The sequence below is a fragment of the Salvelinus sp. IW2-2015 genome, linkage group LG11 (assembly GCF_002910315.2).
Source record: "Salvelinus sp. IW2-2015 linkage group LG11, ASM291031v2, whole genome shotgun sequence".
Classification (NCBI taxonomy): domain Eukaryota; kingdom Metazoa; phylum Chordata; class Actinopteri; order Salmoniformes; family Salmonidae; genus Salvelinus; species Salvelinus sp. IW2-2015.
In genome coordinates this window covers 12684069-12828247 of record NC_036851.1, presented here as the reverse complement: position 1 = coordinate 12828247, position 144179 = coordinate 12684069, and the positions used below count along the sequence as shown (strand labels likewise).

General features: G+C 41.3%; 1 protein-coding gene across 1 annotated transcript; it reads left to right on the top strand.

The window, feature by feature from the left end:
- The first annotated feature begins 34830 nt into the window (after positions 1–34830).
- On the top strand, positions 34831–122241 carry LOC111969840 (contactin-4). The gene is made up of 23 exons (XM_023996150.1): positions 34831–34980; positions 87071–87214; positions 89059–89185; positions 89337–89506; positions 90692–90787; positions 95922–96125; positions 96830–96932; positions 98188–98372; positions 99029–99171; positions 99602–99731; positions 100094–100244; positions 109557–109684; positions 110294–110466; positions 112670–112787; positions 113226–113384; positions 113777–113926; positions 114757–114827; positions 115401–115635; positions 115750–115865; positions 116415–116595; positions 119708–119820; positions 120769–120937; positions 121093–122241. The coding sequence occupies exons 2-23, from the start codon at positions 87154–87156 to the stop codon at positions 121176–121178; spliced, it is 3069 nt and encodes a 1022-aa protein (XP_023851918.1). The 5' UTR covers positions 34831–34980; positions 87071–87153; the 3' UTR covers positions 121179–122241.
- The last annotated feature ends 21938 nt before the right edge of the window (positions 122242–144179 follow it).

Here is a 144179-nt window from a genome sequence, read left to right as displayed (position 1 = left end):
GTTTGTCCCCCCGCCTCTTGAGGATTGACCACAAGTTCTCAATGGGATTAAGGTCTGGGGAGTTTCCTGGCCATGGACCCAAAATATCAATGTTTTGTTCCCCGAGCCACTTAGTTATCACTTTTGCCTTATGKCAAGGTGCTCCATCATGCTGGAACAGGCATTGTTCATCATCAAACTGTTCCTGGATGGTTGGGAGAAGTTGCTCTCGGAGGATATGTTGGTACCATTCTTTATTCAGGGTTGTGTTCTTAGGCAAAATTGTGAGTGAGCCCACTCCCTTGGCTGAGAATCAACCCCATACATGAATGGTCTCAGGATGCTTTACTGTTGGCATGACATAGGACTGATGGTAGCGCTCACCTTGTCTTCTCCGGACAAGCTTTTTTCCGGATGCCCCAAACAATTGGAAAGGGGATTCATCCGAGAAAATGACTTTACCCCAGTCCTCAGCCGTCCAATCCCTGTACCGTTTGCAGAATATCAGTCTGTCCCTGATGTTTTTCCTGGAGAGAAGTGGCTTCTATGCTTCCCTTATTGACACCAGGCCATCCTCCAAAAGTCTTCGCCACACAGATGCACTCACACCTGCCTGCTGCCATTCCTGAGCAAGCTCTGTACTGGTGGTGCCCCGATCCCGCAGCTGAATCAACTTTAGGAGACGGTCTTTCTTGGGCAACCTGAAGCCTTCTTCACAACAATTGAACCGCTCTCCTTGAAGATCTTGATGATCTGATACATGGTTGATTTAGGTGCAATCTTACTGGCAGCAATATCCTTGCCTGTTAAGCCCTTTTTGTGCAAAGCAATGATGATGGCACGTGTTTCCTTGCAGGTAACCATGGTTGACAGAGGAAGAACAATGATTCCAAGCACCACCCTCCTTTTGAAGCTTCCAGTCTGTTATTCGTACTCAATCAGCATGACAGAGTGATCTCCAGACTTGTCCTCGTCAACACTCACACCTGTGTTAACGAGAGAATCACTGACATGATGTCAGCTGGTCCTTTTGTGGCAGGGCTGAAATGCAGCGGAAATGTTTTTTGGGGATTCAGTTCAATTGCATGGCAGAGAGGGACTTTGCAATTCATCTGATCACTCTTCATAACATTCTGGAGTATATGCAAACTGCCATCATACAAACTGAGGCAGCAGACTTTGTAAAATGTAATATTTGTCATTCTCAAAACTTTTGGCCACGACTTTACTGCTGAAAGGTGAATTCATCTCCCAGTGTCTGGTGGAATACAGACTGAAGTTTTCCTCTAGGATTTTGCCTCTGCTTTGCTCCATTTTGTATCCTGAAAAACTCCACAGTCCTTAACGATTACAAGCATACCCCATAATGTGATGCAGCCAGTACTATGCTTGAAAATATGGAGAGTGGTACTATATAATATGTTGTATTTGATTTGTCCCAAACATAACACTTTGCATTCTGGACAAAAATGTAATTTCTTTGCCAATTATTTTGCAGTATTACTTTAGTGGCTTGTTGCAAACAGGATGCATGTTTTGGAATTTTTGTATTTGGTACAGGTTTCCTTCTTTTCACTCTGTCAATTAAGTTTGTATTGTGGAGTAACTACAATGTTGTTGATCCATCCTCACTGTTCTCCTATCACAGCCTGTAACTGTTTTAAAGTCACCATTGTTCTCATGGTGAGATCCCTGAATGGTTTCCTTCCTCTCCGGCAACTGAGTTAGGAAGGACGCCTGTATCGTTGTAGTGACTGGGTGTATTGATAAAATACAGCATCCAAAGTGTAATTTCATCATGCTCTTGGGGCGGCAGGGTAGCCTAGTGTTTAGAGCGTTGAACTAGTAACCGAAAGGTTGCAAGTTCAAATCCCCGAGCTGACATGGTACAAAACTGTTGTTCTGCCCCTGAACAAGGCAGTTAACCCACTGTTCCTAGGCCGTCATTGAAAATAAGAATTTGTTCGTAACTGACTTGCCTAGTTAAATAAAGGTTAAAAAAATATATAAAAAAAGGGTATCAAATCAAATTGATTTATATAGCCCTTTTCACTCAGCTGATATCTCAAAGTGCTGTACAGAAACCCAGCCTAAAACCCCAAACAGCAAGCAATGCAGGTGTAGAAGCACGGTGGCTAGGAAAAACTCCATAGAAAAACAAAACCTAGGAAGAAACCTAGAGAGGAACCAGGCTATGGGGGTGGCCAGTCCTCTTCTGGCTGTGCCGGGTGGAGATTATAACAGAACATGGCCAAGATGTTCAAATGTTCATAAATGACCAGCATGGGCAAATAATAATAATCACAGTAGTTGTCGGTTGTCAGTTGGCTTTTCATAGCCGATTAAGAGTATCTCTACCGCTCCTTCTGTCTCTAGAGAGTTGAAAACAGCAGGTCTGGGACAGGTAGAACAGTTGAAACTGGAGCAGCAGCACGGCCAGGTGGGCTGGGGACAGCAAGAAGTCATCATGCCAGGTAGTCCTGAGGCATGGTCCTAGGGCTCAGGTCCTCCGAGAGAGAGAAAGAAAGAAAGAGAGAAAGAGAGAGAGAATTAGAGAGTATGCATACTTAAATTCACACAGGACACCGGATAAGACAGGAGAAGTACTCCAGATATAACAGACTGACCCTCGCCCCCCGACACATAAACTACTGCAGCATAAATACTGGAGGCTGAGACAGGAGGGGTCAGGAGACACTGTGGCTCCATCCGATGATACCCCGGACAGGGCCAAACAGGCAGGATATACCCCCACCACTTTGCCAACGCACAGCCCCCACACCACTAGAGGGATAACTTCAACCACCAACTTACTATCCTGAGACAAGGCCGAGTATAGCCCACAAAGATCTCCGCCACGGCACAACCCAAGGGGGGGCGCCAACCCAGACAGGAAGATCACGTCAGTGACTCAACCCACTCAAGTGACGCACCCCTCCTAGGGACGGCATGGAAGAGCACCAGTAAGCCAGTGACTCAGCCCCTGTAATAATGTCGGCTTTATTTTTTATTTTTACCGATCTACCAATAGGTGCCCTTCTTTACAAGGCATTGGAAAACCTCCCTGGTATTTGTGGTTGAATCTGTGTTTGAAATTCACTGCTCGACAGAGGAACCTTACATAGCACACATTTGTGCACCGTTTTTGGGGGCCCATTTTTGCTCGTGAGCACTACTTTCAAAACTACTGTCTGAAATTATCCAAAAGCTCTGGAGCATCACCTCTACGGGATCGGTGTCCCACCCGAGGAATGGTTGAGCTAACGTAGGCTAATGTGATTAGCATGAGGTTGTAAGTAATAAAAAAAATCCCAGGACATAGATATATCTGATATGGGCAGAAAGCGTAAATTCTTGTTAATCTAACTGCACTGTCCAATTTACAGTAGCTATTACAGTGAAACAATACCATGCTGTTGTTTGAGTAGAGTCCACAATTATGAACTTGAAAATGTATTAATAAACCAATTAGGCACATTTGGGCAGTCTTGATATTACATTTTGAACAGCTGTGCAATGGTTCATTGGATCAGTGTAAAACTTTGCACATAAAGGTTAAAACCACAAAGGTTTTAACCTTTCCCAAACACTAACCCAAACCCTAAGCACTTGCTAGCATGCCTAAAAGCATGTCAATGTTTGCGATTTTGAGAATTTAAGCAATCTTTGCAATTCGGACAATGTAAATGAGCAAGTGGCAAAGGGAAAACATCAAACAACAACCTTTTGAAGAACAAACAAGACCACCAACTGACAAAGGGGAATTTGAACATTGCATTTCAAATATTGTGAAAAGGCCTCAGGCAAGGACAATCTGTGTATGTTTCATTTAATGCCAACCTTGAGCAGGCATCAGGAACTTGTCTTATAACAGAACAGAGAAGTACAATAAGGGAGGCCAGATTGTGTTTACAATCAGCACAACAACAAAAAAAGTATGATCAAATAGCCACTTTTACATTAATAGTATTTTCTACCAGGATTATAATTTATACTTGGTATGGAAGTTAACAATTAAATATGCTAGAATGGTTGAATTGTGTGTGAGATTCACATTCTGTTTTTTGTAGTTATCACTGAACATTCAAATTCAATAACCACTCTGCAAGTTTTCTGAGAAAAAGTATGTTTAGATTGAAATAAAGCCTCCCTTATATACAGAATAAATGTACTTCACAAACACAGCCTCATAACTGATACCTATGACCAGCAGGATAACAAATATGACCACTTAAAGTGATATTGGATTCGGTCATCATTCCATGCAAGAAAACAACTGAACAGAAACACTAAGCAGTTAAAATCTCAACAAACACATTTAAAGCATCATTAGGATCCTCATTATTGTGGGCCTACAAAAATTACATCAAAATATTGCAAGCCATAGCCCCTTGGGTTTTACAATGGACAAACTTTTTTATGCCCACATCAGCTTTACATCAAATGAAATCAAATGTTATTTGTCAGATGCGCCAAATACAACAGTTATAGTGCTTTGAGTGTAATAGTTATAGTGCTTTCAGTTATAGTGCTTTCATTACCAGTGTAATGAAACAGGCAGGGAGCAGGTCTCGAACCCTCGACCTCCTAGCCCGAGGTCCGGCGCGCTATCGACTGTGCCGCAAAAGCATGCTCCTGCGGCAGAGTCGATTTCCGCGCTTATAAACTCAGGGTCGTTACACTACTCCCTCCTTTCAAAGAGCGCGTCCTCGCGCTAGCTTGCGACTTTACGTCTTACGGAACCGCTCACGGCCAAGCACACGCACTGTCGTGGATGCGAGGTCCGATCACTTCTGACACCAGTGTAATGAAACACATGAACAAACATCCTCACATGGTCTCTCCTAATCTGCTATGCAGACGACACACAATTAATCTTCTCCTTTCCCCCCTCTGATAACCAGGTGGTGAATCGCATCTCTGCATGTCTGGCAGACATATCAGTGTGGATGACGGATCACCACCTCAAGCTGAACCTCGGCAAGACGGAGCTGCTCTTCCTCCCGGGGAAGGACTGCCCGTTCCATGATCTCGCCATCACGGTTGACAACTCCATTGTGTCCTCCTCCCAGAGTGCTAAGAACCTTGGCGTGATCCTGGACAACACCCTGTCGTTCTCAACTAACATCAAGCGGTGACCCGTTCCTTAGGTTCATGCTCTACAACATTCGCAGAGTACGACCCTGCCTCACGCAGGAAGCGGCGCAGGTCCTAATCCAGGCACTTGTCATCTCCCGTCTGGATTACTGCAACTCGCTGTTGGCTGGGCTCCCGCCTGTGCCATTAAACCCCTACAACTCATCCAGAACGCCGCAGCCCGTCTTGGTGTTCAACTTTCCCAAGTTCTCTCACGTCACCCCGCTCCTCCGCTCTCTCCACTGGCTTCCAGTTGAAGCTCGCATCCGTTACAAGACCATGGTGCTTGCTACGGAGCTGTGAGGGGAACGGCACCTCCGTACCTTCAGGCTCTGATCAGGCCCTACACCAAAACAAGGGCACTGCGTCATCCACCTCTGGCCTGCTCGCCTCCCTACCTCTGAGGAAGTACAGTTCCCGCTCAGCCCAGCAAAACTGTTCGCTGCTCTGGCACCCCAATGGTGGAACAAACTCCCTCACGACGCCAGGTCAGCGGAGTCAATCACCACCTTCCGGAGACACCTGAAACCCCACCTCTTTAAGGAATACCTAGGATAGGATAAAGTAATCCTTCTAACCCCCCCCCCCCCCTTAAAAGAGTTAGATGCACTATTGTAAAGTGGTTGTTCCACTGGATATCATAAGGTGAATGCACCAATTTGTAAGTCGCTCTGGATAAGAGCGTCTGCTAAATGACTTAAATGTAAATGTAAATGTTATAGACCTTACAGTGAAATGCTTACTTACAAGCCCTTAACCAACAATGCAGTTTTAAGAAAAATGCCCACAAAAAAACAAGTAACAGAAGCAAATAATTAAAGAGCAGCAGTAAAATAACAATAGCGAAGCTATATACAGGACGTACAGGTACAGAGTCAATGTGCGGGGGCACCAGTTAGTCGAGATAATTGAGGTAATACTGTATGTACATGTATGATAAACAGAGAGTGGCAGCAGCGTGAAAGAGGGGGGGGGGGGGGGGGGCTATGCAAATAGTATGGTAGCCATTTGATTAGACGATCAGAAGTCTTATGGCTTGGGGGTAGAAGCTGTTTAGAAGCCTCTTGGACCTAGACTTGGCGTTCCGGTCCTGCTTACGGTGCGGTAGCAGACAGAACAGTCTATGACCAGGGTGGCTGGAGTCTTTGACAATTTTTAGGGCCTTTTTAGGGCCTCTGACACTGCCTGGTATAGAGGTCCTGGATGGCAGGAAGCTTGGCCCCAGTGATGTACTGGGCTGTACGCATTACCCTCTGTAGTGCCTTGCGGTCGGAGGCTGAGCAGTTGCCATTCCAGGCAGTGAGGCAACCAGTGAGGATGCTCTTGATGGTGCAGCTGTAGAATGTTTTTAGGATCTGAGGACCCATGCCAAATCTGAGGGGGAATAGGTTTTGTTGTGCCCTCTTCACAACTGTCTTGGTGTGCTTGTACCATGTTAGTTTGTTGGTGATGTAGATGCCAAGGAACTTGAAGCTCTCAACCTGCTCCATTACAGCCCCTTCGATGAGAAGCACATTTGCACATTTGCCATGAAGTGCTGCATGAAATTAGATGAATGTGTCTTTCACATATTTTATTTTGTATTATTATTTATGTATTTTTACAGAACAAATATGAATAGCACAGCATCAATGCAACATCCATCTGCCAAATGAATGTATTCATACTGTGCTGCCTCTCTCCCTTGACTTGGTTGTTTGTTTAAATCATACAAATTGTACTTTTTCTCTCAAAAGCTACCCCCAAGCAAAAATGTTTTTGACAAATTTGGCAGCTGGATTTGTCATCTTCATGAACCCTTGCTAACATTTAAAATTCCACTTGGACAGATCATCATTGATGATTCAGCATAGATGACCATTTTAACAGGCCATCGTTTTCCCCTTCATCTGCTTTGGATCCAGGTCCTTGGATTCCTAGCAGTGGTGGCAGGAGACTGGTCCCAGGCAGTGACAGCAAGAATGGTGGGCCATTCGGCCATGACGGAAATTAATGAGACATGCATCGGTAATGAGATTACAAAGCTGTAGCAGAGGAGCCAGAAAGGAAGACCACCAGGTACATGCTGTCACAGCCTCACCTCCACTGCGGAGAGCAGAGACACACCTGTGTGCCTCAGCTAACACTCAATACAGTGCCAGCGTGGATGGTGGAGACATGGCAGGTGTGTGAACTCATTTGTGGTGCTCAAGTCTGTGGTGCTCCCTGACGCATCATGTTTGTGGCAGGGAACGACATTTGTCGCAGCTGTTTTAATATCTCCACGGGCTTGTCATGGGAAGCACAAGGAAAGTCTAGGAATGGATGACAATCAATCTTACTTCAGGAATTAAATGACAAAAAATGAACTATATTTTTGTTAATGTCATAAGTCATCAAATGTTCGCTTTTTTCATTTATTTTGGTGACATTGTTTCAAAATGTCACCAAAAATCAGAGATATTAAACTCATGTACTATCATTTAAGTAAGATGAGTGAGTAATTTGATAAAAGAAATACAGAGGTGGCCAGATGTAGGCCTACGTATTTAAGCAATAAGGCCCGAGTGGGCGTGGTATATGGCCAATATACCACGGCTTAGTGCTGTTCTCTGCACGATGCAACACGGAGTGCTTGGAAATGTCGTTCAGACAAGATAATTCTGCAAGTTTTTGTATTTTTGAGGGGATTCAGGGATTCCGTACATTTACTTACCATAATGCCTCTGGCGTCATGTGTCATTACATGTGTCACGCACACAATGATGACGTCATACTCACTGAACCCATTGTTTATCATCACATACGTCCTATCTAACACACAGGCATTGACTGGTGGTTATGTTATTGTACACATTTTAAAAAATCCATTGCAAAGCTTAAGTATCCCACTTTGCTAGGTGTCCTACTTTACCAATACTCAGAGCCATTACTATGTTTTATATTCTGAAGGGTAAAACAAGAACTGCATTCTCCTGCTTTGCTTGTCAGCTTTGTCTGTGACCGGGACCTTAAGGGCTTGTTAAAAATTAGTGAGCAGTGCTTACACTGTAAATAACTGCTGGTAATGCACTGTGGGTTATTTGAAATGTAAAATCTGCTGTCATGCTTTGATTATCTACAGTATGTAGGCCACAGGAGGCTGCTGAGGGCTGGAACAGAGGAAAATGGAATGGTGTCAAACCAGTGGCGATTTTAGCATGTAAATCTTGGTGGGGCAAAAAATAAATAAAGTGGGATGCATGCCAGCAAAGTCACTACACAACACAACACTAAACAATACATTAATTGCACTATAACGATGACAAACGGTGCCCACAAACTGTTAGGGCCTACATAAAGCTGTCCCAACAGCAGAGTCCCAACACCTTACCACTGCAACACCTGGCTATCAGTGGAGCTTTGTCTGGCAGCGAAACAGTTCATTCAGCCTCATTTACTGCCTTTAAAAAAAATAGCTGATATGGCTGTCTTGCTTAAACAAATGGGATTTCTACTGACAATTGAGATGTACAAACTATGGCATAAGGGGACGACAAGCGGATAAGAGGCAATCCGTCATTTTGATTAAGACATTAATGAGCGAGCTAAGACGGACGTAGTTAATATAACTATTTGTTCAGCACTTTTGAAATGTACAGCGACAGAATTCAGAATATCGGCCTGTCTTACAGTGTTCTCCCTGTACACCAACTCAGAACCATAGGATAAATAAAGGGGGCATATAAGTAGACAATGAAAGCTCTTATAATATTCAATGATTACATTTCTCAAAACAGGTTATAGGCCACATGTGCACCACCAAGTAAGAACAGTAGGTGAAATTAATAGGTGAAAATGGACCAAATTATTAGGGTGAGGCACATGGGCTACTAACAGCTTACTACACAACATAGACTTAGTATTACACTCAGTAATCTTCAGGTTGTAGCTCTAGAAAGAGGCCCGAGTTCCCAATTTACAATTCCGAGTTGGATGAAAGTTCAAAACTTATTTTCCCAGTCGTAGCTCGTTTTTCATATTTTGCAGTTCCGAGTTAACAGTTGTTTTGTGTGCGGCACAAATCATGACTCACTGACAGCATGGCCAATGTTGAATGTTTATAATTTTAAACTAGGAAAAGAGACCCTTAATCTTAAACTTGGGACCACACAGCCACTCCATTGAATAGCAGGCTAGTGATTGCTTTGCATTGCTTGACGTTAGCCACTGATTCCTTCCAAACCACTCATTGTTGAATTTGCAATTTCCAACTTGTTGTGTAATGTTTATGTCCAATGACCGATGAGCACCGATACATTTTATCTATAATTTCTCTTAATTATTTCTCTTCATATGACAAGGATTAAAAAGGATTTGCCAGTAGATTGTCGACTTCATTCATGATGATGACTGCTAACTAAGATTTTGAAAGTATGATCTTGACAGTCCAATCAAAGCTACTGTAGATATAACGTGATTTGACATAATTTTATCTGTGGCCAATGATCTTTCTTGGATGGGCACTTCTAATGTAACTCTATGGCAACACCCAAGGAGCTTGAATCTTCGAGGTCTACCCTTAGACTTGGCGGCGATGACCCCATGAGTGACAGAAGTCCCTCATGGGGACAGTAGTGACCCCATGAGTGACAGAACACTGAGCCAACCACGGCGCAAAGCTCCATATTTTCTGCTGGCTTGCCCCACCACCACAGAAAGCACTGAGCTAGGCTGAAACACCTGCATTTTGGAGCTGCCTTACTCAAGAAAACAAAAAAGAGACCATGTTTGCATGCAGCTGTATGCTGCTTTATTAACTCATTGTTTGCAAACTGATATTCCACACGTATTAACACCAAAATAACATCCAAAACAGGCAAGCCCCAAAAAGTAAATAAAAATTGTTACTGAAAACGTGGGGCTCAAAACAGGTGAGTCTCTGCCCCACCTGCCCTGAATGACGGGTCGCCACTGCATGTATTGATACCATTCCACTCATTCCGCTCAAGCCATTACCACGATCCTGTCCTCCCTAATTGAGATGCCACCAACCTCCTGTGATGTAGGCCTAGTTGCCTTGAGCACAGATCACTATTATCTGCAATCTGGTCGCTGAGTTATTAAATTGACTGTCACTTATGAAACATTTAGTCCAGTTCCCTAGAGTCAGGGAGCATGATTATTATTATGTGCAGGATAAAGTACACACAAAATATTATGTAATTCTGATGCAGTGATTATTTGTCTGACTCTAGAATTGATTCCATCTAGGCAGCACTGTCTGGTAGATGTCTCAGGAGAAAATGGGTTTTGTTCTGGCTGTCTTTCTCTCTGCAAATGTCACACAAGATGGACATACATCATGGATTATTTATCATTAGCAGTGACTGTTTCTTATAGGGCTCCATACATGTAGCTACCACTGCAAAGAAAAGGCTATATGTAAGGGTCACTAACCACATTTCCATCCACAGTTTTTAATGTGAGTAAAGTCATATCAAAGATTTTTATAACTAACCTAAGATAGACCAGAGCCTGTCGTTTCCAATTGGAGTAAATTAATCGTAGTGGGAAGAACAATCAAGGAGGTGGGCAGAGCCAAGCACGAGCTAGTGGGATCCTATTGGCCCGTTCTAGCATTTACTCGCATATTTCCGTTAGGGAATGCCTACTCTGAATTTCATTCTTGCACTCATAAACAATGCCATTTTTTAAAACTTTGGCAAAGGGTAAAGTCTACAAAATGCAGTCCACTCTATTTGTTACAGATTCTAGTTTGGGAAGCAGAAAACTGTTTGGAGATCAAAAATATAATCTATAAGAAAATAAGCAGAATGTCGGCCAAAATCCATCTCACTCCATTTTCTCCCACTGCCGGCCACTGGGCTTCCTCTCATCACTATATTTGGTAGTGAGTGGAAACGCCAACCGGATGCTTCACACTTATACATCCGGTGAAATACCGTATCTGGCTCATCTGTGGTCATACTGTATAATAAAAAATCACAACAGCTGTAATGGAAACAGTAAGTTTCGGTATAATTTTATAAATGCCTACAGATAATGGTGGGATCTTTTTGTGTTGGTAAAATGTATTATGCGAGAAATGGCGGTGGAGATGCCTTCATGCACAAATATTGATATAATAGCTGTCATGACTGTCCTGATCAGATCAGGTCAGGTTACAGGAGACCACAACCCTACAGATTATCTCTCACCCCCAAAAGAGGAGGAGATATCTAGGGGTATGAAGATGTGGGGTTTTTATGACCCCTCACACCCATTGTAAATCTTAGGCAACAGACAAAATTCCTTTGTCCTCTCACTATGGAGAACCAGCCTCAGAACATTAAACATGCAATAAATGGACTTCGGAACAATGGTTTACGTCAGCCACAATGGTGGTAATAACGATAGATGGAATATGAAAATTAATGTCATTTTTGTTTTGTTATTAAAGGTTAAAGGATGACGTTATTACGAAAACATTGTAACTTTAAGAGTTTTCCTAGTATATGCTTGATGTTTATACATTGTAAGTTGTGTGTAAAATGTCAAAATCAAAGAGAATGTTTTGGTAAAGATGAAATGTGAAGTTAGTTATCTAAAATTGGATTTGAGTCAAATCTAGACCTTGCCTCTTAACTTGGTACGCCCAGAGAATTGCCCTAAATGCGGTTACACCCACTTCTGACCCGAGGGTATAAAACATGTGAGTTAAGAATGAACCTATCAGACTAAGTGACCTGAGCTGCAGCCAAGGTCTGAGTAGTCAACGAACCCAAAACGCAACACGAGGTTGAAGACACAGGAACATTATTCTATCCATGCTACGGAGGAGTAGCTGCGTCTAAGCGTGTGAATTCAAGCCGGACCACCTGGCCTCCGATCCCCATCGAATCGTATCTACACTGTTTCATTGCTACGCTGGCTGTCCTCAGAAGACCCCTTTCAGAACGAGGGCGAGGATTCAGACTATTAAGTCAAAGGGACACTGACATCGTGAGGACCCACAGCGGAGACCTTCAACACGTAATTACATCATTATATTCTGACCCATACGAGCGGCAGTTCGGGTCAAGGCTAGGGTTAAAATAAGCATAGCTGATAAATGCACCCAAATGTATATTTCTCTCGTGTACTTTCTCTTTTTCTCTCTCTTTTAAATCCCCATTTTGGGTAACACATAGTGTGTTGGCCTGTTATACTAAGTTATAATCAATAGCCTAGACTGTGTTTTTGTGTATGTGTATCTTTTATTATCATTTTAGCCTTCTAGTAAATAAACAATCAACTAAAATTGGTGTGGTACGAACTCATTGGTGGGACTCGGGTTTGTGCAGATTCCCGGATTATGCGACGTTCATGAGACTGTAGAGGAAATTGATTAATTAGCGACTGTTGTAAAATCAATATTCTGATATTCTTTGAGTTAATTTGGGAAATAGAAACTCAATAAAACTAATCTTGCCATGGTGCCCCAGGTTAATGATTTAATAATTGCCTGATTCATTTAATCACGCAATTATAAACCTTTAATCATTCGATGAGCTGCAGTCGTCATATGAACTAATACAACGTCACGACATAGCCATCATATCGAAGTAAACTTGGAGTCACATGATGATATGGTGTGTGGTCCTCCCACTATGACTCGGGAAACCGTGGAGTTTATTAGGCAACAGTCAGATGAAATAAGTTATGATGAACTTCACAGGGTGGTGAAAGTGCACGGTCATGAGCTTGATGCTCCTTTCCAATAAATATCAAGAGTCTTACTCTGGTGACATGACGAGCGATGCTTGACTGCTCTTTGAAAAATAAAAAAATTCTCGCTCTTTTCCCTAATAATCTCATCTTGTAGACTAGCCTATCCATACAGCCTACCTTCACTATATCTGTGAGCTGTTGTTGGCTAGAGCACACCTGCCAGGACCAGAGGAGGCACATTTGCTATTTAACTCAACAGCTTTTGTGACAAAACTATTGGTAGAGTTGAAAATGCGATGGAAACACATTGAACTTTCGATTTTTATTCAGTACATGAAAGCGATAAGCGATAAAGTACTTTTGTGTGCACTATAGTGCATCATCACACACTGATATTTATCCACAAAAAGTCAATTTGGTGGAAAGACACCACTGGTGGGAAAATGCGCATATTTTATTTATGCATATTTTAGAATATTCATATGAAAATCTATCGCCAATGGAAACCTAGCTACTACTTATGAAGCATTGTCTGAAAACTAGGGCTGTCAAATGATTGAAAAATGTAATCAAGTTAAGCGCAGTACTTGCTATTTTGGACGTTTTCATTATATTTTCAACACCATTGAACACGATAATAAAAATGTGTGAACTCGAGTTAATTGATTAACTCTGACAACCCTACTGAATACAAATACTTTTAGCACATCTAAAGAGGCTATGTCCATTTTTTTATGTGACGTGCTAGTGACGGGCTTAAAAGGTAGGCTGCAGGTTACAACAAGACACCCATTCCTTTGCCAAAGGAAAGTAGTAGTCCAGCCAATGTGGAGCCCTCCGGAAGGCAAACAAATGTCTTTAAGATGCTGCCATCAATCAATATGTCAGTCTTCATTAGTTTTCTTCTGGATATATCCTTAAACAACCTATGGTCTTTGTAGTTGTGCTTTTAGGTGCTGATATCAGGCTGCTGCTCAGTGAATAATTGATTCAGGTAAATTGGGCCGCTGTAACTTGGAATCCTGCTGATCTCTCAGTCAGACTCCCTCTATATCTGACTGGAAGTCTATTTTCTGCCCCGTATCAATTTTTCATATGAAGCCATTTGTCCTTGGGGAACAAATGTCATCTCAAGACTGGATACAAATCTCCTTGACCATCAGAGTTCTCACCTAGCTTTCTCCATATCTTTCACCTGAGGGTTCCTGGAAACTGTACTGTTAGACCAACACTTCAGAGTCTTCTCTAACTTACTGCACAGTGACACATGCATGCTTCTGATTAGTGATCAATAATTGTGTGCCTTTGTAATGATGTTATGCACTTTTACTACACAAAAATGTATTGTTTTACCAACAGAAAGTACATTTTTCAAAAAATGTATTATTTAGTTCTGTTCAGTGAGCGGTGATATTTCTTTGTGATCTAGGTCACAGCACCAATGTGACCAACTGGGTATCGAAACTGGGTCGTCCCCCGCCTCAAGACTATGGTTACTCTATTGATTAGCTTTGGAAGAGTCTTCTGGCAAGGCAACTCTTTGTGCGGGTGTAGTTCACCAAACCACACTTGACCCCACTTTGACCTTCTCTCACTTTGACCTTCTCTCTGCTCTCTGCACCAGTAACTGAGAAACATGAACTGTGTGATCCAGGTCATGGCACCAATGTGATCCATCAGATATCGAACATGGGCCAAACCAGATGTGCTACATGAGCATGCACTAGTAAAACAGAGAGTTCTTCTCAGCCACTCAAACTAAGGATCATCCCAGATGTTCATGCCCTTTTGAAGTCTGCCTCTATTCAGTAATGGAGCAAGTTGGCTCTTATTTTACTAGGCAATTCAGTTAAGAACAAATTCTTATTTACAACGACGGCCTAGGAACAGTGGGTTAACTGCCATGTTCAGAATGACAGATTTTTACCTTGTCAGCTCAGGGATTCAATCTTGCAACCTTTCGGTTACTAGTCCAATGCTCTAACCACTAGGCTACCTGCCACCCCTTATTCCCTTGACTCAGTGTGGGATCATTCCAGGCTGCAGCTATTAATGAGCTTCGGTCTTCCCCTTCTGTCATGCTGGGATTTCTGGTTGTGTGTCTACCTCTCTTCTCTTTATTCACCCACGTTTCATCACAGGATCAGACAAGGGAAGTGGGAAGCTAGCCTCCCCCTGAAGCGAGCAGCCTCGGCCTCTCAAAGGCATGCCACAGAGCTGTTGACACGGTAACCCAATTTTGCCTCCAGCAAAGTGCTAAGCAACATGGGGAAAGATTACGGTTAATTTAAAGCAAGTATTTTAGTGCAGCCTGTTTTCAAATTAAAATAAGGAACTATGGACCATTTTGTGTGTAGAGCAGAAACCATGTTTAATTCATTTAATATCCATTATTTCCAAATGCCTTTATTTTGTAGATGACTATGGTATATGTTAAATCAACACCCAACATGAGTAATTCTTATGCAAATGCTCGTAGCTACTCGCTACTTGATCCAATCCACATTGCAGTACAACTCATCAGCATTTTGAAGGAACCCAGTGGGATAGTAGGTTGACTATGTTACAGTTACGATACATTTTTCTGTTTGAATGTGTTCATTTGTGTTGTTGTTTTCTATGTCTAAGAGGATGACTGTCTATATTCCTACTACACACGAAACACTCAATGTACTGTACCACTATGGTCAAACCAAAAATGCTTTTATCCACTAACAACTCACTTTGAAGGGAACTACCACCATTAATTACTTAGAGCCAGAACCTGTTATCCAACCATCATTACCAGCACGGGAATGAACACTTTAATGGAGTTCAAAGTGGACTTTGTTATCTTCTCAGTGCAACCTTCAAGTGGCTCCCTAAAATAGAGTGGAGGCAGGCAGGAAGCAAACTCTGAGGAAATCAACCTACTCCAGTGATCTGTCTTTGGCCAGGGACCGACGCCTCCTGGAGACTCAGGGGGTGCCGAAAGCACAACACTAGACACTCTTACAAGGATAGCGTTTCATGACAAATTATGCATCATTCACCACTTTTAAAACTAGAGCACACGCTGCACATTCTCAGAAAGGTGAGGACCTGAGATTGTGTTCCTGTTGACATTGGCTCCCTCAGCTCAGTCTTCAGAATGATGCTGAAATAGGCATGTTCATTTAAAGCCATATATGTAAAACATTTCATATAAAAAACTAAACAACTCTTTAGAGATAACTTGGTTGTGATTTAGTTGAGAATGACCTACAGTGCTGTTGATTTGTTCTTGTCATTCTGAAAGGACTTCAATTAGACAAATGAAGCACAATTTCATAAATTCACAATGCAGTTAATCCATCATTACTAACAATTTCCGACATAGCTGTGTGAAGGAATATACTACATAATATTTGTTAAGGCAGGTTTGATCGCATTTGGCCTTTTGGTTTTCAGCATGAATAGTCTCCAGCATGTACGCAGCAGAGGGTTGAGTTTCTCACTGTTACTCTCCAGTTTCTCATTGTGTTGATGAGAAGCTGTGGCTAAGTAAGCCTCAGAGATATGTTCTTTGAGAGCAACAGCTTGGATGCACTTCTCAGGGTATAAACAGCAATTCATCTTCCCAACTACGTGCTTGGAAACATTGCTCTCTGAATTCTGAAATACTTTTAGTAATTTCATTGCCATATATTTAGAGAGCTCTGAGTCGTGGTTACACCCCATTATTCCAGGTGCACTGAGTGTTTGGAAATTAGGTCTTGGTGCTGGAGTTCCAAAATGCTTTTCCATTTGGATTTGAGTGTAATGTAATGAACAGACACCTTTTCTTATTGACATGCCATCCTTTAACTGGGACATCATGCAGAGAGAACCAAATAGAAAAATCATAGCAACATGAACTACAGACCTATTTTGTTTTAAGACGCCAGTTTTCCGACAAACAAAAACAACCCATTTGTCATCTTCAACCCAATGGTTTTTATTTGTGGGTAAATGATGCCAGGGCTGGCTAGTCTAGCTGAAAGGGTGATGCTAGGTCAGAAGGTCTTGAGGTCAGGAAGAAAACTGGGTCAAGGACCAGACTTTAATACCTCTCGGATGATGCTCCGCTCCCTAAAGAGACAATTAGATGGAAAAATGAGAGTAATTTCCGAGAGCAAATAACGTTGCAGAAACGTAATAACACACCACTATGGCTTCAGGCAACAATAGAAGCCCTAGCAAACCACATTTACAGGCTTTCTTTCTCAATCATGTGAAATCAACAACAGCCATTACAAGAAGAGAAACTGAAGCAAATCCATATGAATACGAATAATTAGACCTTGTTAAGCAGCTTTTGAGGTTACCATAGCTGTTTAGGGATTGGGTATAAATATGATTATCTCATTACACAGTTTGTCAAATTGGCATGAGGTGGTGGCAGAGATAGGGGCAGCTCTGTGTGAAAGCGAGGCAGAGCATTGTGTCCCTGTGTGTGAGGCTCAGTCTCCATGGGTTTCATCTGCCTGAGAGGTGCTCCTCTGGTCCCTTGTGAAGCAATTTGCTGAGGCAGCTCATAAATTACACAGCCAGTCTGGGATGTCACTTATTAGAGGTGGGTCAGGTTCTGATTGAAAGGTCTACATATAAAAAGCACCTCTCTGATTTGTCTCTTTCTGCTGAACAGTGTCTGCACTCGCACAGTGTAGAATTCCCATTATTCATTATTCACAGCCACCTTAAACAGAGAAACTTTGAGTAGCGTTTGAAAAGTGTGTACCTCTTGAGAATGGAGAAGACAGTCCAGTAAAAGCATATCATCTATAAAATAACTTTGAAAATAATGAACTTTAAAATAGCAGATGAATCTTAACATCAGTTAGGAATTGTTAACTCTATCTGATGATGAATACAGCTAATATTGGTACATTTAATATTATGCTTGAAATGAAAAAGAAAGCGTTGTATAATATCTAGACAATGTTCTGTGGGTTGATAATTGGAAAGTAATCTTTTAAATTGCTTATCAGAGGTAAGGTGACTAAAGAAGAAATAAACATCAGCTTACTAGTGCCATGGAGTTTGTAGCTTAGTAGCATAAAACGACTCTGAAGTTAGGCTTAAATAATGAAACAATACCTAATTCCCTCTTTAACAGTATTCGTATTTTCATTCCACTCTTCTCTATGTCATCTGCTAGGTTGATAAGGTCATGTTGCCAGTGAGCTGAACCAGCCATGATAGGGACATGCAAAGTGACGACAGCAAGGTTTGTGAGTTGTGAATGTGTTTAGAGCACAACATGATCACAGTAGATATGAAGGATATTCTCTTTGACAAGTTAGTAAGAGATTGCCCTTTCAGGTACACAAGATTAATATCATTACTGAGTGCACTTTATAAATCTCTCAGTGGGAGATGTGGGTCCAATAGTCTACCCACCGGGCAAAGTAGTCAGGTCAACATCCAGTTTTGGTTGACATTCGGGTTGTCAACCAAAGTGAAATTCAAATTGAAATACACCAAACCTACTAGCCATTGTGAAGCAATGGAATTACTTTGATAAAGTAAATAGAAAAAAGAATGTTGACTCAATATCCAATATCAGCCCAGATGGTAGCCAGTTGCCACAGGTGAACACAACACAATAATGATAACTCTAATTGATTATAAAATAACTAATGAATAATAATGCCTTGTCCTCCATTACTGAGAATCCTTCTTTGCATTCTTGGAAATGTCTAAATGTGAGGAGAGTAATAGCATTTGTAATACCCTTCTAGCTATCTTGATATGATATACAGTATGTATTAGTCACACAAGTATATCTGAGTTCTTCACCAGAGTGTGTGTCTGTGTCTCTGTGTGTGTTGAAATGTGCAGAGCAAATGGATCAACAAGGAAACCAGGCCAGAGAGTGAGGATTCTGTACTGGGAGTTTTAAGACTGGATAAAGACTGGATCACAATATAAAAACATGTATTACTCTAACACATGAGGTTGTATGTAGTTTGGGACAGTTTCGTAAAGGCAAAAGCACAGATACTGCTCTTCAGACATTTTAAAATAGAAATACGGCAGAGTCCTTTGAGTTGTAAATAAGAGCATGAATGTGAGACTAAGGACGGTCCACGGCCAGTATGATGCGATCAGTCTTGGGTTTAATTTTCATCTGCAGTCAAGTGTAATGACTCAGTACAATTGTGTGTTTATTTTTCATCTTTTCAATTTAGCCCTTGTTGAAGCAAACATGATTATGCAGATGTCAAATTGCACATCAGGTTCTATTTTCTTTGCCAAAATCATACATGGGCAGGGGAGTAAAACAGTAGACATGGCCGAAGAACCACAATGAGGAGACACTGGCCTGACTGAGTGTTTAAAAGTCACTTTCTCATTCAAACTACTGGAAAAATCTAATATTACATACAGTGGAGATTTTAGCATGTAAATCTTGGTGGGGCAATCTCCCCCCAACATTTTTTTAATGCATGCCAGCAAAGCCACTACACAACACAACACTAAATAATACATTAATTGCACTATAACGGTGACAAACGGTGCCCCCAAACTGTTAGGGACTACATAAAGCTGTCCCAACAGCAGAGTCCCAACACCTTACCACTGCAACACCTGGCTATCAACGGAGCTTTGTCTGGCAGCAAAACAGTTAATTTAGCCTTAAAAAACACATAGCTGATATGGTTGACTTTCTTAAACAAATGTGATTTCTACTGACAATTGAGATGAGCCAACTATGGCATAAGGGGACGACAAGCGGATAAGAGGCAATCCATAATTTTGATTAAGACATTAATGAGCGAGCTAAGACAGATGTAGTTAATATAACTATTTGTTCAGCAATTTTTAAATGTACAGCGTAAGAATTCAGAACATGGGCCGTTCTTACAGTATTCTCCGTGTAAACCAAGTCAGAACTGTAGGATAAATAAAGGGGCCATATGAGCAGACAATGAAAGCTCTTACAATATTTGATGATGACGTTTCTCTAAAACAGTCCATAAGATACACCAAGTAAGAACAGTAGGCTAAATTATGAGGGGGGAAAAGGGACCAAATTATTAGGGTGAGGCACATGGGCTACTAACAGCTTACTACACAACATACACTTAGTATTACTTTCTTAGCTACAGTTTACATACCTCGCTGGCATACTAGATCATTTATGCAGCAGCATACAAGACATTTTATGACTTACCGTTGTGCTGTGCTCACTTGAAAAGGAAGGTGGAGCGGCGGACCTTCTTGTGGGAAAACTTTGTCATGAAACTTTGTCATCAAAGTTGAGCATTCTCGGGATTTATGGTTCTTTCAAGACAACTGGGAACTCTGCAAAAAACAAGGTCGAATCATGGCGTCAGTGATCTTCAGGTTGGAGCTCTAGAAAGAGGCTTGAGTTCCCGACTTGGAATTCCGAGTTGGATGACGATTAAAACATTCATTTTCCAAGTTCGCAGTTGTTTTGAACTCACTGAATTCTGAGATTTGCCAGTACCGAGTTTCCAGTTGTTTTGAACATGGCAGAAGCCATGCTGGATTGACAGCACAGCCAATGTATTCAACCTTTTCTGGTCCATGATGCTGCGTGTGAATGTTTATTGTTTAAGGCTTGGAAAAGGGACCCTTAAACCCAGACTTGGACCACACACCCTCTCCACCAAATAGCAGTCAGGGGAAGCTAAATTGTGATTGCTTTGCAATGCTTGCAGTTAGCCACTGATTCCTTCCAAACCACTGAATTTGCAAATTCCAACTTGTTGTGTAATGTTTATGTCCAATGTCCAATGAGCACCAATACGTTTCATCTATAATTTCTCTTCATTATTTCTCTTCATATGACAAGGATTGAAAAGTATTTGCCAGTGGATTGTCAACATGATTAATGATGATGACTGCTTGTCTAGCTTGCTAGCTAAGATTTTGAAAGTATGATGTTAACATGATCAGTCCAATCTAAGCTATGGCAGATATAACGTGATTTGACATAATTTCATTTGTGGCCAATGACCTTGAGCCTTCTTGAACAGGCATTTCTAATGTAAATCTATGGCAGCACCAAAGGGGGCTTAACTTTAGATTTTTCCCAAGAGATTTTGCTGTGACATAATGTCCCCATGAGTGACAGAACACTGAGCCAATCACGGTGCACATTTCTTTTAGCTAAACAAGTGGGACTCAAAACAGTTGGGGCTCTGTCGAGGCACAGATCTTTCCCAGATCTGTGCCTCGACACAATCCTGTCTCGGAGCTCTACGGACAATTCCTTCGACCTCATGGCTTGGTTTTTGCTCTGACATGCACTGTCAACTGTAGGATCTCATAAGGACAGGTGTGTGCCTTTCCAAATCATGTCCAATCAATTTAATTTACAACAGGTGGACTCCAATCAAGTTGTAGAAACATCTGAAAGATGATCAATAGAAACAGGATGCACCTGAGCTAAATTTCAAGTCTCATAGCAAAGGGTATGTGTGTAGATTGATGAGGAAAATGTTTTATTTAATCAATTTTTACAAGCTTCTCCGATGGACTGAGAAGTTGGCTGGCTTCTCCATGCATCGGCAGGACTGAGCAGCTACGTCTGGTAAGACGAGGGGCGGGGTGGGTGTCTATTTGTTAATAACTGTTGATGCACGATGTCTAATATTAAAGAAGTATCGAGGTATTGCTGCGGATCACACTACCGAGAGAGTTCCCATCTATATTATTCGTAGCCGTTTTCATGTTCAAAACTGTGCACTCTCCTCAAACAATAGCATGGTATTCTTTCACTGTAATAGCTACTGTAAATTGGACAGTGCAGTTAGATTAACAAGAATTCAAGCTTCCTGTCAATATCAGATATGTCTATGTCCTGGGAAATGTACTTTTTTCTTACAACCTCATGCTCATCGCATTAGCCTACGTTAGCTCAACCGTCCCATAGAAGGGAAACCGATCTCGAAGATTAACATCGACGGGGCTGAAGTGGAGCTTGTCGAGAGTTTTAAGTTCCTTGGTGTCCACATCACCAACAAAATATCATGGTCCAAATACACCAAGACAGTTGTGAAGAGGGCATGACAACACCCTTTCCCCTCAGGAGACTGAAAAGATTTGGCATGGGTCCCCAGATCCTCAAAAAGTTCTACAGCTGCACCATCGAGAGCATTCTGACTGGTTGCGTCACTGCCTGGTATGGCAACTGCTCTGCATCTGACTGTAAGGCGCTACAGAGGGTAGTGCGTACGGCCCAGTACATCACTGGGGCCAAGCTTCATGACATCCAGGACCTATATACTAGGTGGTGTCAGAGGAAGGCCCAACAAAAAATGGTCAAAGACTCGTCACCCCCACTTGTTTTTACACTGCTGCTACTCGCTGTCTATTATCTATGCATAGTCATTTTCAAATTACCTCAACTAACCTGTACCCCTGCACATTGACTCGGTACCGGTACCCCCTGTATATAGACCCGTTATTATTTTGTAATTTTCTTGTGTTACTTTTTGATTTTAGTTTATTTAGTAAATATTTTCTTAACTCTATTTCTTGAACTGCATTGTTGGTTAAGGGCTTGTAAGTAAATATTTCATGGTAAGGTCTAAACCTGTTGTATTCGGCGCATGTGACAAATACATTTAGATTTTATTTGAAATGTGTAAAAAGGGAAGGGGTCTGAGTACTTTCCAAATGCACTGTTCATAATGTAACACTTCGTGTCACTCTGGATTTTTGCAGTAATTACATGAAATGTATACCTTAATTATGTAAACGCTTCTGATAGCTGTGGTGTAGTTTATTATTTCCTGATGATGAAACTGTGATCTACCCTTGCCACATCCTTTCTATTCTGGTGAGTGGATTTTCACTAGGGAGCTGGGAGTATTGATATGCTAACAGGACGGCACAAGAGATAGCTTCAAGGGGACTTCTCTTTACATGAATGCCCCCAGAGTTATTATCCATTATGCTAATGACTACACTGTCTTTTCCCACTACCTTGTTGGCAAAAGACCTTGGGCTGAAATCAGATGGTAACCCATTGCTTGTTATAGTAAGATTGCATGAAAGAGAAAGAGAAAGATAATGGTTTAGTATAAGTCAAATGTCTAGGGATTTTATTTTCCATCTCAATACCTCATATCTCTACCTCTACCTCAATAGGAAGAAAATAATTGCATGAAGAAGTAAAACACCTTTGGATATAAGCTGAGGAAGTCTCACCTATAGGCTAGATGACAGTAAGGAACAGCTAGCTCTCATTCTATGTCTGTTAGAATACCTGGTGTCAAGTGATTCAAGATGAAATGTAAATGCCTTGTTGATCCTATCTTGTAGCAGAGAGGCATTTCAGATTTGATCATGTGCAAAAACGCTTCAAAAAATACTTGTGATATTTAGACATTTACATGAGAAGCCTGTGTTAGGCTTGATAGTCACAAAACACTATCCAGCAGTTTTCCTCTTGACATACAGGTATATTACACACAAATAAAGGAACATGATTGCAATTGATCAAAGACAATTGTTCTTAGCCTTCCTGATGGTAGCCAAGTTTTGTGTTTACCCTTTAAGATAATATACTGTATTCCAGAGGCTACTTGACTTTCTATCAGGCTTAGCGTAATTTAGTCCATTGTCCTCCACTGGCAGATATTAGCATTAGAGATATTCAGGTAGTCATACCATCTAAAATAGCACAGAAAAATGATGGGTCTTTACAGTTTTTCCTCTGTTTGCTTTAGTTGAACAACTTACTTGATTACTGAAGAATACTTGCCTGTTGTGGCACACTTGCATGAGAAAGGTGTCAAATGATAGTTCACTTAGTCTCTTCACACTTTCCACTTTTTTTGTAAAAATAATGTGGGCTACACATATCACTAAAATGTAAACTTACGTACTTGCTACGTCTCGACTATTAGGTAGTGCACAAAACTTGCCTGACAGTTGCCCCCCTTGAAGGGGAGTGTAAACAGAATTGTCTCATTGAGCCAACACTCCTACTGGTAATAGCAGAGCAATGTTTTTGAAACAGCTGAAATGTATAGCCATTTTCCTATTTGAGACTAGTTTTTACTTTAATTTGCAGTATCAGCTTGTTACTGTACATTCTGAAAATGACGCAGTAGCTGCTGGCTGCACTGACCCACTTAGCCTATCATTTTTGATAGGCTAACATTACTTGATGAGCACATGGTGTTAGCAACTCTGTGCTTTTGTCTTGATGCTAAAATGTAATGAGTAGCTTACAGATGAGAAGATAAACCCTTTAATTGTCTACACATACATGCTTGTGAATTGTTGCGTTATTCAAGAGTGTAATATGGTTTGGTTGCATTATTCAATAGTGTAATATGTTTTAGAACAAAAGCTTCTGTCATTGAATAGTTTGTGCTTACTGGTTAGCGGCTACTGTGATATTTACAGTCAATTTGAGCTGCGGGCCAAAAATGTTGCATTGCCAGTCACAAGGAAAAGTAATGCATGGATGTAATGTGAACATAAAGGTAGAGTTATCTTTTGCCACACCACTCCTCAGACTCTCCTTCATATATCATAGTGGGAATAAGGTGTAAGGCTAAGGATCAGACACTTTTTTTTTCAAATTTTGTCTAAAATGACATGCACAAGTCAAACTGCCTGTAGCTCAGGACCTGAAGCAGGGATATGCATATTCTTGATACCATTTGAAAGGAAACAAGTTTGTGGAAATGTGAAATGAATGTAGGAGAATATAACACATTAGATCTGGTAAAAGATAATACCATCATCTTTGAAATGCAAGAGAAAAGCCGTAATGTATTATTCCAGCCCAGGTTCAATTTAGATTTCAGCCACTGGGTGGTAGCAGTGTATGTGCAAAGTTTTAGACTGATCCAATGCACCATTGCATTTCTGTTCAAACGTTTGTGTCAAGACTGCCCAAATGTGCCTAATTGGTATATTAATAACTTTTCAAATTTATAACTGTGCACTCTCCTCAAACAATAGCATGGTGTTCTTTCACTGTAATAGCTACTGTAAATTTGACAGTCCAGTTAGAGAATTTAAGCTTTCTGCCAATATCAGATATGTCTTTGTCCTGGGAAATGTTCTTGTTACTTACAACCTCATGCTAATCGCATTACCCTACGTTAGCTCAACTGTACCGAGGGGGACCCAACAATCCTGTAAAGGTTTAAAGTCTTTAAACAGTGAAGTTAATATTGACATTAGTCCTTTTGTGTACAGCCTTACATTGATTTTGAAGTAAAGTTATGTGATTCTAACTGTGTCATGTATTAAATTGCCCATACAAGTTAAACTATATATTTCTTCTGCGAACTAATGCCCTTCCATGGTCTCTCCAAAAAGTCTACTACACTTGCTTCTTGACAGCCAATGTAATGTGAGGTGCTTGTAATGTGAGCCTACCTACATACAATATGTTGAAACTAAAGTTGCATATTATGTTACTGTAATAGAATGAGTTACAATTCATGCAGACTGATTTTCTGCACTTGAGTAGTCCTGAAGTAAAATAGCTTTATGTTTTGACTCTTGTGGCCAATATTCTCCAGTGTTGCGAAATTGACATTTGACTTGGAGATAAGAAACAACTACTTACAGCGCCTTCATAAAGTATCTATACCCCTTGACTTCAAATCAAAGTGTATTTGTCACGTGCGCCAAATACAACAGGTGTAGACCTTACAGTGAAATGTTTACTTACAGGCTCTAACTAATAGTGCAAAAAAGGTATTAGGTGAACAATAGGGAAGTAAAGAAATAAAAACAACAGTAAAAAGACAGTGAAAAACAGTAGCGAGTCTATATACAGTAGCGAGGCTATAAAAGTAGCGAGGCTACATACAGACACCGGTTAGTCAGGCTGATTGAGGTAGTATGTACATGTAGATATGGTTAAAGTGACTATGCATATATGATGAACAAAGAGTAGCAGTAGCGTAAAGAGGGGTTGGTGGGTGGTGGGTGGCGGGACACAATGCAGATAGCCCGGTTAGCCAATGTGCGGGAGCACTGGTTGGCCTGGCCAATTGAGGTAGTATGTACATATGTACATGAATGTATAGTTAAAGTGACTATGCATATATGATAAACAGAGAGCAGCAGCAGCGTAAAAGAGGGGTTTGGGGGGGGCACACACTTATTCCACTTTTTGCTGTGTTAGAGCCTGAATTCAAAATAGATTAAATATTATTTTATATCACCCATCTACACACAATAACCCAAATGACGAAGTGCAAACATGTTTTTAGAAACTTTTGCAAATGTATTGAAAATGAAATACAGAAACACTTCATTTACATAACTATTCACAATACATGCTAGAAACACAGTTGGCAGGCCTCCCAAGAGGCGCAGCGGTCTGAGGCACTGAATTGCAGTGCTAGAGGCGTCACTACAGATCAAATCAAATTGTATTTGTCACATGAGCCGAATACAACAGTAGACCTTACAGTGAAATGCTTACTTACAAGCCCTTAAGCAACAATCCAGTTTTAAGAAAAATAAGTGTCAAGTAAAAATAGATAAGTAAAAAATGTAATAAAAATAACTAATAATTAAAGAGCAGCAGTAAAATAAATGTAGTGAGGCTATATACAGTAGGAACCGGTACAGTCAATGTGGTCAGGTTAGTCGAGGTAATTGAGGTAATATGCACATGTAGATATGGTTAAAGTGACTATGCATAGATAATAAACAGAGTAGCAGCAGCGTAAAGAGGGGGAGGGACAATGCAAATTGTCTGGGTAGCCATTTGATTAGCTGTTCAGGAGTCTTACGGCTTGGTGGGTAGAAGCTGTTAAGAAGCCTCTTGAACCTAGACTTGGCGCTCCGGTACCGCTTGCCGTGCGGTTGCAGAGAACAGTCTTATGACTAGGGTGGCTGGTCTTTGACAACTTTTAGGGCCTTCCTCTGACACCGCCTGGTATAGAGGTCCTGGATGGCAAGAAGCTTGGCCCCAGTGCTGTACTGGGCAGTACGCACGACACTCTGTAGTGCCTTGCAGTCGTAGGCAGAGCAGTTGCCATACCAGGCAGTGAGGCAACCAGTGAGGATGCTTTTGATGGTGCAGCTGTAGAACTTTTTAGGATCTGAGGACCATTGCCAAATCTTTTCAGCCTCCTGAGGGGGAATAGGCTTTGTCGTGCCCACTTCACGTCTGTCTTGGTATGTTTGTACCATGATAATTTGTTGGTGATGTGGACACCAAGGAACTTGAAGCTCTCAACCTGGTCCACTACAGCCTCGTCGACGAGAATGGGCAGGTGCAATCATATCCATTGTCTTGATCACGTTGAGGGAAAGGTTGTTATCCTGGCACCACACTGTCAGGTCTCTGACCTCCTCCCTATAGGCTATCTCATCGTTGTCGGTGATCAGGCCAACCACTGTTGTGTCATCGACAAACGTAATGATGGTGTTGGAGTCGTGCCTGGCAATGCAGTCATGGGTGAACCGGAGTACAGGAGGGGACTGAGCATGCACCCCTGAGGGGCCCGTGTTGTGGATCAGCGTGGCAGATGTGTTGTTACCTACCCTTACAACCTGGGGGCGGCCCGTCAGGAAGTCCATGATCCAGTTGCAGAGGGAGGTGTTTAGTCCCAGGGTCCTTAGCTTAGTGATGAGCTTTGAGGGCACTATGGTGTTGAACGCTGAGCTGTAGTCAATGAATAGCATTCATACATATGTGTTCCTTTTGTCCAGGTGGGAAAGGGCAGTGTGGAGTGCAATAGAGATTGAATCATCTGTGGATCTGTTGGGGTGGTATGCAAATTGGAGTGGGTTTAGGGCTTCTGGGATAATGGTGTTGATGTGAGCCATGACCAGCCTTTCAAAGCATTTCATGGCTACAGACGTGAGTGCTACGGGTCGGTAGGCAGGTTACCTTAGTGTTCTTGGGCACAGGGGACTATGGTGGTATGCTTGAAACATGTTGGTATTACAGACTCAGTCAGGGACAGGTTGAAAATGTCAGCAAAGAGACTTGCCCATTGGTCAGCGCATGCTCGGCGTAAACGTCCTGGTAATCCGTCTGGCCCTGCGGCGTTGTGAATGTTGACCTATTTAAAGGTCTTGCTCACATCGGCTACGGAGAGCGTGATCACACAGTCGTCCAGAAAAGCTGGTGCTGAAATGCATGCTTCAGTGTTGCTTGCCTCGAAGCGAGAAAAGTAATTAGTAATAGTAATTTAGCTTGTCTGGTAGGCTCGTGTCACTGGGCAGCTCGCGGCTGTGCTTCCCTTTGTAGTCTGTAATAGTTGGCAAGCCCTGCCACATCTGACAGGTGTTGGAGCCAGTGTAGTACGATTCAATTTTACTCCTGTATTAACGCTTTGCCTGTTTGATGGTTCGTCAGAGGGCATAGCGGGATTTCTTACAAGCGACCGGGTGATAGTCCCACTACTTGAAAGCCGCAGCTCTACCCTTTAGCTCAGTGCGAATGTTGCCTGTAATCCATGGCTTCTGGTCGGGGTATATACTTACGGTCACTGTGGGGACGACGTCATCGATGCACTTATTGATGAAGCCAGTGACTGATGTGGTGGCATCAGAAGAATCCCGGAACATATTCCAGTCTGTGCTAGCAAAACAGTCCTGTAGCTTAGCATCTGCGTCATCTGACCACTTCTTTATTGACCGAGTCACTGGTGCTTCCTGCTTTAGTTTTTGCTTGTAAGCGGGAATCAGGAGGATAGAATTATGGTCAGATTTGCCAAATGGAGGGCGAGGGAGAACTTTGTACGCGTCTCTGTGTGTGGAGTAAAGGTGGTCTAGAATTTGTTTCCTTCTGGTTGCACATTTAACATGCTGATAGAAATGAGGTAAAACGGATTTAAGTTTACCTGCATTAAAGTCCCCGGCCACTAGGAGCGCCACCTCTGTATGAGTGTTTTCCTGTTTGCTGATGGCCTTATACAGCTCATTGAGTGCGGTCTTAGTGCCAGCATCGGTTTGTGGTGGTAAATAGACAGCTATGAAAAATATAGATTAATCTCTATTGGTAAATAGAATTATGAGAGCAAAACCTTGAGACTTCTTTAATATTAGATTTCGTGTACCAGCTGTTGTTTACAAATATACACAGACCGCCACCCCTTATCTTACCGCAGGTGTTCTGTCTTGCCGATGCAGTGTAAACCCCGGCAGTTGTACTGTATGCTATCCGTGTCGTCGTTCAGCCACGACTCGGTGAAACATAAGATATTACAGCTTTTAATGTCCCATTGGTAGGATATTAATGATTGCAGCTCATCTATTTTGTTATCCAATGATTGTACGTTGGCTAATAGGACTGATGGTAGAGGGAGATTGCCCACTCGCCGTCGGATCCTTACAAGGCACCCCGACCTACTGTAGGTCCCCGATATCTCCGTCTCTTTCTCATGCGAATGATGGGGATTTGGGCCTTGTCGGGTGTCTGAAGTAAATCATTTATTAAAGAAAAAACCTCTGTCCAGTACGAGGTGAGTAATCGCTGTCCTGATATTCAGAAGTTATTTTCGGTCATAAGAGATGGTGGCAGAAACATTATGTACAAAATAAGTTACAAATAATGCAAAAAAACACTAACCATAGCACAATTGGTTAGGAGTTTGTAAAACGGCAGTTGTCTCCTCTGGCATCATTCTCTTTTTTCCGGGTTCGATCCCGGGCTGTGTCGCAGCCGGCCGCGACCGGGAGACTCATGAGACGGCGCACAATTGGCCCAGTGTTGTTCGGGTTAGGGGAGGGTTTGGCCGGCTGGGATTTCCTTGTCCCATCGCGCTCTAGCGACTCCTTGTGGTGGGCCGGGCGCATGCACGCGGACTTCGGTCGCCAGCTGTACGGTGTTTCTTCAGACACATTGGTGTGGCTGGCTTCCGGGTTAAGCGAACAGTGTGTCAAGAAGCAGTGCTGCTTGGCGGGGTCGTGTTTCTGAAGATGCATGGCTCCCGACCTTCGCCTCTCCCGAGTCCGTACGAGAGTTGCAGTGATGGGATAAGACTGTAACTACCAATTGGATATCACAAAATTGGGGGGGATGTAATATTTAATATTCCGTTGATAATCACGCAATATACATTTGAACTTCTCTTGGACCTTCTCTTGGAGGGCCTCAGAATATTACAAGAACAGTTAGAAAATGTTATGTTTAAGTTTTACCTAATATGCACACATTCAGAGACTTGTCCCGAAGCCACTCCTGCTTTGTCTTGGTTGTGTGCTTAGGGTCATTGTCGTGTTGGAAGATGTACCTTCGCCCCAGTCTGAGGTCCTGAGTGCTCTGGAGCAGGTTTTCATCAAGGATTTCTCTGTACTTTGCTCTGTTCATCTTTCCCTTGATCCTGACTACTCTCCCAGTCCCTGCTGCTGAAAGATATCCCCAAGGCATGATGCTGCCACCAACATGCTTCACCGTAGGGATGGTGCCAGGTTTCCTCCAGACGTGATGCCTGGCATTCAGGCCAAAGAATTCAATCTTGGTTTCATCAGGCCAGAGAATCTAATTTCTCATGGTCTGAGAGTCATTTAGGTGCCGTTTGGCAAACTCCAAGTGAGCTTTCATGTGCCTTTAACTGAGGATTGACATCCATCTGGCCACTCTACCATAAAGACCTGATTGGTGGAGTACAGCAGAGATGGTTGTCCTTCTGGAAGGTTCTCCTGTCCCAGAACCCAGAAGATGAGGCAGACACAGCAGTACTAGAGACGGTGGTTTAATAAAGGAAAAAGATCTTCAGGCAAGAAATATAAATCCACAACGTCATAAGTAATGCCAAGAGAAAAAATGAGTATCCTCCAAGATACAATGAAAATCCACAAAGTGGTAAGAACAGCAGGGAAAAAACAAACCTTAAAAAGAATAATCAAAAATAAACAAGAACAAAACCAGAGTACCTCAGGAAAATCCAACTAGAGAAATAAATGTTCACAGCATGGCTGGGGCTGGGTGCTAACATACAAACTCCCATCTCCACAGAGGCACTCTGGAGCTCTGTCAGAGTGACCATCGGGTTCCTTGTCACCTCCCTGACCAAGGCTCTTCTCCCCCGATTGCTCAGTTTGACCAGATGGCCAGCTCTAGGAAGAGTCTTGGTGGTTCCAAATTTCTTTCATTGAAGAATGATGGAGGCCTCTGTATTCCAGGGGTCCTTCAATGCTACAGAAATGTTTTGGTACCCTTCCCCAGAACTGTGCCTCAACACAATCCTGTCTCGGAGCTCTACGGACAATTCCTTCGACCTCATGGCTTGATTTTTGCTCTGACAAGCACTGTCAACTGTGGGACCTTATATAGACAGGTGTGTGCCTTTCCAAATCATGTCCAATTAATTGAATTTACCACAGGTGGACACCAAGTTGTAGAAACATCTCAAGGATGATCAATGCAAACAGGATGCACCTGAGCTTAATTTCGAGACTCATAGCAAAGAGTCTTAATACTTATATAAATAAGGTAGTTCTGTTTTTTTTTAAATATAAACTTGCAAATATTTCTAAACTTGTTTTCACTTTGTCATTATGGGGTACTGTATGTAGATTGATGACAAAAAAGGCTGTAAAGTAACAAGATTTGTAAAAATGCAATGGGTCTGAATACTTCCCGAATGCACAGTACTTGTAATATATTAAAATAATTTTTTTTTGTTGCTTGGGACCACTATGCTTGAAAATATGGAGGGTGGTACTCAGTAATGTATTGTATTCACTCCAAACACAACACTTTGTATTCAGAAAAAAAATTAATTGCTTTGCCACATTTTTTGCTGTATCACTATAGTGCCTTGTTGCAAACAGGATGCATGTTTGGAATATTTGTATGCTGTAAAGGCTTCTTACTTTTCACTCTGTCGGTTAGGTTAGTATTATGGAGTAACTACAATATTGTTGAGCCATCCTCAGATCTCCTATTTTAAAGTCACCATTGGCCTCATGGTGAAATCCCTGAGAGGTTTCCTTCCTCTCCGGCAACTGAGTTAGGAAGGATGCCTGTATCTTTATGGTGACTGGGTGTATCGATACACCATCCAAAGTGTAATTAATAACTTCACCATGCTTAAAGGGATATTTAATGTTTGCTTTTTTTTTAAATCTATCTACCAATAGGTGCCTTTCTTTGTGAGGAATTGGAAAATCTCCCTGGTCTTTGTGGCCGAATCTGTGTCTGAAATTCACTGCTCGACTGAGGGACCATACAGATAATTGTATGTGTGGGGTACAGAGATTATGTAGTCATTCAAAAAATCATGTTAAACACTATTATTGCACACAGAGTGAGTCCTTGCAACTTATTATGTGACTTGTTAAGCACATTTTTTACTCCTGAACTTATTTAGACTTTCCATAACAAAGGGGTTGAATACTCAAGACATTTCAGCTTTTCATTTTTAATTAATATGTACATATTTTGAAAAACATAGTTCCACTTTGACATTATGGGTTATTGTGTGTAGGCCAGTGACACTAAATCTCAATTTAATAAATGTTAAATTCAGGCTGTAACACAACAAAATGTGGAAAAAGTCAAGGGGCACGAATATTTTCTGAAGGCACTGTATGTTAGGCTACATTATGCAATATGTTATGCTTATGAGAGATATTTAACCTATTATTTCACTTTTAATATGGTATGCTATAATTAGATTTCTGCTGTGTGAATTGTCAACCTTCAATTATCTTGATAGTGCATGATGTACAGATATTCAGTAGCAAATTCCATTTAAATAGACCTAGTTTTAGATGGACCAACAGACTCAGGGGTAGACGTAACATAATAAATGTAAACCGGGGGACACTCCAATTAGTATGATATGTTACATTTCTTATTGTATGTATTAATTTGTGCATGTCCATCATCCAATTTGTATCATATGTTCGAATTACAATTCGTATGATATGTTATGAATTTGCTAAACATATGATAATTTCACACCCTGATATGTTTCACCTGTCTTTGTGCTTGTCTACACCCCCCTCCATGTGTCACTCATCTGTCTTTTGCCTGCCCCCTGTTTGGGTAAATAAACATCTGTGACTCTCACTGTCGGCATCTGGGTCTTATCCCAAGTTCTGATACAGTTGAAGTCGGAAGTTTACATGCACTTAGGTTGGAGTCATTAACTCGTTTTAAACCACTCCACAAATTTCTTGTTAACAAACTATAGTTTTCGCTAGTCGGTTAGGACATCTACTTTGTGCATGATACAAGTCATTTTCCCAACAATTGTTTACAGACAGATTATTTCACTTGTAATTCACTGTATCACAATTCCAGTGGGTCAGAAGTTTACATACACTACATTGACTGTGCTTTTAAACAGCTTGGAAAATTCCAGAAAAATATATCATGGCTTTAGAAGCTTCTGACAGGCTAATTGACATAATTTGAGTCAATTGGAGGTGTACCTGTGGATGTATTTCAAAGCCTACCTTCAAACTCAGTGCCTCCTTGCATGACATCATGGGAAAATCAAAAGAAATCAGCCAAGACCTCAATAAAAAAATTGTAGACCTCCACAAATCTGGTTCATCATTGGGAGCAATTTCCAAATGCCTGAAGGTACCAAGTTCATCTGTACAAACAATAGTACGCAAGTATAAACACCATGGGACCAGGCAGCCGTCATACCGCTCAGGAATTAGATGCGTTCTGTCTCCTAGAGATGAACGTACTTTGGTGCGAAAAGTGCAAATCAATCCCAAAACAACAGCAAAGGACCTTGTGAAGATGCTGGAGGAAACAGGTACAAAAGTATCTATATCCACAGTAAAACAAGTCCTATATCGACATAATCTGAAAGACCGCTCAGTGAGGAAGAAGCCACTGCTCCAAAACCGCCATAAAAAAAGCCAGACTATGGTTTGCAACTGCACTGCATCGTACTTTGGGAGAAATGTCCTCTTGTCTGATGAAACAAAAATAGAACTGTTTGGTAATAATGACCATCATTATGTTTGTGAAATACTGAGCTTAAATGTATTTGGCTAAGGTGCATGTAAACTTCCGACTTCAACTATATGTTATGAATTCCAATTTGTTGTGGCTAGGTCGCTAACGTTAGCTAGGTGGCTAAAGTTAGCTAGTCTAGAGGTAAGGGTTCAGGGTCAAGGTTAGGGGAAGCGTTAGCTAACATGCTATATAGTTGAAAAATGAACTAAAAAGCAGTAAGTACTGTAGTTGCAAAGTATGTTAAAGTTGAGATTCGAACACGCAACCTTTGGGTTGCTAGATGTTCACGTTATACGCCTACCCATCCACCCTGACCAACCACCCTACTTTTGTTTTTGCCTTATTAAGTAACCTTCTGTCTTACAGTACCAGTAAAAAGTTTGGATACATCTACTCATTCAAGGGTTTTTCTTAATTTTTTAAAACTATTTTCTACATTGTAGAATAATAGTGAATACTTTAAAACTATGAAATAACACATATGGAATCACGTAGAAACCAAAAAAGTGTTAGATTCTTCAAAGTAGCCACTCTTTGCCTTGATGACAGCTTAGCACACTCATGGAATTTTCTCAACCAGCTTCATGAGGTAGTCCCCTGGGATATTATTATACAATGTAGAAAATAGTAAAAATAAAGAAAACCCCTGGAATGAGTAAGTGTGTCCACACGTTTGTCTGGTAGTGTATGTAACCATACCAAATGTAACATATCATACTAATGTGTCCCTGACTTAATATGTTACGTCTAGTCTATGAGACCAGGTTGTATGGGCACATTGCTGTAAATGGACATAACAAAGGTGCGGAATAGAACATTGCTGATTGATAAATGTTGGTGGTAGGCTAGGATAGGTGTAGGCTATAGCCTCCTGTAGTTTGTCATTCACTAAAAAAGGGCAACAATTTGTCCCAATTTATGAAGGATTAGCCTACACTTTAAATAGATGGGCTATTATGAAGTCTACACCACAAATGCACCTTAATATTCAATAGTCTGATGTTATATTCAAATTGTGTTGAGATAATTAGTATAGCCTATTCATGAGAACAACCATTATTTGATACAGATTGTGATTTATACGGGGGAGGGGTTTATGGTGTGGCGTTTTTGTGCCGTAAAAAGCCAGACTCACTTGAGAAACAGTTCGGACATCAAGCGGTTCTGTATCAAAAGCGGCTTGAGATCCCTGTGTCCCGGACGTCTCCACTGTCATCGTCTCCAGCATCCTCCTGGTTTTTAAGAACCTTTCCATTCGCCTGAAGCAACCTGCCCTGTCTTTTCTGTTGAAGGTAAGGTTGCATGAAAGTTATTATGTGAATGAAGAATGTTAGGCTACTTCGGTGGTGAATGCGTTCACTCCACTTATAATTTGAGTAAACGCATAGCAGCAGGTATAACTAGTAGCCTAGGCTAGGCTACCTAGTCGCACCACAGCTGGTTGATTTGCGCATTTTCATGAAAAACCTTATATTGCCAGTGCATTGAACACAAATTAATGCTTTATCTCCCGGGTACATGAAGATAAAGTTCATATTCACCCCCCCNAAAAAAAACAGTCGGTGGCAGAATTTCGCGCGCTACATTCGGATCTACACTTCGGTACAAGAAGCATTTGCCACTCGGAATTGCATTTCGAAGCATATTGTCAGTACATTCAAAATGGAAGGTTATCCGTTGTAGTTTTGTCAGTATAGCAAGCGTTTTAATTGATCTCCCCGCCTCATACCTTCACAGTTGGTGCACTAATGCTTTCCAACGTTCCTGTTGGAAGACTCGCTCAAGCACTGGTTGTTTCAAACAGAAATACATTGTACCGCTTTAGGAGGGTACAGGAGCTACCCACTGGAGTATGACATGTTCAGCAATTAGACTATAGCCTACCTGATTATCTTCAGGAAACCCAGAAAGAGAATACGAAATAGGTTCAAAAGCTGGGTGAAATTCAGTAACGTGATTCACCAAGCTACCCCGTTATGTGATGCAAGTTGAAAAAAATTAAAACATAGTTCGCCGAGTCTTCCTGAGTTATCCACGGTGCTGATTTTCTCTCTCTCTCTCTGTGACAGGCAGTGTGTGTATGTTCACGTATGTTCACGTGTGTGCATGTGTGTGTCAGATCTGTTATGCATATGTACTGCTTTCAACTTCGATAATGGTACGGTGGGACTTTGGTCAACAGGAGCAGTTCTTATTATCTACACCCAAGTCTGTTGTCATGATTGGCAGGAAATATATACCATCCTCTCTTCTGACATGATTACCATAAAGTTCAACCCCTTACAGGAAGGTAAACCATAATGTATCATTAGCTGTTTTTCTTTCAAATGTATCTCAAAATATTTATTCCATGATCACGCTCTTCAGTCACTTAGTCTGGCAAAACAATGATTAATATACCACTTTGTGGCTTCATTTCTAAAGCAGTGACTTAATAAATCTGCCACGTCTCTGCAGCCCTGTCGATTAGTCTCAGGAGGGCCATTGAGAGAATACATATGGGCCTCCTCAGTTGCTCATGCCCAGCAGACAGACTGGCAGTGGCCCACTACGGCCTGACCATTCAGCCTGCTCTCACCAAATTGCAACAGATGTGAAATCACTCCATCTTCCACAGGAAATGAATTAGAACATAAAATAAGTGATCCATTTGGTCATTGTTCTAGAGAGGAAAATATTGGCCAGGCTGCTTCTCGCTGACAAATGTATGCATATTACAGACACATGATCCGAATGACAACATGGTGTGTTGCACTGACCAACAGACAGCCTCAATGTTTTTCATATATATTCATATATACGGGGTGTAATTGTCTGTGTCTATAACTATCTCACCAATGCTACTATCACTGAGTTGTATTATAACTTGAGTATACATGACATTTCTCTGAGGTATCATGCATTATGCATGTTCCCCCCAGTTCCCCATGTTGGGATATGAAGCTGCATGGCAGTGAGTTCAGTGCAGGCCAGCAGGCCAGGGCAAGTATCTAGCTGAGGCCTAATCTTCACTTGGGCGATAGAGAGAGATAACACTGATAGATGGAGCGGCTGGTGAGGTTTAACATCCTGAGCTCAGTGTTGTCTGCCGGGGTCAGGCCTGTGATATCAGACCGCCAGTTCAGCCAGCTCCACTCTCCCTCCACCCGTCCTCATGCCCGGGATCTTGGCATTGTTAATAGCTGCAGGTGTGTATATGAGCCAGGCTGGTTCTGTATTCATGGCCACAGATGTTTTAATGAATGCTGTGTTGCTGCTCAGGCGCCTGTCAGTCCCTCGCACACTTCAAGTGAAATGCTTCCCTGGCCATCCGCCAGCTAGCCAGCAGGCAGCCAGGATGTTATTGTGACGTGTGGGCTACATTCTCAGTGATGTCTTCAGGAAGTGCATTTTTGGAAAGTTCAGTACTAGAAAATAGGGAGGAAAGTGAGCAATGATGCTTACTTATATGGCCCTGTTTGGTGATTGGAATGGAAGGAAATGTTCTTGCAATTAGTTAATGATGGCTCATTGCCAACTGAATCATGCTTTATGTCACCCTTGTGGTGGAAGTGTGGCATAGAAGGATAATAACACCCTTTTTAGACTACCCGAAGCTATCAACAAAGGTGCCTTGATGCATCCTTAATGAATACAATGCCACAAAGCATTTAGCAAAATTACAATTTAATACCATTTTCAAAAGGTAAGGTTGCATGGAGTAGCCTTCTGATCAAGAACACATACAGCTAAAATGTCCTTAAATTGTAAAAGGAAAAAAACTGATTTTTCCTGATCTGCACAATTCTTCAAAAGGGTTTATTTCTGATTGATCAAATATAGACATCATCAATATATATTTTCACTTTAAGAATCCATCTCCAATGGATTGCAGAATGCCAAAATATCTTGCGAGGATATTTGAAGGAGCAGGGAGAGGACATGTGGTAGGTCTGCAGGAGGCCAGGTACAGTAAAGAGGACAGACTGGTGACCTTCACCTGCTGATGGAGACTGATTGGAGTGTGGGTGGAGGCTGATCTATGTGACAGGAACCACCGTGATTTATTTCTGGTGCTGCTACAATCCTTAAACTGCCCTCAACATTTCACACCAAGTTATTAGAACTTACTGAATAACCTTTCGGGTGATGAAAGAACATGATAAGCGGTCTCCATTTCAGTCCTTTATCTGAAACAGAAGAAAGATTGGCATTCTCCCCTGACACCCGGAGTGATGCAGAGGTTGGGGCAGTGCAGCATTAATTGTTGATGTCGAGGCAAACAGCTATTCCTGTAAAGTCAATGGGTGGGTGCACCTACGTTTGATTTGTTTTGATTTGTAATTTGCTTTTCTCAGCAGAATCTTTACCTTTCAGTCAACCTCTTTCATTTAATACTCCTTGGCAGCAGAGGCTCATGAATAAATCAGAGCCCTCACTGTCAGGGCTTTGAGGGAGAGGGAATGGACTTATCATGTACTGTACCATTCTGAACTGGGAAGTACTTTCATCCATTTCCTGCTCCTCCTTCACTAAAAATACCCAGCCCAGACTATTTAAAGTACTGTCTATACATTATCATTGGGATTTCGTTTTTATGTGGAATTCATGAATAATTTCTGTCCTTGTTTTTTCTGTATTCCATAATAATACTGTCACTATCAATTATTTATCAGAACCTGACTGTGAAGCCATACGCCTTTGTGTAAGGGGTTTGAACACATATTCCTCAATTACTTATGTAAGATGGCTGGCTCCACTGTGGTCACTCCTGGTTGTAATCTTCTTAGCAATAGACATTATTCATCATGCCATGCTGCACATTACCTTGTCGTCATATATTTCCAAAGAGATAGATAGATAGATTATGCTCCCATGAGATTCATTTTGATTAATAGTGTTTGTTGTTGTTGGGTGTAATGGTTATGTAGGTGCAGGGTACTGTCACCACACTAATATTTGTATGAAATATCCAGCTCTAGATTCTCGGGAAAATACTTAGGAAGTTGTACGTCATCAACCCTAATAGCAGTGTAGAAATATTAGAATACGGAACAAGGTTTAACTCAAACCATTCTCAAACAGGACACAGTACTTGGAAATAAATTACCTCAAATTTTAACGCCAAAGTACAGACAGAGTATTAATCCAGCATCTGCTCAATCCGGCGGTATGCAGTGGAGAAGTTGTAGCAGACTCTGGGGTTGAAGAGAAAGATGCCTGAGGATAATCCCCTAGGAAGAAGGTGGGAGCTGAGCTTAGCTACATCTAACAAATCCTCTGACTCACAGGCATCAGTAACACATTGGTGGTAGAGGAGGAGGTGGTGGTGCAGGAAGCATACTGAGGATACGCTAGCTACAGTGCCTTCAGAATGTATTCACACCCCTTGACTTGTTCCACATTTTGTTGTGTTACAGCCTGAATTTAGAATGGATTCAATTGAGATTGAGTTTGTGTGTCACTGACCTACTCACAATACCCTATAATGTCAAAGTGGAATGATGTTTTTAGAAATGTTTACAAATGACTGAAAATGTCTTGAGTCAATACGTGTTCAACCTCTTTGTTATGGCAATTCTAAATACATTCGGGAGTAAAAATGTGCTTAAGTCACATAATAAGTTGCATGGACTCACTGTGTGTGCAATAATGGTATACCATCTCAGTACCCCACACATACAAGTATCTGTAAGGTCCCTCAGTCGAGCAAGTGAATTTCAAACATATATTTAACCACAAAGACCAGGGAGGTTTTCCAATGCCTTGCGAAGAAGAGCACCTATTAGTAGATGAGTAAAAAAAACAAAAAACAGACATTGAATGTCCATTTGGGCATGGTGAAGTTATTAATTACACTTTGGATGGTGTATCATTACACCCGGTCATTACAAAGATACAGGTGTCCTTTCTAACTCAGTTGCCAAAGAGGAAGGAAACTGCTCAGGGATTTCACCATGAGACCAATGGTGACTTTAAAACAGTTACGGAGTTTAATGGCTGTGATAGGATAACTGAGGATGGATCAACAACATTGTAGTTACTCCACTATCCTAACCTAAATGACAGAGTGAAAATAAGGAAGCTTAAATAGAATACAAATAATCCAAACCATCCTGTTTGCTATAAGGCACTAAAGTGATACAGCAAAAAATGTGGCTAAGAAATTTACTTTATGTCCTGAATACAAAGCTTTATGTTTGGGGCAAATCCAAGACAACACATCACTGAGTACCACTCTTCATATTTTCAAGCATGGTGGTGGCTGCGTCATTTTATGGGTATGCTTGTCATCGGCGAGGACTAGGGAGTTTTTTGCGATTAAAAGAAACAGAATAAAGCTAAACACAGGCAAAATCCTAGCTAAAAACCTGATTCAAATCAAAATAAAATCGTATTAGACTTTACAGTGAAATGCTTACTTACAATTCCTTAACCAACAATGCAGTTTTAAGAAAATCCCCCCCAAAAGTAAGAGATAAGAATAACAAATAATTAAGAGCAGCAGTAAATAACAATGGCAGGGCTATATACAGGGGGTACCAGTACAGAGTCAATGTATCAATGTGCGGGGGGCACCGGTGTCGAGGTAATTGCGGTAATTATGTACATGTAGGTAGAGTTATTAAAGTGGCTATGCATAGATTATAACAGAGAGTAGCAGCAGCGTAGGGTGTTGGGGGGGCAATGCAAATAGTCTGGGTAGGCATTTGATTAGCTGTCCAGGAGTCTTATGGCTTGGGGGTAGAAGCTGATTAGAAGCCTCTTGGACCTAGACTTGGCGCTCCGGTACCACTTGTCATGCGGTAGCAGAGAGAACAGTCTTATGACTAGGGTGGCTGGGGTCTTTGACAATTTTTAGGGCCTTCCTCTGACACCGCCTGGTATAGAGGTCCTGGATGGCAGGAAGCTTGGCCCCAGTGATGTACTGGGCCGTACGCACTACCCTGTCATGCCTTGCAGTCGTAGGCAGAGCAGTTGCCATACCAGGCAGTGATGCAACCCGTCAGGATGCTCTTGATGGTGCATCTGTAAAACCTTTTGAGGATCTGAGGACCCATGCCAAATCTTTTCAGTCTCCTGAGGGGAAATAGATTTTGTTGTAACCTCTTCACGACTGTCTTGGTGTGCTTGGACCATGTTAGTTTGTTGATGTGGACACCAAGGAACTTGAAGCTCTCAACCTGCTCCACTACAGCCTCGTCGATGAGAATGGGGGCATGCCCGGTCCTCCTTTTTCTGTAGTCCAAAATCTTCTCCTTTGTCTTGATCACAATGAGGGAGAGGTTGTTGTCCTTGCACCACATGGTCAGGTCTCTGACCTCCTCCCTATAGGCTGTCTCATCGTTGTCGGTGATCCGGCCTACTACTGTTGTGTCATCAGCTAACTTAATGATGGTGTTAGTGTCGTGCCTGGCCGTGCAGTCATGAGTGAACAGGGAGTACAGGAGGGGACTGAGCACGCAACCCTGAGGAGTCCCCGTGTTGAGGATCAGCGTGGCAGATGTGTTGTTACCTACCCTTACCACCTGGGGCGGCCCATCAGGAAGTCCAGGATCTAGTTGCAGAGGGAGGTGTTTAGTCCCAGGGTCCTTTAGCTTAGTGATGAGCTTTGAGGGCACTATGGTGTTCCTTTTGTCCAGTTGGGAAAGGGCAGTGTGGAGTGCCTTGTGAATGTTGACCTGTTTAAAGGTCTTACTCACATCGTCTTTGGAGAGCGTGATCACACAGTCATTTGGAACAGCTGATGCTCTCTTGCATGTTTCCGTGTTGCTTGCCTCAAAGCGAGCATAGAAGTTATTTAGCTCGTCTGGTAGGCTCGTGTCACTGGGCAGCTCTCGGCTGTGCTTCCCTTTGTAGTCTATAATAGTTTGCAAGCTCTGCCACATCTGACGAGCGTCGGAGCCGGTGTAATACGATTCAATCTTAGTTCTGTATTGACGCTTTGCCTGTTTGATGGTTCGTTGGAGGGCATAGCGGGATTTCTTATAAGCTTCTGTGTTAGACTCCTTGAAAGCGGCAGCTCTACCCTTTAGCTCAGTGCGAATTTTGCCTGTAATCCATGGCTTCTGGTTGGAGTGTGTACTTACGGTCACTTTGGGGACGACGTCCTCAATGCACTTATTGATAAAGCCAATGACTGGTGTAGTGTACTCCTTAATGTCATCGGAAGAATCCCTTAACATATTCCAGTCTGCGCTAGCAAAACAGTCCTGTAGTTTAGCATCTGCTTCATCTGATCACTTTTTTATAGACCGAGTCACTGGTTCTTCCTACTTGAATTTTTGCTTGTAAGCAGGAATCAGGAGGATACAGTTACGGTCAGATTTATCAAATGGAGGGCAAGGAAGAGCTTTTTTATGTGTCTCTGTGTGTGTAGTAAAGGTGGTCTAGAATTTTTTTCCCTCTGGTTTCACATTTAACATGCTGATAGAAATGAGGTAGAACTGATTTAAGTTTCCCTGCATTAAAGTCCCCGGCCACTAGCAGCGCCGCCTCTGGATGATCGTTTTCCTGTTTGCTAATGGCGGAATACAGCTCATTGAGTGCGGTTTTAGTGCCAGCCTCTGTCTGTCTGTAGTGGTATGCAGACAGCTACGAAAAATACAGATAAACTCTAGGTAGATAGTGTGGTCCACAGCTTATCATGAGATTCTCTACCTCAGGCGAGAAAAACCCAGAGACCTCCTTACATTTCGTGCACCAGCTATCGTTAACAAATATGCATAAGCCCCCGTCCCGTGTCTTACCAGGATGCTGTTCTGTCCTGCCAATAGAGTGTATAACCCACCAGTTGTATGTTCTTAATGTCGTCGTTCAGCCACGACTCAGTGAAACATAAGATTTTATAGTTTTTAATTTCCCATTGGTAGGATATACCTGCTTTCAGTTCGTCCCATTTATTTTCCAGCGATTGAACGTTAGCTAGCAGAATGGAAGGCAAGGGCAGGTTAGCCACTTGTCGTCTCTTTCCGCGAAACCTACGTTTCCTTTTCCAGCGAATCACAGGGATCTGGGCATGGTCGGGTGTCTGTAGTATATCCCTCGCGTCCGACTCATTGAAGAAGAACTCCTCGTCCAATTTGAGGTGAGTAATCCCAGTTCTGATGTCCAGAAGCTCTTTTCGGGTCATAAGAGACGGTAGCAGCAACATGACGTACAAAACAATTTACGAACAACACGAAAAAACATACAAATAGCATGGTTGGTTAAGAGCCGATAAGACGGCAGCCCTACTCTCCGGCGCCATCTTTAGGTTGTCTGCTTTCCAACAGACACTAGGAGACAAATTCACATTTCAGCTGGACAATAACCTAAAACACAAGGCCAAATATACACCGGAGTTGCTTACCAAGATGATATTGAATGTTCCTGAATGGTCTAGTTACAGTTTTGACTTAAATCGTATTGAAAGTCTATGACTAGACTTGAAAATATCTGTCTAGCAATGATCAACAACCAACTTGACAGAGCTTGAACATTTTTTTAAATAATAATGTGCAAACGAAACATTGTACAATCCGGGTATCCAAAGCTCGAAGAGAGTTACTGCTAATGGTGATTATAACATTTATTGGCTCAGGGGTGTGAATACTTATGTAAATGATATATTTCTGTATTTAAATTTGCAACAATTTCTAAAAACATGTTTTCACTTAGTCATTGTGGGATATTGTGTGTAGATGGGTGAGGGAAAAAATAAATGTAATCCATTTTGAATTAATGCTGTAACATAACAAGATGTGGAATAAGTCAAGGGGTATGAATAATTTGGGAAGGCACTTTATATACTGTAGTAGAGACTCGACTGAGTCCAGGGCCACCTGCATCAGCCTAAAAGAGGACAAGCGTGTTGGCCTGTCACGCAAGACAGATACTGCACAAACCCTCGCAAATTATATTATAACAGTAGCAATTTCCAGTTAAACAGAAATCTAAAACATGTCATGTAGAATTTATGTTTTCAAAAAGTGTGAAGTATAAGTTTGAGGTACACCGGGGTAGTGACTTGGGCTGAAGTACAGTTTTTGAGACTTGGAGACTTCCTTTCAGAGGAATGTCTCAGAGGATTCAATATGTATTCTGGAAATTGAGTTTTGGTCAAGGCTCCCAAGGCAGTCAGATCGGGGCTGAATAATCTTTGGAGCTTGTACATACAAGCCATTGCGTTTTGTGATTGCTTCTTCTAGTAGCAAATACAGAGCACATTTTTGTCTCTATTTTCTGCTCTCTTAATTGTTGACAAATCAATTTCATAGACCTAACATACATTCAGAAACATATTATGGGTAATGTTTACAAACACTGTACATATGTACATGTCTAACTTGAGTGAATACACATTTTTAGTTTGCAAATAAAGTTACGTTTTTTAAATAAATAAAAACATATGTCAAATCTCAAATAACCTCAACTCCCATAGCTCTGAATCTTCCTGTATGCATAATCTATTCCATATTTCAGATTCACACTTCTAAACTTTCTCTTTCCATAATCTTCTGCGGTTTTGCATATTCCACTCCTTCATCTTTGAAATCCTACCTCCTGTCAGTAATTTCAACATCCACCTGCAGGAGAGGAATTTCACAGGTGCTTCTTTGAGCACTGTGAGAGAGTTTCTATTTCAGTGTGACGTGCAGAATTCAAAACTCCCCAGAAATCTTTATTTTCTGGTATGTCTCGGGGTTTGCCACTTGCATTGTCCCAAGTATAGCCCAGTAGCAGTAGCAGTTGCATGGCAGCGTTGCGTTACTCTCTGTATTGCTGCATTGTAATACATGCCAGTGTCACACCATTGCCTCATACTTTTTTCAATCAGGCCCCCAGTTTTCGGTCTGGAGCTTGAAGTCATGAGCTGTGCTGGTCGGCTACTGCGTAGAAACCTAGCAATGCAAAAGGCCTGGTCTGCCCTAGAAAGCTTATCTAAATTACGATCGTTCTGCCAAACAACATAATTTTTTTTAGAGTGCCGTTTTTGGCCTCTAAAATAAGTTTCATCCCCACAGTGGATTCTTTTAACTTCGCTACAAATTAAGATAAATGATTAAATAGTGATCTATTCTGATTACTACATGTGTCATCACACAGGACCACTTGCTGACACAGACCAATCACGGGCAGGTAGGCTACAAGGAGTCATTAAGGCTGACTCTCTCAGGCAGGATGAAAATGACTACATTGACCATGATCCTTTGCTAGTTAGGGCCACTTTCACCATGATCCTTAGCGATTGTTTGGTGCCATTCAGCAATATGGCGCACTTCAAATTCAAATACTTCTGGCTTCATCCGCCATCAGGAGTTTTCCATAGGGATATGTTGATGACGTCAGCGCTATCACTATCTACTGGGTTTTAATGTCTATGGTTTCAGTACACTATTTCTGGCAGTGTGCCTCCAGTTGCTAGAAGGTTACATTTACCGTTATGTGAATTTCTTATGCAGTTGTGTTTGTGAAGATAGTATCTGACAGGCCCTGACCTCTGCATACTGTACACTGCGCTGCTAGCTCACACGTTACAAGCACCTCTTTTCCACTTGTGTTTTTACTGCATTATCAATGTCCCCCATTCTCAACCATACACACTCGCAGTAGGAAGGTTAAGATCATAGAACTGAACATTACATTTAGATTAAGCAAGATCTCATAATAATGAATGGTGCCATATCTCATAATAATGAATGGGGGGTGATGGTTGACAAAAGTATGTGTCTTTCAGTCTCCATTTTTTATGGAACTATGTTCTACTCTTTGTAAAACATGTGCAGGCTTTCAGTGTCCTCTCAGTAAGAAAAGAGTGTGTACTCTATGTTGCTTGGATCACAGTTTAATGGAAATGTGTGGGGTTATAATGAACAGTTAGTACTGTATACTAATTAAAGCTTTAAGGTGATAAATGATTTAGTTAATCACCACGCATAATTGAAGATGCTTCAGACCAGGGCACCAGACTAACATTTTAAACTTTTTCAGTTGTTGGCACCAGCCCATAATTTGGTCGCAATAGAAAAAATGTGTAACTGTTTTAGAAAGTCATTCACAGTGCTTTATGAAGAGGTGTAACAGACCACTGAGATAGTATTCAAGAAGAACATTGTTTCATTTACACTCTTAGAAAAAAGGGTTCCAAAATGGTTCTTCAGCTGTCACAATAGAAGAACCCTTGTGCAAAAGGTTCTACATGGAACTGAAAGGGGTTCTACCTGGAACCAAAACTAGTTTATTCAAAGGGTTCTCCTATGGGGACAGCCGAAGAACCCATTTAGATTCTAGATAGCACCTTTTTTTCTAAGTAGGTAGCATGTCAATGCAGGAATGCATTCAAAATATTTTGATGTGCAACCTAATCCAGTGATTGTCAGGAATGTTGGGTTGACAATTAGGCTATTGTTGTTATGTTTTACTGTTAAAATAGGGCTTCAGAATTGTATGTAGTTAAATAGAGATACCTCTTCTCTGTCTACACCCATTCAGCATTGTTCACACCCTCTTAAGCTTTAGCCCCACCCATCTCTTTGAGGATTGATCAGAGCATTCTGTCCTAACAACAGCAGTCAAGCACCCAAGCTAACTGGCTAACATTGGCTAGCTTGCTAGCTACTTCCAGACACAAACAGCTCGCTGACCATTTTACTCGCTCTAGCAGAGCTGTTTAGGCCATGTCTATTTTATCCAGAGCGTTGTTGACTGCAACTGTGCTGCTTGCAACAATTTACACTTTTTTGCCAACGTTTACTGACACCAGCCATATTCAACAGGTTTTGAGTGTTCGTAAATCTGTCAGTTTTTCTTTGCTCTTTACCAGCTACGTCTATCAACAGTTGTCACAGTGACATCATTCAAATTATTTTGAAATGGTTACTTGCATAGTGGAGTCTTTTGTTAAGACATGTAGCTAGCTAGCTAAACAATTAACCATAATCCCAACTCATGACGTTAATACCCTGCATGAATCTGCAGGTAGCTACCCAACCAGGTTCAATGTTAGCTAGCTAACATTAGTCTATAACTAGCCAAGCAAATGGCTCTGAAGTACGAATAATATTACTACACAGATCATACATGTAACGTTAGCTAGCGAGCCAGCCAGCTAACTTTAGCTAGCAACTAACAGTACACTTTAACTTGAAATGAAAATGACTTTCTGACAAAATTATAGACATGTAATATCTGAAAGATATATAACTCTCACTGATGCCATGGTTGCCCTTAGTTTGAAGATGTAATCTGGATACAGGTGTTTTCTCCATCTCCTTAGCTATCATATTCTAATTCCACTGATTTCAAAACTCTGTCCTCCAGAAAGTGGAGAGCAACACTTATGCAGTTCTACTAGGCAATATATATTTTTAAAAGCAGCGTTAGACAGGATTACCTACACATACTGACCAGCTCAAGTAGACAGAAGCGCACTACATGGCAGACCAATCCGAACTCATCTCTCGGCATGTCCAGCCCACTTATTATCTCAGCCACTCATGGCTAGCGGGAAGGTTTCTGACTTTCTGTGGCTAAACCAGCTAGGCTCGTAATTTAACAATTTTATTCTGCTTTACAGATGGCATACAAGTTTGTTATTAAGGCACATGACAGTTCACATGTTCAAGAAGGCCTTTCTGCCAAAAAACGCGTTTAGATTTTAAAAAAAATAGTTTATGTTCAAATGTCTCTTCTGTGAAGTAGTGACACGCGACATACGCCTAGTTTTCTGAAATGAGTCACGTATCATAGGCTAATTTATTTGGGGCTAATTCACCACATGAGTAAGTGGAAACTCAAAACAAATTAGCTAGGATAACCCTTTTGTGATAGCAAATTCATCAGGGACCTCCTCATAATCAAAACACAACTCGAGTGAGATAAAAAATAGTTTTACTATGACTTCTGCAGTGCATGGCCGGACGAACCAAGTCTCGGACATAGGGCTCGGGCCCTGGGAAGGAACATTTTAAAGGCCTGTTTCTTGGCCCGCATCAGAGAGATAATTAAGTTCTTTCCAAGCAAATTTCCTGTAATTGTACACATTTTGTCATGGAGCAGAGAAATGTTTTGTGGGTACAGCTTTAAAGCTAGTATCCTGCAATTCTACACATTTTCTAGGAGGCAGACAGAAAACATTGCAGTTTTAAAGCTTAAATTACAATGCATTTATGTAAAAATAGTGGAGTCCTGTGGATACTAGTATCCCCAGGCCCATGTTGGCCAGGGTTAAGAACATAAGAGATTAATTGTATTGTATTACACACTCTAAACTTATTCCACGGATCCCTTAGCCAAAATGTGTTTAAAATGTTGTTGTTAGTAATATACATATTTTTATATATATCAAAACAAATTAGCTAGATCAGGGGTTCTCAACATTTTGGGGTCTGGATAACCCTTTTGTGATAGTATAAAATATATATATTTTTTTTAAAGCAGTACCTTCCCACTTTGAGGACCCCTGACCTAGGTCACTTTAATTATTATATATTTTTTTATTTAACCTTTATTTAATTTAACTAGGCAAGTCAGTTAAGAACAAATTCTTATTTACAATGACGGCCTACACCGGCAAAACCCGGATGGTGCTGGGCCAATTGCACCGCCCTATGGGACTCCCAATCACGGCCGGTTGTGATACAGCCTGGATCACTAACTCTAAACATAAATCCACTACTAGTAGCAATGCATTAATTCAACAGTAAATTCAATGTACAGATATTTTGTTTTTTGCAGTTGTAGTATGGCCCTATAAAATCTGTTATTTTTTGTCTAAACCATATCAGGAGACCACCTTTTTAAGGTCTGGGAATAATATAAAACATTTTGATTTTAGAGTGTAGTTACCCTTTAATTGCAAATAATCATCATATCATTCTGCCAGGTAGGCAAAGGCTAGTTAACATTTATTTGAGAAGGTTTTTGGGGATGCCTTTCTATCTACCAGTAGACAGTTATTAGCATCGTCGCTAATGGCTACACAAAGTTGTAGACGGGCACACCGCACACACACAGACGGGGGCATTCCCGTGCAGTTGCCTCTACAGAAAGTTGCAGGAAATACAAATCACTGATGCATTCTGTTCAGTTCAGTACATTTAGAATATTGTTGAATTCCTTTTTAATGTATGGATTCCGTGATTCTGTGCACATTCTCAGCAGTGCAGATTTTTAAGCAGTAGCTTCCAAAGCTGTGTTTTTCCTGCAATTGGATTTGGGAATGTTATAGCCTACAACCAGAACAGATTTTCTCCCAGAGCACGAGGGGAGATAGCTCAAAGACCGGCAGATGGCGCTATTGAGTCGTTTCATCTTACCGTCCAAAGGGAATATTTGTATATAATGTGCTCTGAGAATCGGGACGCAAGTTCAGGGAGTGAGTGTTTTAATAAATGAACATAATATAGTACAAAACTAAGAAACATGAAAATGCACAGAACTGACACAGGAACAGAAACAATAACGGCTGGGGAAGGAACCAAAGGAAGTGACATATGTAAGGAAGGTAATCAGGGAGGTGATGGAGTCCAGGTGAGTCTGATGATGAGCAAGTGCGCGTAATGATGGTGACAGGTGTGCGCCAAATAATCATATCATTCTGCCAGGTAGGAAAAGGCTAGGCAAAGGCTATAACGAGCAGCCTGGAGACCAAGAGGCCGGAGAGGGAGCTCACGTGACAGTACCTCCTCCCTGACGTGTGGCTCCAGTCGCAGGACGCCGACCAAAAATACGATCCCCGGGTTCAGGAGCGGACCGGTCACCCCTGCTGATGCGTGAAAACCTGTCGGCAGCTGGGACGCGGGAACCTGACAGACCGGCTGAGGCAGGAGAGCCTGGCAATCCGGCTGAGGCACAAAAGCCTGATGAGCCAGTGGAAGCAGGGGAGCCTGGCGATCCGGCGAAGGCATGAAAGCCCGACAAGCCGGCTGAGGCAGGGGAGCCTGGCGATCTGGCTGAAGCATGAAAGCCTATAGCAGCTCCCGGACCCGACGTCATTCCACCTGACACAAAAAACACTCCTTGATGCTTCCCTTAGGTGAGGTGTTATTCTGTAACGATGTGTGCTGAGAGTCAGGAAGCAAAGTTCAGAGAGTGAGTGTTTTAATAAATAAGGAAATCATAATACAAAAACTAAGAAACTCGAACAACGCACAGAACTGACACAGAAACAATAACGCCTGGGGAAGGAACCAAAGGGAGTGACGTATTTAGGGAAGGTAATCAGGGAGGTGATGGAGTCCAGGTGAGTCTGATGACGCGCAAGTGCGCGTAACGATGCTAACAGGTATGCGCCATAACGAGCCGCCTGGAGACCTAGACGCTGGAGAGGGAGCACATGTGACAGTTTGCAGCTGGCAATACACTTGAATCCCTCATGGACTGGTTTGTACATAAAACATTCTCCATTCAGGCTGCAAAGTCTTTGATTTCCTCCTTAACTCATTGAAATGGTGAGAAGGCGGGGGGGAAAAAATGGGGAAAATATGCTTACTTTCTTTATGAAACCCCATTTTTCCACCACCATGCTAGAATAGCTAATGTTAGTCTTGGAGAGTTGAGGAAGAAATTGACCCCTTTGTGGCCTGAATGGAGAATTTTTTATGTATGAACCGGTCCACGGGTAATACGAGTGTATAGCCGAATGCATACATAGGCCTTTCTTGCGCGAGGTGGGCACAAATTGCAGGTGACCTTCCGTTTTTTCGCTGCTGCAGTAATGGCAGCTGCTGTACACTACGAGTGAATAATAAGTAACTCTCCAGTAGAAAATAAACATCAGACTTTCTTCTAAACTAAGCTAGAACTGATTTTACAGCCATTTCTCTATTGCCTATTCTTGATTTTTCAGCCACTGTCACTTAGGAATCCAGTAGTCTGAGACAGGTAGCTAGCTTGCTAAGCTAACGTTTGCAAAGCTAGCTAGCTATGTACCTAAATATAAAAAATGCTTCGCTTGCTGCCAAGGACTTTGCTAAGACTATGATCATGTACAGTGTATATACAATCAAATAAATGTATAATGTTAATTCAAAACATTAAGTTAGTATGCTAGCTAGTAGCCAATGCCATGGCAAGCAAGGTTAGGAATTAAGTCAACCTGCCAGTTTAAATTTACATCAACAACATAGTTCAAGCAGTAGGAAGCTCTCTCATCCATTTATATGCAGATGATACAGTCTTCTACTCAGCTGGCCCCTCCCCGGATTTTGTGTTAAATGCTCTACAACAAATCTTTCTTTGTGTCCAACAATCTTTCTCTGCCTTTAACCTTGTTCTGAACACCGGCATGGCCGATTAATAGGTCGACCTCTAGTCTCTACCTTCTTGCCCTTTGTGCTGTTGTCTGTTCCCAATAATGTTTGTACCATGTTTTGTGCTGCTACCATGTTGTGCTGCTGCCATGCTGTGTTGCTACAGTACCATGTTGTTGGCATGTTGTGTTGCTACCATGCTGTGTTTTTATGTGTTGCTGCCATGCTATGTTGTTGTCTTAGGTCTCTCTTTATGTAGTATTGTGGTGTCTCTCTTGTTGTGATGTGTGTTTTGTCCTATATATATATATTTTTTCTTTTTTTATCCCAGCCCCCGGCTCTGCAGGAGGCCTTTTGCCTTCTGGTGGCTGTCATTTTAAGTAAGAATTAGTTCTTAACTGACTTGCCTAGTTAAATAAATGTTAATAAAAAAATTAAAAAGCCTTTTATGTTAGTGACCACGCTAACCGTTTAGCTAGCTAGCAAGCTAAACTATTGGTTACTTGGCATCGGGAGCAACGTGCTTTACAGCATGGTGAAGGTGAATTCAATTCTTTGTTCAACATATTTTAGTGTGTCCAATCAAAAAAGCATATTTTGACCAATTGGTTAAATAATATGTTCATTCTGTAGATTATCCTCTAATAAAACCAATGGTCCTAACCTCAAGTCGCTATCATAATCCGTGTAAAAGTTATTGGAGTTCACCCTTGTAGGATGGAACATTTCTGTTATTTTTCAAAGTTCTCACAAAAACAAGTGTATCTCTGTGAAATGTCAATGGAGCACTGAGGGTTTACCAAGCTTTTTATTTAGCAAAGCCTTTTACATTTAATTCAGTTCATGTCATGCTAATTTAGCTTTATGCAACCCATTAACTATGAAGTCCACAAAACCACAACATTTAAATTCCTCAAAAGTTATGTCAACAGAGCTCGGTGCTTATTATCAGATGTATTAGGATACAAAATCAGACTTTTTGGATATCATTTTAATGATACAGTGTGTTTGAGAAAGACCCCACTGAGTGATTCAGAAAATTAATATTCATATTTGTCTTGATCAATTTTTTTTATTTTTATTTATTTCATCACTCTAGGCAGAGTGGGTGGACAGCCTACATATCGCTAGCTTGCAAATTATCTAGCTAGTTGTAGGCAAAGGACTTTCTTCAATTTCTGGCTTGCTAGCTAGCAACATTAGTGAAGCTAGCTGGCTAGCTAGCAACATGACATCAATTCTGTATAATGGAAGCATTGTGAACTCAATTAGACCGTAAGCCTTAGACCAGATTTCCCAGAATCTCCCAAAAAACAGATGTCCCTGCCCTGGAAACGAGAGAAAGGCATATTCCCTTTGGACAGCAAGGGCTAGGGGGGAAAGGAATGGTGAGTGTCTCACTCATCTCAGCAGCAGGCCCAAGTGAAACAGGCACAGGGGCAGGGCAGAGACTTTCATTAAAGGAATCATGAGCATAATGCACATTACTGTTTGACCAAATCATTGTTTTAGCCTCCTAAAAAACGAGGAAGTTTGGAGTGAGGTGACCACGTAGAATGTGCAGCTTGTACCGATGCTACCAATAAAACATTTGACTCGCACCTAGGAACCTATTAATCTTGACAATGCAAGACATGGAGAGGGGCGGCAATTTATGCATGTTATTTTTATGTCCGGGTTAATTCGCGTAACCTTTTTGTAGTGCAATCTTATTCTGTGGATGTATTAACATCACATTAACTGGGAAAGTAATGTCAGTGCCACACTCTATGCAGTTCCGCAAGGATGTAATTGAGATCCCATAGGATGGGAAATTGCAAGTCTCATATTAACACAGTAATATCTCCATCTACCTCCACAAATGGTTTAGAATTACAGCCTTAAAACATAGCACCTTTCTCTGAGTGGGTGATTCATTTCTGACACTACATTTGAATGGGGTGGAATATACTGTATATTGATTCCATACACCACTGCCATTTGTACCGAACTTATTTCAATACAACTCAGATATCAACTCGTACATTGCCTTCAGAATGTATTCACACCCCTTGACTGTTTTGTTGTGTTACAGCCTTATTTTAAAATGATTTACATTTCGTTTTTGTCACTGGCCTACACACAATACCCCATAATGTCAAAGTGTAATTATGTTTACAAATTAATAAAAAATGAGATGCTAAAATGTCTTGCGTCAATAAGTATTCAGCCCCTTTGTTGTGGCAAGTACAGGAGTGAAAATGTGCTTAACAAGTCACATAATAAGTTGCATGGACTCACTGTGTTTGCAATAATAATGTTTAACATGATTTTTTAATGACTACCTCATCTCTGTACTCCACACATACAATTATCTTTGAGGTCCCTCAGTCGAGTACTGAATTTCAAAGACAGATTCAACCACAAAGACCAGGGAGGTTTTCCAATGCCTTGCGAAGAAGGGCACCTATTGGTAGATTGGAGAAGAAGAAAAAATCTGACATTGAATATACCTTTGAGCATGGCAAAGCTATTAATTACACTTTGAATTGTGTATCGATACACCCAATCACTACAAAGATACAGGCGTCCTTCCTAACTCAGTTGCCGGAGAGGAAGGAAACCACTCAGGGATTTCACCATGAGGCTAATGGTAACTTTAAAACAGTTTACAGAGTTTAATGGCTGTGAAAGGAGAACTGAGGATGGATCAACAACATTGCAGTTACTCCACAATATTAACCTACTTGACAGAGTGAAAAGAGGGAAGCCTGTACATAATATAAATATTCCAAAACATGCATCCTGTTTGCAATAAGGTACTAAAGTAATTCTGCAGAAAATGTGGCAAAGCAATTCAATTTGATCCAGAAAACAAAGCTTTATGTTTGGGGCAAATCCAATACTAGACTTTAATAAGAACTACACTCCATATTTTCAAGCAAAGTAGTGGCTGCATCATGTTATGGGTCTGCTTGTAATCGTTAAGGACTGGTGAGTTTTTCAGGATAAAAAAGAAATGGAATAGAACTAAGCACAAGCTAAATCTCACAGGAAAACCTGGTTCAGTCGGCTTTCCAACAGACACTGAGAGATGAGTTCACCTTTCAGCAGGACAATAACCTAAAACACAAGGCCAAATCTACACTGGAGTTGTTTACCAAGAAGACATTGAATGTTCCTGTGTGGCCGAGTTACAGTTTTGACTTAAATCTACTTGAAAATCTATGGAAAGATGTGAAAATGGTTGTCCACCAAGGATCAACAAACAATCAACCAATTTGAAAGCGCTTGAAGAATTTTGAAAAGAATAATGGGCAAATGTTGCACAATCCAGGTGTGAAAAGCTCTTAGAGACTTACCCAGACAGACAGCTATAATCGCTGCCAAAGGTGTTTCTACAATTTTTTGACTCAGGGGTGTGAATAATTATGTACAGTACCAGTAAAAAGTTTGGACACATGGAATCGTGTAGTAAACAAAAAAGTGTTAAACAAATCAAAATATATTTTAGATTCTTCAAAAGTAGAATGACAGCTTTGCACACTCTTGGCATTCTCTCAACCAGCTTCATAAGGAATGCTTTTTCAACAGTCTTGAAGGAGTTCCCACATATGCTGAGCACTTGTTGGCTGCTTTTCCTTCACTTTGCGGTCCAACTCATCCCAAACCATCTCACTTGGGTTGAGGTCGGGTGATGCAGCACTCCATCACGCTCCCTGGTCAAATAGCCCTTACACAGCCTGGAGATGTGTTTTCGGTCATTGTCCTGTTGAAAAACGAAATAATTGTCCCACTAAGCGCAAACCAGATGGGATGGTATATCACTGCAGAATGCTGTGGTAGCCATGCTGGTTAAGTGTGCCTTGAATTCTAAATAAACCACTGACAGTGACAGCAAAGCACCCCCACACCATCACATCTCGTTCTCCATGCTTCACGGTGGGAACCACACATGCAGAGATCATCCGATCACCTACTCTGCATCTCACAAAGACACGGAGGTTGGAACCGAATATCTCAAATTTGGACTAAACAGACAAAAACAACAGATTTAATGTCTAATATCCATTGCTCGTGTTTCTTGGCCCAAATTAGTCTTCTTATTATTGGTGTCCATTAGTAGTGGTTTCTTTGCAGCAATTCGGCCATGAAGGTCTGATTCAAGCAGTCTCTGAACAGTTGATGTTAAGATGTCTGTTACATGAACTCTGTGAAGCATTTATTTGGGCTGCATTCTGAGGTGCAGTTAACTCTAATGAGTTTATCCTCTGCAGCAGATGTAACTCTGGGTCTTCCTTTCCGGTGGCGGTTCTTATGAGAGCCAGTTTCATCATAGCCAGTTTCATCTGACTGCACTTGAAGAAACTTTCAAAGTTCTTGAAATTTTCCAGATTGACTGACCTTAAGGTCTTAAAGTAAGAATGGACTGTTGTTTCTCTTATAGCTTATTTGAGCTGTTCTTGCCATAATATGGACTTTGTCTTTTACCAAATAGGGCTATCTTCTATATACCACCCCTACCTTGTCACAACACAACTGATTGGCTCAAATGCATTAAGATGGAAAGTAATTCCACAAAATAACTTTTAACAAGGCACCTGCTAATTGAAATGCATTCCAGGTGACTATCTCAGGAAGCTGGTTGAGAGAATGCCGAGAGTGTGCAAAGCAAAGGGTAGCTACTTTGAAGAATCTCAAATATAAAATATATTTTGATTTGTTTACTACTTTATTGGTTACTACATGTCTTCACTATTATTCTGCAATATAGAAAGGAGTAAAGATAAAGAAAAACCCTGGAATGAGTAGTCCAAACTTTTGACTAGTACTGTAAATTAGATATTTTTGTATTTAATTTTCAATAAATGTGTGCTTTGTCGTTATGGGGTATTGGGTGAGATAAAAAAAAAAAAAATGTTTAATCAATTTTAAATTAAGGCTGTAATACAACAAAATGTGGAATAAGTCAATGGTTATGATAACCTGAACCTTTGGAAAGTATTCAGACCCTTGACTTGTTCCACATTTTGTTACATTACAGCCTTAAATCTAAAAATGTATTACATTTATAAAAAAATGCCTCAGCAATCTACCCATAATACCCCATAATGACAAAGCGAAAACAGATTTTTAGAAATGTTTGCACATTTATTATTATTTAAACACTTTGCTATGAGACTCAAAATTGAGTTCAGGTACATCCTGTTTCCATTGATCATCCTTGATGTTTCTACAACTTGATTGGAGTCCACCTGTGGTAATTTCAATTGATTGGACGTGATTTGGAAAAGCACACACCTGTGTATATAAGGTCCTACAGTTGACAGTGCATGTCAGAGCAAAAACCAATCCAGGAGGTCGAAGGAATTGTCTGTAGAGCTCTGAGAAAGGATTGTGTCTAGGCACAAAGCTGGGGAAGGGTGACAAAACATTTTGGTAGCATTGAAAGCCCCCAAGAACACAGTGGCCTCCATCATTCTTAAATGGAAGAAGTTTGTAACCACCAAGACTGTTCCTAGAGCTGGCCGCCTGGCCAAACTGAGCAATAGGGGGGAAAAGGCCTTGGTCAGGGAGGTGACCAAGAACCCGGTGGTCACTCTGATAGCTCTAGAGTTCCTCTGTGGAGATGGGAAAACCTTCCAGAAGGACAACCATCTCTGCAGCACTCCACCAATTAAGACTTTATGCTAGAGCGGCCAGACGGAAGCCGCTCCTCAGTAAAAGGCACATGACAACCTGCTTGGAGTTTGCCAAAAGGCACCTAAAGGACTCTGACCATGAGAAACAAGATTCTCTGGTCTGATGAAACCAAGATTGAACTCTTTGGCCTGAATGCCAAGCGTCACGTCTGGAGGAACCCTTGCACCATCCCTAAAGTGAAGCATGGTGGTGGCATTATCATGCTGTGGGGGTGTTTTTCAGTGTTTTTCATTCAAGTCTCTGAATGTTCTTGTATGGCCCAGCCAGAGCCAGGACTTGAACCTGATCGAACCTCTCTGGAGAGACCTGAAAAAACTTGACAAAGCTTGAAAGGATCTGCAGAGAAGAATAGGAAAATCTCCCCAAATACAGATTTTCCAAGCTTGTAGCGTCATACCCAAGAAGACTCAAGGCTGTAACTGCTGCCAAAGGTGCTCCAACAAAGTACTGAGTAAATGGTCTGAAAAATAATTTAAATATTATATGTTTTTATATATTTTTGTATGAATTAGCACAAAAAAAAGAACTTTTTGCTTTGTTTTTTGTTGTGTGTCGATTTGATGAGGGAAACAAGCTATTTAATACATTTTAGAATAAGGCGGCAGGTAACCTAGTGGTTAGAGCGTTGGACTAGTAACTGAAAGGTTGCAAGATCAAATCCATGAGCTGGCAAGGAAAAAATCTGTCGTTCTGCCCCTGAACAAGGCAGTTAGCCCACTGTTCCTAGGTCGTCATTGAAAATAAGTGTCAATGGTGTGCGTACTGGGAGCGGAGTCAGGTGCAGAGAGTTGTAAACAGGGGCACACTTTATTTAGGCAGGAGAAACCAACAGACGGACGCCACTGCGTCGAAACCTCCAGCCAATTGGCAAACAGTCACAATAATTATGTACAAACAAATAAACGTACCTCGTGAAATAAAACACGGAATAAATGCATACCAATATAGCGCGTCAAAATAGACACGTAACACAAAACAATCTCACACAAAGGCATGAGGGGGATCAGAGGAATAAATACATGTAGTGTGATTGGGGAATGAAAACCAGGTGTGCAGGGAACAAGACAAAACAAATAGATAAATGAAAAATGGAGCGGCGATGGCTAGAAAGCCGGTGACATCGAACGCCGCCCGAACAAGGAGACTTCGGCGGAAGTCGTGACAATAAGAATTTGTTCTTAACTGACTTGCCTAGTTAAATAAATTTAAAAAATTACATTTGTTTTTTTAAAGTAAAGGGGGTCTGAATAATTTCCGAAGGTACTGTTTGTGAATAACCTCTACTGTAACAGACTAGATTGCCGAGCAGTGTGGGTGCATCCCATATTTCATATATTTTGAAGTCTATTAATATGCGCTTTCAAACACAAGTAAATCAGTATGTGTAACAAAATTAACGATATTGGGACAATGAATGATGTGACAAACATAATGAGAGTTTCCTTGCTGTTGGGCAGCATTTTCACCACTCCTCCTGTTCGCTAGAAACTACACCACAACATAAATACTGAGGCAGTGCAGGCTGCAGCATGATTAATGCACTGCACACTAAATGGATTTGCAATGAACCAATCTTCTGATGAGCTGCTTACACTTGCAATAAACCAGCACATGCCTGCCTCCAGTTTAGGGCCTCCCTCCCAGTCTTTTTTATCTTGGAATTTGCAAACCAAACAACTAGGTCCATGAGTGTGAACGTGAGGAGAATAAGTCATCAGTCAGAGAGGTAATGGCTTTGGCATGTGATTCTCCTCTGTGAAGCATGTGACTGTGACTGGCTCAGTCCACTGTGTGGCTACAACTCTCTGGGGCAGACAGAGTGGGTCAAAGGCCTATTTGTCTGTGGCTGTGTGTGCTGTCTGTCTGTCCCTATAGCTTGGCTCTACTGATTTTGTCTGCTTGTGTCATGGTCTGTCATTCTGCCCTATGCCCTGTGCCATTTCACTCTGGCTTTGTGAGGCTACTGTGGGCGCTGCCCCAGCCCATCCATCATCAGAACACTCCCAGACATCACAGCACCTCACCGTTAGTTGACTCTATATTTCTAAGACAACTTACATCCTCACACGGTGAAAAATAACTCCTGACATCTGTGATTATTCTAAACCGTTAAACTGTCTTTTCCCGTTACACTTACTGGCCTGTGATAGATTTAGCTTTATCTTCAGGGCCACATTGTGGCCCTTTTTACTTTCTCTTGTTTGTATATGTTTGTGTCTGTCTTGAAAAGCCCCTCTTTGCAGGGATTTATCAATAATGTGTCCCCAAATATAGGGGCAGCATAAAGAAGGCTTTAGTCAGTCTCTCAATGGCTGCCAGGCCTAATGGATTAAGACCACTGCCATCCCTCAGCTTCACCACTGATTCTGCATTGTGATTTACCCACAAATGCTCTCTCATACTTTTTTTCTAAAAGCAAAATAGATTTTAACTGGAATAGCCATTTCCTTTCTTTGCCCTCTTAATAGAAAACATTTCCCGGAGATGCACTGGCAATACTGTAGATCTACAATCTGGCCATACCTATCTCAACCAGCAAATATCATTACCTGGCCTTACTTAGGTCGGACAATGGTCATTTAGATGACAGTGGGGAGTGAGAAAAGAAAAATGCTCCTCTAAAGGGGGGTTCAGATGTCTCATTTTGTCAATATGATTGAACTCCATCCTTCCTATGTTTCTGCTATGATTTGACTAGTCAGATGTTGTGCTGGGGGCTGGGCTATTCCAGGCAGTGATCACTTCGGTGCCACTGGCCTCTGTTAGAGAATGGATGGACTATCAGCAGAAGGGCCTGGAGAAATGTGGACACCGTGCCATTGAGGGATGGAGAGGAGATGATTCTCAGCATCACTTTGCCCAGGATGATCTCATTACTTTGTGCTAGTGGTCAGTTCCAGAGATGAGAGAGCACTCTCTGGCTCCATGCCACTACCCTGACAGACGTGTCCTATGATGATGAGAGACATTACATGCTCCTCTGATGTTTGTTGGTCCAATGCCCAACCTACAGTACCTAGATGACTTGAAGGACATATTGCATATGCTCACTGTATCCTCTCAGCGGTTCGATGTGGGCTGTAGAATCCATTAGTGTATACATTCCCAAGATAGATAGCTTCCAATGACACATTTTTTCCACCCAGATATTCATATATTTCTTCCCTGGTGAACAAATATTTCATATATTCCTTGAGTATTTATGGTATGCAGTAAGAGTGGATAGAAAATACTGTATAAAAACACACATTCTTGTCCAACATTCACTTCCCATGTCAGTATACAGGTGTTGTTTTTGTTAGGATGAATAGAAAATGCCTCCTGGGTGGATGTTGAATGAGGGTCGTTTATGCAGAGCCTGTAGCAAGCAGCCTTTGACGCAATGTCTCCCTCATCTCCCCTGTCCACTGGAAGATGTATCGTTTTACAACACCGTGGGTTCAGGGATCTCAATAATAATCCATACTATGTCACTTTTATATGCACAATTACACTGATTTAGTTTCATTGGCCTTGTTATTTACTTATTTATTCTGTTTCATATCCCCACATTTTGTCTAAACATGCATTATGTATTTTATGATGCACATATAATGCTTATAAGCTAAAAGGTTTGCCTCTTACTGTGCATCAATAGTTGTCTATAAAAAAACCTATGCTTCTCTCCCTGCTATTATTTACATAATACTGCTGCCTTTCATAATGCTGGTGCTTATAAAGCCATTAGATAACCTTTCTCCTCTAGTATGGTTCAGAGCTAGTGTTTATGATCATAGTTTGATAGGACAGTTTGATAGCCTACCAATCAATTGTACACACCTTTTCTTAAATAATCAAACGGTTTAATTAAAATATGAATGATTGATATTCATAACTCATACGGTATGCTATCATATGTTACTCCTTGGTGTGAATGACATACAGTATGATGTATTATAAATTGGGATATTTTGCATATTAAGAGATTGGAATGTTTATTTCCGTTTATATCATTCACACTTGACCTACCTGTGACTGCTTGTCATTTTTTTATGATGTAAAATATGAAGACAGGGAGGCTATTTGAGTGGGCAGCAAGATATACAAAATTAAAGATACTCACCTGTCACCCTCAGCTGGCCTACAGTATAAGATGTTTTTATGAGGACTCCTCTGTCCTCAGATACACTCCAATACATTTCTCATATAAAAAGAATGTGAGCTTAACCACGATTGCAGCTATTAACCTCAGTCATTGGTAAGACAACTTTAAATTGCTTAGTCCCTAATTTCTGGCATGCAACATACAGTAAACAGTTATGGATTTCTGAGTAGCCTTAAATAGCCCACACCACATCTCAACATTTGCACTGCTTAAAACTTTTTAGGGATAGGGGGCGACATTTTCACTTTTGGATGAAATTGTGTCCAAATTAAACGGCCTCGTACTCTGTCCTAGATCATATGATATGCATATTATTATTACTATTGGATAGAAAACACTGAAGTTTATAAAACTGTTTGAATTATATATGTGAGTAAAACAGAACTCATATGGCAGGCAAACTTCCAAACAGGAAGTGAAAATTCTGAAATGGGTCGCTGTGAAAGGCATCACCTATTCAATTGTCTTATATTTATGGATCTGTATGCACTTCATACACCTTCCACTAGATGTCAACAGGCAGTAGAACGTGGAATGGAGCATATAGCTTCATGTGGGACCGGATGAGAGCCTTTGGAGTGACAGGTCAGGCAGATTGCCAGTTCTTGGCCACGCACAGAGGGCATGTGATGTCTTTGTCTGCAATGCGTTAGATAGACATGAAGAAATTATTATTGGATATATATGAGAAAAACATCCTGAAGATTGATTCTCAACTGAGTTTGACCAGTTTATTCGATTTGTAATATCACTTTTTGAAGTTTTCGTTCATTAGCGTAAAGTTCKATGGACACGTGAACTACACATGCTAGCCAAAGTTGCTAATTYGACAGAAGTAATGGACATTATAAAACAAAAAAACAATTTATTGTGGAACTAGGATTCCTGGCACTGCATTCTGATGAAAGATCATCAAAGGTAAGGGAATATTTATGATGTAATTTCGTATTTCTGTTGACTCCAACATGGCGGAGAATGGCTGAGCGCTGTCTCAGATTATTGCATGCTGTGCTTTTTACTAAMGTTATTTTTTAAATCTAACACASMSKKKKYMTTAAKRMMMMSKSTATCTTTAATTATATGTTAAACATGTATCTTTCATCAAAGTTTATGATGAGTATTTCTGTATTTCACGTTGCTATCTGTAATTACTTTTGCTATTTTGGAGCCATTTCTGAACATAGCGCCAATGTAAAACCACGATTTCTGGCTATAAATATGCACATAATCAAACAAAACATAAATGTATTGTATAACATGATGTCAAATGACTGTCATCTGATGAAGTTGTTCAAAGGTTTAGTGATTCATTTTATCTCTATTTGTGGGTTTTGTGAAAGCTATCTTTTCTGTGAAAAAATGGCGGTGTGTTTTTGGATATTGTGGTGAGCTAACATAAATATATGTTGTGTTTTCGCTGTAAAACATTTAAAAAATCGGACATGTTGGCTGGATTCACAAGATGTTTATCTTTCATTTGCTGTATTGGACTTGTGATTTCATTAAATTATATTATATCCCTGTGGCACTAGGCTAGGCTAGTCAGCGTTTCTGATGACAGTTATCCGGGATGGGTGGTCCAGATTAATAAGGGAGATAGTGCTTAAAGGGGCAATCCACAGTTGAATGCAATGACAAAGTGGCCTCCCTGGCATGGTTTCTGTAGAAAGGGATGGATCTGGCAAAATGTAACCAATTTCAAATTCATAGACAGAGTTATGGATGCAAGAAATTATAGTTTTAACCATGTTTTGAGGCTATACAGTGTTTGTTTACATGTACTTTGTTTACAAACATTGAAATTAAAAAAGCTTATATTTGGGGTTCTGATTGGGTACAAGAGTTAAACTAAGCTCATGAGGCATGTAGAACTTATATTCTTCAAGAATCAATCATTCATGTGTAAGTCCAAAAATGGAGGTACAGTTGAAGTCGGAAGTTTACATTCACCTTAGCCAAATACATTCAAACTCAGTTTTTCACAATTCCTGACATTTAATCCTAGTAAAAATCCCCTGTCTTAGGTCAGTTAGGATCACCACTTTATTTTAAGAATGTGAAATGTCAGAATAACAGTAGAGAATGATTTATTTCAACTTTTATTTCTTTCATCACATTCCCAGTGGGTCAGAAGTTTACATACACTCAATTAGTATTTGGTAGCATTGCCTTTAAATTGTTTAACTTTGGTCAAATGTTTCGGGTAGCCTTCCACAAGCTTCCCACAATAGGTTGGGTAAATTTTGGCCCATTCCTCCTGACAGAGCTGGTGTAACTGAGTCAGGTTTGTAGGCCTCCTTGCTCGCACACGCTTTTTCAGTTCTGCCCACAAATTTTCTATGGGATTGAGGACAGGGCTTTGTGATGGCCACTCCAATACCTTGACTTGGTTGTCCTTAAGCCATTTTGCCACAACTTTGGAAGTATGCTTGGGGTCGTTGTCCATTTGGAAAACACATGTGCGACTAAGCTTTAACTTCCTGACTGATGTCTTGAGATGTTGCTTCAATATATCGACATAATTGTCCTGCCTCATGATGCCATTTATTTTGTGAAAAGCACCAGTCCCTCCTGCAGCAAAGCACCCCCACAACATGATGCGCCACCCCCGTGCTTCACGGTTGGGATGGTGTTCTTCGGCTTGCAAGCCTCCCCCTTTTTCCTCCAAACATAACGATGGTCATTATGCCAAACAGTTCTATTTTTGTTTCATCAGACCAGAGGACATTTCTCCAAAAAGTACGATCTTTGTCCCCATGTGCAGTTGCAAACTGTAGTCTGGCTTTTTTATGGCGGTTTTGGAGCAGTGGCTTCTTGCTTGCTGAGCGGCCTTTCAGGTTTTGGCGATATAGGACTCGTTTTACTGTGGATATAGATAGTTTTGTACCCGTTTCCTCCAGCATCTTCACAAGGTCCTTGTCTGTTGTTCTGGGATTGATTTGCACTTTTCGCACCAACGTACTTTCATCTCTAGGAGACAGAACGTGTCTCCTTCCTGAGCGGTATGTCGACTGCATGGTCCCATGTTTATACTTGCGTACAATTGTTTGTACAGATGAACGTGGTACCTTCAGCCGTTTGGAAATTGCTCCCAAGGATGAACCAGACATTTTTTCTGAGGTCTTGGCTGATTTCTTTTGATTTTCCCATGATGTCAAGCAAAGAGGCACTGAGTTTGAAGGTAGGCCTTGAAATACATTCACAGGTACACCTCCAAATGACTCAAATGATGTCAAATAGCGTTTCAGAAGCTTCTAAAGCCATGACATAATTTTCTGGAATTGTCCAAGCTGTTTAAAGGCACAGTCAACTTAGTGTATGTAAACTTCTGACCCACTGGAATTGTGATACAGTGAATTATATGTGAAATAATCTGTCTGTAAACAATTGTTGGAAAATGTACTTGTGTCATGCACAAAGTAGATGTCCTAACCGACTTGTCAAAACTATAGTTTGTTAGCAAGAAATTAGTGGAGTGGTTGAAAAACAAGTTTTAATGACTCCAACCTAAGTGTATGTAAACTTCCGACTTCAACTGTAGCAACTGCAGATTGTCCCTTTAAGTGCTGTATCTGAATCGTCTTTACTCCTCCGGCTTCTGCACCAAGGGGCTCTTATATCCATAACATTTGCAACCTTAATTTAACATTCCTGGTTCAAGTTTGGCTTCAGCATTTCCAGTGTAGGATATTGCTTTAGCACATCATGTGGTCAAACAGACACACTTTATGATCATATAGGCAGAGTAGTACCCAGCATTTAATGCTAGAAATTGTATTACAATTTAACTTCATAGTTGTGCTACACCTTTTCCTACTGTAATAACTTTGTGGAGTTTGGGAGCAAGCACAACTTCCATGATTATTCCAGGTACTGTAGTGCAGCCTGAAAGAGAGGAGGCCAAGCTGAGCCGGTGAATGGGAATGAGAAGTGACCTTGTTGGTCTCAAGCAGCCAGATGGTTAAGTGAAATCAACACACGGAAGGTCAGAGCTCTTTGAGACCTTGTCCACATGGTGCCGTAGACATGGCAAGGCTGGAATGATGTATGAGACGACAGGGATTATTTTTTTTTGCAGGATGAAGATAAAAGTGAAAGTACAGTAATAATATTTCATTTATATAACCTGACTTTGAAAGCTGGTTTTGTATCAGTGCACCAAATTGTGTTTCTCATACGTATGCATAGTACGATACATAAAGGGTTGAATGACAGTAAGTCCTAGTATGTGATGGCAATTTTTTTTTTTTACAGTACTCTACTTGTTTGAACACCTCTTAGCACAACAGCTTGCTCAATCTTAGATATAGCCTACAGGCCTATAAGGCATTAAATTCAGTTTCTGTAAGTGATGCTCCGTCTTTGCATATTTTTTGTGAGGGCAATTTATAACCCAGTTCCACGCAGGTCACTGACTGAGCTCATGTTGTGCGTCACTTCAGTGCCTGAAGAATGGTGACTTTGTCAGGGCTGACCTTGATGCCTGTAGTGCTTCCTGTCCTGATGATGACATGCATGCCTCTGACATGGCTTTCGATTCCAGCACTTTGAAGTGACACAGAGGGAAAGGGACTGCTGTTGTCACAACACTGTCCTGTCCTCTGTGTGGTAGAGATGGCCTGGCCTCCCATGGACTGAGCCCTGGATGTGGCGTTGGTGCCAGTGGTCTTCAGCTCCTCTTCCAGCTGTACAGACTCCTCACTGTCTTATTATGGGCTTAAGACTGAGCACAGGCGTCTACGGTCCTGAGTGCTGGGTAAATAGAAGCAGTGTATCTGGTAATGGCAGAGAAAATGTTGGGTTATACTCTATCAGCGGCTGACTGGCTGTGTGTGCTGGATGGAACTCCAGGAGATGGCCCTCCATTAATCATATTCAAATCAGCAGCATCCCACTGAAAGGCTCCCCTTCCCTTCCCTAAGCTCCTCACTCCTCACTCATGCTTATCTTAATATGGACAGATGAAGTCACAGTTCTGTTTGCATATTCCAAAACCATTAGAATCATAGTTTCATCATTCACTATTCATTATGCCATTATTTTCCATCACTACCAGATGTGTAATCAGTATGTTGACAAACAATGCATCACATTTCAACCAAGAACAATTATTCTATTGCTACAGGCTGGAATATGTCATATTGAATTGTGAGATAATAGGTTGTATATTAACATATGCTCAAGCAAACCACTGATCATGAATGTTTTATTATATGAACATCAGCTTTATGTTCATGTGAACCTTGATTTCACATAGCTCAACTCTTTCCAAGTTGGCAGGTGCTCTTACATAGCTTATTTCCTGCGGGGAATATGCTAAGTATTTGACTAGCTCAAATATATGACTATCTCAAATGTCCAGACAGTAGAACTAACACTTATTTCTTGCAGAAAGAATACGGGAAGTTGTGCATGCTTATATAGATAAGAGTGTCATAATTGCTTTGAAAGCCTGGCATGTCTCATGAGAATTTCTCGGCTAAAACTCGGTATGTTTCTTTGAATGATACTCATTCCAAGCGACAATGAGCATTAAGTGAGATATTGTTTACTTGTTACTTGGTTTTGAAAGTGAATTGGGTATCTTATGAATTTATTTTGAGATACATTTAGGAATTATGGATAATTTACAGTCTCCCATTTTTGGGCTGTAATTTATGGTCAGTTTTCTAAGTTATTTCAATTTTGTCACGGATCCCTCTGGAACATTCATTACGCACATCTGTCCTCTATTCCCAGTGTTTAGTAATTGTATAAGTGTGGGCTTTGTTCTCCATTGTCCTGTCGATTTATTGTTACATTTTCCGTTGGTGCGTGTGAGTACCTGTGCTGTGTGTTTTGGCTTTCGTGCCATTGTGGATTGCGCAGATGATTACGGGTCTCGTCCCGTGTGTTAATCATTGTGTGCTTGTGTTATTTATTTGAGGTAATCCTCGCTCTTTTGTTTGGGTTTCAACCCTGTGTTTTGTGTAGTGTTTGTTTGGTCTTCGTCCCCGTGCCTTTACACGGCACACTGTAATTTGGGTGCAATAAAAAAAACTATTACGCATTCCTGCGCCTGTCTCCCGACTCATTCATACCAGACAAATTTCCAGAATTCACTGAGCCAATCTATGGATTTCACATGACTGGAAATACAGATATGCATCTGTTGGTCACAGATACCTTAAAAAAAGGTATGGGCGTGAATCAGAAAACCATTCAGTATCTGAGGCGACCACCATTTGCTTCATGCAGCGCGACACATCTCTTTTGCATAGAGTTGATTAGTATGTGGTACTCAATTAGTATGTGGTAGCATTGCCTTTAACTTGTTTAAATTGGGTCAAACTTTTCAGGTAGCCTTCCACAAGATTCCCACAATATGTTGGATGAATTTTGGCTCAGTCAGGTTTGAGTCAGGTTTGTAGGCCTCCTTGCTCGCACACACTTTCAGTTCTGCCCACAAATTTTCTATAGGATTTGTGATGGCCTCTCCAATACCTTGACTTAGTTGTCCTTAAGCCATTTTGCCACAACTTTGGAAGTATTCTTGGGGTCATTGTCCATTTGGAAGACCCATTTGCAACTAAGCTTTAACTTCCTGACTTATGTCTTGAGTTGTTGCTTCAATATATCCACATAATTTTCCTCCGTCATGATGCCATCTATTTTGTGAAGTGCACCAGTCCCTACTGCAGCAAAGCACCCCCACAACATGATGCTGCCACCCCCGTGCTTCATGGTTGGGATGGTGTTCTCCGGCTTGCAAGTCTCCCCCTTTTTCCTCCAAACATAACGATGGTCATTATGGCCAAACAGTTATATTTTTGTTTCATCAGACCAGAGGACATTTCTCCAAAAAGGATAATCTTTGTCCCCATGTGCAGTTGCAAACCGTAGTCTGGCTTTTTTATGGCGGTTTTGGAGCAGTGGCTTCTTCCTTGCTGAGCGGCCTTTCAGGATATTTCGATGTAGGACTCGCTTTACTGTGGATATAGATACCTTTGTACCTGTTTCCTCCAGCATCTTCACAGGGTCCTTTGCTGTTGTTCTGGGATTGATTTGCACTTTTCGCACCAAAGTACGCTCATCTCTCGGAGACAGAACGCATCTCCTTCCTGAGCGGTATGACGGCTACGTGGTCCCATGGTGTTTATACTTGCGTACTATTGTTTGTACAGAGGAACGTGGTACCTTCAGGCATTTGGAAAATTCTCCCAAGGATGAACCAGACTTGTGGAGGTCTACAATTTTTTTTCTGAGGTCTTGGCTAATTTCTTTAGATTTTCCCATGATGTCAAGCAAAGAGGCACTGAGTTTGAAGGTAGGCCTTGAAATAAATCCACATGTACACCTCCAATTGACTCAAATTATGTAAATTAGCCTATCAGAAGCTTCTAATGCCATGACATAATTTTCTGGAATTTTCCAAGCTGTTTAAGGGCACAGTCAACTTAGTGTATGTAAACTTCTGACTCACTGGAATTGTGATACAGTGAATTATAAGTTAAATAATCTGTCTGTTAACAGTTGTTGAAAAAATTACAAAGTAGATGTTCTAACCGACTTGTCAAAACTATAGTTTGTTCGCAATACATTTGAGGAGTGGTTAAAAAACGAGTTTTAATGACTCCAACCTAAGTGTATGTAAACTTCCGACTTCAACTGTAGATACTGTCCTCGTGGTAGGATTCCAGTGGTCCAATTTGGGACAGGCACATAAGGAAAAGTATCCGAAGCTCTCTTGCTTCTCCTGCTTGCGGAGGGAAGATATCATAGAGGGCTTTGGGAAAAAGTTTGTGGTTTGATTTAAACTAAAAGAAGTGAGTGATCTGAGCTAGTGTCCACACAGTCAGTTGAGATCAGAGCACTCCGGTTGCCCCCCACAAGCCGCCATTGAACATTGAACTGACTGAATGTGATTTCTGGAATGCTGGTCTGTGCTGAAAGCTCAAAGTAGCAGGCAACCCAGGGCAGGGGTATTTTAGTGTCAGTGGCAGTTGTCTGCAGGATGATTGAATATATATATAGAGAAGTGGTAAATAAAAAAGCTTTCATTGCAGTCGGGCACACAAACTAGAGCGCTGCCGCAGTAGGACCCCAACTAAGAGGTGGAGCTTTCACCCCCGCAGGGCACACAACCTACTCAAAAGTCAAACCTGAGGCGGGTGTTTATGTGGCGGCCATTTACTCAGGAGCCTGTTAAATTCTCCGGCGGTCTGGAGATTTGTTCAAAGTAGTGAAGGAGTTGACTTGACTATGGAGCAGACATTTTAATCATTCATTTTCATATAGTCATTCAATTATTCCAGTATAAATATTCAGCAAGTTTATACCCAGACATAGACCTCAGAGAATGCACATGTTTGATTTCTAAAATTCCCAACTTTGTATAATGAATAAAATATGTATTTTATTTTGACAGAGTGCGCAGTTAAAAGGGAATACTAAAATACAATTGCAAAGAAACTGAAAATGTCTTGATTTTGATTAGGGTTTAGATGATCTATTTGATCTAGATAGCCTATTGTTTTGTTATGACATTGGGTTTATGCTATTGTCATAACACAAAGTAGGAAACAAGTCAGTAAAATGAAACCACCTTTCCCCATGTGTTGTATTTTTTAGTAATGTGATGTTTATATACTAGTAGATTAGTAGTTGCAACAGTCACCTGTTTTGTCAAACTTACTATATACAGTATCTACAGTATGTGAATGCAAGTAAATTCAGAATTTGAAAATGAAAGTGTCCTCCACTTCTCAGTGGTCTAATGAAGAAAGGGCAGCCAGCCAAAAACACTGAGTGTACAAAACATTAAGGACACCTGCTCTTTTCATGACAGACTGACAAGGTGAATCCAGGTAAAATATATGATCCCTTATTGATGTTAAATCCACTTCAAAACTGTAGATGAAGGGGAGGAGACAGGACTTTTAAGCCTTGAGAAAATTGAGACATGTATTGTGTACAGTATGTGTGCCATTTAGATGGTGAATGGGCAAGAGAAAATATTTAAGTGCCTTTGAACGGGGTATGGTAGTAGGTGCCTGGCGTAGGTGCCAGGCGCACCGGTTTGAGTGTGTCAAGAACTGCAACGCTGCTGGGTTTTGTTTCCCGTGTCTATCAAGAATGGTCCACCACCCAAAGGACATCCAGGCACAACTGACACAAGTGTGGGAAGCATTGGAGTCAACATGGGCCATCATCCCTGTGGAACGCTTTCGACACCTTGTAGAGTCCATGACATGACAAATTGAGGCTGTTCTGAGGGCAAAAGGGCATGCCACTCAATATTAAGAAGGTGTTTCTAATGTTTTGTACACTCAGTGTATATCAGTAGTTTGTGGCTGGGCTATGGTGGGTCTGCATTGGATTGATTTAAAATCCTCATTGTGGGCTCAAGCTGTTTATCTACAGAACATTCCTTCACTTTGGACCAGAAATCACTCTGACAGTGAGGTTCAAATATGTTGAGGGGTTAAAAGCTATCCAGTTAAAACAAGCTACTCCTCGCCCTCACAGCAAAGGTCAAGGAACATTCAAGACCCCTCGACACTATCAAAACCAATTACCCAGTAGGGCTCTAGCAGCTAAGGAGTTTGAGAACCCAGCTACCCTTGCTTGTAATCAAGTGGCGTCTTGTAAACAATTCATACAGATAAACACACATTAGAATAGAGACGCAAAATCATCTCTGGGAGAATGAGGACTAAGATGTTAGTCTGGTGAATATGGAAGACATATTTGAAGGGGTTTCCTTTCTCTGTGGTATGTTGTTTTAAACTGGCTGGGGGTGGCTGGGTTAGACAACATAATACGCCTTCTTCAAGTGCTTGAAAAATACATCCTTCCATCCTTGAAATACTGCACTATTCTATTATGTGTCAGATTGAGATTCATGGAAAAGGAAGGCTGTGTTCCCCAGGTTTTCGAGCAAAGTCAGACATGGCCCAGACGAGATTACCAAACTGTTGACAGTTTAGCTGTGAATCAGCTGAACTCATGTCTTTTTTTTAAACACCTCAGCCACATTGAAATTAACTCACAGTTGGAGATAATCTGTAGTTATTACAGCTTTTCATGGTACCGCTCTGAAGTTTAGGGGCTCTGTACAATTTCACCTGACAGAAATACACCCATATTTTGGGGGTTTTGCTGACTTGAAGGCTACTCATTGTTAGGTGGCATCTAGGACAGATTCAAATTTGTGGTAAACATGGCAATTGTTACTTTCCTGAATATGTATTGCATATTCCTGTGATTGTAGGCTTGGGGAATTATCTAATTGCTATTCTGGCACATTGTGAACAGGTTTACTATTCAACGGTAGAGAGTTTCTGACTCAAATTCAGTGGTGAGCGTTGTTCTTATTCCACTTCCTCCTGTCAGACATAGCGGGACATGCTTTTGATTGGCATTCCTTTTACCAGGAACGGTTTGGATAATGTTCTGCATCTTAGCTGTTCCATTCCAATGAGCTCTGCCTCCGAACTAATTGGCCTTAGTGTGAAAACAATTTTTTTTCAGCAGGCTCTGACAGGCTAGGCAAACCACTGATTGGTTCAGCTGCATGCCTACTGTTCTAAAAACGTATATGGAGTTTGTTACTATCTGTTTTTTGGGTTATGAATGTAAATTACTGACTGTGCTTTCTTTAGTTTTTCTCTCTTTCTTTCTTGCAGCTGTCGTTCTACTTAGTTGTCAAAGTAGAAAATGATTTTAGAGTGGATACAGCCTTGTGTTTCTTTGTACGACTGATGTGACACCTCAGTATGGTCTCATTGTCATGAAACCACTTCACTTGCCACATTCAAAGGTTTCATAAACATTCTGTCTCCCATTAAGGGACATCACTTTTGTCCAAAGTCGGTGCTTGAATCATGCCTGTGGTCTTGATCCAATATCAGGGAGTCATTGTTTTTGGAGATTTGCTAAGTAAACAACATTTAGATCAATAATTTAGAAAATATATGTACATTACCCTCAATGTTTGCAAAGAACAGGAAATTGCTGTATTTAAAAATATACATGCCCAGTTTAATTTTCCCTGATAGGGATTTTGTTATTTTTCAAACACATATGATATCAGGCATATTCACAAAAGGTCTCTTGATAGGCTCTGTGTATGAGCACAAGCATTATAATGGAAGATCGTATCTAGATTTTCTCTACTTGTGCCATTTATCATTGAGACTATGAGAGGGGAACTGTCCAGCTTTGCATACTATAATTGGATCGAGAACGATTGTTTGGCCTGTATCAAACCTTGGCCCTGTTAGAATGAATGGAGTTCATCTCATTGTCACTTTTATTGAAGACGTGTATCAAAGGTACATTGACATTCCACATGTCATGCTGCCTGGTGGTAATAAAGTCTGTTTATAACAGGCCCACCAGATTCAGCCGATTATAACCAAGACAACACATTACAACGCTACCTAAATAAACGGACATTTGATGGTTCCAAAAGGGTTCTTTGACTGTTCCCATAGTAGAACCCCTTTGAGTTCCATGTAAAAACCCTCAGTGGAAAGGGCTCTACATGGAACCCAAAAGGGTTCCTCAAAGGTTTCTCCTATGAGGACAGCCGAAGAACCCTTTTAGGTTCGAGATAGGGGGGGGGGGGAGGTGCTAAGAGTGTACTGTATGGTTATTATTGAATACTATTACCAACAAAGTGATTGCTTGCTTGCCTATTTGCTTAGATTTTCTCTGAAGAAATGGCTTACGGTGTGTGGTGCCTCTGGCAGCAACGATACAACTGGAGCACCCAAGCATGTGGTAAGGATTTGGCGGTAGCAAAAAAGGATAGTAGTAGTGCAGTGGCAAGGAAGGTGCACTAGTATCCTATTGTATATTACCAAATAGTCGAGGTTTTGTGTAAATAACGCAAGAAGTGAATCCACTGTTCCAAGTTCCTTTTCTCGCACTGCAATTTCACTTCAGTTCTGAGTCACAGCTGACTGTTCCGGTGTGATCATTGCTGCTTTCTGCAGCGTTGATATGTTACTGCTGGGTTCATTACAGTTTGTCACAGGCAGCAGACACCATGTTCAAGGCCCTAATGCTTTGCATACTAATCCTCAGGCCTAGTGATTGAGTCACCAGGCAACAGCAACCCAGCCAGGTGTGATGTGGCGTGGTCAAACCCAGGAGCCCTGAGCCTCATGGCACCTAACCAGGTATGTGTCCAAAATGGCACCCTATTCCCGATATAGTGCACTACATTTGCCCGGAGCAGTGCACTATGTAGGGAATAGGGTGCCATTTCAGACACAACCCAGGGTTCTGTCAGTCCCCTACCCCATCCAAGCAGCCTTTTCTTAGGAAATGTCAGACATGTAAGGTTATTTGCCATCATAAATGTTCCCGCTGAACTGCACAGGAGCGAGGCTCTTGATGTAATTTGTCGGCATGATCAAACAAGACAGACTAGAAATAAGGTGTACTGAAGGTTGTGGTGGTCAATGTGTGACCCATCCTCATAAATGAAAATGTGTTGAATCTGAGGTGGAAAATGGACCTGTAATTAGTTATGTCATATGGAACATCTACTTTGTATATGGCATAATTTACTGAAGGAATCCAGATTAGTCCAATACAGTAGCACAGGCTTTCTGGATGATAAATGAGGTGAGTCCCTTTAAAATAGAGACACCTTCAGTCAGAAGCCCTCCATGTTGTTAATGATCATCGGCAGCAAGTTTGCCATCAATTAAAGTGACATGACGATGTGAGTTGTGTCTCCAGAGGAATTCTATGTTCCACGGTGCTAAAGCACAGGGAGACGTGCAAATGAGCCTTGTGGACTGCTGACTGCAGCAACACCATCCCCCTGTACATGCAAGATAGTGTCACTGCAATTAGGAGCGGGCCTGTCTAATGGGGTGACAACTTGAGGAATATTTCGAGGCCACCAGTGTGAAGGGCTCAGCGGAGGTGCTGTGCACTGCTGCAGGCTTCAAATGGACTTAGTCAGAGTAAACCATGTCTTAATTGATGGCAAGGAGATCAAAGTTACAGGACTTGCGGATAAAGGGCAAAGCCATGATGATTTGGGTAACAGTGGAGTTCAGGGCAGAAGTCCAGAGGAGCAGTAAACATTGGGCTTTGAGGGGCTGGCACACACTCTGTCACTGAGACAATCCATTCTGTCTCCTCAGTGGTTTCTGAGCTTTGAACAGCTTACACTGTTGCAATTTATAACAATATCCAGGACATGCTGTGGATTGGTGCACTGCACATGTAAACTGCCAATTATTTAAAAGTACATTTCCTGCAATTCTAACTTTTTCTACATGGAGCTGAGATACAGTTTTACAGTTTTAAAGCTAATTTCCTAATTTCTACACATTTTGCAATGGAACTGAGAGAAAATGTTGCAGGTTTAAGGCCACCACACCCTAATACAGTAATTGTTTCCCCTTAATCATATCACAGTCAACTTTTAACTGTTGAATGTGGAAACAAATAGAATGATTTTTTGTATAATTATTTTCCGGTAATATTGTGTTGAAAATATGCGAATTAAGTGATATCTCATTAAATATGCACATATTTGCATATCATGCAATTTCATTTTTATCGACACTGGATGAAGTCAGCCTAAATATTTTGGTTTCATTTTAAGACACTCCAGGACCGGAGGTCTGCATAGCAAATTGTGGATAAATACCTTTTTCCATCTTTCTATGTGTAAAATACTAAAGAAAGGTACTTAAAATGCATTTTTGGCAAATATTTGTGTTAAAGAAATAAATGTAGAGAGAATAATGTAATGTTATGTAGAATAAAAATGTGACAACATATCAACAATTCCCTATGTGTAAGTCTGAGAAAAACATCTATGGATAAACACACACAATTTCTGAGGCTGAGAAAAATGAGTTGGCGTGTGGGATGTGTGCCTTTTTTCTGAAATGGCAGTTAAAAACAAGGACACTGAATTTAGACTACCACACACCAATCGCCTATTTAGACCCAGTCACCATCTCTTCAAAGTAAGTTACTACATATAGTCCAGTTTGTACAATGCTCTTTGAAATGGGCTTTTACAGTTGAAGTCGGAAGTTAACATACACTTAGGTTGGAGTCATTGAAACTAGTTTTTCAACCACTCGACAAATTTATTGTAAACAAACTATAGTTTTGGCAAGTCGGTTAGGACATCTACTTTGTGCATGACACAAGTAAGTTTTCCAACAATTGTTTACAGACAGATTATTTCACATATAATTCACTGTATCACAATTCCAGTGGGTTAGAAGTTTACCTACAATAAGTTGACTGTGCCTTTTAATAAACAGCTAGGAAAATTCCAGAAAATGATGTCATGGCTTGAGAAGCTTCTGATTGGCCAATTGACATCATTTGAGTCAATTGGAGGTGTACCTGTGGATATATTTCAAGGCCTACCTTCAAACTCAGTGCCTCTTGGCTTGACATTATGGGAAAATCAAAAGAAATCAACCAAGACCTCAGAAAAAGAATGGTACACCTCCACAAGTCTGGTTCATCCTTAGGAGCAATTCCCAAATGCCTGAAGGTGCCACATTCATCTGTACAAACAATAGTACGCAAGTATAAACACCATATGACCACGCAGCCGACATACCGCTCAGGAAGGAGACGCGTTCTGTCTCCTAGAGATGAAAGTACTTTGGTGCGAAAAGTGCAAATCAATCCCAGAACAACAGCAAAGGACCTTGTGAAGATGTTGGAGGAAACAGGTACAAAAGTATCTATATCCACAGTAAAACGAGTCCTATATCGACATAACCTGAAAGGCCGCTCAGCGAGGAAGAAGCCACTGCTCTAAAACCAACATAAAAAATCCAGACTATGGTTTGCAACTGCACATGGGAACAAAGATCATACTTTTTGGAGAAATGTCCTCTGGGCTGATGATACAAAAGTAGAACTGTTTGGCCATAATGACCATCGTTATGTTTGGAGTAAAAAGGGGGAGGCTTGCAAGCCAAATAACACCATCCCAACCGTGAAGCACGGGGGTGGCAGCATCATGTTTTGGGGGTGCTTTGCTGCAAGAGGGACTGGTGCACTTCACAAAATAGATGGCATCATGTGCATGGAAAATGATGTGGATATATTGAAGCAACATCTCAAGACATCAGTGAGGAAGTTAAAGCTTGGTCGCAAATGGGTCTTCCAAATGAACAATGACCCCAAGCAAACTTCCAAAGTTGTGGCAAAAGGGCTTAAGGACAACAAAGACAAGGTATTGGAGTGGCCATCACAAAGCCCTGACCTCAATCCCATAGAAAATTTGTGGGCAGAACTGAAAAAGCGTGTGCGAGCAAGGAGGCCTACAAACCTGACTCAGTTACACCAACTCTGTCAGGAGGAATGGTTTAAAATTCACCCAACATATTGTGGGAAGCTTGTGGAAGGCTACACAAAACGTTTCACCCAAGTTAAACAATGTAAAGACAATGTTACCAAATACTAGTGTTTGTAAACTTCTGACCCACTGGGAATGTGATGAAAGAAATAAAAGCTGAAATAAATCATTCTCTCTACTATTATTCTGACATTTCACATTCTTAAAATAAAGTGGTGATCCTAACTGACCTAAAACAAGGCACATTTTTACTAGGATTAAATGTCAGGAATTGTGAAAAACTGAGTTTAAATGTATTTTGCTAAGTGTATGTAAACTTCCGACTTCAACTGTAAATTATGTGTGATTCAATGTAGTGAGCTTTGAAGTTATGGATGTATGTCCATTTAAAAGTGGTTACAATTCATTACATTTGGTAGCGATAGTATGATTATAAACTAATCAAAATATACATTTTCACCAGCTTTTTGAAATTTTTATTTGTATTATTGATACTAATATTGATGGACCAAAATAACCCAAAGTAGATGCAAAAATGTAATTTTAGCCTGTGGTGCCTGGGCTTAAGCTAATTTAATGTGATTGTCCATATTCTGCCATGCAGCTGACAGAACATTTTCTGTTTTATGGCTTATTGCCCTAAATTCTATGCATTTTGCCAATGCTGTTTCTGTGTTCTTATGCGCAAACATAATAATAAAATCAATACTGCTAAATGTATTGTTTTGGGAATTTTAAATTCTCTCTGACTCTTGTAGATAGATGGTGGTTGTTAGTTCTCAAATGTAATATTATTTAAAAAATATATGTAGGTGTATTTTCTACATAATTTACATCTAGTTTAGTTTTCGTAATTTAAGTTTACACTGATAGATACCATTTTTTCCATACCGAAAATGAATTAATAATACAAAAGAAATGTAATAACTTAATAACTGGTGGAATATAAATCATTTAAGAACTTCCACGTCCTATACTGCAAGGCTTTATTTTGAATCATTATGGCAATGGTGTGAATAACATCAAATTGGTAAAGTTTCACATCTCAAAATAGGTTTAAAAACACCTCCATTAACACAATTTGATTAAATCACACTCCTGCTTAGCACTCTGTCACCCTTATTTGATGTGTGTATAGTAGTGTCAGGCAGGAGGTTAAAATACATGGTGGTAAGTCAGAAAAAAATCCTCTCTTGGCTGAGCTAGATTCCAAATGGAATTGGAGAACTAGTGTTAATGGGCTTTATGTCTCTGGGGCTGTGTGTTACTATAGGTCTCTAGTTGAAGGAGACTGAAACACAGCCTAATTGAGACCTCTGAAATTGGGGTTGCAGAGAGTTTAGGGTGCATAGGCAGGCAATGGCACAGCCATGGTTTCACTGGAACAAGTAGACTACCCTTGAGGAAGAAAAATATTGAAAAATGACATGCAGTATTTAGCAGCTGTATTACTTGCTCAAATGCTAGTGATTTCAACGACCTAACCCATTTGTAGGAAGACCACTTTTAAATGATCTGCATTATTATTTCATGCTTGAGGAGTTGGAGGATTTCCACCCCCCCCCCCCCCTCAACTCTTGGACTTCAATCTGTGTGATCTTTTTTCCAAACCTAGCTTTAATCACTCAACTCTTGACCTTGAGAAATTGCCTTTTGACTCCATTTTGTTGTGCAGCCGTGCCCTTTTGATCTTGCCTTAAAGATTCTCTAGTAGGTTAATTCGCTGGTTAACACTAAAGCAAGGGTATATCTTGATTTCGAAAGTACATTTAATTATTGTATGATTATGAAAACAGCACTTTCCTTTTATATATGAGCCATGGACATAACAATAAAATGTGCAATATAAAATCTATAAATTATGAAAATGTTATCTATATAAAAAAAACTCTGCATTACCATAGATTATTTCTATGGTGAGGTGAGTACAGTAGATAGGTCGATAGGGGTTTCAGATGCTTTTTAATTTTCAGTCCAATGGAATGGTATCTGCAGCTTTTACAGGGGCTGCAATCTGAAGACTGTGAACTGAGGGACGCTTCTCCTGAGCAAAGCTGTTCTGAGCTCTACTACGCAGATTGCACCCTTTGGAATCTCTGAACAGATTCATCCAGCAGATGCAACAAAAGGCCATGAATTTTTTAGATTGTAACTTTATTGTTGGTTTTTTTCCCCCTCGAGGTGCATTTATGTTTGATGTCCTTCACTGCCGACCTCTGAGCCCACCACCTAGTTTATCACCTCTCCTATTCTTATGGATGTAGGAGGAATAATCGGAGCGGCATTGACCTGTTTTGTTGGGTGTGGGTGCTTTGTCAGCCCGTCAAGAAAAGCGGTCACAGTTCATGCCTAACCTTTAGCAGAATTAGTCACTCACTCTGTGACCTAGCAGAGATGATGGACTCCTCCTTCTTTCTCCCAAATACCACTGCTGTCTCCCACATTATTCAGGTGAATGACAGCTGCAATTCCCCGGTGGGACCCACAACCAGGCTGTTGACAGAACCCGGAACAGTTCTGGTGATATTATACACAGTGATGATGCGTGTGTTACAGTATGAGCAGTTGTAATTTGAAGTTTATTTTTTCTCAGCTTATATTTTCAAAGGCATGTAATATTTGACTCAGGGCAAAGTAGTATTTACAGAAACGTACATTTTGTCTGACAGTACGAATAAAATGGTTCCACCGACGTAGATAAGCATTGCTGTTAGGTTTCTCTTGATCTCACCTTTTTATATCCGTTTGGAATTGCTCCTAATGTCCCTTCGCCCTACAGTAACAGTTATTTCCTATCTGGCTAGCTGGTGAATGGGGCTGCAGCTCCCTTGTCGGCAAATACATCACTTGTATAAGAAGTGATCAATTGGAGAGGAAAGGCCTGATACAACACAGTTGAATATTTCGGGGGCCTGTAATTTGATTCAATGAATTATTCATGGGAGGTCCTGTAATGAATGTTAAAAGAGTTTCCCTATCATTCATAATCTCCGGGGCTGCAGTAATGTGACTCTCTTGCTTCGGGCACTTAGTGGCGTTGCCAAAAGGCTGCTGAGCATGTAAGGAAGTTGTGGAACTAGAGCAATTTTAAGTGTATGCTGAGAAAGATTCAAATGTTAACACAGATACTATGGCTGAGGATTATGGAATAAATAGGAACAACTGTACTCAGGATGAGGATTTTTGATAAAGAATACAATACGATGAATGTCTGAGTGTATTTGTCTGATTCGCTATTGTAGAATCTGATACTGTGACAACACTGTGTTCCATTTCACATTATTAACATACTGTAAAACCAGCACTGTTCATAAAGACCAGCACCATTTCACATTATTAACATACTGTAAAACCAGCACTGTTCATAAAGACCAGCACCATTTCACATTATTAACATACTGTAAAACCAGCACCGTTCATAAAGACCAGTACCATTTCACATGATTAACATACTGTAAAACCAGCACCGTTCATAAAGACCAGTACCATTTCACATGATTAACATACTGAAAACCAGCACCGTTCATAAAGACCAGTACCATTTCACATTGATTAACAAACTGTAAACCAGCACTGTTACTAAAGACCAGTACCATTTCACATTATTACAAAAACTGTAAAACCAGCACTGTTCATAAAGACCAGCACCATTCACATTATTAACAATACTGATAAACCAGCACTGTTCATAAAGACCAGTACCATTTCACATTATTAACAAACTGTAAAACCAGCACTGTTCATAAAGACCAGTACCATTTCACATTATAACATACTGTAAAACCAGCACTGTTCATAAAGACCAGTACCATTTCACATTATTAACAACTGTAAAACCAGCACTGTTCATAAAGACCAGACCATTTCACATTATTAACATACTGTAAAACCAGCACTGTTCATAAAGACCAGCACCATTTCACATTATTAAATACTGTAAAACCAGCACTGTTCATAAAGACCAGTACCATTCACATTATTACATACTGTAAAACCAGCACTGTCATAAAGACCAGACCATTTCACATTATTAACATACTGTAAAACCAGCACTGTTCATACAGACCAGTACCATTTCACATTATTAACATACTGTAAAACAGCACTGTTCATAAAGACCAGTACATTTCACATTATTAACATACTGTAAAACCAGCACTGTTCATAAAGACCAGCACCATTCACATATTAACTACTGTAAAACTAGCACTGTTCATTACAGACCAGACCATTTCACATTATTAACATACTGTAAAACCAGCACTGTTCATACAGACCAGCACCATTTCACATTATTAACATACTGTAAAACCAGCACTGTTCATAAAGACCAGCACCATTTCACATTATTAACATACTGTAACCAGCACTGTTCATACAGACCAGTACCATTTCACATTATTAACATACTGTAAAACCAGCACTGTTCATAAAAGACCAGTACCATTTCACATTATTAACATACTGTAAAACCAGCACTGTTTCATTACAGACCAGTACCATTTCACATTATTAACATACTGTAAAACCAGCACTGTTCATAAAGACCAGCACCATTTCACCAAGTTCTTTGACATTTCCCTTTTATATAGCTGATAATTACAGTGTCTAGACTACAAGTTAAAAGTTCAATCTAAGCAATCATATTCTCCTTGAAACTTTTCACTGTGCTTAACATAGGCTTATGTGTGCTCATTATCAACTTACTTGTTATTGAGTAAGATACAGTAGGCTACAACAAAAAAACGAGCTGTGAAAAATAGCGTGTCGAAAGCAACTCACTGGAAACAATGGCATGAACCTGATTACCTGTCACCCCTTAAAATATAAAAGCCATTAGTCCAGAGCAGCATAACACCATACTCCAACACCCGTCCTCTTAGCTCAACAGGGAAGGAATATAGATATGACTTGTTATGGGTGGTTTTATATAGCAGCCAACTGGGAACAGCATACTATATCCATTCCCTACTGGAACTAGAGAGAGGACATTGATGTAAGGTGGATTAAATATCCACCAGTCACAGGCAGGATTATGCATAGTAATCAGCAGCCCCACGTTATGGTAAATCATGTTAATTTAATAAAGAATTGCCTTGCCTTGTTCCCCTCCTCATTACGCTCCTATTGAGATACAGCCATTCCGGTAAAATGAGATCTTGAATATCACTGCTGCTGCTTAAATTTATTGGGATTTTTCATAATAGAAATATAATGCAGGGCTGTAAACTAGGTCTTAGACTCTGTCTCTCTCTCCTTTCTAGCTCTGTCTGTCTGTCTCTCTCTCTCTCTGTCTCTCTCTGTCTCTCTCTCTCTCTCTCTGTCTCCCTCTGTCTCTCTCTCTGTCTCTCTCTCTATGTCTCTCTCTGTCTCTCTCTCTATGTCTCTCTCTGTCTCTCTCGGTCTCTATGTCTCGGTCTCTCTATATCTCTGTCTGTCTCTCTCTCCCGCTCTCGGTCTCTTCTCTCTCACACTGTCTCCTCTCTCTTTCTCTTTCTTTCTCTCTCTCTTTCTCTTTCTTTCTCTCTCTCTCTTTCTCTCTCAATTCAAGTCAAGGGGCTTTATTGGCATGGGAAACATGTGTTTACATTGCCAAAGCAAGTGAAATAGATAATGAACAAAAGTGAAATAAACAATAAAAAAAATGAACACTAAACAAGAATCTCTCTCTGAAAAAGAACCATTCATCATAATGATTAAGTAACACAAGTTTTGTGTTAAGTAATCTTTTCTTATTATTGTTGAGTCTTAGGTTTTTTCGCTGAATGTCAAAATGCCTAGCAAACATACACATACACTAGTTTGGTTGGAAATGAAATCATATTCATTCTCACCCGTTGTATTACCTTTTGCCTGTTTCAGGCATTTCACAGCAACTTGCTCAATGGTCCTCTTTAAGAGTGTTGTGATATTGTTTGCTTATTTTGGGATAATAAATGCCCTTTTTCAGATGTTGCACTGTAGAGTATGTATGCAGAGTGCTTTTTATTAAGGCCACTGCAAGCGAGGCTCTATCCACCTGCAGAAACAATCTGTCTTTTTGTGATAGCTCTGCTGGTGTCTGCCATGCTGGAAACCAAATTACAATGAGTAAATGGCTTCTGTGGTGCTAGCACAGGAATTCAGGTCATTGTGATTTGTGTGTGTGTGTGTGTGTGTGTGTGTTTGTGTATCACACCAATGCCTCTTAGAAATGGTGATACCCTATGAAGTAGCTACCACTTGTACAAAATATCTTTATACAATTTTACCACTTCACAACATTGTAGAAATGTTAAAAGGGCAGTATTTAACTTATTGATTTTCGGCTCTGTATAATACACAAACTCTGTCAAACAAATTATGATCTGGGATCGATCAGATGGATTAAACTTGTAGTGTTGTTTCTCACATTTGTATCACTATTTCACATCCAGTCATTCTTTTCTTCAGGAATTCAAGGACAATCCTTGAATCCTGCCGTGGTGGATTGCTGGCATCAGTGGTGCCATAATTGTGCGGCGCCATGAAGGGGCAGGGCACAAAGAAATGTTCCCTGTGATCAGGGATACACACTGTGTTACAGACCGATAGCAGCAGCAAGGCACAGAGCTTCCCGAGCTCCCACCATTTCAGTGGCTCCTGTCCGGCTTCAGATTCAGCTCACACGGTCTCTGAGCTCTCTCTCTCTCTTAGCAGACCAAAGGAAGGGGCTGATTGTGTCTCAGCTCCTGGGGAAGTAGAGGGCTCTCTCCAGTTACTCTGTGAGTACTCAATCAGTGGGAAACATGGTTGTCAGTGGAGCTGGTGATTTATTTCATACTGTAAAAGAGTGCGACTGTGGGTGTTATTTAGTACAAGAGCTGTTGCTGTTGCTACTGTAATCCCATTTTTCCATGTTGTGTGTGTGTGTGTGTGCGTGTGTGCCTGTGCGTGTGTGCGTGTGAATTTCCACTTATTCATGTCTTTACGCCCACATTACATTTAGCAATAGCGGGCTGTGAATATTCAACATACAGTATCTGCAGCTGTCCCTGGTGCTGATCGGTGTTAGCTACTTTATTGGGGATGGCACTTACAGTATCGTCTTATCACAGATTTCAAGCTGTAAGGACTAGAATGAACTGGTTACTTTCAATTCTGTGCATGACTGCCCTCCAGATAACCATTATCTTACCATTTCCTTCCCCTTATAACACTTTGACTGAAAAAGCTCTCTTCCCCTCAAGGACAACAGTCATTTGTATGAGTGTAAAGATTAATCTGTGGGTTAATTTGAGCTACTGTATCTTCACTTTGTCCTTCCCTCTTCGTTGCCTGTTGACTCTGTGAAATCACTTTAGTGTTGGCGTGAATGTTGAAAAGCAAGACAGGAAATAACAGGATGGTACTGGTCAACGTTACTCTTCCTCTCATCTAGCTAGCAACATGTTTAGCCCTTAGCCAGTAAATGTTGATTGACATCCAGCCACCATAGTGTTTGCCTAGCTCCTGCTCCCCCATGAATGGAAACGGGTTGACAGTAATCTGAGATCAAGGAGATTACAGGAGTGTTTTGGAGAGGTGAGCTTTGATATGATCAAGGCCATAAATGAAAGGGGATGGACAAGACTTAATTCATTCTGTACCCCCGGTATAATATTTCATAGCAATAATTAAGGTCTGTCCATTGCAACATTGTATCTCTGAGTGCGCCCTTCCCCTCGCCTCCTTGGCGTTGCAAATTTCACAGAGAAAGTGTTTAGTCCAGCCTGGTCCAGGCACTCTATGCCATGATTAACCCTAACAAAATGAGGCCTTTGAAACCACGAGTGTGGGATTTTGTGTACTAGTCTTATTTACAGGAGTAAGCTCCAAAAACATGCCTTAATTACCTCTGGCTAGACCGCTGATGTTAATTTTCCGTGGTCACGTGTTATAGCCAATTACTCAGGAACTAATGAAGTGGAACTCTGCTCAACAGAGTTCAACTGCATCCTCCTCTCAGTTCCACCTAGTTTACATATCCCACTGTGGGATGCTGCTCATCAGTAATGAACATTAAACCAGCCAATGCGTCAGACCAGAATCTAGCCGTGTCGATACCCATACCCCATTGAATCATTTCTCTCCAGCTAGCTATCTTAATCTTGGGAGGCCATTGAGGGAGAAGAGGCACATGATCTATACCACAGTGTTATTAGGGATTAATCCCTGACAGATATTTTCCCTTGCAGGCACCATTAGCTCGGATTCATCCCACTTGGTGTTTCCAACACCTGCGACCACCGTCCGCTGGGCACAAGAATTATTACCATTGTATTTTTCTCTGGTATATAAATTAATCATGGGGATCATGAGCAACTACTTTAAATTTCTGGACTGTGACCAAGAAACACATCCTCCCCAAGGATGCCCAGGACGTATGCATCATTAAAAACAGAGCAGTGCTATCTGACAGAGGAACAGTGCCATCTCTCTCAGTCGTACCGTACACTTCCGGGAATCTAGGCTCTGCATCTTGACGCTGAGCATAATCATAGCTTCCATCCATGGGGCAAAGGCAAACAGCTCCATGAGTTTGACTTTGAGTGCCAGGGGGAGAGGACGTGCTACAGTGAGGAGACAAAAGAAAGTTGATCAGCTTGAAAGTGAAACTGGACAGCTGACTAGAGCAAACATAAATTAGCATCGATCATCTGGCAGAGCAGGGACACTAATGACTTTAGGCTTCAGGGCCTTGTTAGACAACCTCAGCAATGGACTGCAATGGTTCCCCTACCCTCCCAATCCTCTAAGTACCCATAAATAGCTATAATTCCTCAGTGATCCTAGTCGCCACAGGTATGGCTTGATTAATTCCACTCCTCTATTACACAATTCATATTCAAGTTTGGTGGTCTACAGTATGTTTGAGTTGACATCAACTCATCCATGAACAATGTGTAGCACCTGTCTGGGTGGATAAGAGTGCCAGGATGATCCCTACAGTATGCAGCAGCAGTTCTTGGAGTTGGAAAATGTTGGAATGATTTGGATGGCCAGAATATGATGATTGGGGATCGGTATTCAAAGCCCTGATTCTACATCGTTACATTAGGATCTACTTGGACCAAAAGGAAGAATGTCCCCTCTTGGTCAATGTACATCTCTACTGTTGGGGAATTGTTTTTGCACCGCACACTCTGCCAGAGGATTGTGTGCTCTGATTTTTTTTGGCAAGCTTGCCTGAATTTAGATCACATTGATTGTGAATGACTCAGCTCAGTAGCTGGCATGTATAATTTATTGATTGCAAATAGCCGTTTTGGGTAGTTGGCTGGCAAATATTCCCAAAAGGATTCAGAGAGTTGAAAATTGCACACAAACTTAATATAACCAAAATGGTACATACTGTATACCCCTACCAAGGACTGTAGATTGATGGTATTACAGACTGGTGGTATTACAGACTGATGGTATTGCAATGGATAGGGGGGGATAGTTCATGCATTTAGCTCTCCCATGAGGGTTCAAATAGGTTCAATGTGAGTTCTGTCTATTGTTATATGGGTACTGTTTCAGCATCGGTTTTCCCCTACATGAGACCGATACATCATCCATGTAACTCTCATAAGGGAAGGCATCAGCCACATTTCCTGTTACTGACTTATTCCTCCGTAGTTGATTGCGATTCATGGCAAAACTGTGGGCAGAATGACTAGAAAAAAAGGCAGAAGGTTAAAAAAGTAGAAGATAAAGAAGATAATGGATCTAATTGAATCTCTCTTCTCATCCCTACTGAGATCTAAGCCATTTTATCTTTCCTGATTACAACTTTTCACCTTTTTCTTCCATTAAGTTTCCAACATGGCTATTTCTCACCACAGGAAACTGCACTGATTGCAAAGAAAAAAATGATGTAAAAGTTTTGAGAATTATTGTCGACCATCGAACGTAAATGATCTGGTTTTAACATTAGAAAGTAATCTGAAAGAACATTGTATAACTGTACAAAGTGCCATTAGCTCAACTCCACAATTAGAGGGGTAGTACCTGAGTCAAGAAGTAGCCTACATTACCTATGTACAGTAGGAGTTCATGCTGAGCTTTTCATGCTGGGCACATTGTGTAACTTATAAAGGTAATGATTTTAACACCGTGTCAGAGAGAATTATTATTATTTATTTTTCTTTTAGCTTTTACTTTACTTTCCCATCAGTGTATTGATTTCTGTTCACATGGAAGGTTATCACAATCTAGGAAAATTGTGTTCCCATCTCAATTTATATCGGATATGTATTGCACCTATTCAAATGTCTCCCATGCAGGCCTGTGTAATAGTCTAGGTATTTATTTACCAATCCCAGCACATTATAATGAGCTAATGTTATTGATACCTAACCCTCTCTGTCTGGAGCTGCTGATCAAACCTGTGAAAGTGTAAAGCAGCAATTCTTTGCTCTTCACAGCAATAATAGTTCCCTCTGATGCTTCATAGAGGATATCGTCTGTGTCTGCTCTGTTTTGAAGTGGATTGCATGCCTTGCCTCTAGATGGATTGCTCTCTCTAGTTCTCTCAATAGAGGCCGGGTTAAATGAAAATGTCTCACCGTGCTGTCATATTCCCTGCCCTTTAAGAGTCACATTGGACATCTCTCCGTCACATCCTTTTCACCGCTGTATGTATCACATTATTTTTATTGTAAATGTATTGAACCAGTAGTTTTAGCTAAATCTAAACAGGGCCTTGGGCAGGGCGGTTGAGCTACTCATCTGTTGCTGCTGTAAGCCTTGAATCTTTTTTCTCACTCCCTTGACTTGCTCCTGGGAGATATTGTAGCAGCAGAATGTACACACTAAATATCAGCTCCTGTGGATCAGATACTAGCTCGCCCCTCAGGCGCGAGATCTTGACCCTGCTTATTTTGATGAACTAATTATTAATGGTTGACTGATTTTCCTCAATTCCAGCTCCATTTTTCAACAGGCTCAGTGTATAGCCTATTGCAAAAGGATTGTTGTCACATTGCCCATTTTGTCTTTTCTCCTTTCCGCAGCTAAAAGGAGCAGAGTTTACACAGGAAATTTCCCCTCTCACTGGCAATTGGATGGGAAGAAAGAAAGCCTTTGACCTTGGAAAATGAAAATGTTGTTGCCATGGGAACTGTTAATCCTTCTGTCACTCACGGACTGCCTTGCTGGTAAGATGTCCCCCAAGTTGCCTTTGATACCACACCCGATCTGCATACACCCCTCTTTATGCGTTGTCTGTTTTATCATTTCCTTATCTCTTCAAAGAGTATCATGCCATTCTCACCCAGGATGCATGCTGTTAGGGGGTTACCTTCGGTATGACATCACTCGTCATTTGATCTATATCACCACAAAGGATCATGTGTCAAACTCTACCAAACTTGGAGTGAAAGGTTGTGATTAACTCACAACACAATGGTTTCCATGGTGCTAATCTATTTTGTGTTTCTCATTCTTCATGTCATATGTCTCGCTTTATGCTCATCTCCATGGCAATAACACTTCCTTAGCTTCTTAGCCATACCACTCAACAAACACCTGCAAAGTCCCAATTACTAACCTGAATTCTGTTTCCGTACACCGGTGTGACCTTGGAGAGGCAGAGATCTGGAGTGTCAATATAGCAGTGTATCTCCCACACTTTATGTCTGGGTATTATGAACTATCTACAGAATGGAGAGGGATTTAAAGTTGACAGGCCTGGTTGACAGATTTAAATGGAAGTCAAGCCTGGATATTTACAAGCCATCAAACAAATGTATTTAAATGTATACAGTGTATGGAGTAGGTGGCTATTGTGTTATCTATGCTGCCATCTCCATTGAGTTAGCATTTTATCTTCAGTCAGCACTTTCTCAGGGACACGTACAGATCAAGGCAGCCTGGAAAAGAAAAACGACAACGACGAGAGAGGGGGGTAACAGAATGTGGAGATGTCAAAGACTTCAACTTTGTGCAAGTTGATGTATTTTCCTCATCATTGAGCTCCCATTTACATAAATACATATATAATTGATATTCAGTGTGCATGTGTAGTTTGATGACAAGTGGAGGGTGACTGCTAGCCAGGGTGAGATCTCTCCAAATTACACGAAGCACAAGCATTTCCCAGGTTGAATAGGCCAGCTATAAAAGGTTCATTCATTTATTTCCTTTAAAGGACAGAGATATGAAGCACCTCCCTTGGAGGCTGAGAAAGGAAAGGAGGTCCTCACCTCAGGCAAAGCTTCTCCCCCACACTCTCATTAGCATGATGATGATGCGGGAGGGAGTACTTCTCTTTGTCCTAGTCTTCAAGGTTAGGTACCTGTAAAAAAAAAAATAATAATCTCATATCCTTCATATGAAAGAAAAAAACCTGTTGATTTCTAAAGGGGACATTAGAACTTGGACTGTAGCTGTGGAGAGCCACCAACAGGATACTGTAGCCTACTGTGTGTCGGAACAGAGAAGACGATTAGTTCTGACGGAGGGGGGTTTACGCATTAAGGGAATGATAGCTGCATTTCAGTGGAGTTAATTACTGTAACATGGGGTAATTACTCTGGTGTATTGGTAAGTTGGCAGCAGCTTACCAAAACAGCAGACTTGACTGAGCTGCCATCCATGTCATGGGTGTGCCAACAGACTGCACGTTGGTTGGAATTCGAATGGAAAGAAGGAAAATACTGTGGAAGATGTCCCTGGACTTCCTGTATGACTTGTCCGTGAGCACTGTAAATTGCGGCGTCCTAGTATGCGTGCAGAGCTACAGGGTGTAGAGAATGTGATCAGTTAATTGGCCTCTAATTGTCAGTGTAGTATTTGTTCTCCCTCATGTCAACACTGTGGCTAGGCTATCGTTGTAGCCTAAGACTACCGTATGTATAATAAAACAGGTTGGTACATAATTGGGTATAGGTTCACACAATGTGTTGTATCATTTGTCCTCAGTAACTGTCCTGGCTTTCACCGTTCAGACGTAGTTGTCAGTAGCAAGGTAAAACTAAAGGGTCTGTGCTCCTTCACTCAGAGAGAAACACCCGCCATGGACCTGTCTTCACTCAAGAACCAAGTGACAGCATTTTCCCCCTGAGGTTTGAGGACAACAAGGTGTTCATCAATTGTAAAGCAAAAGGAAACCCAGTCCCGCATTATAAGTAGGTGCTTGTCCTTTAAACTCTTTAGCTTTTCATACCTTTCCCCATGTCAGTATTTTAATTTAGAATACTATTTTATCCTGTGGCCACGTTGGTTTGTACTGTCTGATAGTGAGTAATAATCATTGTGTTTGTGTGTGTGGCTCTACAGATGGAAGGTTGATGGGAGATATATTGACATGGATTTGAACTACAACCTGGTTGAAGGAAACCTGTTGATCAATAACCCTCATGCAACACATCACGGGGGCGTTTACCAGTGTATTGCTACCAATGTCTTTGGAACCATCGTCAGCAGGGAGGCCAAGGTTCAGTTTGCATGTGAGTAGATTTGGACGTTTATCTTTAATACGAAGGAACAACAAAACACTGCCATTTCAGACATTTACCTAAAACCCCATTCATTTTCAAGTGTTTTTTAGAGACATGTCTTAGAGACACATTCTGTTTTTCTAGTCATGACACATCAAGTGAAGATGTGATTTGCTACGATTTAACGCACGATTAAGTACAGCACAAGCAAATCATTCAGGTTAGGAACCCCAAAAGGGTTTTTCTTCTCACTCTGGAAGCATGTTTTAATTTGATAAGCGCTGTTACTTTGGGGTAATTGCCGTGTTGACATGCACTAAGCCTGCAGCTCCATTAGTGATTAGTGTAAGTCGGAATCTTAGAATGGTTTTAACTCTGGCTTAATGTTACACCCTGACTAAATCACATCATCTGGAGCGTTTCAACAACAGATGGGCACTTTTACCTCTCGTCCTCTCACTCAAATGCACTGTGAAATTCACTCCCTCTGTAGCCGGTGAACAGATAAACATCATTCCAGACTAAAGTTATCCCATGAATCCATCAACACGTTTATTTACATCTCTGGAGATAGTGCCAAGACTAGCCCAGTTGGAATGGTCCACCTAAGTGATATGCCTTGGTAGACCTGGTTGGGTGTTCATATGTCGCTGTTGTTTCTTTTTACAATGCAGGTTTACTGACAGGCTCAGCTAATTAAACAAACCAAACCAATCCCACATTACATTAGGGAAGTTATAACCAATCTCAGGGGGTAAGGGTTTGTATTATTCATGCAGGAAGGGTGCTCCTACTTGATATGTTCATTTAAATGGTGATAAGCCTTCGGATGAGATGAGACTTTGTTATTGTTGATATTTGCCTGCCCCCTCTTGGGATTTGAATGATATTTCCAAAGGTTTGGGGTCCCTAGTGCTGTCTATCTTTCCTTGTAATGCAGCAGCATTTAATGAAAAGTGAAAGTGATCCGTAAACCCAGTTTAGAGAGAGGTATTTATGTCTCTCCCTGTTCACACATGTCACTGGTGGTATTAGCAGGGAAGTAAAGCAAATGAGGTACAAGCAATGTGCATAGAAAGGAACATGGTCTTCAAAATTAAAATGCCCTCTCCAGAATCTCAGTGCAATGCAGGGGAGGTTCAACTATAGACATCTGACAGTAATCAGAGCCACTTTGTCTTTGCCTCCCCACAGATCTGCAGAACTTCAGCAGAAAGCCCAGGAACACAGTGTCAGTGAGAGAAGGCCAGGCTGTGGTGCTGCTGTGTGGCCCTCCACCCCACAATGGAGGTACCACACTCTTAGCACCTTTTTTTCTATCTAGAACCTTAAAGGGTTCTTCGGTTGTCCCCATAGGATTACCCTTTGAAGAAACCTTTTTGGTTCCAGGTAGAGCCTTTTTAGGTTCCATGTAGAACTCTTTCCACGGAGGGTTCTACCTGGAACCAAAAAGGGTGCTCCTATGGGGACAGCTGAAGAACCATTTTGGAACCCTTTTTTCCTAAGAGTGTATAACGCTTTGTATCCTCAACCCTTACTGATTCTATGCTGCTTCACTTTCACACACGCCCCAGCTATCTTATGCTTCCTCACAATCATACCCACTTTCTTTCCCCAACACTGCTGCACGTCTTTGCTCTCATATCTACTATTTCTTCTCACTTCTAGTCTTTCATATCCTACTTTCTCTCTCTTCCTCTCCTGTGGGACTGGCTTTTATGATCAGTCCTACTGGACTGGAGCAGGATCCCTCATCTACCTGAACTCTCCCCAAACTCCAAATGCCGTTACATCCCCAGTTCATACCCTCACACTTCATGGCCTCAAGCTCACTCTTTCCCAGTGTGACCCGCTACCGTGCTATCATTTGTAAAGCCTCCGGCGCTCCACTTCCTTCCAGCGCTCCTGGTGGCTGGTGTGTCGGGGAGGGGGGCGTTTATCCCGTGGCACAGCTGCGAGTCTGTTCCGTGTCTGTGTGCTGCTGATTAGCAGACCCTCAAAGTGCCCCGCACTCCTGAAGCCACTCCGCGCCGCTACCACAATTTCACGCCAGCGTACCAGCATTTCTCCACTCTCTGTTTCCAACTGAATCAATGGCCACAAGGGATTCAAACCGCACATTTTTGCAATCTGTCTTCCTTTTCCCCAAAATGCCTTCATCTTTTTATTTTATATTTTCTGGTTTTTCTTCCAGACATTTGATGGGATTGTGTTTCTCAATGCTGCTGTCTCCAGGTGAATTTCAGAGGAAAGGCATACATTTTTGAATTGGAGAACAATGCTGTGGATTTTAGATCCAAGCAAACATGTTTGTTTTCTGTCATAACTTGTAGTAATGTCAAACCAATTTAGTGCAAGTTATTGCTGAGACAGAAATACAGAGCCATATAAATAGAAGATACCTGTTATTTCAAGCAACTCTGAGCCATCAGTAGTAGGTGTTCTGAAATGGTCAGTGTTCAATTCTGCAAGTCCTCTGTTGCTGTGAGACCACAACCCTTAAGCAGAACCACTCCATAATACTCTCTAATCATGAAAGGTCTGTCACTCTGCCCTGACTTTCACTATGATCATTTTAATTCACTGTTTCCCTGAAGGAAGTAATAGGATTTTTTACTGTCTGCCCAGTCAAAAGACTGACTGCAGGATGTAATGTGTTCCTTGATCAGAGAGGCTCTAATACCCCAGCCCATCCTACCCTCCCTGTCCCTTAAGAAGCTCTTAATTTGACATTGATGTCTCCAGATCCCGCTGTTCCAACCCCCCCCCCCCCCCCTCTCTCTCTCGCTCTGTCCATCTCTCTTCTCTCTCTCTCTTTCACTCCCTCTCTCTCTCATTAGGGACGCCGAGTCTAAAGGCTGTCAGGAACAAAAAGGACCCAGCCTAGATTACGATAATGTTTTTGAACTTATAAATTAATCCACTGTCTGTGTGATGGGCATAAGCCGGTGGCACTGACCCGTAATACGTGTGGAGGAGGCTGCTATCTCCTCTAACTGAAAATGGAATTCAATAGCGTATCCAAATCCCTGCTTACTCTCTGAAATGCTTGCGATGTGAAAAGAGCAAGGTTCAGCCATGTTAAGCTGTTGAGCTAAAAAAAAATCATAGCATTATATGAAGTGGTGTGACATCATAATAACACACAAGAACTCAAGTCGTTCTGTTCACCTGATCTAGAACTCCTCACAATCAAATGTCGACCGCATTATCTACCAAGGGAATTCTCGTCAATCATAATCACAGCCGTATACATTCCCCCAAGCAGACACATCGATGGCCCTGAACGAACTTTATCTGACTCTTTGTAAACTGGAAACCACACACCTGAGGCTGCATTCATCGTAGCTGGGGATTTTAACAAGGCTAATCTAAAAACAAAACTCCCTAAATTCTATCAGCATATCGATTGTGCTACCAGGGCTGGAAAAAACACTGGACATTGCTACACTAATTTCCGCGACGCTTACAAGGCCCTCCCCCGCCCCCTTTCGGAAAAGCTGACCACGACTCCATTTTGTTGATTCCTGCCTACAAACAGAAACTCAAACAACAAGCTCCCCGCGCTCAGGTCTGTTCAACGCTGGTCCGACCAATCTGAATCCACGCTTCAAGACTGCTTCGATCACGCGGATTGGTATGTTCCGCATCGCGTCCAACAACCATAATTGACGAATATGCTGATTCGGTGAGCGAGGTTCATTAGGAAGTGCATTGACGATGTCGTACCCACAGCAACGATAAAAATAATTCCCAAACCAGAAACCGTGGATGACGGCAGCATTCGCGTGAAACTGAAAAGCGCGAACCACTGCTTTTACAGGGCAAGGGACCGGAGAGCATGACGAATACAAACAGTGTAGCTATTCTCTCCGCAAGGCAATCAAACAGGCTAAGTCTCAGTACAGAGAACAAAATCGAGTCGAAATTCAACAGCTCAGACACAAGAGGTATGTGGCAGGGTCTACAGTCAATCACGGATTACAAAAAGAAAACCCGCCCGTCGAGGACCAGGATGTCTTGCTCCCAGACAGCTAAACAAACTTTTTTGCCCGCTTTGAGGACAATACAGTGCCACTGACACGGCCCCTACACAAAAACTGCGGGCTCTCCTTCACTGCAGCCGAGGTGAGTAAAACATTTAAACGTGTTAACCCTCGCAAGGCTGCAGGCCCAGACGGCATTCCCAGCCGCGTCCTCAGAGCATGCCGCAGACCAGCTGGCTGGTGTGTTTACGGACATATTCAATCATCCTTATCCAAGTCTGCTGTTCCCACATGCTTCAAGAGGGCACCATTGTTCCTGTTCCCAAGAAAGCTAAGGTAACTGAGCTAAACGACTATCGCCCCGTAGCACTCACTTCCGCATCATGAGTGCTTTGAGAGACTAGTCAAGGACCATATCACTCCACCCTACCGGACACCCTAGACCCATCCAATTTGCTTACCGACCCAATAGGTCCACAGACGACGCAATCGCAACCACACTAGCACACTGCCCTAACCCATCTGGACAAGAGGAATACCCATGTGAGAATGCTGTTCATCGATTACAGCTCAGCATTTAACACCATAGTACCTCCAAACTCGTCATCAAGCTCGAGACCCTGGGTCTCGACCCCGCGCCCTGTGCAACTGGGTCCGGACTTCCTGACGGGCCGCCCCCAGGTGGTGAGGGTAGGTAACAACATTCCACCCGCTGATCCTCAACCCTGGGGCCCCACAAGGGTGCGTTCTGAGCCCTCTCCTGTTACTCCCTGTTCACACACGACTGCGTGGCCATGCACGCCTCCAACTCGTCATCAAGTTTGCGGATGACACTACAGTGGTAGGCTTGATCACCAACAACGACGAGACGGCCTACAGGAGAGAGGTGAGGGCCCTCGAGTGTGGTGAGGAAATAACCTCAATACTCAACACTCAAACAAAAGGAGATGATTGTGGACTTCAGGAAACAGCAGAGGGAGCACCCCCTATCCACATCGACGGGTCAGTAGTGGAGAAGGTGGAAGTTTTAAGTTCCTCGGTGTACACATCACGGACAAACTGAATTGGTCCACCCACAACAGACAGGTTGTGAAAAGGCGCAGCAGCGCCTCTTCTACCTCAGGAGGCTGAAGAAATCGGCTTGTCACCAAAAGCACTCACAAACTTCTACAGATGCACAATCGAGAGCATCCTGTCGGGCTGTATCACCGCCTGGTACGGCAACTGCTCCGCCCCAACCGTAAGGCTCTCCAGAGGGTAGTGAGGTCTGCAGAACGCATCACCAGGGGCAAACTACCTGCCCTCCAGGACACCTATCACACCCGATGTCACAGGAGCGGCCATAAGATCATCAAGGACAACACACCACCCAAGCCACTGCCTGTCACCCCGCTATCATCCAGAAGGCGAGGTCAGTACAGGTGCATCAAAGCAGGGACCGAGAGACTGAAAAACAGCTTCTATCTCAAGCCATCAGACTGTTAAACACAGCACACAACATTTAGCGGCCGCTGCCAACATACTGACTCAACTCCAGCCACTTTAAAAATGGGAATTGATGGAAATTATGTAAAATTGTACCCACTAGCCACTTTAAGCAATGCCACTAATACTATGTTTACATACCCTACATACCCATCTCATATGTATATACTGTACTCTATATCATCTACTGCATCTTGCCATCTTTATGCAATACATGTACCACTAGCCACTTTAAACTATGCCACTTTATGTTTACATACCCTACAGTACTCATATCTCATATGTATATACCAGGTACATCTATACCATCTACTGCATCTGCCATGCCGTTCTGTACCACCACTCATCCATATATCTTTATGTACATATTCTTTATCCCTTCACACTTGTGTGTGTGTGTAAGGTAGTAGCGTGGAATTGTTAGGTTAGATTACTGTTGGTTATTACTGCATTGTCGGAACTAGAAGCACAAGCATTTCGCTACACTCGCATTAACATCTGCTAACCATGTGTATGTGACTAATAAAATTTGATTTGATATGATTGATTTGATTTGATGCATTATTAAATTCTAAACTGTTTGAAATACTGCTGTTGAGTATGTCGATGGGCAACAGTAGGCACAGACTAGAATGCCATGACTGCCATGGATGTGCTACCATCTGTTTAGTGTAACTGTTTTGTGAACTGCCCCTGCACATATCTGGCATTGGAAATGGCAAAGTCTCATTACACTGTCTAAATGCAATGTTAATAGATATTATAAGATGCAACTACTGCATGTCTCCATCCTTTTTATAGCTACAGTACAGGTACAATAATCTAACCTGATCTCTTGTCTATTCTTAGTTTCACCACACTGGCAGATTTTGTAATGTCATTGGCACAAGTATCTCTTCCTTTGTCAATACCCACGATCCTCTGCGGTCGCTGTCTGTGCTCTTCCTCTGCAGAGATGAAATACTCGTGGGTTTTCAACGGACGCCCAAGTTTCCTGCTGCAGGATACCCGCCGCTTCGTCTCCCAGAGGACCGGCAACCTGTATATCGCCAAGGTGGAGGCCTCTGATGTGGGGAACTACACGTGTGTGGTGAGGAACATGATGACCAACGCCACCGTGTACAGCTCGCCCACCCCCGTGGAGCTGCGCAGGGACGGTGAGCATGCTCCACTGCTTCCACTGGCTTCTGCTTATCCTGCATGCTGAACTTGCCTGTACCGTTGTGGGGAGTGAAAGCTAAGGAGATAAATCAGTCGTCTTGAGCGCAACAGTGTTTGTTTAGCTGCTGCTCAGGATCGGGGTTGTGCAGTATTCACGCTACAGAGCTGTAGGTCTGATGCCGCGTTCAAAACAACTGGGAACAACTGGGAAGAATACACGGTTCAATCATGACGCCAGTGATCTTCAGGTCGGAAAACTGGAGCTCTAGAATGAGTCCGGAGTTGGATGACCGCTGAAAGCGATTTTTCTGTCGGAGCTCGTTTTTTTCAGAGTTCCCAGTTGTTTTGAACGCGGCATGAAAAGCCATCTCTCCCTCTGCATGAAAAGACACGTTTACGCATTTACATATCCGGAAATATAGAGTGCATAGACACACACAGAAACACGCCCACACGTGCACGTGCACACAAACACATTTCTGCACAGTGAGATTCACCTCCCCAACCCCATTACCAGTGATTATACAGTGTGTGCCACTTAAGATTTGAGCTGGAGCAGAGATGTTGTAAGGCATATTAACACGCAGGCTTGCCCTTTACCAACCTGCTCTGTCCCACAGTTCTTGCATTTGATTTGAATTATAGAATGCAATGTTCATTTTGTGTTTGAATTAATGTGATGTTCTTCCACCTCACACAGCTGTAATGGGAGAGTATGAGCCAAAGATTGAAGTTCAGTTCCCCGAAAGTCTTCATGTCACCAAAGGATCATCAGTGAAACTGGAATGTTTCGCCTTAGGAAAGTAGGTCTCAAATAAAATAAAATTGGATTTCTCACATGCAGCGTTTACAACGGGTGTGGACTTAACCGTGAAATGCTTGCTTTCGAGCCCTTCCCAACAATGCAGAGTTGTTTTTAAAATACCTAAAAAGAAAAACGGTAACACAAGAGGAATAAAATACACAAGAATGGAGCTATATACAGGGAGTACCAGTACCAGATCAATGTGGAGCTATATACAGGGAGTACCAGTACCAGATCAATGTGGAGTTATATACAGGGAGTACCACTACCAGATCAATGTGGAGCTATATACAGGGAGTACCAGATCAATGTGGAGTTATATACAGGGAGTACCAGTACCAGATCAATGTGCAGAGGTACAAGGTAATTTGAGATAGAAATGTACATGAAGGCAGGGTAAAGTGACTAGGTATCAGGATTGATAATAATAAAATAAAGAACAGAGTAGCAGCAGCAAATGATGAGTGTAAAAATGGGTGTGTTATGTGTGTGTGTGTGGGTTTTGTGTGTGAGTGTGTATATAGTGTGTATGGCATAGACTGACCATGTGAATCGAGGTGAAATCTATGATCCCTTATTGATTTATTCTATGTAGAATGATTTTTAAACCTTGAGACAATAAAGACATGGATTGTGTATGTGTGCCATTCAGAGGATGAATGGGCAAGACAAAAGATTTATGTTCTTTTGAACGGGGTATGGTAGTAGGTAGTAGGCGCACCGGTTTGTGTCAATAACTACAACGCTGCTCGGTTTTTCACAATTAACAGTTTCCCGTGTGTATCAAAAATGGTCCACCAGCCAAAGGACATCCAGACAACTTGACACAACTGTGGGAACCATTGGAGTCAACATGGGCCAGCATCCCTGTTGAATGCTTTCGACACCTTGTATAGTCCGTGCCCCAACGAATCGAGGCTGTTCTCTTCTGAGGGCAAAACAGGGGGTGGGGTGTGGGGGTGCAACTCAATATTAGGAAGGTGTGCATAGAGTCATTGCAAGATAGGGTCAGTGCAGATAGTTTGGGTAACCATTAATCAACTGAGATCATTAGCAAGCACACTGTAGCAGCATCACATAGTCTTTGCATATGGAATTTCAGATTCTGAGAATGTACTGTATTAGTCATTGGCCAGACATCTCCCATGACACACAACAATGTTAGATATCTATGTCTGGCAGCTAATGTATTAATACTAAGTGTCAGTATGAAGCATGTGCCTGTGGTGACCTTTCCTGCCTGACCTCTCCAGCCCAGTGCCTTCCATCACATGGAGGAGAACAGATGGGAATCCCCTCCCTGGCAAGATCAAAATCAACCATTCCAACGGGGTCCTGGAAATACCATATTTCAGACCGGAGGATGCTGGTGTATATGAGTGTGTTGCAGAGAACTCCAGAGGAAAGAACGTTGCCAAAGGACAACTCATATTCCAGAGTATGATCACTCACAACGTATATAGATTAACAGTTGTATGTTGCTTTTGTGATAGGTGATAATTAATTTAACTGTTCAGAAGAGTACAGGATTTCCCCCCCAAAATTCCCAGGCTTATAAATGCCTGTTTATGTAATAATGAAACAATTCAAACCAATAAGTGGTTTTCAACTTTAAATCCCTAAATATAACTAATAAAAACTAACAATTCCTTGAATGGTAATGGGTTTATCTATCTTTTGTCAACGTTTAGCTAAACAAGTCTAATTAAAATTTAGAGTCCATAAATTATGGATAAATTATGGATAATGAGTCAGGCCTGGAAAACCTTTTGCTGTATGAAAGGCCATTATAATGACAGGATAATCTGGAATTAATTTGTACCAATTAACCTTTCTGTTTAGTCATTCTGAAGTAGCTAAGCCGTTGTCTTGCCAACTTGAATACTGCCAATAGCCAGTTGGTCCTTAGAGAAAAATACAAATGGCATCCCAAGCTTAGGGCAGCTTCCAGCTCTTCCATAGAGCTATTGTTTGTGCCATTATTTATTTTAGGACGACTTAAGCCCCCCCCCCCCCCAACAAAACAGTTTTGCATTGGAACTGTCAATATAAAGGCTGACATTTTGTTACTAAATCGTGTTCTTTATTCTCCAGGTGTTGAACATCTGCAGTGGGTCCAGACGTTGAAAGATGTTCATATGGCCATCGAGGCTAATCTCCAGTGGGAGTGCAAGGCGAGCGGTAAGCCTGAACCTGTGTACAGATGGCTGAAGAACGGGGAGCCCTTGGTGCTGGAGGTGAGAATGACTTGCTAAACATTGTACTGAGCATTTGTATGTGTCATTGTTATATTCCATTAAGAACTACTCTACCCATCTTAAGACCCTTTTTCATCTCAGATCAAAGGCATGAGATCAAACATTAAGCCGGTTATTATTTCAAAAGTCTACCCGTCACAAGGTTTGCTGCAAAGGTCACACTATCATAAGATAGATGATATCCATATTACACTGCAGAAAAATCCTGATTGACATTTTTTTTTTTTTGCTAAATCTATTTTTTGCAAAAAATATCTAAATTGTAGTTGACAGTTTGTATGAACATTTGTATTGTTCAAATACTAATCTTCCTAGGTTATGCATTTCTAAAAGTATCCATTTAAACATAGTTTTATCACACATCCCATACTAAAGTGTGTTAATGAGGGTGTATCTCTCTTGTCACCAGGACAGGATACTGGTAGAAGGTGGACGATTGGCCGTATCCAGGATCAACCTGTTGGACTCTGGTATGTACCAGTGTCTGGCAGAGAACGAACATGGCGCCATCTATGCCAGCGCTGAACTCAAAGTTGTAGGTAAGCATGTCCGGAGGACTCTAGTCTGGAGTGTTTGTTCTGTCTTGTTTAGAAAGTTGAAGCCAGAGACACCGCAAGGTCAAGACATTTGTGTAGAATCACTGTCAGTAGGCAGAACCAACTCCAGAAGAAAATTAACAAAAACAGTGAATATTAGCAGAGCCATGGTTTTTAGGCACATTTGCATATTTACTTGATAAAGAAAGCCAACCAGTGGTTTTTCATGAAATACAATTTATATAATTGACTAGGATGCGTTTGACAGTTTGGCTAATGCATACAGTACATGCGATAGCTAGCTGCTGTGCCTTGTCAACGAGAACAGAATGGTAGCAACAGGGTTTGTTCTGTTCCCCATACAGCCTCTTCACCCGACTTCTCCAGCAGTCCTGTGAAGAAGTCCATGCTGATCCAGAGAGGGGGGGAGGTGATCATGGAGTGCCGTCCCCATGCGTCCCCTAGGGCCTCCATCTCCTGGCGGAGAGGGGGAGAGTTTCTGAAGGACAGCACAAGGTACAGTAACAGCCGTAGTAACAGTACGCGTCGCTGCTCATGCCATTGATGGCACGTGTAAAAGGGCCCTTCTCCTGGGGCCGTGCTAGCCTCTAGGACTCACCCCTATGTCTCTACTTACGAGGACTGACGTTGACAAGTGTTTTTTTTGGTGCTAACACCCTCTCTTTTTGCTGATGTCAAAGACCTGTATCGCTCTCTGTATGTCTCTGAATTCAGGGATGTTCTGTGACAGTTATGGTAGGGGCTTTATGTTGATTATGACCTTGGTCTTTCAATCTTGTATTCAGCAGTGGCTATAGATGCTTCCTTGTAACCTCTCATGTAAGCCTCACAGCTTCACGGGTTCACAGCTCACAAGTGTATTTGAGGTACTGGTCATAGCCCCAGAAGGGTTGTGTGGATGGTGTCACTGCAGCATGGCCCTGCTGCTGAAGCTACACTAACCTCAGGGGAATTACTGTACTAAATGTGGCCCTGCAGTCATCTGGAAGAAAGACTCCGGCCAAGAGTACGCTGTGGACCAATGGCTGGAGCAGGCCTCTCCAACCCTGTTCCTGGAGAGCTACCATCCTGTAGGTTTTTGCTCCAACCCTAATCTAGCGCACCTGCTTCTAGTAATTAGCTGGTTGATAAGCTGAACCAGGTTAGTTACAACTGGGTTTGAAGTGAAAACCTACAGGAGGGTAGCTCTCCAGGAACAGGGTTGGAGAGGCCTGGGCGGGAGAATAATACACTGAGTATACAAAACATTAAGAACACCTGCTCTTTCCATGACACAGACTGACCAGGTGAATTCAGGTGAAAGCTATGATCCCATAATTGATGTCACTTGTTTGATCCACTTCCATCAATTTAGATGAAGGGTAGGATACAGGTTAAAGATTTTGAAGCCTTGAGACAAATGAGACATGAATTATGCATGTTTGCCATTCAGAGGGTGAATGGGCAAGACAAAAGATTTGAAGTGCCTTTGAACGTGTTATGGTAGTAGTTCCCAGGCAAACCGGTTTGTGTCAAGAACTGCAAGGCTGCTGGATTTTTCACGCTCAACAGTTTCACATATCAAGGGTGGTCCACCACCCAAAGGACACCCAGCCAACTTGACACCACTGTGGGAAGCATTAACGTCAGCATGGGCCAGCATCCCTGTGGAATGCTTTCGACAACTTGTAGAGTCCATGCCGTGACAAATTGAGGCTGTTCTGAGGGCAAAAGGGCATGCCGAGCAATATTGGGAAGGTGTTCTTAATGTTTGGTATACTCAGTGTATGTCCAGTATACTACTGCCTACCTTATGAGTCACCCATGTTATGATTTACGCTCTAATCTCACTCAGCAGCTATATACTGGTGTGTGTGTGTGTGTACGTTTGTGTGTGTGTGTGTGTGTGTGTGTGTGCGTGAGTGGTTGAGAGAAGGAGAGGGGGAAAAGGTGAGAGCTTATTCTCACCAGCAGTATTCTGTTTATTGTACTCCTCTCACACCCCGGCATATACTCCCTCCAATTCTGCATCTTTAATTTGGGTGGTGTGGTTGAGTCAGACGGATTGTGAACAGGAGTCTTGGTGATACTGCTATGTTATTCTCCTTAGTCTCCTGCTTTAGGGCTGTGGCCCGAATCAATATGTGCTGCCACATTTCCATAGTATTTCCGTAACTCAGTGGTCCTGCCTCAACATGTGAGCAGAGCGATTGATTAGTTACTGTATCATATTCCACGGAGCGGTCATGGGGAAAAGGAGAAAGAAGTGATTACACAGGCTGTGCATCTGGACGAGAATAGAAAATGCACGGCGTGGAACGGCGTTTCTTTCTTAAAGCAGATAGTTCTTTACGTTTTGTATTTGTTTTGCAGCTCATTGCCCCTCAGGTCATGTTCTCAACGCGCCTCCATCACTCAATGTTTGATATTTTTGTCAATAAATCAGCGCAAAGCACCCTGTGTCAGATATGCTCTCTGGTTCTCAGCTCAGCTGGAGTGAATACGTATTTATTTTTAAGAGCTGCAGTGAAATTGTTTGATTTCTGAGCTTGCAGCTCACAGCCTTTGTGTTTGATTTGCTGAAACAGAAGGGCACGATAGCTAGGAGTTCTCAGCATCATTTATGCATGTGTTTACATTGTGTTCGTTCTAAAATAACGTACAAGCATTAGATACCCCGTGGCCTCTGGTGTTTGTGGAATATGGCAAACAATGAATAGAAACCACTGCTGTGTTATGAGGTTGCTTTTGTGATGTATGACATAAACCACTTTTTAATCTAGTTTACACTTTACATAATTGGGGATTATGTCGCAAATAGATTAAGTCAATATTATCAAAGAGAACAATGGTACTAGAGCTGGGACGATAAACAGAAAAGTTTTCGACACCGACCGTACCAACCATTTATCGAGGACATTTTACTGTCATAAGTAGCCTATACTAGTGAAATGTGAAGTTTTCAATGAAATACTGTAAGTCTGCTTATGTCGGCTACAATGGATAGTTACAATGGATAGTTACAACATTCAAAGTAGTAGTTCTAAGGGTACGGTAATAATCCAAAAGTACACTCTTAGAAAAAAGGGTTCCAAAAGGAGTCTTTGGCTGTCTCCATAGGAGAACCCCTTTTTTAACTTTTATTTAACTAGGCAAGTCAGTTAAGAACAAATTCTTATTTTCAATGACGGCCTACCGGGGAACAGTGGGTTAACTACCTTGTTCAGGGGCAGAGCGACAGATTTTCACCTTGTCAGCTCGGGGATTCGATCGTGCAACCTTTCGGTTACTAGTCCAATGCTCTAACCACTAAGCTACCTGCTGATCCATGTAGAACCCTCTGTGGAAGGGGTTCTACATGCAACCCAATAGGGTTCTACCTGGAACCAAAAAGGATCTAACTGGAACCGAAAATGGTTCTTCAAAGGGTTCTCTAATGGGGACAGAGGAAGAACCCTTTTAGGTTCTAGATAGCACCTTTTAAAGTGTAGGCTAACCGGTGCACACGTTTATGTTATAAACTTATCCTTCCATTTATCGTTATTGTGATACTTCAGTCAATTTATCGTAATAGAGAGAAAAAAATTGCCCAGCTCTAAATGGTCCCTGATTAGTATTTCAGTCATGTGCCTTTCAACCATTGTTGCTCTAGTTTCCTTGGTTTCTCACTGAGTCCATACACCCAGCTACAAGAGAGACGGCTCTCTAGTCCTATCTGCTTTCATTACCTTTTGGAAATGTATTTTAGTGTTTCGATAGGATCTCACACATGGTGGATTTTCATGAAATTGAATACATAGAATGGTCCTTTGGAGGAAGGATTTTTTACATCTTTTTACATTACATTTGTATCTAAAAGCATAATTGAGAAATAATTAATCAATTTTGGTCTCACCCAGGCCTTCTTTAAGTCCATAATGTTTCATCTGTAGGTGCTACAAAGCAAAAATCGGTGGCATACGAAGCTTTACTGCATGCTCTGTAATATGAGTCATATTTGCGCATACTTCAGGGGTACGCGCAATGCCGTCGGGGGTACGCCAAATAAAAATGTGATTCACATTACTTTTTTATTCACATTTTCAAACAGTCCATTTATATTTTCCAACGGGGCTATACATTTGGGTGAGTTTTTTTTCTCGCCTGAGTAGCCTTTAATTAAACCATCTAGTGTTCAGCGAAATAACAACGCAATGTCAAATACAGGTAGAATAGTCAAATTTGTATTTATTTATTTTATTTTATTTCACCTTTATTTAACCAGGTAGGCTAGTTGAGAACAAGTTCTCATTTACAACTGCGACCTGGCCAAGATAAACGCATAGCAGTGTGAACAGACAACAACACAGAGTTACACATGGAGTAAACAATAAACAAGTCAATAACACAGTAGGGAAAAAAAATTGTCTATATACATTGTGTGCAAAAGGCATGAGGAGGTGGGCAATAAATAGGCCATAGGAGCGAATAATTACAATTTAGCAGATTAACACTGGAGTGATAAATCATCAGATGATCAATGTACAAGTAGAGATACTGGTGTGCAAAAGAGCAGAAAAGTAAATAAATAAAAACAGTAAGGGGATGAGGTAGGTAAATTGGGTGGGCTGTTTACAGATGGACTATGTACAGCTGCAGCGATCGGTTAGCTGCTCAGATAGCAGATGTTTGAAGTTGGTGAGGGAAATAAAAGTCTCCAACTTCAGCGATTTTTGCAATTCGTTCCAGTCACAGGCAGCAGAGAACTGGAAGGAAAGGCGGCCAAATGAGGTGTTGGCTTTTGGGATGATCAGTGAGATATACCTGCTGGAGCGCGTGCTACGGGTGGGTGTTATCGTGACCAGTGAACTGAGATAAGGTGGAGCTTTACCTAGCATGGACTTATAGATGACCTTGAGCCAGTGGGTCTGGCGAGGAATATGCAGCGAGGGACAGCCGACTAGAGCATACAGGTCGCAGTGGTGGGTGGTATAAGGTGTTTTAGTAACAAAACGGATGGCAGTATGATAAACTGCATCTAGTTTGCTGAGTAGAGTATTGGAAGCTATTTTGTAGATGACATCGCCAATGTCGAGGATCGGTAGGATAGTCAGTTTTACTAGGGTAAGTTTTGCGGCGTGAGTGAAGGAGGCTTTGTTGCGAAATAGAAAGCCGATTCTTGATTTGATTTTGGATTGGAGATGTTTAATATGAGTCTGGAAGGAGAGTTTACAGTCTAGCCAGACACCTAAGTATTTATAGATGTCCACATATTCTAGGTCGGAACCGTCCAKGGTGGTGATGCTAGTCGGGCGGGCGGGTGCAGGCAGCGAACGGTTGAAAAGCATGCATTTGGTTTAACTAGCGTTTAAGAGCAGTTGGAGGCCACGGAAGGAGTGTTGTATGGCATTGAAGCTCGTTTGGAGGTTAGATAGCACAGTGTCCAAGGAAGGGCCAGAAGTATACAGAATGGTGTCATCTGTGTAGAGGTGGATTAGGGAATCGCCCGCAGCAAGAGCAACATCATTGATATATATAGAGAAAAGAGTCGGCCCGAGAATTGAACCCTGTGGTACCCCATAGAGACTGCCAGAGGACCGGACAACATGCCCTCCGATTTGACACAGTGAACTCTGTCTGCAAAGTAGTTGGTGAACCAGGCAAGGCAGTCATCAGAAAAACCGAGGCTACTGAGTCTGCCGATAAGAATATGGTGATTGACAGAGTCGAAAGCCTTGGCCAGGTCGATGAAGACGGCTGCACAGTACTGTCTTTTATCGATGGCGGTTATGATATCATTTAGTACCTTGAGCGTGGCTGAGGTGCACCCGTGACCGGCTCGGAAACCGGATTGCACAGCGGAGAAGGTACGGTGGGATTCGAGATGGTCAGTGATCTGTTTGTTGACTTTGCTTTCGAAGACCTTAGATAGGCAGGGCAGGATGGATATAGGTCTGTAACAGTTTGGGTCCAGGGTGTCTCCCCCTTTGAAGAGGGGGATGGACCGTGGCAGCTTTTCAATCCTTGGGATCTCAGATGATATGAAAGAGAGTTGAACAGGCTGGTAATAGGGGTTTGCGACAATGGCGGCGATAGTTTCAGAAATAGAGGTCTAGATTGTCAAGCCCAGCTGATTTGTGTATGGGTCCAGGTGTTTGCAGCTCTTTCAGAACATCTGCTATCTGGATTTGGGTAAAGGAAGCTGGGGACGCCTTGGGGAGTAGCTGCGGGGGGAGGGGGCGGAGCTGTTGGCCGAGGTTGGAGTAGCCAGTGGAAGGCATGGCCAGCCGTTGAGAAATGCTTGTTGAAGTTTTAGATTATCATGATTGATCGGTGGTGACCGTGGTTACCTAGCCTCAGTGCAGTGGGCAGCTGGAGGAGGTGCTCTTGTTCTCCATTGGACTTTTACAGTGTCCCAGAACTTTTTGGAGTTAGAGCTACAGGATGCAAATTTCTGCTTGAAAAAAGCTAGCCTTTGCTTTCCTGACTGACTGTGTGTATTGGGCCTGACTTCCCTGAACAGTTGCATATCGCTGGGACTATTCGATGCTATTGCAGTCCGCCACAGGATGTTTTTATGCTGGTCGAGGGCAGTCAGAGTCTGGAGTGAACCAAGGGCTATATCTGTTCTTAGTTCTGCATTTTTTGAACGGGGCATGCTTATCTAAGATTGTGAGGAAGTTACTTTTAAAGAATGAACCAGGCATCCTCAACTGACGGGATGAGGTCAATATCCTTCCAGGATACCCGCCAGGTCAATTAGAAAGGCCTGCTCGCAGAAGTGTTTAGGAGCGTTGACAGTGGATGATGGGTTTGACCGCGGACCCGTAGCGGATACAGGCAATGAGGCAGTGGATCGCTGAGATCCTGATTGAAGACAAGCAGAGGTGTATTTGGAGGGCAGTTGGTCAGGATAATGTCTATGAGGGTGCCCATGTTTACGGATTTAGGTTGTACCTGGTGGGTTCCTTGATGATTTGTGTGAGATTGAGGGCATCTAGCTTAGATGTAGGACTGCCCGGGTGTGAAGCATATCCCAGTTTAGGTCACCTAACAGAACAAACTCTGAAGCTAGATACGGGGCGATCAATTCACAAATGGTGTCCAGGGCACAGCTGGAGCTGAGGGGGGTCGGTAGCAGGCGGTTAAATAATTAACAACCAATCACATGAACTGTTACTCTCTCGCGGGAATTCCACTAACGGTCCGTATGTAGCCAAAAGTAGCTGTTGCTCATGTTGGTATCTGTACTGATGGCGCAAAAACGCATGACAGGGAGACATAGTTGAGTGGTAACGACGCGTGCAAGCAGTTGCTCCTGACCACTTGGGTACACTGCAGCATCCACCGAGAGGCTCTTGCTGCCAAGGAAATGCCTGACAGCTTGAAAGACGTTTTGGACACTACAGTGAAAATGGTTAACTTTGTTAAAGCAAGGCCCCTGAACTCTCCTGTATTTTTTGCGCTATGCAATGATATGGGCAGCGACCATGTAACGCTTTTACATACAGAAGTGGCGCTGGTTATCAAGGGGCAAAGTATGGACACGTTTTTTTAATTGAGAGACAAGCTTAAAGTTCTTTACTGACCATCATTTTCACTCTTCTGACTGCTTGCATGATGACGAGCTTCTCACATGACTGGCCTATCTGGGTGATGTTTTTTCTCGCCTGAATGATCTGAATCTAGGATTACAGGCACTCTCCGCCACTATGTTCAATGTGCGGGACAAAATTGAGGCTATGATTAAGAAGTTGGAGCTCTTCTCTGTCTGCATTAACAAGGACAACACACAGGTCTTTCCATCATTGTATGATTTTTTGTGTGCAAATGAACTCAAGCTTACCTACAATGTCAAATGTGATATAGCGAAGCACATGAGTGAGTTGGGTGCGCAATTACGCAGGTCCTAAAACGGATGACACAAACAACTGGATTCATTATCCCTTTCATGCCCTGCCTCCAGTCCACTTACCGATATCTGAACAAGAGAGTCTCTTGTGTGAAAATGGAATTTAATCAGAAGCCACTGCCAGATTTCTGGATTGGGCTGTGCTCAGAGTATCCTGCCTTGGTAAATTGCACTGTTAAGACACTGATGCCCTTTGCAACCACGTACCTATGTGAGAGTGGATTCTCGGCCCTCACTAGCATAAAAAAACTAAATACAAACACAGACTGTGTGTGGAAAATAATTTAAGACTGAGACTCTCTCCAATACAACCCAACATTGCAGAGTTATATGCATCCTTTCTAGCACACCCTTCTCATTAACCTGTGGTGAGTTATTCACATTTTTCGATGAACAAATAAGGTTTATATGTAATATAGTTAAATAAAGAGAAAAATTATTGATTATTATTATGTTATTATTTGTGCCCTGGTCCTATTAGAGCTCTTTGTCACTTCCCACCAGTCGGGTTGTGACAAACTCACACTCATTCTTATGTTTAATAAATGTATCGTATAGTGTGTGTGTAGCAGGCTTACAATGATGGCAAAAAACAACATTTGAGAGTGCGCTGACCCTGGTGCTAGAGGGGGTACGCAGCTGGAGGTTGAATATTTGAAGGGGTACGGGACCATAAAAGTTTGGGAACCACTGGTGTAGATGAAGGGGAGTCGACAGATTAAAAAAAGATTTTTAAGCCTTGAGACAATTGAGACATGGATTGTGTATGTGTGCCATTCAGAGGGTGAATGGGCAAGACAACGTGTATATATATATTTTTAGAACCTTTTATTTAACTAGGCAAGTCAGATATGAACAAATTCTTATTGTACAATGACTGCCTACCCAGGACAAACCCTCCCCTAACCCGGGCAACGCTGGGCCAATTGTGCGCCTTCCTATGGGACTCTCAATCACAGCCGGTTGAGATACAGCTTGGGATCGAACCAGGATCTGTAGTGACACCTCTAGCACTGAGATGCAATGCCGTAGACCGCTGCTCCACTCAGGAGCCTTATATTTAAGTTCCTTTGCACTGGGTATGGTAGTAGGTGCCAGGCGCACTCGGTTTGAGTGTGTCCAAAACTGCCACGCTGCTGGGTTTTTCACGCTCAACTGTTTCCTGTGTGTATCATGAATGGTCCACCACCCAAACAACATCTAGCCAACTTGACACAACTGTGGGAAGCACTGGGGTCAACACAGGCCAGCATCCCTGTGGAATTCCTTCGACACCTTATAGAATCTATGGCCCAACGAATTGAGGCTGTTCTGACGGAAAAAGAGGGTGCAACTCAATTTTAGGAAGGTGTTCCTAATGTTTTGTACACTCAGTGTATGCCAACATCCCTCCAAAGACACATTCTATGGATTGTATTTTGTGAACATTTCTAAAACCATGGTCTTTTTTTTGTCCTGGTTATGTGAGGAATCACTCACATGTTGTATAACGATAAGGCTGCAGGTAAAGATTCCCATTAGTGAATCATCTCTCCCCGTTATTCTGCTCTCTTCTCCTTCCCCTGTCCTCATTTTGGCCTTAGTGTCCCGCTGTGTATCCTATTAAAATACGCATTTAATCTTTTGTGCTGTCAATAGCATGGCGACCCTACAGCAAATCTGTTCTGCTTCAACTAAGATAATTGCTCTCTGCAAATGTGCTTGTAGAGAATTCAATCTTCCAGATAATTACGTTTTTATTCATGAAATAGTTGTCGTTCAAACTACAGCATGGATTTAGGAATGGATGTGATGTGAAAGTGTTGATGTAATTGTATGCTTATCCTCATTTATAAATCACTAATATAGTATTTAGAATCCCTATATAACCCAGTGAGGGCTATCAAATCATTATTGATCCTGATAACAACAGTTGTCTGTTCTTTCATTCTTGTCAGACGGACCATCATGGAGGACGGAACTCTCCGTATCAGCAACATCAGCGAATCAGACGGAGGGAGGTACACCTGTGTGGCCAGGAACCCCTTTGGGACATCAAGCAGTACTGCTACTCTGGTGGTGAAAGGTACTTTTCCGGACACAGATTTCACTACCTTTTAAGCAGATGGTTTAAACCTGTTTAGAGAGAGAGAAAAAAACTAAGCCAAGCATGAAATTGATAATGAAATGTATAGTTGTTTTATGTTCCTGCTGGTTTGACAGAAACATAACTCATCCTTGGTTTTGTCAGCTGTGAGTTATTGGTCACACAGCGGAGGGTAGAAAATCCCTATATCTATAGTAGTGAGGAGAGAGATGTTCTGTTCCATCCAAGTCAGACATTGCATGTTAATTTTAAAATTACTGCTGCTGCATATTTCAATTTGGCTGTTCTCATAACTGATGGTTATACATGGATTTTTTCCTTAATTTGACACCATGATTGCATTTAGTTGAATTATTCAGTCTCAAGACTATATCAATAAAACATCATGAAAAAAACATGTAATAGGATTGAGAGGAAGACACTTCTCAATGGGAGCAATTTAAGATCAATTTGTTACACTAGTAGTAGGGGAGGCTGCCTCTGCATTGAACCATCTTGTCTACAGTACATTTTGTCCAGCAGCAGGTTTATATTCATTTTCAAGGTAAACATGACCCTGTGTGTTTGTTTTTCTGTATTCTCAAATAGAGCCAACCAAGATAACAGTTCCACCGCTGAGTGTGGATGCCACTGTGGGAGAGAGCATCGTGTTGCCATGTGAAGTGTCTGGAGACTCCTCCCTGGATCCCACCTTTAAGTGGTTCTTCAACGGCAAGCTCATCGATTTCAACAGACAGGACCACTTTGAGATGATAGGAGTGGTATGTACCTGCTACCTGTACTGTACAGGAGACAGCGCACAGTTGTCTCTTCTCACAAGCTTCATAGCTTGGACAGTAAAGCTACACCTTATATGAACATGTTAGAATATTTACAACCTCCGCACACAAGCATCCTGAATTGTACAGTATCATTACATCAACACCTACAGTGCGTTCAGAAAGTATTCACACCCCTTGACTTTTTCCACATTTTCTTGTGTTACATTTAAAATGTATTAAATTGAGATTTGGTGTCACTGGCCAACACACAATACCCCATAATGTCAAAGTGGAATTATGTTTTTACAAATTTTTACAAATTAATTAAAAAGGAAAGCTGAAATGTCTTGAGTCAATAAATATTCCACCTCTATGTTATGCCAAGCCTTAATAAATTCAGGAGTAAATATTTGCTTAACAAGTCACATAAGTTGCATGGACTCACTATATGTGCAATAATAGTGTTTAACATTATTTTTGAATGACTACCTCATCTCTGTACCTCACACATACAATTATCTTTATTATCTCAGTCGAGCAGTGAATTTCAAACAGAAATTTAACCACAACAACCAGGGAGTTTTTCCAATGCCTCACAAAGAAGGGCACCTATTGGTAGATGGGTAAAAAAAGCAGACATTGAATATCCCTTTGAGCATGGTGAAGTTATGAATTACACTTTGGATGGTGTATCAATACTCCCAGTCACTAAAAAGATACAGGTGTCCTTCCTAACTCAGTTGCTGGAGAGGAAAGAAACCGCTCAGGGATTTCACCATGAGGCTATTGGTGACTTTAATACAGTTAAAGAGTTTAATGGCTCTGATAGGAGAACTGAGGATGGATCAACAACATTGTAGTTACTCCACAATACTAACCTTAATGACAAAATTAAAAGGAGGAAGCCTATACAGAATACAAATATTCCAACACATGTATCCTGTTTGCAATAATGCACTAAATTAAAACTGCAAAGAATTTGGCAAAGAAATGCACTATGTCCTGAATACACAGTGTTATGTTTGGGGCAAATCCAACACAACACATTAAACATTGTGGTGGCGGCGGCGGAATCATGTTATGGGTATGCTTGTCATTGGCTAGAACTAGTGTTTTTTTTAGGATAAAAGAAACAGAATAGAGGTAAGCACAGGAAAAAATCCTAGAGGAAAACCTGGTTCAGACTGCTTTCCAACAGACACTGGGAGGCAAATTCACCTTTCAGCAGGACAATAACCTAAAACACAAGGCCAAACATACACTGGAGTTGTTTACCAAGACAACATTGAATTGTTCCTAAGTGGCCTAGTTACAATTTAGAATTAAATCGGCTTAAATCTATTGCTGTCTAGTAATGATCAACAACCAATTTGACAGAACTTGAAGAATAAAACTAAATTGTAATGTGCAAATATGACACAATCCAGGTGTGCAAAGCTCTTAGAGACTTACCAGAAAGAATCCTAGCTGTAATCGCTGCCAAAGGTGATTGTAACATGTATTGACTTAGCGGCGTGAATATTTCTGTGTTTTATTTTCATTAAATTTGCAAACATTTATAAAAACATGTTTTCACTTTGTCATTATGGGGTATTTAATCCATTTAGAATCCCGACTGTAACACAACAAAATGTGGAATAAGTCAAGGGGTATGATTACTTTCTGAAGGCACTGTTCATCTCAGACAAGACTAAGGCATTTAACATGGAGACCTGGCCAGGTAAAACCTGTGGACATGAAGAATTAAACAACCAGTCTGTTGCTGATCTTATGAGTAAATCACCTGACACTCCAGTGAACAAAGGCACACAAATCTGTCTGACTACAGGATTTATCCTCTGGTCTGCTGAGCACACAAAGACCCTGCACTAAAACGGCCTGTATAACACTGACATTTTCACTGTGAGCATCATTTGGCAGAGCTCTTAAACTTCAGGAAGTGTTTTTTTGTTTTTTACGCAAGGAGTGTTGAAATCAGTGTCACTCCAATGTTCCTACCTGCTCGTTTCTCTCACTGTTGTATGTAGCCTGACCTTTCTGCTACTGCAATAGCATACATGGGATAAAAAAACTTTTCATATTGTATACTGTATAAGTGGTATGAACGGTGCTACACATTTGGAAAAAATATACATTGAATGACTATTTTGAGACACTAGTATTGTTGTGAAATTGCACACTTTTTCTGTTCTATTGCCATCAGGGATCAGCTGGTGATCTGATGGTCAGGAATATTCAGCTAAAGCATTCTGGGAAGTATGTGTGCATGGTACACACTGTGGTGGACAGTGTCTCAGCAGCAGCCCACCTGATTGTCAGAGGTACGCACGCACTTCCTCCCTGTGATGATACTTTGATTTACTGGCATGCTGTAGCACCCATAAAGATATACCATATCTAGGGTAGCACCCATCTAAAGAGGAATTAGACAACCTCAGACATGATCACCCGTTCTATTAATTCCCTTTACTTCAGCCAACTATTCTGGGTGACATTCATTCAGTGTTAAATAATGACTACAGGAGCATCTGAAAATCAATGCATAAATTTTCCTCTTCTCCTTCGTTTTGGAATCCTTTTGTATTTCCCCTCATCAACTGAAGGATCTTTATCTCTGCCGTGTGAAATATTAAATGTCTCTCTCTTTTGTGGGCAGACTGCTCTAACCTTGCCATCCTTTTTTGGCTGACACAATAGAACTATTTGACAGTGGTTGTCCTTGTCTTCCTGTTCTGTCCCTGTGCTGCTGGTTATTTCAGGGCCTCCCGGTGCCCCAGAGGGCCTTATTGTGGGGGAAATCACTGACTCCACTGCCCAGCTCTCCTGGGAGTCTGGGCCTGACAACCACAGCCCTGTCACCACATACAACATCCAGGCCAGGACCCCCTTCTCCATAGGCTGGCAGGCCGTCAGGACAGGTAGCTACAATGCCAGCCCATCCCTCATAGACACTGTTTACAGATGTAGGATCTTAATTTGATCACCCTGTTGCAGGAGAATGTGCTTGCAATGCAGGAAATGTAGAACTTGTAGTATATTTGAGGTTTAAAAAGGCTTCTGAAGTTTGTAATGTCTCCTTTAAAATGTCTTTAAAATGTCTGTACTATCAGAATACTGTGGGAACAGTCAGCTTTGGGGATGAATGATGTGAACAGGAGTATTTATCTTTAATCATTTGTTATCTTGGGGGCCTTCTTGGATAAGTTATATTGACATTAATTGTATCACAGGCAGTCTTTGATAACATGAATGTGTTTTGTTGGTGGATGAGAATCAATATGTATTTAAATTCTAAATTCTTTAATCCTAGTTCCTGATTCTGTGCCTGGACAGATGTTTCATGCAACGGTGATAGATTTGAACCCCTGGGTGGATTACGAATTCAGGGTGGTGGCTAGCAACAATGTGGGTGTTGGAGAGCCCAGCATGCAATCCAAGCAGATTCGAACAAAAGCGGCAGGTACATTCTCATTTCTCTTTTTCCTCTTGTGGTGAATCTATCAACCCCACAGTGGAAATGTAATTTAACGGTCTGATTAGTTTCATTTTGCATTGAGTGTTCCGTTCAGCCTCTGATGAATTTCACCATGTAGAACCCACATACACTTTTCACGCCAGTCCATTGGATATTGTGCCTTTCTCATTGCTAATTACGTGTAATGAAGACAGAATCAGCTCTGTTCCAATTTGACTGACACAGAGACAGATGTTAATAATTTACCTAATAGGAAAAGAAAGTGAGAGATAATTTATTCATGTGTTTAGACCACGTGGCCTATCTATCCATGTGGATATTGACACTTGAAACTTTTGCTTGTCAGATTAGAACTACCCGAGCAGGAGGCATCATACCTTTTAAGCATTTAGATGCTGTTTACATCAGCACTCAGGAATTCCTGCCATTAGTAATTCATGTCAGTAGCATCAACAGGAGCCGTGTGAAATACCCACGCATGCCATAAGGCAATGACTTGAAAGTGTCTATTCTGAGTGGGTTAGCAGAGTGCTTCCGCCTGGCCCACTGAATCACAAGGGAAGAGTATTCCTGCAGTGTGATACACTGTAGTAACAGCAGTAGCATGCACTGGTGCTCGTGCCTGTATCAACCCTAATTTAATTACATCAAAAAGCTAAGCCTTTGCTTTGAAACCGTACTGGGATGAGGGGCACTATGATAGTGATATCAAGGCTTCTGTATGGTTTCGGAGTAGTAGGGATTCAAATACATGCCTTTGCTCCAAGGAATACACACGCTTATATTGGACACTGTTGTTGTTTTTGTCCATCCAGTTCCTGAAGTAGCACCAGGTAATGTGAGTGGAGGAGGAGGAAGGCGAGGAGAACTGGTTATCCAATGGGAGGTAAGCTTGCTGATCATCACAGATTTATAGAATACATCTTTATTATGACAGGTCACTGTTCTTCATTTACTTTTTTAAATTATTTATTTGTTTTTCCTTGTATGTCAAGGACAATTACAAGATACAATACTTACAAATATGTACATTTCAAATCACTCTTCTGACATGAGTGGGGTTTTGACAGAATTCTCTACGGCGATGCGACTTCAATTAAATGGGTTTAAATTAAAAGAAGAGCTGTCTTGCCTAGCTATTTGCCTGTTCCAAACGGCTCCCCTGGTGTGTAAATCAAAATGCAGATGCAGAGATGGTGGAAATTGTTTGTGCATAAATCTACGACGATGTCTCAGAATGCGTGTTTCTGTGGGTCTCTTAAAGGGAATTAACTTATCATGCAGAATGTGTATATACTGTGTATATCTTTGGATATAATGTATTATGTTGTGGTTGTGGTATTTCACTGTTCAGAATTTGACACTTCCAGTTCAGGTAGTAATTTGATATTCAGTTCAACCAATGGGAAGGGATAAGAATTGCTACAATTTATGCAGTCAAATTGTCTCTGTCTCATAGCCAATACCAGAGGAGCTACAGAGTGGAGAGGAATTTGGATATGTTGTGGCTTTTCGTCCTCTTGGTACAAGCACATGGAAGCAGACTGTGCTGGCTTCACCTGATGCATCAAGATACACCTTCAGGAACGACAGCATCCCACCCCTCTCACAATTTGAGGTGAAAGTTGGAGTCTACAACAACAAAGGAGAAGGCCCGTCTAGCCATGTGGTTGTAGTGTATTCCGCAGAGGAAGGTTAGTTATTTTGACTATTTCTCAAGATGCTGATGAAATGGAAGCTTTGGGATAGTTTGACTTGTATGTTTACCATTCTTGATAATGTCCTTGGTCTAAATTTGTCATGGTTAGAGCCCTCTGAACCCCCGTCCAGAGTGTGGACCCGGACGCTGTCAGCCTCTGAAATCGAGGTGTATTGGGAACCCATTACCCAGACAGCCAGCAGTTGGAAGATCATTGGATATGAGGTATGAAAAATATCAGAAGAATCATGATGCTGGTAGAGAGCAGAAAACAGCATGATAGATACAGTATTATCCTCACGATGATTGACTCAGCAATAGGTTGGCATGCATTTAAATAGAACTGCCAATGGCAAAAACGTGAAATTTCCCCTACACCGAAAAATACCTTGGGATACAAAGGTATATTTCTCACCATCTAATCTAGAGTGAAGAGGTCTGTCTACAGCTATTCCAGTCTCCCAAGGAGCCTAATACGCTGGCTGCTTCCCTGCCTGAGTAGTGTTCTATAAATCACCCCTCACAAGTGTGAACATCATATATCAATTTCCTCCACAACCAACATTGTCCCTAATGGCGGAACACCCTGAGGATCCTTGCCCATTTTCCCCTTAGTATAGCCCAGGACTGTCTTGCTGTAGAGAAGGCCCAGGTTGCTTGACCCCCATTGTGAACCTGGTTATCAGGTCCACAAACAACGGTGCTGGAAGTGTCTCTAATCCTGTTTTAATGCTGTCGGGAGGTCTGGAATAACCTTCATGTCTTTGGTTCCAGGTCCTTTGTTGGGAGGAGGGGATGCAGGATAGTGATGCTGAGATGGTGAGGGTCACAGACACTGCAGCCCTTCTCTCTGGGCTCAAGGGCAGTACTGTGTATCTGATCTCAGTCAGGGCCCAGAACAGCGCTGGAGCAGGGCCTTCTAGCCCCGCAGTCAACGTCACCACCAAGAAACCACGTGAGTATTCTCTAAGATGGAACAGTTGTCACATGCAATTTGAGCATTTTTCTCTTTACAAGTTTGCTTTCACGAATATGAAGCCTGTATATCCAGCAGAGGTTAACATTAATGGAATTGTGTTGGAATGCAGCAGTATACAGTACAACTTCAATGGCTTTAGAGCCTCTGAATACTCTACATCAACAGCACTGCTGAAACATCATCATCTGGTTAAAGTTTTGACTTCATGTTAACTGCAAGACTAACGAATGGAATTGGATTATGTCATACCTACAAACATGTGAATTAGCCAGAAATGTTTTATGTGTATATTATACATCACATGCGACTAATAAGACTATGCAATTAGCCTATTTAAATGTTTATCTGACTCCATAAAGATTATTAGCAATATGCAAGAGTTGAGTTACAGTAATAGGCAAATGAAGGTCTGAGACTGGATTCCAAATACAAGTGTATTTAACTACTTTGTAAAATGAATGGATTCACATTCAAGGCATAAAGCTTAAGTTACAAGGCATTAACAAGCATTACAAGGCATTATTCTAAACATGGTCAGTGAGAGAGACAGAAATCATAGCCTGAAAGGCCATGCCCCAAAAGTCCATGGTGTGGAGAGAGAAAGAAGGAAAGAGTGTCTCACCACAGCAGGTCAGGAACAAATAAGAGATAGAAGCATCTGAGTTGGTTGGATTCAAAACCTGAGTTGTTGACCAATAGTATTACTGTAAAGTTAACCTCCAATCAGATATCAGACCTACATGATGTAACCTCTGCTTCTCAGAGGTGAGACAATTGGGGTTGGCAAGACCAACACAGAGAATGCTACATTTTTAAGGCAACACATAGCACATTCTTGCATATAGTTGATAAGAAGATTCACTTTTGGGGCTTTTTAATAAATCAAAAATGGGTGATAAGATGCTGTTTACCTTGACAACTCAGGGAGAGGAGGCGTGTTTATGAGCTTATCAGAGAAAGATGCAATTATTCAACTACTAACTCTATCACAAGGCAATCAGCTCTCCCTCCTTATGTTATCTTCAATCCGAGACCCACTGGGTGCAGACGTCAGTTCAACATCTATTCCACGTTGGTTACGTGGAAATAGGGCTGGGCAGTATACCATATTTTAGTATATACCGGTATTGATGCACAGACTGGTTTGGGTTTTTACTTTACCTTCTATAACGAGATTTGAATGTTTGTTTTGTTAAATGTGATATTCCGTGTGTAACATCCATTTTTAGAGTTTACTTCACTACTTGAGTCATTTCTCCATGGCACTTTCCTAGCCCGCACCGTCACCAGTGTTGCCAACTTAGCGACTTTGTCGCTATATTTAGCGAGTATTCAGACCCCTCTAGCGACACATTTTCAAAAAAGCGACTAGCGACAAATCTAGCGACTTTTTATGGTGTTATTGGAGACTTTTGGAGACTCTGACGTGAAAGCACGTAACGTTCTTACTCTTCTAAACGAGCAGCGGGTGCTGCCGTGGGCCCCATCCCAAAGCACTCACAGGCCTCACAGGCGCAGTCCTCGCGCAGCAGTCCCTCCCAGCTGCAGTCAGAGCAGGAGATGTTCACCCCTCCGCGTCCAGACTGCAAATAAATCGCATGTGGGAAGCCGCCGCTGGCTGATCCCATCCCGCCCTGGCTTACATTCAGAGCGGGATGTAAATGTAAAAAACTAAACAAAAAAACAAAACAAATGTCATAATTTAAAAAATTTAAAACGAAGTAACTCCGCCAGAGTGTCTCTTTTGGGTTACTTTTGCCGGTCCCAAGCCCGGATAAAGGAGGAGGGTTGGAATTGTGACATAAAAAAAACAAGAATCGACAGAAGAAAGTTCATTTGTAGTTCTAAACATATTTAGGGTGTTTTTTACTCACTTTTTGTCTCTCCCACGACATTATTCCTCTCTCCTACAGCATTCATCACAATTACATGCACATGGCCAATTATGCAAATTAGGTAATGACGTCATTTAGCGACTTTTAGGACAGCCAATAGCTACTTTCCTTACTGAGGAGTTGGCAACACTGACCGTTACTCAAGGAGCGCAAATGTTGTTCCTCGACCACGAGAAACTTGCATTCAGTCCGCATGGTCAATGCAGCACATGCAACAATGTTGATGATAACGACGCCGTTTTCACTTTGCTTCTTAATATAAATACACTAGCATTCTATAATTACATTGTTTGTGTTTCTTACATCTGCAAACAGCTAGTTTGTATTTTTTTAGCAAGTTTGGCCTACATCTTGTTAGCTGCTAATCGCTAGTTAGCTGTCTATCTAGCTAGCTAGCTAATAAATGTACTGAGTCAGAGCAAACGTAATTAGCTATACAGCCTGATAATACCAGTGATGGTGTAGACCTAAATCCGCATGTTGTTTGTGCAACAGTATCTTACAAATCAAAGAGGAATACACAAAGCATGAATATGAGAACATGCATTGAATCTGAAGATTACAGGGTCCCCTAGGAAACATATGATCAACAGTTTGGTTCCTACCCTGTTACAATAACTCCTCCCTGGCATCTATGTTCAGCGTCATGTCAAACAACACTGTATTCAAAGTGCCTATAGAATTAGAATAATCATTCTATTTCCATGAAACCAACAGTTCACCGAAGTGTTTTGCACTAAATCGCTAGTCAAATCGCAATTGCAACATCTCAAATGAGTGCAGGAAATGCAAAAGTTGATGAAAAATGCAGAAAAATATTTTGGGTTGAAGTTTAATCGAACAGTATAAAACAATTAGAAAGGAGAAAGACCCATTGGAATCACTTAGAATGTATGTGTTGCCACCCTAAGGTCCTGCACTACCCATAAAGCAAACGTAGACATTTTATTATTCCAAAACATAAAATACCGTCCATTTTTTAAAAGATACCTTGATATGATATTTTGGCCATATCGCCCAGCCCTACATGGAAACAACATTGATTCAACCAGTGTGTGCCCAGTGGATAGTTCCTTCAAACAGCAGTGATTATGGGGATGTTTAATGTGAGAAAGTAATTTTGAAGTAATTTCAGCTATTGACGGAATTGTACGTGATTAATTTGTGTGGCTTTATGATTGCATATCTTTCAGCACCAAGTCAACCTCCAGGGAATATTGAGTGGAACTTGACAAACTCCAAGATCTTTTTGAGTTGGGAGCATGTCAAGGCAATGGGAAATGAGTCTGAGGTGACAGGATACAAGGTGAGTGTTGTCAGTGTAATAGCAGAATCTTTGAAAACTAGGAAACAAATGCAGTTTGTTAGCTTACCTCAACAGCTGTCTTATCTATTAATGTCTCCCTGATCGCAGTGGAAGTATAAACCTCAGCACTTCCAGTGTCACATGTGGATTGTCCATACAAAATTGTGTGGACAATCCGTACAAAATTAAAAAGACTGTTCCTGGTGTTATGACACAAAACAAATCGGTTTCTCCATTGTTCTGGGTTTCCACCGAGTATGTTTGATTGAAGGTCTGCCAAGTTTTGATATGGAAACACACAAAATGTGTCCTTGTGGATAGCTGTTGAGGCAACACTTTCCCTAATGGCGTCCCTAATGGTGGAACGCCCTGAGGATCCATTCTTTCCTGCCTTTTGATCCCTCAATGCTCAGTAGTAAAAAGTGTTTGAACCTGCGTGACAGGAAGCGTTTCATGTCATCTTGAGTATCTGAACTCAGAGGATTCAGCAGAGGATTATGACTCAGAAAAGGTCCTGGTTTCTTTTAAAGTATTAATTTACAACGGAGCACATTTTGCTAATTGATTGATCTGATATGGCTCAGAGATATGAAAGAGAAGGTGAGGAAGCAGCTGAGTGCCTGTGAAGCTCCACACTCAGACACTAGCCTCCATGGAGCGCCACGGGGGCCACACTAGCACCTCACACTATAATTTGCAATTCATGTCATCCTCTGGAAAGGTGCTTCAGAAAAATACAAATACAATTTCTTAAGACTATTTGGCTGCACAAGAAAATAATTTTGTATTTTTTCAAAAAAATAGCTCCTCTTTCCAATTTAAAAAAAAAAATACAATACAGTGGCATTATCCAAAAACGATTAATTTCTCATTTATGTCAAACTACTGTGTCACTTAAATTAGTATTATTGATATCAGATACCATGATATTCCCTCTCCCGTCTCTAGGTGCTGTACCGTCAGAACTGGCTTGGGAAGACCAACGTTGTGGAGACTAATAGGACCAGCATGGCGCTGCAAGTCCCCTCTGGTGAGGACTACCTCATTGAGATCAAAGCCCTGAGTGATGGAGGGGATGGCAGCAGCAGTGGCCCCATCAGGATACCAAAGATGTCCAGTAAGAGAGAACTGTTTTTGTCTTTCACCATTCACAGGATTCACTTTTGGTAGAATCGATTCAAGGTTTCCAGAGTGCCTTCAACAAAATTTTGTCTCATAACAATGAATCCCACAGGTACTATGTGTTTGTTGATGAGTTTTTGTCTTTTTCAGGTCTTAACTCAAAGGGCCATTTCAGCTCAGCTCCATGCAAGATTTGTGCAGTTATGTTTTTTATACTTTCAAAGTTGACTTTATAAGACTTAAACATGTAAATGCCTTTAATGAACTCTAGCTTTCAGAGTCAAGTACTCAGCAAAGGATGTGTTTTACGTGTACTATTCACTTCTCAAGAATGTGAAATCAACAGCTAACTATTTAGAGTATTCAACGCAGCTGCATTGCCTTATTGTATGCATTTTTTAAATTAATTTGTCAACCAAGCTTTTGAGTGTTTTATGTCTAGATTTTATGCCGAAAGGATAGGCTTTTACATCTGAGAAGATTGTCAATCCTTAGAACAATCTACATGAGATATTTATATGCCGGAAATATGAAAGTAATCAAACGAAGGCGCAAACGTACCCCTTAATGATGTTTGTTACGTCCCTCGGTAATTACACATCAAAATGTTTAGTTCCCCAGGGCCGTGTCAAGCTTCTGTTTAGAATGACATTATGTCCTTTTCTATTGGTAGAGATACAGTACCTTGCCTATGTGTGCCTCATCCCTGTGTTTTGTTGTGACCTGTTTGTTTGTTCTTGTAAATGTTCTGTAAGAACTGTGGAAATGACCATGGTTCACTCCGAGGTTGTCCTTTAATTCCTCAATGAAGCACAGTGACAGTATGATATGTCTGGTGGCCATCAACATTCAGCAGATTCTGTGAAAGAAAATTCACGTGCTATCGTCAACATTTAACAGTGTCAAAGGGCGGCGCACAATTGGCCCAGCGTCGCCCGGGTCAGGGGAGGGTTTGGCCGGGGTAGGCCGTCATTGTAAATAAGAATTTGTTCTTAACTGACTTGACTAGTTAAATATAGTTTCAATAAAAATATGACCATCACAGACATCTTGGATCAATATGCAGAACTACACAGAAAAACATGTTAATGTGCATTGATACAGTACCTGGGGAAGATTTTCTCAAACATTTTCGATTAATTCAACTCTTTCTCCATGGTTCGTAATCAAGATATTTCAAGTTGTGGCTGAGTTGTGCTTGATAGGTGTTGCATAACTGTTTTAATACTATTGTATTAACAAACAAAACGTATCTCTGTGAGATGTAATTGAAAATGAATAAAATGTTTCAAATTGAAATGTCTATTTTAAATGTGTTTCATTTCAGGTGTGTGTGCCCTTTTGAAAGTGCCAGGGAGAATGACAGCCATCATTCACAGGAGTCAGTGTGACACCCTTCTGCATTAATGGTTACCATTCAGTTACCATGAACAGGTAGCTCACAACACTGACAGACAGCATGGCTACTGTGCTTTCCCTTGCCAAGGTTTTATTTTTGAACACAATCAACATTTAACTGAATACCTTGGTCCTTGCCTAGCATAACATATACAAATTCAAATCCTGTAGTGTCAGTTCATGCATGCAATTTAGATTGTTTTAATCAGAATTGAATTACCTGATTTTGATTTGATGCACTGCAACCTGAGGTGGACACTGACCCTACTAATGAAAGTGGCAGTTGCACCCACAAACGTTGTCCAGTGCTTTCCAGAGCATAACACGCCATGATTACATAATGGTTTAGAGGACATTTGGGTTAGGGTTAACTGTGCTATGTCTATCGAGAATATCACTGTACCTTACTTGGGTTAGACCAGAACATATTGCCTGGGAATAGCTACCTTCATGCTCTTGCTAATATTGCCCTATTATCAGATGCACTGATATCAAAACATTGAGAAGTATCAAGAGAAAATAATGTTTCCCTTCATGCTAACCCAGGGTGGTATTTGTAAGCAGCTCAATACTGCTGAACGTATGGGTATTGTGTGGATGTACCTTCCCCGTGAAACAAATATCCTGCTTCCAATCTATATGGTTGCCTGGAGACAATCCATTCAAAGTCTTGTGCATAGTGATCGTTAATTATCAATAACTCAAGGTTAACCTCTCATGAACACAATTGATTATTTTTCAGATACAGGAAAATCAACCTTCAAAATGTAACCCATGTCCCCTGTATGAACTCTGTTGAACACTGTACACTGCTACCATATGATTGAAGGCTCTCATAATTTTATCCAATTAGAACAACTTTCTCAGAAAACAAATTGACTTGCAACAAGCAATTAGAATGGTAAATTCAGAGGTAAACATTCAGTAATCGGAATAGCGGGTGGCAAAGGAAATCCATGGAACCGTTTTTAAATCCAGTTAAATATTTGTCTAATTGTTGTTTCCTCCTGACAAACAATGTCATGTTGAATGCATGATATTGGAATGCTGATATCTGATATTGTATTTATTTATTGAGGATATATTGCACGTCAACGTGACAAGAGACAAATTGATCAGCATGGGATGTACTTAGGACAACAAACGATACATAAAGTTGTGTACCACATGGCAGATGACATTTCCAAGACGAGGCATGACACATGAAGACTGTGTGGTGGCTACACCAACAGTAGAGGAAGTGCATTCCAGCCAGCCACACATTGGAATAATCTTATCAGGTTGGTTGACAGGTAAGTGTCTGGACATGGACATTAATCTCCTGAGAACTGCTCTAACTCTGGAATTACCCAGGGATTTCATAGCAGACGCTAGGCCATCTGAAAATAGAAGCAGGTGTTGGATGGAAAGTAGAAGTGTACTTAAAATGTCACGTTATGTTGCACAAAGGTACAGTATGTGTCTTAAATRAAACAGAGAATTGATCTTGATCTCTTAACTTTTTCATTTTCGACAATATTTTTGACAATTCATTTTTCATCACTATACCATCTGTACTGTATGTCGATCATGAACTGTGAATTAATAGTACAGATGTCTTATCGTGGTTATTACTTATTCATATCCTGAGAGGGACATACAATACTATACCTTCAAAAAGGTTGTTTTCACAGTAACACTGTGAAGAGATATGATGCAGACCTCCAGGAGGGGTTATTTTCCTCAGAGTTTAGGTATACAGTAGAAGTGTCATAGAGTGTAATACACATGCCTTTTAGGAAGTTTTTTTTGTCTTATAGCCTGAATTTAAAATGGATTACATTTTGATTTTGTGTCTYTGATCTACAGTAATGTTAAAGGTGAATTTTTGCTTGTAGAACATTTTTAATTCATAAAAAATCAAAAGCTGAAATGTCTTGAGTCAATAAGTATTCAACTCCTTTGTTATGGCAAGCCTAAATAAGTTTGGGAGTAAACATGTGCTTAACAAATCATATAACTTGCATGGACTCATTCTGTGCTCAATAATAGTAGTTAACCATGATTTTTTAATGACTTCCTCATCTCTGTACCCTGCACATACAATTGAGGTCCCTCAATCGAGTGGTGAATTGCAACCACAGATTCAACCACAAAGACCAGGGAGTTTAAATTCACCTTTCAGCAGGACAACAACCTAAAACACAAAGCCAAATCAGTTCTATGTGAATGTTCCTGAGTGGCTGAGCTACAGTTTTGACTGAAATATTTTTGAAAATCTATGACAAGTCTTGGAAATTGTTGTCTAATCAAATTGTATTAGTCACATGCGCCGGGGTAGACCTTACAGTGAAATGTTTACTTACGAGTCCCTAACCAACAATGCAGTACAAATAAGAATAAGAAATAAAAGTAATGAGGAGCAGCAGTAAAATAACAATAGTGAGACTATATGCAGGGGGGTACCAGTACAGAGTCAATGTGCGGGGGCATCGGTTAGTCAGGGTAATTGAGGTAATATGTACATGTAGATAGAGTTATTAAAGTGACCATGCATAGATGATAACAACAGAGAGTATCAGCGGTGTAAAGGGGGGGGGTTAGATGTTCAAGAGTCTTATGGCTTGGGGGTAGAAGCTGGTTAGAAGCCTCTTGGACCTAGAGTTGGAGCTCCGGTACCGCTTGACGTGCGGTAGCAGAGAGAACAATCTATAACTAGGGTGGCTGGAGTCTTTGACAATTAAACATTTTGGTGTCGAAAGGGGGATACAGCAATGATCAACAAACAATTTGACAGAGCTTGAAGAATGTTAAAAATAATAATGGGGAAAATGTTGTACAATCCAGCTGTGCAAGCTCTTAAGGACTTACCCAGAAAGACTCAAAGCTGTAATCACTACCAAAGGTGATTCTAACATGTATTGTCACACTCAGGGGTGTGAATATTGATGTACATTTGATAGTTCTGTATTTCATTTTCAATAAATTTGCTAAACTTTCTAAAAACATGTTTTCACTTTGTCATTTTGGGGTATTGTGTGTACATGGGTGAGAAAAATATATTCAATACATTTGGAATTCAGCCTGTAACACAAAATGTTGACTAAGGGGTATGAATACTTTCTGAAGGCACTGTACAGTATATTAAGAATAGGACCATTGACCAGATTCCCAGATGCCACTATAAAAAATGATGATCTGTGACATTACTGATTACTGCACCATTTATATTGGCCTTCACGACCCAGTCATGCTTTTCTTGGATTTCAATGGAGTCCCACCCCCCCACCATCCACTGTCAATCTTAAATCATATAGCAGTCTTATTCTTGACAATACTTAAATAGCTGTTAGATAGAGATCAGTTAATTCAAGTAGGAACAGATTAGACAGCCCCTCCTAAGGCCATGTAATGAATCTTATGCATAAGAACTAGCGAACATTTGGCCCAGATTTCTCACAGATAGGCACAGAAGTGGTGAAAGATCACTGCATATACACAAAGGAGACTCAATGTTTTGAGGAAGTCCAGGCAAATGCAATATTGAATATTGTTGGTGATAAAGATTGTTTGTTGGAGTCAAATTCTGTTGTTGGATGTTGAAAATAGTTTGGAATGGTTGAAATGTGTTGAAATCGGTGATTGATAAAACATTCAATCTCTTAGAATTATGGAAGTAACCAAGTCCTGATCTCATGTCCACACAAAACATCAGCAAATATTTGTGAAGGTTTAAAAAAAATAATAATAATATTCAAGAGAATAAGTAGTGGATTTCAAAAGATGCAGGGTACAGAAGTTCTAAGACCCAGGTTAAAGCACTCATAATCTGCAAAATAGCACAAGCTACTTGGCCTGCAAATGCACATGAATAGTCAAGGTTCAGTACTGATAAAGCTGGTCTCAGGACTGGTAGCTATGACAGAGACATAATCTTTAAGGTAAACAGGATTAGAACTCAAAGGGAAAGCATTACCTTACCAACAGTGAGATAAAATTGAGTTTAAGTGTGTCAGACTCTCACAGTATGTGGTTGTCTCACATAGCGATCTTAAGATGATTGCACTCACTGTAAGTCGCTCTGAATAACAGTGTCTGCTAAATGACAAAAATGTAATGTAAATGTTAGCATGTTCAGTTCAGGACAATGTATGTACACTATGTATGTTGGATTTTATGGGTGTAAGTGTGTGCAGTACCAAATCAACTGATGGTTATCTGTAAGGACCGATGCTGGAGACAAGAAGCAAGTACAGGGAGTGAACATTTAATGGAAAACAGACATCAAACAGAGGAAGGACAGTGTCTGGACAGGGGGAACAAAACAACATTACGACAATAATGTTGACACGGGGAACAAAACTGAGGAACAGACAGATATAGAGGGAGCAATCAACAACGTGAAGGAGTCCAGGTGAGTACAATGAGCACAGATGCGCGTAATGATGGTGACAGGTGTGCGTAATGAAGGGCAGCCTGGTGCCCTCGAGGGCCAGAGAGGGGGAGCAGGAGCAGGCATGACAGTTATCATAAATTGAGGAATTTGGAAAACCAAAATTGGTTCTATTGATTGCTTCATATATGGAACTCTTTTGTAGGGTTCTTCTTCACTGAACCAAATAAAACTCTAAGGGTTCCTTTTCACCGAACCAAATGGTTCCATATAGAACCCTTTACGGTGCCATTTATGAATTATGGCTACTACTAATAGAATAGTAATATTAATAAGAAAAGTATATATTGAATAATAAAATAATGCACAAAAGAATACCAACATAGTTTTTATATGCTATTGTCATTATAGTCACACTCAAACAAACAGTTTAGGGAATGCAAACATTGTTTGGAAATATGCACTGGTGGGCAGGGAGGCACTTTGTTTGAATGATAGCCCATGCCAATCTTGGTGACTCTGAATGCCTTCAGAGGGTTTATACATTCTTTATGGAACAGTACTGTATGGGTTATGTCCTGGCTGGTTCCTGAGAAGAAGAAAAAAGCAGCATAAACATGAGTCAATCTTATACCTGCAAGAATGAAGGAAAAATGCTGTGCAGACATAATTATTATGATGCAGAAGACCAACTTACATGCAGTTGCTGACATCAGTAGCAACGGTATATGGGTTCAGTGGCAACATAGCTAGTCCCTTTTTATGAAAAGGGTTCTTCCATTTTAACCAAAGAAGGAAAAGGTTCTATATAGGTGTGTCAAGTAAATCTGTAAGGTCAACTCTAAACGGTTGATACATTGAGATTTTGATAGTAGTTGACATTATGGCAAACAAACAAATTCATTCAAAAATTTAAGTAAAAAAACATATAGTTGCAATAAACTGTTAAAACAATTCAAAATGTTATGTGGCCACCTTTGATTAAAAAACATGTATACAATTGAACTCTTTMGAACCCATAGCAGCCGTCGACAGCCTTTAAAAAAATGACTGTAGAGACCGCGAACGGCCTTGTTTTTTAAACAATAATATCTGTCAATATGGCAAAATTAACTTGCAAATTGTGGTATTTGCGKGGCTGTTGTTATCAACCAGAAACCGGAAACAGGGTAGGCTGTCATTTTACTTTTCAAAAAAAGACTCACTTCATCAAAAGGATGGCACCGAAGCGGACACGACTTTTCACTGTGAAAGAGGCTGTATACAGGGTACCGTACTAAACCACAAATTACCTCTAAATCCCGCAGCATAATCTCAAAACCTTTAGTTGAGCAACCACTGTATATGTTGGTTGGTGATACAGCTAACTAGTTGGTTATTTTGTCTTGTTTCTACCGATGTAATTCATATGGAAACGGCCCAAGCTGCTTGCTATAGCTAGCTAGCTAGTTAGTCTGTCAGGCAAGAAAATATGTGTGTAGCGGTAAATTTGGTGGGATGCACTCACGAAGCGTCAACCTCAGCTATCACTTTCACTAGCTAGCCATACAGACAATCAGCTAACTAAGCACCAAAATGAAGGTTMAAGTAATTTGTGTTTATCTGTTGAGCTTAGGCTATGGTTTGTCATGTTTGCTACGTGCAGATATTCATAGGCTATACATTGCCTAATTTTTCTATTATTTAACAGCATAGCTGTTGTGTTAGGGTAGATGCACGCGCAGTAGAGCTCATATGATATTGAGTTGGATATTTGTTTAAATAGCCAGCTAACAAGTTGCTTGTTTAGTCCTATTTCTAACGCTTTCTTGCCTGAGAAACAAGCTACAGAGCTGGTTGTCTGGCTGCTTGTCTGTATGGCTAGCAAATGAAAGTGACAGCTGAGGTTGACACGTCATGAGTGCATCCCAAATTTCCCGCTACACACAACTTTTCTTGCCTGACAGTAACTATCTAGCTAGCTATAGCAAGCAGCTTGGGCCATTTCCACGTGAATTGCATTGGTAGAAACAAGACAAAACAACCAACTAGTTAGCTAGATGACTATATACAGCTAAAAACTGCAACTAACGTTATTGCCATGAGACAGAGAGCAAACATTCAAACTCCACCGCTGATGTGCTCGCCTGTACCAACCAAGTGATCATGACAGCATTTGCTAATCTGAGAGCTATTCCCCAAATTTCACAGCATCAATTATTGACAGCACCAAACATATATCTGCCGTATTACTTATTTCACGCACCTCGACATCATCGCTTTTCAAGATTCAGGATGCACCTGAGCTCAATTTCGAGTCTCATAGCAAAGCGTCTGAGTACTTCTGTAAATAAGGTATTTCTGTTTTTAATTTTTAATACATTTGCAAACATTTCTAAAAACGTGTTCTCGCTTTGTCATTATGGGTTATTGTGTGTAGATTGGTGAGGAAAAACATTTATTTAATCCATTTTAGAATAAGGCTGTAACGTAACATAATGTGGAAAAAGGGAAGGGGTCTGAATAATTTCAGAATGCACTGTATAGGTTTAATGGTCCCCAAATAGGCAAGAACATTATGTTTAGTCATTATTAGTTACTTCTGTCTTTAAATCACTAATCAGATTCTGGAATTTCAATTGAAAAACATAATTTACTTGGATAATGATGATAACCAAGTGTCTCCCTATTACATTTTTACAGATAAAAAAGTAATTAGCTTAGTTGCATATTATGATGATGTTACCTGCCTCAAGCTTCACAATTATTTTAACATTTTGTTCAAGACAACACCTTTCTTTATGTTCATTTGGCGTCACCCTATTGGACATTATGTCACACCGATGGACAATAGAGGCAGTCAAATTTTTACACTTTCCCGAAATAATCGAACCTATGTATATGCAACTTCTAAACATCAATAATGGATCCTCATTCAATTATTTAAGGGTATTAATTCCAATTACAGGGCCTCGAAAGAGACCTGTATTATTATTTTTTGTCACTACCTCCCCGAGTCGGAGTGGGTAATTTACGTGCCTGGTGCCTTCCTTGGATGTGGTAGCCATTTCTTAGGCTTCCTCCCTGGAATTGAACCCTGATTCCCTGTTACCCGTAGTCAACATGGTATGCACAGAAAGTACCATTGAAAGTTGATAGGGCACACATTCGAATGAGACTTCAGGGCCACTAATGGGGTCAACAAACCATGATGCCAGAGACTACCCCGCATGGGTTTTGGGTAGGTCTGTTGCGGGGACCATATTACTGTCACACTGGAGGTCACCAGTCATGAAGGCAGTTAAATTCCACGTGACTGTTAAGTCACGGTAATTAGGCTTCTCCAAGCTCTGATGCTGCTGATGGTCATTAGTATCCTACCAGACTTGCTAACTGCCTGGTACTCAGCACTCTATTGTCCCTCTAATCACTCTGACATCAATGCAAATGTTTCGAAAATCAAATCAAACTCTTCATGAGAGCCCATGAGCTCATGTTGTGCAACATTTCTAAAGGCTATGGAATTACACGAGAAAACAGAGTGATGGCCTCTATCAGCTTTTTTTTGTAGAACAGCTAAAGTTACATTAATAATGCTAAATTAAGCATATGGGAGTACCTATTTATTTGTTAACTGTTCAACACAGAATAGCCGCATGTGTGCACTCCCTCAAATCGTTTGTAGAAAATATCCTTTCTATTTTATTCAGCTTTGTTCAATTGTATTCTTCATACTATAAAATAATCTAAAACAATGCCATGGAATTCTAAGCAAATCTTGTCTGCTAAATTAACTAGTGTAGCCCACAGCCATATGGCATAGCCAGATCAGGGCCTAACATAAGGACAACTCAGAGTATGCTATTCTGTTCTTCTGAAATAGACTGCCTTTTCTTTATATCATGCTTCTTTAGACCTGTCTAACACAAAAAATTAATTTATTGTGAAGGTGTAGGCTATATTACATGGATTTATTATACTTTTTAAAATGTAGATGTTCCAAAGGTCTGCATCAGTGGCTTGTAGGCTATGTGTGGAAGCCAGGAGATGCTAAATGTGTTTATGTTAATGAACGGTAAATTACCGTGAGACCTACAGTTATTTGCTTGACAATCACCGGCTGATGACATTTTGTGAACGCCACAGCCCTAGTCTTGGGTCTGATAAATGCACGCATCCCCGAAGGTCAGCGCTCATTGGCATGTATTAGCTCTAGAATTTCCTCAGTTATCCAAGTAACGTTGTTGCGATCAAAGGAACCATAACTGATTTAATGAGCCATTACCAGTTTCACTGTAACGACCGTGTGTACTAAGACTTGCATGGCTTCATCCTCGAGACAAGAATATGTTGCTGACAGGATCACTCAGGTAGACCCCCACAACATTGAGGAGCCAAGGAGCCGCTCAAGAGAGGTGTTCAGTTGGAGGATACCACACAATGGAGCCAATGACAGGGTTTGAGAAACACAACACCTAGGCAACGAAGGCATGGCACACCTAGACATTGTTGCCTAGGTGTGCCATGCTTCTCACCAGAACACCATCGGAGGACCACTGAGACAGACTGGTGGGACCAACAGAGAGGCATCAAGGGGATGAATGATCTAATGCAGGGAGTGAGAACCAGGAATGGGAGCACCACAGACAGTCCCCAATATCTGCCTGCACCATCACTACGGCCAGGTAAAAGAACCAGTCCCTTCCCAGGCAGCAGAGACAGAGACAGGAAATCTCAGATTGTATGGTCTATTTTTGGCCTTATTGTTAACAGTAAGTACACCATTTGATTTCACCACAGCATGTTGCTTTTTATACTTCAATTGTCAAAACAATATTATTTTCAATTAAACATTCAAAAGGCATCACACCAAAGGACTAAGAAAATTACCCCTTTTATCGCAATGGCAGAAAAGTGCAGTATTTCTGATAAATATTTCTGACAAAGTTTACAATCTGTTCAGACCATGGGCTTCAGCAATGTCTTCGTACTTCCTCATTGCAAGAGAACCCTCCCCACGCAATGGTGCCCAAATGCTGGCTCATTGTTTAATCACAAAATTGTGTCACACCAAGTGGACATTGCTTTTGGGGACAACATTTAATCAATCAGAACAATTTTTAAATATCATGAATGGACTTGGGGACTACTGTTTCTTGAAATACACATCTGTGTCATAAGTACCGTTGTAGGTGAAGGGAATATTTTTTTCATCCATTAATTCACTTGGTTCAAAGTTCCAAAACCTTACCAGGGACAGTCACACCATTGGACAATTACCACGTCTGGTTCAAAATAGTAAGAAAGCGAATAAGACATTGCATGAATCCAAGTTAAAAATCAAAGCTTTTAGTAATATGTTAMATTTTTTAACCAAGTTCAGTTATATTTGTGAAAAAAAGGGGCATCGCGTCAACTATCCAGTTCCATGCCTGCATTCTTCTGATACTGTTCTCTATCCGTGCTTTAGCAAATACAAGTCTGCTATTAAGTATTATGTTCGTGACTTACTTTGTAAGGCTCAGAGAAAACCTTGCGTCATAATCACATATAAAGTAACCCTATAAAAGCATAGTTGTTGAAACGGATATCTTTCCATTCTATTTTAAGATTGTGTTCCATCCTCTTTGTATCCCTCACAGACACAAAAGATGAGGTCAGGTGTATTCATGCAACACGACTCCAAACAGCAGATGAGAACGTTACTCCACATTCTATGGCTATGCTTTTCATATCAGTAAGATGCCGTATAAAACAATACAGACAACTATATAATGAGCTTCGTATCAAGAGCTTTTTTAGATACAGTAGAGAGTAGACCATTGTACATTTGCATAGAGCTGCATGGATCTTTTGTTGTTATTGTTTTTGCAAGAACTGCATCGATTTATTTGTATTACTAATAGGCTGCATAACAGAGTAATGTGAGGTAATGTTAGTATTTTTGAACATGTAATGTGTAGAAACATCAGTGTRTAATTATTACAAGCCTCAAAGAGGTACACTGAATGTCACCAAATATAAACCCAGTGGATATGTATGGTACAGCACTATGGCATTGATTTTAGCAAGAGATATTGCGTGACGGTTTACTTGGAATGCATCCCTGGATGTAGCGTTTGTGTACCGAATAAGTTATGACCAGGAAGGAATTCCTTCTATTTATCGTTCTTCGGCAGTCCTTCAGCTTGTTTTTTTCTTTCTTCATCATGGCTGCATAAGAAAATGAAAATATCTGGAAAATACTGGGATTTCGGTTTTGGAGTTTCCTATAGCAGCATGTTGAGGCTTTAGGAAACTGCAACTGTTCTTGGTTTGACAACCTGAAAACTCCATGTAAAAAACAAGCTGAGCTAGAAATATATTTTAAACATTTAAAGGCTTTTCTTGGTGTTCTGAAAGCATCACATTTGGAGTTGAGCCTGTTGGGATAAAATGACATTTTCAGTAACTAAAGTATGCTTGATAGGAGTGCAAATATCAGTCATGGTTAATTTTAAGCCAAATTTTAACTCGAGGTGTATAGTCTACCTTTGTAATGTTTTGCTAATGTAGGTGCTCCACTGCAACTTAAAGCAAAAATACAGCTAAAAATGATATTTTGGTATTTGTTTCATTAGTCCATTGTTGACATAGTCCACAAACATTTTGCTAGTTAGCAATCAAGTTCTCAAGATATGTGTCTTCCAAAATACAGAAATCATTCCTGTATGATGCAAAACACAGCATCAAAGGATGCACAATGCATCATAGGAGGAGACAGTGGTAAAATGGGGTTTTATACATTGTCATGCTTCACACCTATTTTACTGTGTTACACGAGGATGAGTAAATGTGTTTTGGAAACTAACATCACTCAAAGTCTACTTTTAACAGTCACTTCAATTTTCCAAAGCTTCAATCCCCTTTGAGTTTAAGCTGGCTGCTCTGTCAGAAGGAAACTCAGACTTAAATATGTAAAGCAATTGGTATAACCAGAGCTTGACTCATGGATTGTAACTAATCCCTTTTTCATGGACATTTCATAAGAACCTTACTCATTTAAAAAAATGCATTCTTTACCTCTCGGAGCTCATGGACTTAAATATTACCCAAAGTCAACCTTTACTGATTGTAGAAGCCATTTTGGTCTACGTAAATGGTTGGCGAGTTGTGTTGTCTATAGTTTGGCTGTTTGTATATTCCACTTCATTTGTACCCTACAGTAGAGCAGACATTACCTCTCTAGGAGATTGGATTATTTCATGGACATTGGATGGAATCGTTTTCCTAGCTGCAACGGTTTTGGCTGCCAAGGAATATTTACCGACGAATGGGAGGAAGGAAAACAAATCTCCTGTGCAAAATAGCATGATTGTCGGCGGTGTATCAAATGACAGTATGTGCACTTCAGCAGAGGGCGTTGGAGGACATTCCATGTAAAAATAAAAGTAGGCTAACAGTTTGTGACAGTTTATCACTGTTATACATTTATAGTGATCTCCAAATAAAGATATGTTGTGATCACACTTAAAGACAGATTAATAGTTACTTTGTTTAGGCCATCCACAAGCAAAATGTTTGGAGGAGGATCAGTGCCACTTTAAAATGAAATATTAAATAGGAACGTGAAAATGATAAATGCATTTATATTTTTATATCAGTGTGCATGATTCATTCATTCCACAATTCAATTGCAAAGTTAAAATGAAAATAGAAAATTGTTAATCAAAAATTTGAAATGGTAAACAGAAATTTGAAATGAACATGGTAAATGGAAAATGCCAAATTGTAAACAGAAAATTTTAAATGCAATGTGCAAATTGAAATTGACAGTGTCTGTTTTCTTTTTCCAACTACCCAACTACCCAATTCAGCATTTTCTCTCTTTCTATTTCCAAAGTACCTCAATTTGGTTGAGGTCGGGTGACTGTGGAGGCCAGGTCATCTGATGCAGCACTCTATCACTCTCCTTTTTGGTCAAATAGCCCTTACACAGCCTGGGGGTGTGTTGGGTCATTGTCCTGTTGAAAAACAAATGATAGTCCCACTAAGCGATAAACCAGATGGGATGGCGTATCGCTGCAGAATGTTGTGGTAGCCATGCTGGTTAAGTGTGCCTAGAATTCTAAATAAATCACTGACACTCCACAAGCAAAGCACCCCCACACAYCACACCTCCACCATGCTTCACAGTGGGAAACACACATGCGGAGATCATCCGTTCACCTACTCTGCGTCTCACAAAGACACCGGTTGGAGAAGAAAAATCTMAAATTTGGACTCATCCGACCAAAGGACAGATTCAAATCAAATCAAATTTTATTTGTCACATACACATGGTTAGCAGATGTTAATGGGGGTGTAGCGAAATGCTTGTGCTTCTAGTTCCGACAATGCAGTAATAACCAACAAGTAATCTAACCTAACAATTCCACAACTACTACCTTATACACACAAGTGTAAAGGATAAAGAATATGTACATAAAGATATATGAATGAGTGATGGTACAGAACGGCATAGGCAAGATGCAGTAGATGGTATAGTTTACAGTCTATACATATGAGATGAGTAATGTAGGGTATGTAAACATAAAGTGGCATAGTTTAAAGTGGCTAGTGATACATGTATACATAAAGATGGCAAGATGCAGTAGATGATATAAGTACAGTATATACATATACATAGAGATGGTAATGTAGGGATGTAAACATATTATTAAGTGGCATTGCTTTAAAGTGGCTATGATACATTTTTACATAATTTCCATTCAATTCCCATTATTAAAGTGGCTGGATGTGAGTCAGTATGTTGGCAGCGGCCACTAAATGTTAGTGGTGGCTGTTTAACAGTCTGATGGCCTTGAGATAGAAGCTGTTTTTCAGTCGCTCGGTCCCTGCTTTGATGCACCTGTACTGACCTCGCCTCTGGATGATAGCGGGGTGAACAGGGCAGTGGCTCGGGTGGATTGTTGTCCTTGATTATTGCCTTCCTGTGACATCGGGTGGTGAGGTGTCCTGGAGGGCAGGTAGTTTGCCCCCGGTGATGACGTTCGTGGCAGACCTCACTACCCTTGGAGAGCCTTACGGTTTTGGGCGGAGCAGTTGCCGTACCAGGCGGTGATACAGCCCACAGGATGCTCTCGATTGTGCATCTGTAGAAGTTTGTGAGTGCTTTTTGGTGACAAGCCGAATTTCTTCAGCCTCCTGAGGTTGAAGAGGCGCTGCTGCCGCCTTCTTCACAACGCTGTCTGTGGGTGGACCAATTCAGTTTGTCCGTGATGTGTACACCGAGGAAACTTAAAACTTTCCACCTTCTCCACTACTGTCCCGTCGATGTGGATAGGGGGGGTTGCTCCCTCTGCTGTTCCTGAAGTCCACAAATCATCTCCTTTGTTTTTGTTGACGTTAGGTGTGAGGTTATTTTCCTGACACCAGACTTCCGAGGGCCCTCACCTCCTCCCTGTAGGCCGGCTCGTCGTTGTTGGTAATCAAGCCTACCACTGTAGTGTGCGTCCGCAAACTTGATGATTGAGTTGGAGGCGTGCATGGCCACGCAGTCGTGGGGTGAACAGGGGAGTACAGGAGAGGGCTCAGAACGCACCCTTGTGGGGCCCCAGTGTTGAGGATCAGCGGGGGTGGAGATGTTGTTACCTACCCTCACCACCTGGGGGCGGCCCGTCAGAAGTCCAGGACCCAGTTGCACAGGGCGGGGTCGAGACCCAGGGTCTCAGCTTATGACGAGTTTGGAGGGTACTATGGTGTTAAATGCTGAGCTGTATCGATGAACAGCATTCTCACATAGGTATTCCTCTTGTCCAGATGGTTAGGGCGTGTGCAGTGTGGTTGCGATTGCGTCGTCTGTGGACCTTATTGGTCGGTAAGCAAATTGGAGTGGGTCTAGGGTGTCGGTAGGTGGAGGTGATATGGTCCTGACTAGTCTCTCAAAGCACTTCATGATGACGAAGTGAGTGCTACGGGCGGGTAGTCGTTTAGCTCAGTTACCTTAGCTTTCTTGGGAACAGGAACAATGTGGCCCTCTTGAAGCTATGTGGGAACAGCAGACTGGGATAAGGATGATTGAATATGTCCGTAAAACACACCAGCCAGCTGGTCTGCGCATGCTCTGAGGACGCGGCTGGGAATGCCGTCTGGGCGCAGCCTTGCGAGGGTTAACACGTTTAAATGTTTTACTCACCTCGGCTGCAGTGAAGGAGAGCCCGCAGGTTTTGGGAGCGGGCCGTGTCAGTGGCACTGTATTGTCCTCAAAGCGAGCAAAAAAGTTATTTAGTCTGTCTGGGAGCAAGACATCCTGGTCCGCGACGGAGCTGGTTTTCTTTTTGTAATCCGTGATTGACTGTAGACCATGCCACATACCTCGTGTCTGAGCTGTTGAATTGCGACTCTACTTTGTCTCTATACTGGGACTTAGCTTGTTTGATTGCCTTGCGGAGGGAATAGCTACACTGTTTGTATTCGGTCATGTTTCCGGTCACCTTGCCCTGGTTAAAAGCAGTGGTTCGCGCTTTCAGTTTCATGCGAATGCTGCCATCAATCCACGGTTTCTGGTTTGGGAATGTTTTAATCGTTGCTGTGGGTACGACATCGTCAATGCACTTTCTAATGAACTCGCTCACAGAATCAGCGTATTCGTCAATGTTGTTGTTGGACGCAATGCGGAACATATCCCAATCCACGTGATCGAAGCAGTCTTGAAGCGTGGAATCAGATTGGTCGGACCAGCGTTGAACAGACCTGAGCGCGGGAGCTTGCTGTTTTAGTTTCTGTTTGTAGGCTGGAAGCAACAAAATGGAGTCGTGGTCAGCTTTTCCGAAAGGAGGGCGGGGGAGGGCCTTATATGCGTCGCAGAAGTTAGTATAACAATGATCCAAGGTTTTACCAGCCCTGGTAGCACAATCGATATGCTGATAGAATTTAGGGAGTTTTGTTTTTAGATTAGCCTTGTTAAAATCCCCAGCTACGATGAATGCAGCCTCAGGGTGTGTGGTTTCCAGTTTACAAAGAGTCAGATAAAGTTCGTTCAGGGCCCAGCGATGTGTCTGCTTGGGGGGGAATATATACGGATGTGATTATAATCGAAGAGAATTCCCTTGGTAGGTAATGCGGTCGACATTTGATTGTGAGGAATTCTAAATCTGGTGAACAGAATGACTTGAGTTCCTGTGTGTTGTTATGATCAYACCACGTCTCGTTGATCATGAGGCATACACCCCCGCCCCTCTTCTTAACAGAAAGATGTTTGTTTCTGTCGGCGCGATGCGTGAAGAAACCAGCTGGCTGCACCGACTCCGTTAGCGTCTCTCGAGTGAGCCATGTTTCCGTGAAGCAAAGAACGTTACAATCCCTGATGTCTCTCTGGAATGTTACCCTTGCTCGGATTTCATCAACCTTATTGTCAAGAGACTGGACATTGGCGAGTAGTATGCTAGGGAGTGGAGCGCGATGTGCCCGTCTCCGAAGCCTAACCAGGAGACCGCTTCGTTTGCCCCTTTTACGGCGTCGTTGTTTAGGGTCACCGGCTGGGATCAGATTCATTGTATTGGATGGAAGGCAAAACACATGACCCGCTTTGGGAGAGTCATATTCCTGGTTGTAACGATGGTGAGTTGACGTTGCTCTTATATTCAGTAGTTCCTCCCGACTGTATGTAATGAAACCTAAGATTACCTGGGGTACCAATGTAAGGAATAACACATAAAAAAAAGAAATACTGCATAGTTTCCTAGGAACGCGAAGCGAGGCGGCCATCTCGGTCGGCGCCGGAAGTATTTACACCAGTCTAGTGTTCATTGCTTATGTTTCTTGCCCCAAGCWAGTCTCTTCTTCTTTTTGGTGTCCTTTAGTAGTGGTTTCTTTGCAGCAATTTGACCATGAAGGCCTGATTCACGCAGTTTCCTCTGAACAGTTGATGTTGAGATGTGTCTGTTACTTGACCTCTGTTAAGAATTTATTTGGGCTGCAATCTGATGTGCAGTTAACTCTAATAAACTTATCCTCTGCAGCAGTGGTAACTCTGGGTCTTCCTTTCCTGTGGCGGTCCTCATGAGAACCAGTTTCATCATAGCGCTTGATGGTTTTTGTGACTAAACTTGAAGAAACTTTAAAAATTCTTTAAATTATGCAGATTGACTGACTTTTAAGTCTTAAAGTAATGATGGACTGTCATTTATCTTTGCTTATTTGAGCTGTTCTTGTGTTGTTTGCATTATATAGCGAATGTGCCCACTGGTCGTGCCACGTGTGCTCTAGCCCACAGCTTGCAGATATAGTGTGGGTAGGCAACATGATAAGATTGTTATGGACAAAAGAGCGAGATTATTTTTATTTGTCAAACAGTAGCCAATCATCGATCATCATGTTACTAGAATAAGACCCTTGATACTTATTAGAAACGAGAATCAAGCCACCATCATCACCGTACACTTTCACCACTCTGTGTAGTTCGTCATAACATATTTCATTTGTAGCCTAATAAACTGCATGGTTTTCCTAGTTGTAGTGGGAGGACCACACTACATATCATTGCGTGACTCAAAGTTTACTACGATATGGTGGTTATTATATCAATATTTGTACATACAGTTGAGGTCGGAAGTTTACATACACTTAGGTTGGACTCATTGAAACTAGTTTTTCAACCACTCCACAAATTTCTTGTTAACAAACTATAGTTTTGGCAAGTCGGTTAGGACATCTACTTTGTGCATGACACAAGTAATTTTTCCAACAATTGTTGACAGACAGATTATTTCACTTATAATTCACTGTACCACAATTCCACAGGGTCAGAAGTTTACATACACTAAGTTGACTGTGCCTTTAAACAGCTTGGAAAATTCCAGAAAATGATTTCATGGCTTTAGAAGCTTCTGATGGCTAATTGACATCATTTGAGTCAATTGGAGGTGCACCTGTGGATGTATTTCTAGGCCTACTTTCCAACATACTGACTCTTTGCTTGACATCATGGGAAAATCAAAAGAAATCAGCCAAGACCTCAGAAAAAAAGAATTGTAGACCTCCACAAGTCTTGTTCATCCTTGGGAGCAATTTCCAAACACCTGAAGGTACCACGTTCATCTGTACAAACAATAGTACGCAAGTATAAACACCATGGGACCACGCAGACGTCATGCCGCTCAGGAAGGAGACACGTTCTGTCTCCTAGAGATGAACGTACTTTGGTGGGAAAAGTGCAAATCAATCCCAGAACAACAGCAAAGGACCTTGTGAAGATGTTGGAGGAAACAGGTAGAAAATGATCTATATTCACAGTAAAAAGAGTCCTATATCGACATAACCTGAAAGGCCGCTCAGCAAGGAAGAAGCCACGGCTCCAAAACCACAATAAAAAAATCCAGACTATGGTTTGCAACTGCACATGGGGACAAAGATCACACTTTTTGGAGAAATGTCCTCTGGTCTGATGAAACAAAAATAGAACTGTTTGGCCATAATGACCATCATTATGTTTGGAGGAAAAAGGGGGAGGCTTGCAAGCCGAAGAACACTATCCCAACCGTGAAGCACGGGGTTGGCAGCATCATGTTGGGGGTGCTTTGCTGCAGGAGGGACTGGTGCACTTCACAAAATAGATGGCATCAGGAAAATTATAGTGGATATATTGAAGCAACATCTCAAGATATCATTCAGGAAGTTAAAGCTTGGTCGCAAATGGGTCTTCCAAATGGACAATGACCCCAAGCACACTTCCAAAGTTGTGGGAAATGGCCTAAGGACAACAAAGTCAAGGTATTGGAGTGGCCATCACAAAGCCCTGACCTCAATCCTATAGAAAATGTGTGGGCAGAACTGAAAAAGCACGTGCGAGCACGAGCAAGGAGGCCTACAAACCTGACTCAGTTACACCAGCTGTCAGGAGGAATGGGCAAAATTAACCCAACTTATTGTGGGAAGCTTGTGGAAGTCTACCCAAAACGTTTGACCCAAGTTAAACAATTTAAGGCAGTGCTACCAAATACTAATTGAGTGTATGTAAACTTCTGACCCACTGGGAATGTGATGAAAGAAATAAAAGCTGAAATAAATCATTCTCTCTACTATTATTCTGAGATTTCACATTCTTAAAATAAAGTGGTGATTCTACCTGACCTAAAACAGGGAATTTTTACTAGGAATAAATGTCAGTAATTGTGAAAAACTGAGTTTAAATGTATTTGGCTAAGGTGTATGTAAACTTACGACTTCAACTGTTAAATGCGTTTCCACCACCATTTCTCGCATAATTAATTTTACAGAAATAAAAAGATCCCACTTCGTCAAGCATATTTTGTTTTGTCGACATTTGAAAAGTTTACCGACAATTTTGTTCTTTCAATCAGGCTTGTCGTGACATTTTTTTATCCAACATGTACATTACTCGCATAAAAGGTTGGATGGAAACGTGGTTACTGTCAACTTTCTCTTTCTTTTCTGAACAGGAATTCAGAAAGTACTCAACTCATTATTGTCACTGAAACTATACTTATAGTGTACTCGATCACTCACAAGCAGAGTATTATAAAACAATTTAATGCTGCAACTTAAAAACAACTCCAAGTACATTTTGAATGAATATACTAAATTGCAATTAGGTGTGTTTAAGTGTAATGATAGCATACAGTATGTGTACTGTATAGTATACTTAAGATATTCTAGAAAACGACATCTTGTAATAAGTGTCACGTTCCTGACCTGTTTTCCTTTTTCTTGTATTTATTTAGTTGGTCAGGGCGTGAGTTGGGTGGGTTTGTCTATGTGATTTTCTATGTTGGGATGTTTGTGTTCGGCCGGGTATGATTCTCAATCAGAGGCAGCTGTCAATCGTTGTCCCTGATTGAGAATCATACTTAGGCAGCCTGGGTTTCACGTGTGTTTTGTGGGTGTTTGTTCCTGTGTCAGTGTTTGTGCCACACAGGACTGTTTCGGTTTTGTCACGTTGGTTGTTTTGTATTTTGAAGTGTTTTGTTGACTTTCATTAAATAATGAACACTAACCACTCTGCGTTTTGGTCCTCTCCTTCTGTCAGCGAGGACAGCCGTTACAATAAGTATATTATATGAATTTGTAGTAGTAGTAGTAGTAGTACAGTATATTTAAGTATACTTCAGTATATTTGTAATATATTAAAATATTTTTTTCGCTTGGGCTGAACCACCTTAGTTACAATTCACCATCCTTTGAACTCCTCCACCTCACAACGACCCATCTGAGCCATGCCACAATTATAACTGATAGGGTTCGAACAAGGGTCTTCTGCAGATCAGAAGAGCACATTATCCTGTTAAGCCAAAGCCTATAGCCAATTAAACTCTCCAGGTATCAGGCAAAGTTACTCATCATGCAAACAACTAACTAGGAAGAAGTCATTACCTGAGGAGGCTGTGTATTGTGTTGTGATTGTTGTTATCTTTCAAAGTATACATGCTGTGTGGTCAAGGAGCTGATAGTGTAACGGAGGTTGTTCGGTGACATGTGATGAGTAATTTACCTAGTGTTTTGTAACTTTGCCTAGTGTTGAGTAACTTTGCCTGAGACCAGAAAAAGTGCACTCCCCGAGCTAAATTGCCATGGTTTGGGCTTAGCAGGCTAAATATTATTCTGGTGTACAGCACACCAGGTTCGAACCCTGTCGGATAYACTAGTCTAAATTCAATGCACAGAAGTTGACATGGCTAGGATGTACCACTGCATGGTGGTGTCATGTTGCTGTCCTGGTTCACGTCTCCAGGAAGAAATGTGCATATACTTTGAAAATAGAAAATATCAAATGGGCAATTGGGCATTTGGAAAATGAAAACAGCCACATTCCATTTTACTTTGCACATTTCACATTTTTGTCACCAAAGCCCCATATATTACCCACCACTGCGACCTGTACGCTCTCGTTGGCTGGCCATCGCTTCATACTCGTCGCCAAACCCACTGGCTCCAGGTCATCTACAAGTCTCTGCTAGGTAAAGCCCCGCCTTATCTCAGCTCACTGGTCACCATAGCAGCACCCACCCGTAGCACGTGCTCCAGCAGGTATATCTCACTGGTCACCCCCAAAGCCAATTCCTCCTTTGGCCGCCTCTCCTTCCAGTTCTCTGCTGCCAATGACTGGAACGAACTGSAAAAATCTCTGAAGCTGGAGACTCTTACCTCCCTCACTAGCTTTAAGCACCAGCTGTCAGAGCAGCTCACAGATCACTGTACCTATACATAGCTCATCTGTAAATAGCCCATCCAATCTACCTCATCCCCATACTGTATTTATTTATTTATCTTGCTCCTTTGCATCCCAGTATCTCTCCTTGCACATTCATCTTCTGTACATCTTACCATTCCAGTGTTTAATTGCTATATTGTAATTACTTTGCCACCATGGCCTATTTATTGCCTTACCTCTCTTATTCTACCTCATTTGCACATACTGTATATAGATTTTTCTACTGTATTTTTGATTGTATGTTTGTTTATTCCATGTGTAACACTGTGTTGCTGTATGTGTCGAACTGTTTTGCTTTCTTGGCCAGGTCGCAGTTGCAAATGAGAACTTGTTCTCAACTAGCCTACCTGGTTAAATAAAGGTGGAAAAAAAATATCTTAAATTAAAATTGGCATTTACCATTTTCTGTTTACCATTTGCCATTTTCTCTTTACCATTTACCATTTTCACTTAGAATTTATTTTTACTGTTTCCAATTTTCCATTGCAATTTCAATGTGGCATGAATCATGCGCACTGATATGAAAATGTAAATGCATTTAGCATTTTCACATTCCAATTTGACCAGATACGATGCTATTTTACAGTAAACAGACTTTCAGCACGCTTATAGGGAAGGACATTCAACAAGCACAGCACTTACACAAATTACTGATGATTGGCTGAGAGAAATGAATGATAAAAAGATTGTGGTGGCTGTTTTGTTTGACTTCAGTGTGGCTTTTGACAGTATCAATCATAGTCTGTTGCTGAATAAACATATGTGTTATGGCTTTACAACCCCTGCAATATTGTGGATAAAGAGTTACCTGTCTAACAGAACACAGAGGGTGTTCTTTAATGGAAGCTTCTCCAACAAAATCCAGGTAGAATCAGGAATTTCCCAGGGCAGCTGTCTAGGCCTCATACTTTTTTCAATCTTTACTAATGACATGCCACTGGCTTTAACTAAAGCCGGTCTGTTTATGTATGCGGATGACTTAACACTACACGTCAGCTACAAGAGCGACTGAAATGACTGCAACACTTAACAAAGAGCTGCAGTTTGTTTCAGAATGTGTGGCAAGGAATAAGTTAGACCTAAATATTTCTAAAACTAAAAGTATTGTATTTGGGTCAAATCATTGACTAAACCTGCAACCTCAACTAAATATTGTAATGAATAATGTAGATATTGAGCAAGTTGAGACTAAACTGCTTGGACTAAGCGCTACTCTGCATTCTTAACAGCAATATCAACAAGGCAGGTCTTACAGGCCCTAGTTKTGTCTCATCTGGA

Excerpts from the sequence above, each read along its gene's own strand:
- LOC111969840 (XM_023996150.1), top strand. The coding sequence starts at position 87,154 with ATGAAAATGTTGTTGCCATGGGAACTGTTAATCCTTCTGTCACTCACG. Across the intron at positions 96,126-96,829 it reads CGTGGAGCTGCGCAGGGACG|CTGTAATGGGAGAGTATGAG; the intron begins GTGAGCATGCTC and ends CACCTCACACAG. Across the intron at positions 115,866-116,414 it reads GGAAGATCATTGGATATGAG|GTCCTTTGTTGGGAGGAGGG; the intron begins GTATGAAAAATA and ends CTTTGGTTCCAG.